This window comes from Lissotriton helveticus, chromosome 2_1, assembly GCF_964261635.1.
Source record: "Lissotriton helveticus chromosome 2_1, aLisHel1.1, whole genome shotgun sequence".
NCBI classification, from domain to species: domain Eukaryota; kingdom Metazoa; phylum Chordata; class Amphibia; order Caudata; family Salamandridae; genus Lissotriton; species Lissotriton helveticus.
The window spans coordinates 233,503,186-233,647,364 of NC_136059.1; the positions used below are offsets into that span (position 1 = coordinate 233,503,186).

The 144,179-nt window shown below is 43.3% G+C and overlaps 1 long non-coding RNA gene across 1 annotated transcript; it reads right to left on the reverse strand.

Moving 5' to 3' along the window:
- Positions 1–4,946: 4,946 nt before the first annotated feature.
- On the reverse strand, positions 4,947–72,223 carry LOC144819287 (uncharacterized). The gene is made up of 3 exons (XR_013607262.1): positions 72,100–72,223; positions 49,918–50,056; positions 4,947–5,177 (listed from the first exon to the last, which is right to left on the reverse strand). It is a non-coding gene; the product is annotated as an uncharacterized LOC144819287 (long non-coding RNA).
- Between the last annotated feature and the right edge of the window lie 71,956 nt (positions 72,224–144,179).

Below are 144,179 nucleotides of genomic sequence, written 5' to 3' on the forward strand. Positions count from 1 at the left end.
TTTTCTATTAATAATCATGGACTTTGTTTTTTGTGACTTGTAAGTTACTTATTGTCTCTCCTTCACGTAATACACAATTGTAGTGAGAACATTAGCGACATTAGAGTGGCAATGGCTATGTATTACTAAGATTGGTGAAAACAAGTCTATGTGACATTAGAGAATCGTTTGGATGAATGACCATCACTTGTATAGCCAGCAACAAATTATATATTAACATTATGGATTATGGGCACTGATGCTGACCACCGTTAGATAGCGTCAAAAGGACGAATGTTCTGATTTGTCGGTGCACTGGACTATTGCCTGCCTTGGTATTAGGTTTATTTTTAAAAATGTTTCTTGTTATATTGGTGCATTTACACTATATTACTGATGTTGATTTTGGCGACTATGCCTTTGGATAGGGCATTAGAATAAAATACATTTTTGACAGGTTGTACATTTTGCCTCAATAGTGTTAAGCAATAGTCAGATAAGGAATGTATCATAAATCGAGTGGACCCTTAGTTTGTTCGTAGTTTGTACTCTTTTCGTAATATTAAGACATATGAACAACTTTCTGCGCTGAAAAGTAGGGGTTTCTTGACTAGGCAAAGATGGCGCCCAAAACCAAGTAGGTTTGCCGGCTATCGTTTGAAATATGAGCATTACCGCGATTTGAAATAAGAACAGTTCCTTTGTTTAAATGTCATGTGTTACTTCTCTTGTTGTTAGTGTCGCCAAGTTAATTAAAGACCACACTCAACAAACGAATAACGAAAAATTATATGTTGAAAAATACATGTAAAATATGTCACGGATTAATCAGTGACGATGTTGCATTATTAGAAGACTGTTCGTAGCCTGCACTCTTCTCGCAATATAAAGAAATATGAACAATTCTCCACGCTGAAAAGTATGGGTTTTTTGACTAGGCAAAGATGGCGCCCAAAACCAAGTAGGCTTGCCGGCTATTTTTTGCATATTAACATTACCGCGATTTGAAATATGAATAGTTTCTCTGTTTAAATGTCATGTGTCACCTCTCCTGTTGCTAGTGTCGTCTAGCTAATTAAAGACCACTTGCAATAAATGAATAATGAAAAATTATATTTCGAGAAACAAATGTATAATATGTCACGGATTAATCAGTGACGATGTTGTATTACCAGAAAACTGTAACATGTCTTGCTTATATTTTTTCTTTTAATTGCGCTGTCATAAATGCTGTTTTCTGACATTGTGTTTTGACCACTCAAAGATGGCGGTGCTCCTTTACAAGTATAGGCGTCATCCCCGGCTGGTTGATTTTCACTAATTACCAATTAGGTTTGTTAATTGTGGGTTGATTAGTTATCCGGAAAGTATATAAACTACTTTCTAGGATCACTCATTGTGCCAGACGACCGCATACTTCATGGAACGCCGATACTTTATTCGCGGTAAGTGACCGGTTTTGGATGCGCTATGAGTGCACTCTGAGCCCAATCCAACTCCTATTAGAGGGTTTGACTTTTACGTGTCTTGGTGGCTAATAGTGCATTAGCCTTGTTGTTTGTTGAGATGTTGCTGGTGATAATAGCCAGGGGTACAAGGAGTAAGTGTTCAAACTAGGCTGTCACGCTCCTTGTTTGAAGTTTTACATCACTTTAGTAAGATGGCGACGAGGGTCCACCTTTGGTCTATTTGATATATGGAGGGCTGGTTAAACAATCATGTTAGAGCGAAAATCTCTCAACCTTCATTATTAATATTAATAGGCACCTAGCAATAGCACTATGCCGTATTGAGTGCACAATTTGTAAGAATGGCGCTATATCGCTTAGCGGTTATTGAATCGAACTTTGTGGCTTTTACTGCGCCACAAACCAAATATAATTTAACAGCATTTACTAGTAGTGTGACTATCTCCATCGAACTAAAAGGGAGATTGTCTATCATATACAAGTCTCCCATGGAGGATTAATGTCACTGGACAATCAGTGAGTATTTTAGTGGATTTGTGTAGGAGGAGGAGACATTTTTGGAATACTATGATGTCTCCCTAGATAAACCTTGAAAAAATATATATTTGTTTCTTTTCCCTTTTGTAGGCTTATAATAAAACTTTGCCTTTTTTCAAAATATACATGTACTGGAAATCAACTGACCAGGATCTTGATAACAAGTTGACATATGGAAGTAAGTAACCTAACTGAGTACTCATTGTTGAAATAAAATACTGCCATGGGAATGGCTAGAGACAGGTCGGATAAAAAGGCCCTCTCAATGTCAAGTGTTACTAGGGATGATTTTAATTTAATCTGATCATCTGTTCTGAGAATATAGATGTTATGTACATATTCATCAACTATTAGATGGATATGACTTTGGAATAGTCTTCATAGAAAGTGGGTTTATTTGAGTGTTCACAAATTCGTCCATGATGCATATGAGGAAATGTAAGAATATTAATGGGTGCAACTAAATGCTGCTGTATAAAGACCATATACAATGCTAATAATGTATTATCCTTCCACAGAACACTTACTTCTCAAATTAGAAGACCATTTTACAGCATCATAAATAAGAGAATTCGAGATAAAAGGTAGATAATGATTGGAAATGTAAAATCTGTTTTAATGTGTCTAAGGTCACTTTAATGTAATTTTTTCAATTGTGATCTATAATAAGACTTCCCAGACACAAATCATTTGTTTGTCATGGGTTTCTGATCTCCTTTTTTCCAATAATTGTAATAGTTTATGAGTTGTAAAGGGTATAGAATAGACAACCTTTTCGCTTTTGTCTTTTTGCATTTTTTCTCCCATGTGAAAAGTACTGTTGTAACCAAAGCAGGTTTTTGATAAATGTTTTTTCTTAAAGTCTGGTGTTCAAATGAATTGACTAATGGAATGTAAATATTGTGCAGATAAATTTTGAATAGATCTATCTCATTCATATGTAAATATGTTGTTTTTATGTGTTTTTAAATGTAGCCCTGAAGAAGTCCGGTCACGGACGAAACGCGTTGGCTATTGCTCTTAAAAGTGTTTGTGAAAATAAAGAATTTTTCTACTGAAGATTACCTGACTTTGGAATTCTTGGGAGAATGACTGAAGAGATACTGGACCATTTCAGACAATGTTAATGATTTTGTGATATCTATTACTTAAGTGTGCGGAGTCAATTTGTGTTAATCTTTGATTTGTAAAACAATTTCTTGTTTTTCGAAAATTGGGATCTAGGGGGTTGTATCCCAGACTACCTGCACCTAAACACCTATATACAACATTAGGGATTTCATTACCAGTGCGGGCAAAATAGCCTCAATCCCCTGTTCTGGCGTGACTTGCGTTCTAATGGATGTTTCCCTACATGATACTAGTGTTTATCCAATGAACAGCTGAGATGTGGTCTAGGGCAACAAGATGATGATCTGTGTGCCTTTGAAGTCCTAAGATGTAAGCAAGAGAACCGGAGGGGTGAGTCAAAGTTAAAAAATGTATGGCTCAGCAAAGTGCCCATTGAGACTACGCAGGTCACAAATTTGGAGACTGAGTGAAAAAACAAATATATGTACAGCTTGAGATCTGAACCACTGAAGAGTGATGACTCTAAAACTCCGACTCAAAGCATGGTCTAAAATAATGGCAATTGTCAAAGTTTCAAATGCAGAACTGAGACCCAGCAGGACCAGAACAGAAAAGCTGCACCGCCACCTTTGTCTAAAATGAGCCTGAGGTCATTGATCACAGGAAGGAGCACTGCCGCAGTACTATTCATGAGTGAAGAACCAGCTTTATACATGTTTAACAAATTATTAGTTTCCAATTGATTGTCAATTTGTCTATCATCAGCCTTTTCAAAACATTTGACTCGAATAGAAGTAGTGAAGCAGGTCTTACAGACAGAGGGAAACTGCGATGAAGAGAAATATTAAAGATTGTGGTCAGCACAGGGCAGATGGTTTCCAGAGCCAAGCTAAAGTTCCAGAGCCACTAAAAGTGGCTTAACACTGCTCTGCAAATACGGAGAAGGGAATAGTGCCACCAGAACATTGCTAACAGTGACGTACTGTTGCCTCCATCCCCATGTAAATATACCCCGAGAAGAGGGAGAGAAGCTAGTGAGAACAGCCCACCTATGCAAAGCCAAAGAGCATTTTTCTAGGTAATGAAAGTTTGTAAAAAGTTTAATAACTTTGCCCAATGACTTTAAGAAGAAAAATAAAGTATTTAACCATGTTTTTGAAATGTAATAGTTAAAAACATTTTCAACTATTAAGTAGGTCGTGCTCACTGGCAGCTGAGAAACATAACCCTTTTCAGGTAGCACACCCAAGAATAAGTGAAAGGCAAATAATTTGTAGATTCCATTACTGTTTGTGAGAAAGTGATAAGCCTTTAAATAAAAGTATTTGTGCAAAAAGTTGTGTCAGAAGTTGGTGATAATTGTTGTAGTATATACAAGTTTTCCTGGAAGAAGATAAACCTGATAACGACCTGCGTCATAAGTCATTTTGTCTTGACAATGATCACATGCTCCTATTAGAAACTGCTGCACTGGGTCTCAATTGAACAGGAATTGACTGAAAACTCCACACATTTCTTTCTTCAGTGCAGGATATCCTGTTCAGGAGGTCCAAAATTCAAGTTGAAGTTACTCTGCTGAGTTTCACCTCTGGCTTTGTTGGGGTCATAATAGTCAACAATCTAAAATGAAGGACCAAGGATCCCTTTTAGCACATGGCTTTCAGAGAAGCAAGGTGCAGTAATCCAAGACTGATTCAGAGATTTGCTGTTGGCTAGAAACTCAGAACGTAGCTAGGTATGAAATAACACTCAATAAATGATTGTCCAGTAAGTGTTTTTCTTCTTTTGAAAAGGAAAATTGCGATTCTCCTATTACCATGACTAGAGAATCTGGATTTCATTAAAGACACGGAGGCTAACATTATGCATATTTCTTTTAATGCAGTCCAAGCAGCCGCATACATCATAAAGCAAAATGGTTCCAGGATAGAACATTAAGAAACATGTAAAAGGCATGAACACATAACAATCTGCCTCTTTTAAATGTGGTATAGAATAGGATAAGTCCAATAAAATTTGAAGAGTCCCATGAATTCTTTAAACCATCACGAAACGAAGGAAAAGGAAGAACGACGAATGATCTGATCCGAAGGTCAAAATCATGAAGTTATGAGAGATTATCTGAAAAAAAAGAGAACGATATCAGTAGTCCAAGAAGAATAAACGCTAAAATGAGGAGACAAACAATGTAATTAAACAAAGGTATAATAGAAAGCAAATAAGCATTTAAAAATTGCGAAAAAACATCAAGGAATCAAGAAGGATACAGTAAACATAAGAAAATCAGATATATTACACTAAAAATATATATATATTCTGTACTCTTAAAATAACCAACCAAGGGAATGGAAGTGAGGGATAATGTTAGCCTCTGTGTATTTAATGAAATCCAGATTCCCTAGTTTTGGTAATAAGAGCATCGCAATTGCATTACAAGACCAGAGGCTACCAATATGCATGTTGGTAACTTTGTAAAACAACATCAGACATATGAGCGATTGGTTTACAATAATGCTGTGCAAAAGTCCTAGCATTAGACCAATCAGCAGCTTCAAGAATATCATCCAACTTACAACTGGACCAGAAGGATTAACTGGCCCGAGCACCTCTGATAGAATGAGCTTTGAAGATTTTTAGATCGATGCCTGCTAAATTCATAACCATTTTAACCCATCTAGCAATAGAAGCAGAAGTAATACCTTTGTGAGGTTTAACCAAGGAGATAAGTAAGTGATTCACACCAGAAGGGCAAAGAGCTCGTGGGTTAACCTGACCAGTTTACCATACTCACCTGGGCCTATAAATCAACATACACACTTTGAACAGGTAAACCCATGCTTAATCAATTTAGTTTTAACCATTCAGGACCTATACCATTTGGATTACCAAGCCAAGTCACCGGTACCTAAAGTCCTAAAGGATATGCACTCATATAAATAACCACAAACTCGGGAAAGATTTAAACTCTTTATCTATGAAACTTGTCAAATGTCAGTGTCCATACTATATTAATTGAAACTTGATCAATCAGCAAGAATATGATTAAAAATTGAAATGAAATTAGAAACATTCATTAGCATTGAAATATAGGAAGGATAGAGACAGGGAAAAAATACGATGACAAACCCACACTAATTATAGTTACCTTGGGGCATATTACCAAGGGCTTGTATCGCTGCTTTCTCGGCGATACACACATCTCGGTAATATGCCCACTAGAGTGATGTGAAGACCAACCCTGGCCATGGGCTGGGATAAAGGACTGAACCCCAAGATGCAGGTACCGGCATGAAAGAACAGGTGCAAACCAGAATCCGGACAAGTACGGACCAAATTGGATCAGGACAGGACCACCTCAGGCTAGAACCAGCACCCGCAGCTAAAGGACAAACACCTGCATTGGACTCTCTCTTTGCAGCTAACAGTTGAAACCCGACAAGGTCACAAAGTCTTTAGATAGAGTGCTCTGCCAGCACCCAGTTCCCAAACCCCGATTGGGTTATCGAATCTTCTGACAGAGTGCTTCACCAGCACCTCTGCTCCCGATCACCTATTGAGTGCGTTGGGTCAGTGATAGGTCCGCTATTCGGACAAGTCGGACAAATTTGCTAACTAAGCCTACTCTAGTTATACTATTTTACAGGACAGTGTACCACCCCCCAATGTTGCAAGTGTAAGGATCCCCAATTTTGATTGGACAAGAGACGGAGAGAGATCATCACACCATGCTAATTGAAACTTTTACTTGTGAATATTCTATAAACGTTCCCGCCCATCAAATTTAATTTTCCCATGCATCTTTATTCCACCCAACAATGGATGTTCTTATAGAAATACAATGTTAACAATAGTTTCTTCCGCTTTGGGTCAGCAGGATAGATTCCCAGGCGCATCTTCCAGTGTGCTGTAAGCTTGGCATGGCTTCAATGTCAAATGACTTCTGCTCCTTCTTTGCATGTGCAGTGTGGGTTCTCAAGATGGAGTAATAACACCTCTCAGGCCCAAGATTATCGTTACTTGAAAAAAATAGAAAAGAAACAGTTTTAGAACACAAAATAATAAATGTTCTGTATACCGCTTATCTCTTCTCTATTCCCATTACTTTATTTTAACTATTGCATCAATGATTAGGCAAAATGAACATGTTAGCAAAAGCAGCAGTGCAAGCTTCATGCATGATGTAACACAGAGCAGCCATCTTAGTTCTAGTGCGCAGATGCGAAAGTTTCCCTCCAAGCCGAGAAAGACGTCATGTCACATGAGTAAGACAGACGCATGCACAGTAGGAAATCCCACAAAGCAGCAGCCATTTTAGTGCAAGCGGATTATAGTTAGTAAAAGCACATTGTCGAGCTTCCCTAAGATACTAGGTGTGTCATGTAATTCTTTTGTGCCCTAATGATGTCCTAACTACAATTGCTTTATTAGCTGTCTTGCTTTCTCAAATTTTTATGAAAATGCACCATTTGCATTTTTTTTTTAATGTTCCTAGGTGGAGAACCCCCCTCGCTCCCCCCCGCACCCCCGCCCCCTGAATCCTTATTATGACCATCAGGCTGGCTTGCTTGCCACAGGGCACCATTCCAAACTTTTACACCCCACCAATTTCAAACATCACCATCCACCATTGTAACTAAACGATTCTTTACTATAGCAGCAGCATCCTCAGGACATTCTGGTCCTCCTATTAAGATCAGTATCGGGTTTCTGCTTGTGTTCAATAAGTGTTAGGCTTTTCGGCTTATCCAGATATTTAAACCATCAACCTTGAAGTGGACCACTTTTCAGCACCTGCAATTTCCAAACACATTGAAAGATTGTGAAGGTTGTTAGGTATTTGTTAAATATTAGCGCAGGGAAGCATGTCAATAGCATGCTTAAAATAGCACCTATTGGCAGTAAATTGATCTTTTTCTCCAAATTGAGGAGAACTTTCACAGATTTTGGGAAAACCAAACCTCTATTAAGGGTGAGTGGAATCTGAAGGTGGACCCCGTTTCAGATATAATGACTGGACCGAATGCCTACAACAACAGAGACACAGTGGTTATCTGAAAAACCTTATAGTACATCACAGATTAAATACCAAGCTAGAGGCTTTTACACCCACATGATATGTATCTTGCATGCAGAGCATGTGTACCTAGATTGATTTCTTACTCTTATCTGCCTGTTTGCTGCTCGGAATACTTTTGAATGAGGTTCTGGTAGGAGGTATCTCTGATCATGCACCCACAAAACTTGTAGTTGGAATTTGATATTATGGCTTGTCTGGTACATGAAAACCTTTAAAAACAAATTGCCATAAGAAAAGAGGGTTTTGTAGACTAATCTTATTAACTTCATCCTAGACAATGAAGGATCCCTTGACTCAGACCAGATGATGTTGGCAAACATCATGGTGAGCATGAGAGGTCTTATGATGAGGGATTTGGTATTAAGGAAAAGTAAGGCATGTGAAGACCCAATATAGCATGAGTCCACTCTTAGAGATCTCATTGTGCGTCACATTGCTTCACCCAATGTCCCAATCCTACAGGACCACTCCAGGCCAAATCCGAACTCAACTCTCCATCCCTGACCAAAGTGGAAAATGCATTATTACATCATAGAAAGGAAAGCTGTGAACATGGAGAACAGGTGCGCAGGCTTGTTGTAACCTAACTTCAGTAAAGAGAGTCTATCATCCTACAGCCATGAGAGAGCACAAGTTTGAAAAAATGTATAAGTACGCCATATTTACAAGCACGTAGTTAGTTTAAACATGTTTTGCACACGAGTGTTTTATATTCAGTAGTGAAATGTATAGAATGTTAAGTAGAGTAACTATAATTATAACGGTGTGAGATTAAGGTAGAAATGTTGGAATATATGTGAAAACCTCATGTTCTCATGTTAAAAGAATCATGTCCGAATTAAATGTAACTTTGAAAATCCAGTATTATGTGTAGGCCTTAGGGCAATTCACAGCAAACCTGAACGTGCTGCTAAATTAATGTGAGATAAGGTTGACATGGTTCTTCCAAATGTACTATTGAACTTAGGGTTAAAAGTATATGCTTTATAGATGTGTTATTTTAGAAACGTATGCTAGTTAAGAATGTTTGCTGTTTAAATCAAGTTAATGTTTTAAGAGTGCAGGGACCTGCTGCATGTAAATCAAGTAGGCCAGAGCCGATAATGTCATGTAGTTTAAATTGTCATGTGCTCGTTAGGGAAGAGGTCGAGAGGTGTCCAGCACAGAGCTTTGAGAGTGTTTTATGACTAAAGATATGGTGGAGTCTGGAATTTGAGGCCCACTGCAGGATGAGCTGTATGCAGGTGCGAGGGTCCTAATCAGCTCGAATGAAAGGGACTTTGTTCAGTGGCGCCTTGCGCAGGCCTGTAGGAGTTTCCAGGAATTTCAGGGGGTATCAGCGCACTGAAGAAGAAGCCTGGGAACCAAGGTCAACTATAACGAGGGTCTTCAAGAGTACCATCATGGAGTTTACCGCGCAAAGATGTACCACGTGAGGGGCGTCCCAAGGGGCGTTCCTATCAGAAATGTGATTTGGTATTAGGGAAAGAGACCCGGGAGGAGAGCAGAGCAGATGATTTTGGGAGCCTAAGGAAGCGGCTGGGTAGGCAGATAGGCTGATCAGGAGAGACCCATTATCAGAGAAGAGACAAAGAGAAGTGCGTGATCTTCTTAGGAAGTCACCACGGCTGACACCTAGAGGGTAAAGATCTTGTTAAGTAGGGATGTCACTTAGTGTAGTGTAGGGACAGACTAACCTTAATTTTCTTTTCTGTAATGACTTTGAGGTTGCAACTTGTATCCATTTTGGCAACCCTGATGGTTTTCGAGCTTGTACTTATTATTCTGTTTTTCAGACTCAGACTATTCAAAAAGTTCATGTTCATAGTGATACCGATTTATCTTCTTAATCTCATTTTGAGAAGTTTGTATCTTCAGTTATCTTTGACTTTATATTAAAACTTTAAAACTTTAATTTGGTCAGTGGTCATTTAGAGTGGTGTAAGTTCTTAAATTGATTGACTTATTGCGAGATTACCTTTTACTCAAAGACAGGTACCAACGATTCAGTCGACATAGTTTGGGATTTGGTAAGATAATTAGTAACCAGTAATCCCGCGTTAGCAGTTGGTAGCAGAGTGAGGATTGTTATCTTCTTGAGGAAGGTAATCTAGAGAGGTTAGTTTACCCCAAGGCCCGAGACGCCGAGAGACGAGCAGCGGAAGAATCGTGTGCCGAAAGGTGCAGACGGTGCGAGAAAAGCAGCAGTATCGGAGAGTGAGTATAAAAAGGGTCATGCGTGAACAGATTGCGGTGTTTTGTGTTGTATTTGTATTGTAATGTCTTGCGGAGTTGAATGCCTGTAGTGTGAATGAGAGAAGGTTGTGAGCGCGCGCAACCTGGTAAGCTGGTAACCTGGTAAACGGGTGAACTGGTGAAATCTTAAGTTCAGGCCAGAGCTTAAGTGGTTTTGGGTGTATCGAACATCCAGGGTAGTTGTCGACCATAGTACGGAGGTCACGAGGTACCATTGACCGCCGTGGATCCAAGATAGGGGGAGTGTAAGAGTGAATGTATGAGTAACGGACGCTGGTCGAAAGTTACTGCGTGTGAGTAACCTATCGGAGAAGGCGATTGTCTGGAAGTAAACGGAAAGACATCTTGCCAAGTTAAGGTGACAACTACAGAAAGACTGTGGGCGTACAGTCAAGAAAGGTGATCGCTTGGACGGAAGTAATCATTTTTCAGAGTATGAATGGGATGCGTGCATGACCGAGGAGACGAGCTGAGAAAGGAGGGGAACTGCTGCGAAGGGGGACGGGTGACGTCGGCTAGAGCCGCGCTGTGATTGAGCGGTTAGTGTGACGTTAGCTAGAGCCGCGCTCTGGTTGGGTGGCTAGAGTGACGTCGGAGGAAAGTCGCGTACGGATAGGCCAGTTAGTGAGAACGGCGCTGAGATTGGGGGAGTGTCATCAGGAAGTAAACGAACGCGGAGAAAAGAGAAATCATGAAGTGTTTTAAGTGTTTGAAAGGGATTTTTAAACGTAAACGAAGTGAACATTATTACGGGGAAGAGGCTCCGCCGGAGGGTACGCCAGCTCATTATATGGCAACGAATGTGGGGCTGCATACGATATTGTGGATTGGGGCTTGGAATAAGCTTACGGAAGGGAATGAGGAAATGCAGTTCCCGAGGTACGGGACGTTTAAATTAGAGGTGTTACATCGGCTAAAAGCAACCATGTCCTCATTGAAACCCTCGCCCAGACCAACACAGTTTGAGGCTCTTAATGCATGGATTAAGGCTGCACACGACCGAAATTTGAACAGGCGTCAACAAAGACTGACGCGATCGGTAAGGGCAGTGCGAGATTCCAAATGGGATGAGGAGGAAAAGCGTTGGAGAGTACAGACTATCGAGGTGGAGAAAATGTATCCGATGAGGGAGGTGTCAGGAGGAGGAAACCTCATGGAAGAAGACGAGGAAAGCGAGTCGGAGGACAATCTGATAAACAGATTGTTAATGGATAGACCACCTCCGAGAGTGGGGTTAATAGAAGATAGAGGGCTCGCAAGGGAAGATGGAAATGACATAGAGGGATATACACCACTCCCTATATCGGAATGGACACCTAACAAAGGCGGAGAAACACCTCCAAACAACACTGTACAGAGTGTAGTGGGAAGGTTTGTGGTGCAGAAAACGCCAACCACAGAAAGGGTTGAGTCTGTGGGATTGCCAGACGCTCTTCAAGTGCCTGTTACCATAGGACCCATAGTTTCGATCTATAATTCTGAGAGAGATAGAGGGGAACAACAAAGGCAATTGGGAAAGGATTGAGATGGAAAGGAGGAATAATGTGACAAATGCATGGAAACAATTGCCAGGTTCGGTAACATGGAACACCCCATTAGACACAACTGTTGGTCCCAATTCAGAACAGGGAGGTCCGAGAGGACCAATGGATCTAAGGGGACCACGGCCAAGATCTTTTTCAGAGTTAAGAGCTGATTTGAGGGAATGGGACGGGTCCGTAGTATCTCCAAGTAACAGGACAAGAACAGAACCAGAGTGGGAAAGCAGGGGTAACGGGACTGTATCTCATTGTGGGGCCAGCGAAAGCAGTCAGGGCCGGGAAGGCCAAAGTCAAGAGAATAGAGGTGATGCATGTCCTACAAATCAGAGAGAACAACCGGAACAAAATACTAGGATTGTAGAATGTGAGGAAATGTCCCGTCTCTGGGGGAAAGGAGGAGATGAGGCGGTACGGGCTTTTCAGAATAGGTTTAGGTGCCTTCATCATACACTTGGGGAAGACGTTCAACATTGGAGAAAGGAGAACAGCGATAGGTCCCGCCACGCCTCGAATAATCAGGAATCACAGGGAAGTAGGGAAGAAAGAGGGAGTAATGGAACATCTTACCCTGCATCCCGTGAAACTAGCCCGGATGGGGAGAGAGGGGCTATGAGGCATGAAGGAGTGTTTCACCACCCACCCCGAGAAGATGGAAAGGCATGGGATCTAGAGAGATGGGAACAGGGGAGGACTCCCTATAATTCACCAATACCTAAACGTAGATCTCGGAGCTGGGATGGGAGAGATGCGGATGGAGGAGCTAAATTGAGTATCTTAAAAGCTGAAATTAAGGCAAAAAGGCTTGATGTTACTAGTTTAAAATCAGATGTTGATGAGATAATAGATGGAACATTGCCTTTGGAAAGGATAGAATTGTATGAACAGGATGAGTTATTGTTCATGGCAAAGGATATTACTAGGAAAGCTAGAGCGTTTCATGAGAAATTGACTGATTTGGCAGACAGGTATGCCGTGGATTTGTCTAGGACAAGGGCATTACAGAGTAACCACAGATTACAGTACGCAGACCAAGATCTAGATGAGAAGAGAACTACTGGATTAAAAACACACATAAGAGAGCTGGTAACAGGGATAAGAGTGTGGAGGGAACTGGATAAATGGGAAGAAAGGTGGTCGAAAAAGGGCACAGTTAGGCGAAGTACAAATGTGATGACCCCTGAGGGAAGGGTAATGCAGATGGAGGCATTCCCTTTGCGAGAAATATCAAACGGAAATTATGTACATGTGCCCTGGAGTAGAGGAGATTTAGCTGCATTTACCAACTCATTTCCGAAGTTGCGGGACAATCCAGTCGAATGGTATAAACAGGTAGAGAGGTTTGTCAAAATCTCGAAAGTACTGTGGATAGATTTGAACACGTTGTTTGACATCGTGGTCCCATCTGATTTGTGGACCCCGTGCAAGACTAGTGTTGAATGGCCAAATACTGAACCAGTGAGGGATGCTCGGACTAATGGACCGTCTGAGATTGTCATGCGAAAGTATGAAAGGGTAATAGCATGGCTGAAAGATAAGGTACCACCACAGGACATAGATTGGGTAAAAATAGACCGAACAAGGCAGGAACCCAAGGAGACAGTTCACGAATTTTATGAAAGGTTATTGAAAACATTCAAGCAATACAGTGGACTGGATGTAATGGATCCCAAAGATATAGGGCAGTTTGTGTCAAAGTTTGTCTTGGGGTTGAGACCTGATATTTGTTTGATGATACAGCAACATTTAATCTGTTGGCAGAACAAACCACTAGATGAGATTTTACGATATGCGAGGTACTGCAGTGACGAGATAGATTCTAAAGCCAAGAATCTAAAGGAGAAATTGATGGTGGTGCAAATGCAGTCCGCTGGGAAGGGTGGCCAGCAGAAGCAGGGGATGGGACGAAAACCAAACGGTCAGAATAAGGACAATGAGGAAGGGCAGAGACCTAGGATAGACTTTGCCACTTTAAAGAAAACGACAAAGTGTCATCAGTGTCACCAGGTGGGGCATTGGCGACGCGAGTGTCCCTTTAACCCTGAAAATGGAGAGTTGGAAGTAGAAGAGCAGGTCCAAGAAGTCCCAGTGCAAAAGGTGACAGTCCCAAGTAATAAGGTGGCCAAAGGGGGGACTTCGGCTCCACGGGCCCAATTCCCACAGCCACCGAAGATAGCAGCTGGAGGAAAGGTCTTTAAACAAATGCCTCTGTTTATCGAGGAAGAAAAATGTTATTACATTGATCCATTGACAGGACAACGGGTGAGCAGTGAAGAGGACTGTACCCTCGGGGCAGTTCTAGAAGTGGATCAGAGAGGGCCATTTGTTGAGGCAGAAGTGGCAGGGTGTCCCACTACGTTCTTAGTGGACACTGGGGCTACTCGTTCGACTCTGAGATCAGCGGTAGTTCCAGACTTGCCAATGTCAGGGGAAACAATTCAAGTGGTAGGAGTCGCAAATAAAAGAATGACTAGTCCCTTGACAGAACCAGTGTCTGTGAAAATTGGAAACCACATGAACGAACATCAGTTTGTGGTTTGTGACTCGAGTCCGGTATGTCTGTTAGGAAGGGATTTGTTGTGCAAATTGAACTGCACCATATACTGCACCCCGCAAGGAGTGGAGGTACAGACTACCGACGAAGATGCTACTTTTAAGGTGGCCAATTCCAAATCTTGTGTAGAACTATATCCTACTCTGACAATAGAAGATATTCCCCAAGACCTACGAGATGCAGTGGCGTCAGAGGTATGGGATTTCACAGGAGAAGAAATAGGATTGATTAAGGGGGTAGAACCGGTAAAAATATTGGTAAAACCAAATGTTGAGTTTCCAAGAACGCCTCAATACAAATTGTCCCAGGAAACGATTGCGGGAATAAAACCTGTGATCGAGTCAATGATACAGCAGGGAATACTGAAAGAAATCGTGGGTAGTCCTTGTAACTCCCCGATTATGGGTTTGCAGAAACCTAGTGGGAAATTCAGGATAGTACAGGATTTACGAAAGATTAACAACATAGTCGTTTCATGTTGTCCCGTGGTACCGAATCCATCAGTGATATTGTTTCAAATACCATGTCAAGCAGAATGGTTCACAGTGATAGATCTTTGTCAGGCTTTCTTTTCAATCCCATTGGATGAAGAGAGCAGGTATCTTTTTGCTTTTAAAATGGAAGATCGCGTTTTAACATGGTGTCGAATCCCACAAGGATTCACAGATAGCCCATCCATCTTTAATCAGTTGCTGAAGAAGAATCTTGAGAATCTAGTACTGCCACAGAACTCGGTTCTGGTACAGTACATAGATGACCTACTTGTTGCGTCAGAAACAGAGGAAGCTTGTAAAGCAGATTCAATTGCCTTACTGAATCATTTAGCTGAAAATGGACATAAGGTATCTCCGAGCAAGTTGCAGTATTGTTTGACAGAAGTACAGTATCTAGGGCACAGGTTAGAGAAAGGGAAACGTAAGGTGTCCCCGGAGAGGATTGAGGCGATAATGAAAATGAATGCGCCTACAACACAGAGAGAAGTTAGAATGTTCCTAGGAATGGTGGGTTACTGCCGACAGTGGATAGTTAACTTTTCACTGAAAGCAAAGCCCTTACAGAAACTGACGCACAAGGAGGTGAGTGATCCGGTACCATGGGATGAAGAATGTCTGGTGGCGTTTTTACAGCTGAGAGACGATTTATGTCGTGCTCCAGCTTTGGGAATGCCCGATTACGAGAAGTCATTTTCACTGTATTGCTGTGAGAGCGAGGGATGTGCTTTGTCAGTCTTGGCACAGACCCACGGTAATGCCCGTAGACCAGTTGCATATTTTTCGGCTACATTAGATCCAGTAGCCGCAGCGTTGCCCGGATGTCTCAAATCCGTTGCTGCAACGGGTGTCAGCATTGAAAGGAGCGAGAGTATTGTGATGGGACATCCAGTAGTGGTGTATGTACCACATTCAGTTGAATTGTTAATGACCAGGACGAAGACGCAGCATCTGACCAATAGCAGGCTCACGCGTTACGAGCAAGTTATACTTGCCGCAGAAAACGTGACTCTCAGGAGATGCTCTGTCTTGAATCCTGCTACTTTGATGCCATTACCTACGGTAATAGAAGGCGAAGGATGTGAAGACCACGATTGCCTTGATGTGACTGAACTATGCACGAAACCCAGACCAGATATTGTGGATGAGCCATTGTCTGACCCCGATGAAATTTATTTTGTTGATGGCTCATGTTTAAGAGACGATACTGGTCGGTTGAGAGCAGCTTATGCTGTTTGTACCATTACTGGAGTTGTGGAAGCCGCTTGCCTGGAAGGAGTACATTCCGCACAGGTAGCAGAAATTATTGCCCTAACTCGTGCCTGCATAGCAGGAAATGGAAAGAGAGTCACCATCTACACGGACAGCCAATATGGTTTCGGTGTGGTTCATGATTTCGGGCAGTTGTGGTCTCAGAGGGGTTACATGACCTCCTCTGGTTCGCCCATTCGAAATGGAGAATTTGTGCGATTGCTGATAGAAGCATTACAAGGTCCTGTTGACATCGCGGTAGTGAAGTGTGTAGCTCATACTAAGAATACAGATTTTGTGTCACAAGGTAATAGATATGCTGATGAAGTCGCACGCTATTGTGCGGAACAAAGTTATTCTTTCTCAAAGGTGGAAATAGAAGGTGCAGAAGAAAAGACTGAATTAAGTATGATGTTAGAAACTGTAGACACTTGGGAGGATTTAAGAATAATGCAGGAGAACGCACCTGAAACAGAGAAAAAGGCATGGGAAATAGCAGGTTGTGTGCGAAGTGAAATGGATTTTTGGGTTTCAGCAGATGGGAGAGCTGTGTTACCTGAAGAATTAGCTAATCCCATGGCGAGAGAAATACATGGTCCAGTACATCTAGGAAGGGATGCTATGATGAGAGTTTTTAGGCAGACTTGGTATTGCCCGAAATTCAGAATAGCAGCAGAATCAGTATGTAAGCGATGTGTTACTTGCCAACAGCTGAACGTAGGCAAACGAACACCAGTCACACTGAGTCACATTGGGAGGTCGGGGGGGCCTTTCAATAGAATGCAACTAGATTTCATCGAAATGCCAAGAGTCAATCGCCTTCGGTATGTGTTGGTGATTGTATGCGTATTTTCCAGATGGGTTGAAGCGTACCCTACACGTAGGTGCGATACACTCACAGTGGCTAAATTGTTGCTCAGGGAGTTGATACCGCGCTTCGGGGTGCCTGCCTCTTTGGAATCTGACAGAGGAAAACATTTTAACAGCGAAATAGTGAAGATGTTGTGCTCCACACTGAATATCGATCAAAAGCTGCATTGTAGTTATCGACCAGAAGCTTCAGGAATTGTGGAACAAGTGAATGGCACTTTGAAGAATAGATTGGCTAAAGTAGTGGCATCCACATCCTTGAGTTGGCCAGATGCTCTTCCTTTAGTGCTCATGAGCATGCGCAGCACACCTGATAGGAGGACAGGTCTCTCTCCTCACGAGATCCTGATGGGGAGGGCCATGAGACTTCCTACAGTTCCAACTACTGCTCTATTGAATATTACAGATGATCTGATCTTGGATTATTGTAAAGGACTGTCTGACCCCATCCATTCTGTGTCCATTCAGGTGCATGCGGCTGAAGTTCCAGCAGCGAGGAACCTGTGTCATGACCTGAACCCAGGGGACTGGGTCTTAGTTAAAAAACACGTCCGGAAGAACTGCCTAGATGTTCGCTGGCGTGGGCCCTTTCAGGTAATCCTGATCACGAACACCGCGGTGAAGTGCGGGGGGCTGCCAAATTGGATCCATGCTTCCCATACTCGCAGAGTTCCAGCACCTCTAGAAGGAACAGCTCCCATCCCAGACGAAAGCCCGGAAGTGGAAGAAGAGTCGCAAGAAGGGATAGAGGCGGCTGAGGGGGTGTCAGAAGAAGTTGGGAACGCAACGGATTCAGAAGAAGAGCAAAGGCAGGACGGCAGTGAGACAGAAGACGCAACTGAAGGAGAGAGCAGAAGTGAATACGACTCAGACTCAGATCCGTATCGGAGCGACCAAGAACCAAGTGGGAGGACAAGGAATAGGAGAATAAGGCTTGGAGCTGCCACTTGGCCAACTAGGAAAAGAAGGCTAAGTTTGAGGTCGGCCCAGGAAGAAACGCTTACTCCTATATCCGAAGACTCAGATCCAGAAGAAGATATCCAGGATCAAGCCGAGGAGGGTCTTAGAAGATCAAGGAGGGTGCGAGTGCCTAGTAGAAGATACTCTACTCCCGACTGGACCTACCTCGTTGCAGATGTCTGGGAGACACAGAACAGGGAGGATCAGGGAAGTGGAACTGATCAGAACTGACCCGATCATCACAGTGCAAATAAGGTTTCTACTACCAGGAGCGGAGACCGAAAGGTTGCTGACACTCAACATCGTTCATCCTGCTCTCCTGAGTGGAATAAGAAAATTGATTTTAGAGACAGTTGAGTTTCCAGTTTGCTGTTCACGATATCCAATATTGGAGGGAACTCTTCTTCGTTTGGAAATGCTTGAGCGAGTAGTAGAAATGCTAGGAGCGCTTATTGTTGTGGATTAATACCATATTGTGAATGTCTTCAAAGGGGCGCAGAACTGGAAAGGTGAAGAAAGTGATCTTGATTAGAACGGACCCCTTTGTAATTGTGGATGTAGAACTGATAGTACCAGGAGTGGAAATCGAAAAAACGCTAACTCTCAATTTTGTCCGTCCACTTGTCTTGAGCGAAATAAGGAGAATAATCCTAGAAAAAGTTGACTTTCCATGTTGTGGTACGAACTGCCCAGAACCTGAGGGAATGATACTTCGGATGGACATTTATGAAGACGTAGTGTCACTCCTTGAGTCATACATAACTTCAGACGAAAATAAGACTGTTGAAAAGAAATTGTAAAAACTTGTTGCAAGATAACCTAGCGCCGAGTGGAAGAAGAAAAGTGATAGGGGTTTCATTTTAGTGGATGGAGAAGGGCTAGGGTTGTCTATTTTCTACTGGACTTTGAACTGTTTTGCGGAAACAAATTGTCAAGCTTCCAAGTGTTCAAAGAAAGACATTGCAAGAGAGAAAGACTTTGTTTGAAAAGAAGAGGAAGTGAATGCTGGAAGAAAGTCAAAAACTACACTGTTTGAGAACATGGAGGCTGGCAACCCGAACCGCAGGGCAAAATGTATAGCTGTTACACTTTTAGGAGTAGTGGTTTCTCTTATAATTTTAGTGGTAACTGTTTCATTCCTAGCGGGACACGAAGGGGATGAAACCGCAGTTAAGGAGGATAAGGGAGTATCAACACCGAAAACTACCATTATTAAAGAGAAGGGAAACATCAATGAGAAAGACAAAGCATTGTTAGATGCAGAAATAAAAAGGCTTCACACCGACGAGTCACAGGGAAATTACAAGTCAAATGCTTATGCTAAATTGCTTTATGAATATGTTGATGCCATGGAAGTAAAGGATTGTTACGTTTGTATGCAATTACCAGCTTCAGTGGAGGAGGGTATCAGATACCATCATCTTCCGTTGACATATGGAATAACGTGCAGTTTATTGTTGAGCATGTTTTATGGACGAGAAGGATTCGAGTATTATTTCTCGAATTTCGACTCGACATTGCCAGAGGTTCCGAATTTCAAGCATTTGAACAAATGGGACTACTACAAAAGCGAAGACAGACTACACAAATGGTTTATTCCATGGAAAACGTTAGATACTTCACATGCTCGAAGGAACAATCTGACTTGTCAAATATCAGAAGTTGAGAAAAAGTTTATAGCACAGATAGATACTAGATATAGGAGGCAGAAGATTTTGAAAGCATCAGGACAATGGGAAACAGATTGGACCAAGGAGGAGAGGGCACATCAAAGAAAAGGTAGTATTGGTCCAATTGCTTTGGATAAGGATAAACGGGGAAAACTGTGCATACACAGGAGTTACTCATATTATGAAAACTTTTATGTAGGTCAAGTCCATTGTGAACATGCCTTTCAATTGGAGTATTACTCTAAGAACTTTTTGAAAGGAATGCAAGCAATACCAAATGTATATTTTGTATGTGGAAGAAGTGCCTATGTGAAGTTACCAGATAATTGGTACGGATCATGCTATCTGGCTGTTGTCTTCCCTAAAATATATCATGTTGAGAATTTAGACACGCCTAAGAAAGAAATATCAACTAGATGGAAGCGAGGGCTGGGTGCAGCAGAAGTAGTTGGTGATGTACTCGGTGCTGCATTCCCTTTCTTAGGATTGATAATGAATGACATTAAGATCAGGAGGTTAGCTACAGTCGTAGATAGGCTATCTGCTAGTACTGCAAGATCATTGATGCTGATAGAAGGTGAGATGCAATCGATTAGGGCAATGGTTCTTCAGAACCGACTTGCTCTAGATGTTCTGTTAGCAAAAGAGGGAGGAGTCTGTAAGGCCTTAAAGGTCCAGGAATGCTGTACTTACATTCCAGACAATTCAAAGCCTCTAGAGAAATATATACAAAACATCACTGCCATACACTACGAAATTGAGGACCTGGCAAAGGTAAATGTGTGGGAAAAAGTAGGCCATGGAATGGGTAAAGTTGGAAGTTGGTTTGCCAACTTAGGAAAGGGTATCGTTTGGTACATACTGAAACCCATCATCATAATTGTGATTTGTGTAATCACTTTGTGGGGATTGGTGCGTTTGTATCAATGTTATAGAGCAAATAGGTTACAGAGAGCTATGAAGAAACAGGAAGAAGAGTTGACAGCGATGCAGGACACTCAATATAAGAGTCTGAAAGCATTAGAGAGTATGAAAAGAGGTGGAACTGCCCTGTCTTCACTTTAAAAGGTTCTACATTTTTAGTGTCTTGGTGATGATGACCCCTGAAGGTCATCAAAGGGGGGACTGAGAGAGCACAAGTTTGAAAAAATGTATAAGTACGCCATATTTACAAGCACGTAGTTAGTTTAAACATGTTTTGCACACGAGTGTTTTATATTCAGTAGTGAAATGTATAGAATGTTAAGTAGAGTAACTATAATTATAACGGTGTGAGATTAAGGTAGAAATGTTGGAATATATGTGAAAACCTCATGTTCTCATGTTAAAAGAATCATGTCCGAATTAAATGTAACTTTGAAAATCCAGTATTATGTGTAGGCCTTAGGGCAATTCACAGCAAACCTGAACGTGCTGCTAAATTAATGTGAGATAAGGTTGACATGGTTCTTCCAAATGTACTATTGAACTTAGGGTTAAAAGTATATGCTTTATAGATGTGTTATTTTAGAAACGTATGCTAGTTAAGAATGTTTGCTGTTTAAATCAAGTTAATGTTTTAAGAGTGCAGGGACCTGCTGCATGTAAATCAAGTAGGCCAGAGCCGATAATGTCATGTAGTTTAAATTGTCATGTGCTCGTTAGGGAAGAGGTCGAGAGGTGTCCAGCACAGAGCTTTGAGAGTGTTTTATGACTAAAGATATGGTGGAGTCTGGAATTTGAGGCCCACTGCAGGATGAGCTGTATGCAGGTGCGAGGGTCCTAATCAGCTCGAATGAAAGGGACTTTGTTCAGTGGCGCCTTGCGCAGGCCTGTAGGAGTTTCCAGGAATTTCAGGGGGTATCAGCGCACTGAAGAAGAAGCCTGGGAACCAAGGTCAACTATAACGAGGGTCTTCAAGAGTACCATCATGGAGTTTACCGCGCAAAGATGTACCACGTGAGGGGCGTCCCAAGGGGCGTTCCTATCAGAAATGTGATTTGGTATTAGGGAAAGAGACCCGGGAGGAGAGCAGAGCAGATGATTTTGGGAGCCTAAGGAAGCGGCTGGGTAGGCAGATAGGCTGATCAGGAGAGACCCATTATCAGAGAAGAGACAAAGAGAAGTGCGTGATCTTCTTAGGAAGTCACCACGGCTGACACCTAGAGGGTAAAGATCTTGTTAAGTAGGGATGTCACTTAGTGTAGTGTAGGGACAGACTAACCTTAATTTTCTTTTCTGTAATGACTTTGAGGTTGCAACTTGTATCCATTTTGGCAACCCTGATGGTTTTCGAGCTTGTACTTATTATTCTGTTTTTCAGACTCAGACTATTCAAAAAGTTCATGTTCATAGTGATACCGATTTATCTTCTTAATCTCATTTTGAGAAGTTTGTATCTTCAGTTATCTTTGACTTTATATTAAAACTTTAAAACTTAAATTTGGTCAGTGGTCATTTAGAGTGGTGTAAGTTCTTAAATTGATTGACTTATTGCGAGATTACCTTTTACTCAAAGACAGGTACCAACGATTCAGTCGACATAGTTTGGGATTTGGTAAGATAATTAGTAACCAGTAATCCCGCGTTAGCAGCCACACTAAGTCCATGGTGAGATACTAGCTCACAGCATTGACAAAAGAAAATAATTTGTGCAATTCTTTAAGACACTAAGGGGCATATTATCAACAAGTAGCGATATTTATCGCTAACTAAGCTTAGCGTCATTTTTTCTATCACCGTGCATCGCCGGATTTTATCGCAGAGATAACGTGCTATTAGCAACATTTATCTCAAATGCGATAAAATTTGCTGCGTTAGCGGCGAAATGTGTGAATATCGCTGGTAATCCAGCATTATTCACGCATTATCGCCAATGTGGACTTAGCCAGAATATCCACCTCCCTTTGGATATAATGGCTAAGAACTGGTCTGTGCAGGCGTTAGTTTTTGGAGATATTCGCGCTTAGCGCGATATTTCCATCGCTACGCCTGCATTGATAATAGGCGATAGCAATGTTAGCGACTGCTTTCAGTCGCTAACAGGTTGGGTACGCCCACTTTGCATGTCATTAGCGATAAATATCGCGGACATGCAAGTGGGCCCCAAACCGCTCGCTATCACCTACAAGCTGTCGCTAACTGCTGTTAGCGACAGCTTGCTAATAGGGCGATCGAATTATCGCCGCTTAACGGCTGAAAGCGGCCACTAAAGCGGCGATAATCTCTTATCGCCCTTCTTGCCTCTATATGATTTCCATTCTGCCACCGCTGTTCCCATACCCAGATTGACTGTAGATCGAACTTCTACATTAGAAAGAAGTATCACAGAAAATGATCTATTAGAGGCCATTGAGGAAATGACACAAATAAAGACACACGGGATGAATGCTTTCCAGCTGCATTTTGTAAGGCGAGGGCTTTGCTATATAAAGCATTTAAAGAAGTGGAAATCATAGGTCGCCGAATGTCCAACCTTAAAGGATTAATGGAGAAAAAATCTTCTTTATTCTCCGACTGGGGAGGAGCAACGTGCTCTGCATGAGCTATAGGCCCAAAGCTCTTATGAATACAGACAGGAAAGTTCTGGATATGGTTCTCACCAACAGGGTCAGCCCATGAATAGCTACTCTTGTATACCTGAATAGAAAACCCTGTGTCCCAGGAAGGTCAGCAAGGACAACATGAAGTCATTACTCCATCTCTTTTGGCTAGTGAGAGTTGACCAGAGTTAGTAAGTAGCCCTACACTCAGTCACAGAGAAGGCATTTGATTACGGTGCATGGGGTTACCTCTTTAGAATGAGTAACAGAGTATTTGTTATTAACAAGTTCCATTGAGAATATGATGGATGCTCTGCACCAATAACCTGAAACATTTTCATGCCTGAAATGATTCATAGTTCCATATAATATAGATGATGACCTGTAAGCGGATAGGCCAAGTGTAACTTTTAATCTCCAAATAGGTCTTCAAGTTATTTCAAAGCAGTGCTTCTTTTATCGGAAAGAAGTTGAAGATTTCAGCTCCATTTACAGAGTGCAACTGACTCCCAAAAGTATTTTTGAAAAGATTTGTGTTATCTGTGTGTTGCTATTTCTGTAGTTCATCATTCATCATATGTTTTTATATTTGATCCTCATAAATTCCGCGAACGAGGCATCAAAATGGTTGTCCTGTTTTTTCTGTCTAAAAGTCTTGTAGGTATATAAACATCTTCAAATAATAGTTGCAATTTCTTAATACATTTCGTATTTGTTGTTCTGTAGTCAGATGAGCATCAATGTCAATCCAAGTTTATTTATTTTCTTAAGAACCAGAATGATCAAATCACACCTTAACTTACACAAAACCATTGGGCAGCCGCGGCCGGTAGTGGGAGTACTGGCCGGGTTGTGACGTGGGGAGGGGGAGGGGCAGGGTGGAGGGTAGTAATGTATGGATTACGGAGTTTAACAGGTAAATAAACATATAAATAAATAAAACAAATTTCGTTGCGTGCACCTCATCACCAAATGTGATGCAGTGCGTGCAACGAAATTCCAGCCTCCCAGCTGGTGCTGAAGATAGCCATGTCATCAAGCTAGGTGGCACAGAATGCCCCATCCAAGGCAAGACCCCGTTCACCAAGTATGAAAGGTTGCATGGGCATTCTTTAAGCCAAAGGCATCACCTTGATCTGGAAGTGGCCCTCTGGAATCAAGAATGCAAACCTCTCTTTTGTCACCTTAGTTAGTTCAAAATGCCAATACCCTGATCTGAGATCAAAAGTCATGAGTGTTGTGACAGCACCGAGTTTGTCTATGAGCTCATTTGCTCAAGGGATGGGGTGCGTGTCAGTCTTGATGACTTAATTGAGTTGAAATAACAAGAAAGGAGTACCACCACGGGGAACTAAACGCAAGTTCTTAGTGGGATGTTTATGCAAAAAAGGAAAATTTTTCTTTTTGTAAAAAACCCCTCACTCACCAACCTGGTTGGTGACATGCTTCATCATTGGGGTCCACCCTGATAGCCGAGTGCCATCAGGGTGTGCTACAACACCTGAACTACAGTGGAGCTGGTTATTGTGCAAGTGGTGCGAAAAAGTGATGTTAAAAATTGTCCTGGTAAAACTTGTGTGAAAACGATTTTATTCAAAAAAGTTACTGGACAATATTAAAAAGATATGAAGATACAAAAAAGGTTATTAAGACCGTGTGCATCTCTATGTGATTGGTCTACATGTTTCAACCTGTCGGTGGCGATTTCCAGGTTTTCGTCAGGACCAGAAAAAGAGAAGAGGAAAGTGGGTGGTCTGCACACTCTAACGCGCAGCCAGTCCTAAATTCCTTTCACCTACTGTCAAAATCTGTAGTAGGGAAACCCTCAAACCTAAAATGGGTGAGGGAAAAAGCAAAAGACTCCTAATTGGGGTCTTAAGGCTTCACGGGGGCAGAGGGAAGGCTCGACTCAGCAAGGGAACATAGTAGTTTTTTCTGAGTCTCGTGGGCCGCTCACCTACGCACCTCTCAATGCCGTCTCCCTGAATTGAGTTCCCTGTAGTGCACACAGAACCTAAGGGGGGCCCCGTGGGGCTGCCTTGGGTTCTAGCTTCACAGGGTGGACCAGGGACAGCTGAAGGGATCAATCAAGCCTAATCCCTGTATTCTGGAGACCTCCTCCATGATGTTAGCTCTTATCTTGTCCAATAACCTGTACATTTTCTTTTTCACCGGCATACTGTCTCTAGTATCTATGTTTTGGGAACTATGAGCCAGATGTAGGTAAATCTGATTTACCGACTCTAGAATACCGAATTTTACTGATTCGGTATTCTAGATTCGGTAAATCAGATGTAGGTAATAATTCGGTATTTTTTACCGAATTTGTATGATTCGGTAATTACCGAATCGGTATTTACCGATTCGGTAATTGACATTGATTCCTATGGGCCTACAGGCCCATAGGAATCAATGTCAATTACCGAATCGGTAAATACCGATTCGGTAAAATTACAGATTTTGCAAGTGGGACAGGGTGTCACTTTGACACCCTGTTGCACCCCTGATTTTGGCTTGTGTGCCATGTGGCACACATACATGCCCTAAGGGCATGTATGTGTGCCACATGGCACACAAGCCAAAATCAGGGCTTGTGGCCAAAATTTTGGCTTGTGTGCCATGTGGCACACATACATGCCCTAAGGGCATGTATGTGTGCCACATGGCACACAAGCCAAAATCAGGGGTGCAACAGGGTGTCAAAGTGACACCCTGTCCCACTTGCAAAATCTGTAATTTTACCGAATCGGTATTTACCGATTCGGTAATTGACATTGATTCCTATGGGCCTACAGGCCCATAGGAATCAATGTCAATTACCGAATCGGTAAATACCGATTCGGTAATTACCGAATCATACAGATTCGGTAAAAATTACCCAATTATTACCTACATCTGATTTACCGAATCTAGAATACCGAATCGGTAAAATTCGGTATTCTAGAGTCGGTAAATCTCGATTTACCTACATCTGGCTCATAGTTCCCAAAACATAGATACTAGAGACAGTATGCCGGTGAAAAAGAAAATGTACAGGTTATTGGACAAGATAAGAGCTAGCATCATGGAGGATGTCTCCAGAATACAGGGATTAGGCTTGATTGAGCCCTTCAGCTGTCCTAAGGGCATGTATGTGTGCCACATGGCACAGGTGTACATCGACAGATGTGCATGTACACAGTGAATTCGTTATTTACCATGCAATAGTATTACATGGTAAATAACGAGTCGGTAATGGCCTGTGGCACTGTTTGAAGTGCCACCTACATCTGGATTTACCGATTCGGTAAATTTACCGATTCGGTATTTTACAGAATCGGTAAATTTACTGATTCGGTATTTTACTGAATCAGTAAATTTAACGAATCGGTAAATATACCGATTCTGTAAATATATGGCCCCCTACATGTCAAACACCAAATACTGGTCGGTAACGGCCGAAATCGGCTGTTACCGACCAGTATTTGGTGTCCTACATCTGGCCCTAAATGTGTACATTCAGGGGTGAGGGAGAAGAGAACAGCCTAAGCAACTGCTGATAGTCATCCTGTTGTTCTGGGGTCACAGTAGGGGAGAAGTTAACATCCTCCACTGATCCTGGACAGACAGGAGGTCAGGGAGAAATTTCCTCTCCTCTTCCACTGGACTATCTCTCACTAAAAGCATGATGGCTTCAGAACTCTCAAAAGTGTGGCTTGAAGTAGTTTATGTGGAGCACCCTTAAGTGGTTTCTAGGGTTCTTGAAATCCACCAGACAGGTGGCATCCTTCTCCTGCTCCTTCACCTCATATGGGCCTGTCCAGCATTCATAGACAACACTAGTTTCTACAGGCTCCATGACCCACACCTTCATCCCTTCTTGACTGGCCTCAAGATTGTCTTTCGCCGTCTTCCAGAAGCACTGCACCTGGTTACAGTGTCAGCATGTAGCTGACTATATCTTGGTTAGGTTACCACCCATCTCTCAAGACTGAGAGGTCCCGTAACAGGTTGTACATAGAGCAGCTTAAATTGGCTAAACGCCCTTTGGCGGTGCCTCCCTGTAGGTGAACAGCAGGAATTGAAAGAGGGTGTCCTGCTTCTGCCTCATGGGCTCATGTAGGCCTATATTCATGCCTTTGAGGGTCTTGTTGAATCTCTCAACAAGTTCATTTGTTTGAGGTTGATATGGTGTGTAAAATTTGTAGGTTACCCCACACTAATCCTACATGGACTTCACATACACTGACATAAAGTTAGTGCTGCTATCAACTTTTTTGGGGAACACCACACTGTAAAAAATACCAATCAGGTCCCTAGCTACCATAGGTGAAGTCACCGGCCTCATAGAGATTGCCTCTGGGTACCATGTGGCATGGTCAACCAAGACCAGGGTAAACCTGTTGCCTAAAGCGGTCTTGAGATCCAAGTGACCAACAATGTTGATGCCCACCCTCTCAAAGGGCAAAGGATTCAGCGGAGCCTTAAGCTTTTTCCCTGCTTTCCCGCTGGCCTGGCTGGTGAGACAAGACCTACAGAATGTTTCTGAGGCTGTCTTTATTCGGCCCAATAGAAGTGTGGGACAAGCCTAGCAAAGGTTTTGTCCTGCCCCAGATGTCAGTCCAGGGATATATTGTGAACCAATACCAAAAGGAAGATCATGTAAGACTGGGGACGACCAGCACATGTGCTGTCCCAGGTCCTGTTGCAAGGATTTCTGCTCATACACAGAACTGTGCACAGAGACCTAGGGCATTAGTGAATTGTGGTATACCAGAAAGTCACCTCAGTAACTAGAAACCCCAACCAGCTAGCAATTAGTGTCACATTAGATCTTCGTCCTATATCAAAGTATTCAATGATTAGACAACTTAAAACATGCAACTTAGGACCATCTCAGGAATGGTGGGAAGTGAGAACACTCTTTTGTTATACACTCATACCAGTCCACAACAGGAGTAAAAAAGAGACACAGTAAGGTTAAAATATTTATTTTAATGACGTGATCTCAAGCGCAGTATTATAGCCAACATAAGCAGACACATGATTAAGAATAATATGGTCAGTGTGGTTACAACTCCATAAAATACAAAAATCGGAATCATATTGCAATGATAGTTTAAACAGGTGATACAGCGCCTAGTTTAAACACCCTCCCTATATAGGAACTATGTATTATAAGCTATAGAAGGTCTCTTAAGCTTGTTTTGGGAGACCCCATTACCTGTCCTCTCAGTAAGTGTAAATTACATCTGGATCGGCTAGTCTCTCTGCATCCCTGGAATCTTCCAAGTGTGTGAAATTATGGCAAGTGTGCTATGATAATGCTCGGCTCGCAGCTGCTAAAATGTTGTATCTAGAATGTGTTTCACGGACATGCCGATAAACAGGTTCACATGTTATGATAATCTTGACAGCTCAGCACTCACTGTACAGACTGGGGGCACGATGTATGTCTAGAGATGTCAAAAAACAAACCTTTTCTCATGTATAGACCATCGCGAAAGCTAACTTTGGAAAAACAGCTAAGCAGTTTAGTGTGCAAAAAGCAGCAAAAGGTAAAATGGCGTTTAAACTTCCAATAAGCCATGCTAACTTAAGAGGCCCATAAACCACACTACACCCTCCCTTGCTCGGGGAACACACCGTAATTTGGGCAAACTTCATAGAACACAGAGTTCAAGTACGAATGAGACAGAACCAAGTTCAGAAATGTTGCCAAACTTGAGAATAGGGGATGGAAATCCAAATTCAAATAACCAAGTCAGTAAAAACAATCTCATGTGGCCATGGTGTGAAAAAAGACCCAAAAAATTCAAGGAAAAAATAAGACATCAAAAGAAAAGAATATTCACAAGTTCAGGACGTGTTTATCCGTACTTCAATCCAATAGCGTATAAGCACCATATGTTGCAACTGCCTCCAATAGGAAGTCGTTGTTATCATCCATGAACATTTCAGCCATCCAATTAAGTAGAGGGAAGGAACCTACATGTTCCTCGATTGCCGGAGCCTCTAGTACCATCAGAGGACAACTTGGGCTTACTTCAAGATAACTGCGTGAAAGAAAGTCATTGGCCGCAGTCCAAATGTTCCAACTGTCTAGAACCCCGTGTGCCGCTGCGCAGGCCATAATCCCAGTACTAGAACAATCTATGTTATGTTATGTTATGTTAATAACTATTTCTAGAGCGCACGTACACCTGTAGGTTTCATGGCACTATTTGTAAGAGACACGGGGCACAATTCTAAGCGTAAGCCTGCTGGAAAAGCCACGTTTTCAGAGACTTTCAAAATGCCAGGAGATCATTGCTTTGTCTGATGGGTGGCGGAAGGGAGTTCCAAAAAGTGGCCGCCAGATAGTAAAAGCAGCTGGCCACCTTGACGTTTCTTCTTAAATAGGGGGACAGTTGCAAGGGCCAGGTGAGCGGGTCGTAGGTTGCGCGGTGGTTTGTAATTGGTGACCAGATTCCTAATGAATTTGGGACCATTGTCATGCAGTGCCTTAAAAGTAATGCATCCTGCTTTAAAGGCGATTCTTTGGGCCACTGGCAGCCAGTGGAGTTTTTCCAACCCAGCCCTAGCCGATTGCCACTTGGGTTGTTCCCAGATGAGCCTGGCCGCCTGGTTCTGGACCATCTGGAGACGTTTTAACAGACCTGCTGGAAGGCCCAAATAAAGGCTGTTTGAAAAGTCCAGGCGAGAGAGTACAAGGGCTATAACTACTTGAATGAGTGCTGAGTGTGTTAATAAGTGAGCTATTTTTCTGATTTTTCTAAGTTGAAAAAAACTGGAAGAAACAACCGCTCCTACCTGTCCTTTAAGTGATAGATCTGCGTTAAGAGTGATCCCTAAACTTTTAACCGAGTGGGTCTTTGTGGGAGGAACTCCCATATCAAGTGGCCAAAAATGCCGACCCCATCTCAGTTCACTTTTCCCGGGCAAGATCAGTTCTGTTTTGCTCGGGTTAAGTTTGAGATGTTTAAGGGTCATCCATCTCTGTATGTGTGACATGGTAGCCAGGCATTCGGCGGCTGAATCCGGAGTGTTTTGGGGAATGATTAGCTGAAGGTCATCAGCATAGTTGAAAGTGGTGATTTTGTGATTTTTTAAAGAATGTAACAGCGGGTGAAGATATAAATTAAATATTAAAGGAGAAAGTGACGAACCTTGAGGCACCCCACAGGTAGATGGAGTCCTGGGGGCTGTGAATGTCCCTAATCTAACTGACTGTGTGCGGCTCGTAATAAAAGAGGCTATCCAGTTCAGGGCGGGGCCCCTGAGGCCGGCCTGCTCGACACGGTTACTCAGAATATTATAGTCAACCGTGTAGAACACGGCCGACAAATCAAGAAGCACCAGGGCCTGGTGGATGCCCTTATCTGCATTAGATCTTAAAGTATCCTGAACAGCCAAAATTACTGTTTCTGTAGAGTGAGATGGTTGAAAACCTGCCTGATTTGGCTCTAAATATTCTGAATGTTCAATGAAGTTGGACATACACCAAGATACATAAGCCTCAAGGAGTTTGGACAGAAAAGGGAGAAGGGAAATGGGCCTATAATTGGTCGGGTCCAGGGGCTCTGCTCCAGGTTTTTTCACTAGTGGGATCACCGTGGCATTTTTTAAAGTTGTCGGGAACCTTGCCTTGTGAGAGTGATTCATTTAAGAGTTTCATGTAATCTATTTCATGAGCAAGTAAAGGACTCCTTAGTAGATTAAAATCCAGGTCAGGAGACACCATGTTGCAGAAACACAAATCCAGGGCCCATTCAAATCCATAATCAGGAAACCAGGCTGCATGCAAGTTAAGAATGAGAACCGGAAAGATAAACAGTACGCCACACTTAGAGTCGCCAGAGGCAGCGACCCATAGTATTCTAGCATCCGGTTACAAAGGAGTAGCAGCCGGGACAGATCGTCATGGTGCACAAACTGTGCGTCCCATCCATTTTGTAGTAAACAAAATAACAGCAGTATGCCTGCGCCTAAATCCAGGAGCAAGGGGAAACCGCCAAAGACAATTGAAAAAAATCGAATGAAAAAATGCAGGGATCACACCGAATATAGTCTAAAATGAGGTCACAAGGCCAGAGCATACTACTTTAAAAAAATGTGCCAGGCCAGTAGTCGATGAGGCATTTAAGATTGTGTGAATCAAGGCACCGAAATGCAGGGGCAGGTCTGTGTTTATATACGGCATTTACCTCAGTACGAGTATTTGCAACGTGAAAGTCAAATGTCTCACGCGCAGATGTAAGGGGGTCTTCCTTCTGGGACAAAATAGTTCTTATTCGACTCATCTTGTTGAACTATGCTTTGAAGGTCGGAATCGAGGGCCAGATGGAAACATCGAGCCTGCCATGCGGAGGAGGGAATAACACATTCTTGCAGCAAGTTACACGCTGGAAAACTGTAACGATATAAGCGATTCCAGCATGCATCCTACAACACTCTTCATTATTTAATAATAAATAACTACCGTTTGCCAGCAATGTGAATGTCGATGTAATGGCCGGAACTGGAGTACCTTTCAGAACACAAGCCAAGTTCGGTGCAAGCATATTACAATAGCCATGCAATTGAAGTTTTCTGCATGTTAACGAATGATCTGGAATCGTGGTTCAATCTTAACCATTTAAAAAAACTTCCTTTCCATCCCTCAAACACCTATATGTGAATGGGAGATTCCAGACTTCATGAAGATAAGAGCCACCCAGGGGCTCAAATCTGCCTATAGCTTAATGTTTCATGCAGGACTCAAATTTAAAAAGGGAAAAGGGCAGAGTTATTAATCCATGGATGAGCCAAACTGCTGAATGGGATTCTGCTACCGAAAAAGGTAAAGGTCCTAACTTTTCAACAGTGAAAAAGTGGCATCCTTCATTGACATAAATTGCTGTTTAACAGTCAAACTGAAAGGCAGAAACCAAACACTCGTCTTCATGTAATCCCATGGAACACGACCATTTTTCAACGTTTGCAGAATCCAGACAAACTGCATAACAGAACGCAATCGATTTTGCCCATGATACAGTACGGCAACAACTTCTTGCACAATATCAACCACAGATGACACAATATTGTCCAGAGTGTAAATTCGGGAAGAAAGAGTGTTAATGTAATTGTCTACATCGGCAAGCACTTTTCCTAAATTGGCCTGATAAATAGCTCTAAGAATAGAAGCAGCTTCAATTTGTGAGTTTCCAAACCTCATTGTAAGGAGCATATATCCATATTTTTGATCTTCCTGCTGCAGGACCTTTAACAAAATCATTTAAATCGACAGTGTCAGTAAGCTTGGATAAATGAAACTTAACAGGGCTAAGGATGAATGTCTGAGGCAACTCTGGCATAATTTGCCTACAGAATAGTTGGTGACTGAATGTTGAGTCTGAAAGCGGGGATCAACTCTAACCTTTGTATAGCCAGGGGTCAGACTCAGAAAACGGTGCTGGCACGAATCTGTGCTTTTTTGCCTTAGCAACCATCCTTCAGGATTAATGCTGAAAATATTAAAATAAGAATTTCTTAACAGGGCTTGTAAATCAATCAGAAAAGTACTGGTATAATTATTCCAATGGGGAAATTCACCCAAATCAGGAAACAAAGGAGCATTTAATGTTTTTGAAGTAGCCAATCCAAAGCATGTGGTTTGTGAAATAGTGTCATTCAGAAACAACATATGGTTCGGGATGAGACATGCACGATGTATAGCCTCAGTGCCTTGCACTTGCCAACTTTTAGAACCCCAAACAGATTTAAGATCAGTAGTATCCCTCCACATTTCATAGCCCCCAACAGCAAACTGGTCAATAAAGGACTTTGAATACAGTCATTTTGTGTAGGTAAGTCTAACCTTGGAAAAGGACTTCTCAGTCAACTTAAAATAAAATGCATTAGGGTTTGATTGATCAAAATCTGTAAAATAGAAAAACTTTTTCCAAAAAGTTTTCAAGCTGACTTCCACTAGTGCGGGACAGTGCTCCCACTGTGTGTAATTAACCAGTACAAATCACCATGATTCACAGATTCCAAATATAAATCTTCAGCATCGAAAGCAGCATAATATTTTAAATCAGTAAATAAAGCCTCAACAGCTTTAACGTCCCAATCATCAAGGCAAATATTTTGTTTAACCACATCCCCCATAGAAACACGGAGTACATTGGGAACATTAATAATCTCTGTGGGACCATGTATCTGGAACTTAACAGCATCCCAAACAATCCCATCTAAAGGGGGCCAAGCAGTTATATTTCCATCAATCACTTGAATCGAAGTTCTTTCTTCAACATAGTGTCCATTGTTAAAACAGAAAAAATACACCACAAATCCTATGGATAAGAACAAAAAAATTGCAATCAGCACCAGCCAAATGTAAGTCCAAGGAGGAATCAAACATTTTTTTAAACCAGGTAGCAAAAATCTAAGGGGACTTAGGCGTGGAAGAGCCAGTGTCAAATGAGAAACGGGATTGATTAGCCACACGGGTCTCCAAGTCAGACATAGACAAGTCAGTGGGTAAGTATATTCAGTGTCAATAAGAGGATCACCAGCAGGTTGATTCAATAAAGGATTCGTAAGTGGACTCATTTCAATGGCAACATCAGGCCCGACGACAGGATCCAGGGCCAAAACAGAGTGTCGCACCATTGCTGGACACAAAACCGCAGGCATCATACTATAGAGAACCGGCCACCCAGTGTGGTTTGACATTGTCAATTGAAATGTACCTGTTCCCCTTTTGTCCAGGAAGAGGAGGTAAAATGGTTTTCTTGTACCCTGCACACCAAGCACGGCAACTGGAGCTTGAGAGGAAGGACCAAATTCTGTCTTTTTGTCGATCTTCTCTCGAACCAGTTCTCCAACTTGGGGTAGCCAGCCGACTACCAGAATCTGCAGTGCAGCTTCAGACGTGGAGGGCCAGTCAGCAAAAGATTCTCTCTGGTCTTTTGCAGGTTCTGCAAAACATTAGAATTTTCCTGTACGTCAAAGAATGTGGCTGCCGCCGCCATGTCTAGACCATCAAGGTCCAGAACAAACATCTTGATGCCAAAGATCATTTCATATGGGGTCCGCCCACCCAGAGACCTTCTAGGGAGATTATTTAGTGCACGTTGTACGCTATTCAGATGGGATAGCAGTCTCTGCCAGCACCTAACACTTTCACTGTCAAGGATTGCTTTAAGTCACGGTTGATTTGATCTACAACACTATTACCCTCAGGCCAGTACTGAGACGAAAATTTGACCTGGACCCCCAATGAAGCCATGGCATCCTTGTACGCCTTAGAGGCGAACGCTGGACCCTGGTCTGAATGTAAGGTACCACACGCAAAAATTCCCACAAAGACACGCAAATCCCTTACGACAGTTCAAGAATCAGCGCTCCTTTGAGGCCACACCCAGACAAAGCGCGTGCAAGAGTCAACTGCTACTAAGATGTACTTATACGCAGTAACTGAGAAGAAAGGACCGCAGTGATCTAAATAAACGCACACAAGTGGTTTATTAGATATGTACAACTGAGTTTGGGGTGGGCGTGCAGCAGAGGAAGGTTTAATTTGCTGAAAAATGCCACATTGAAGACCAAAATCACGTGTCTGTTTGTACAAACCCCGCCACCAACATCGTTTTTGGAGAAGAGATACAGTAGCTGACAGGTCGGCATGCGCCGAAGCCATCCTGGCGTGGGCCACTGTAATCAAAGCCTGTCTGCTGTCCGCGTTGGGAATCAACCTGTCACCAACGTTGTTAATTCTCACATAAGGAACTTTATCAGGACTTAAATGATAAGAGTATTTAGAAGGGAAACCTCCCTTCTCTGTTGCGGCAATAGCTGCCAAGATGTCATCATCAATCTTACTTTTGGAACGTGTAACCGCAGCCACTGCAAATGTTGCTACTGCTGTCTTCGCAGCCTCGTCCGTGAGACAGTCGCCAACAGCGTGAACCCCAACACGCTGATGACCAAGAGTATGAATTACAAAAAGGAGTGGGAGTCGTTCTTTGAGCTCAGCCACTCGAACCCAGATCATTTTATGTTTTATTGTGCGACCCTTGGAGTCACGATAATCATTCTGAGTCCAAAAGGGCAGATTGTCATTGTAAGACTGAACACAGTAGTAAGAGTCACTCATAATAGGAGTAGTCACACTGGGATCGGCGTACTCCAATGCAAGCATCAAAGCACAAAGTTCTGCCAACGGGGCGGTACAGTCCCCTAATGTCTGCGTATGCACGACATCGGACTTGATTTCACCATCCATCATAGCACCAACCACAATTGCGCAGGCCGAAGAATATGCTTGTTTGGAACCCATAGCTGCTGGCACACTACCATCAGTGTAGATCATACAGTGGAAATCCTGAAGTGGGCGCATAGTCAGAGGAGTAGGATGAACAAATTCATACTGCAAGTACTCTTGAGTCTGCAGAGAGGAATCAAAAATTAACGTGACAATCGGGGATGTCAAGGATGTAGTCCACTATATCCACCGAGGGTGCAAAGCTTTTGAATTAGGTACACTGTTTTGTTATGTTAAAAATAATTTCTAAAGCGCACGTTCACCAGACGGTTTCTTGGCGTTGTGGGCAGGAATGGTCATCGCACCAGACAGTGAGTGAGTATCAGTTGTAGGCGTGGGAAAAGAACCAAGTTTTAAGTGACTTCCTAAATTGAGTGTAGGATTCTACCATGCGTAAGTGGGGAGGGAGGGTGTTCCAAAATTGGGGCGCCAGGACCGTGTATCTGAGGCCACCGTGTTTCTTCCATTTGAAGGAGTGGGAGACCAGCAAGTTCTTTTTGGTGGAACGTAGATCACGATAGGGAAGATACCGCTAAATGTTTGAAGCGATAAAAGCAGGGCCACATCCTGACAGAGCCTTATGTATGGTGCAGCCCAGCTTGAACTGTCAGCGTTGAGGAATAGGGAGCCAGTGAAGGCTTTTTAGCAGTGGCTTCACATGGGAGCGCTTAGGCTTTCCCAGAATGAGTCTAGCTGCTTGATTCTGGACCCGTTGTAAGTGATGTGCCTGGTACACAGGAATGCCTACGTACAAGGAATTGGAGTAATCAATACACGAGATGACCAGGGCGAGAACCACTTGGGTCAAGGCTTCGGTGGAAAGGAATCTGCTGATTTTCCGGATTCTGCGCAGATAGAAAAAGCATGCTGAGACCACCGAGCTAACTTGGACCTTCATGGTAAGATCGTTGCTGATCATAATTCCCAGACTATTTACTGACGAGGCCGGAGCTGGGGAGCTCCCCAGAGATAAGGGCCAGAGGCCGGAATTCCACAGGTTAGCTGCTCCGCCGGTGAGAATCAATTCTGTTTTATCTGGATTCAATTTAAGTTGGTTAGCATTCATCCAGTTGCTAATGAAGTTCATTATAGATTGAAAGTTGGTGATGGATGAAGTTGATGGATCGATGTTAAAGATCAGCTGTAGGTCATCAGCGTAATTAAACACCACAAACTTTCTCTTATGTAAGGCAAGGATCAGGGGGAGGATGTACAGATTGAAAAGAAGGGGTGAAAGAGAGGATCCCTGAGGGACCCCGCAGGTCAATTTTAATTGTTCTGCCTTGAAGTTGGCGAGGCAGACGGATTGGGAGCGATTACTAAGGAAAGAGGTGATCCATTTCAGTGGTAAACCCTGTAGCCCAGCGCTGCCGACACGGTTGACCAAAAGCTGATGGTCGACCGTGTTGAAATCAGCCGACAGGTCAAGGAGCACCAGGGCCTGGGTGGTACCCTGGTACGCTCCCTTTCTTAACTCGGCCAAAACTGCCAGGACCGCATTTACCATGGAATGTTCCGGTCTATAGCCAGCTTGATGAGGGTCCAAGTAGTGGGTTCGTTCTACAAAGGAGCTGAGGTTGTAGGTCACATGGGCTTCCATGACCTTGCTCAAATAGGGTAGCAAAGAAATGGGGCGGTAGTTGCCAGGTACCTGCGGGTCTAAGCTAGGTTTCTTAAGGATAGGAACAACCTCAGCCATCTTGAATAGGTCAGGAACAATCCCTTGGGTGAGAGAGTTGTTCATGAGGGATAGGGGAGGATCTGGGCAGCGTAAGAACACTTCTTGGAGGATGTAGGAACTGTCCAGAGGGGAGCCAGAGCCAACTTTCTTAAGGAGGCCAAAGAAGGTTTCTTTGGTGACAGGAAGAAAGTGCTCCAAGGAGGGGATGTTTGAGTCACAGCATAAATAAGGCAGAGGGTCTGTAGGTTTAGAGATGCTTGCCTTAATAGTAGCTATTTTTCCAATAATAAAATCATTGAGTGAGTCGCACATAGATTGAGAGGGAGTGGGTTTCGCAATAGCTCGATCAAGTTTAGAGAGTTCGTCCACTATCGAGATGATTTCCTTGGCTTTATTGGCTGCATTTAATATTTTGGACGAGAAGTATTCAGCCTTGGCCTGAAGGATCGAAGTTTTATAGTCTTTGAATAGAGACGTAAAGGCGGCCCTAAGATTAGGCTTTCGTCACTGCCTCCAAGGCAGGATACGGAGTAACAACCAAAACGCGTTTTCCCTGTGACAGCGCACGTTCCTTAAGAATCGCCATTTGCACTGCTGTCGACAAGAATTTAGATTCAAGAAGATCAGCCTGCAAAGATTGCAAGATGGCTGAATGTTCCGGCAGCCAGCACATTTTGGAAAAGTTAGGTTGTAAAGCGGCTTGATACGCTGGGCATATTCCAGAATGTAGGTACGACCGAAATTTAAAAAGCCCAGTAAAGATTGTAGCTTTTTCAGCATTGTGGGAGCTCGCAAAAGTGCGCATTTTTCCAAGAAGTGAGGAACCTCGACCTTCATTGTTGAGCTCATAGCCCAGGAGCAACACTGTGTACTCTGCAATCTGTGATTTTGCGAAGTTAAATTTATAGCCTATGTCCTCAAAACGGCAATTTATGCGATCGACAGGGCACAGATGTGGCCATAACTCCTAGTCAGTGAGATAAATGTCATCCACATATGAACATGCATCTGCGTCGAGCCTCTCCAGAAGAGAGACAATGCGGGTGGAAATACGCCTGGACTATTCTTGTAGCCCACCACTTGTAAAAGCCGTCCATTGACTACTAAGTGGGGACAGATTGTGGGCAAAAAAACATTGGATACGTCAAGTGTGGTTTTGAACTGTTTACGCACGAGACTATCCACAAGTGCAGAACTGTGAGTATTCTGCAACGCGCACATATGACAATGAGAGTTTAAGTGGCAGTGATCTAATACCAAACGGTACGAGCCATCTGGCTTGGTCACAGTAAAAAGTGGGTTATTCATCGGAGACACAGACATTTCAATTACACCTTGATATTCCAATTGTTCACGGATCTCCGCAATGGAGGCTTTAGCTTCACGTCGCATGGGGAATCGGGGTTGAGGCTGTGGCATCGATCACAAAGGAATCTCATGTTGAGGGGATAATCTGTCCCATCCTCAGTGAGTACGGTACAATGCCGGCGTAAGCGCCTTAGCCCAATCTTCGGCAAACTGCAGAGCCTGCTCCTTCAGCACCGTGTGCGCGAAAGCGGGGAGGATTACCTCCACCCCTTGCGGAGCCGCTAAGACAAAGGGTGTGGGCCAATCAACATCTGCCAACAAAATATAATAGGGAGTTGTTAGATTTTCCCCCCAAAAAAACTTTTATGGCATGTTCTGTCACCTTCAATTACAAGGACAATTTCATAAAGTCTGTTAGGGGAGCCACTCTAGTGTCAGCTGTCTCTACCACAACGAAGGTGTCAGTCGCTGTCACCCTCAGTAGTGGATGCAGCGCCTCTCGCACAATGGTACTCTCCGCCACGCTGTCCAGAAGCGTCAGCGCCCATGTCAGATTCCGAAGCTGCGTTCTCACTATCTGTGGCATACCTCGCTGTTACCTCAGCAACTTTCTTCTTTTGAAACTGAGGCCTTTGACACGGAGCTTCGTCCTGCTTGCCTTTTCCGTCAGCCTTACGAGGCTGCTGATGGTCTGTTGGGCACCTTGACCTCTGCCGCCTCCTCCACCGGTGACTGTGACCAATGTTTCCTGCAAAGAGCGAGGAGAACGTTGTTCAGGAACCTAAAATCTGTCAGGTGACTTAAAAGTACTGCGGTCGCGCAAATCATATGTACGCTCAGCAGGGGCAGGTGTAGGTGAAGCGTGTTGGGACCCCTGTTTCTGCTGCTTCCTCTGTTTTCTGTTCTTATTCCAATTTTGTTTCTGAACTTTTGGGCGGTCATCTTTATCAGAAGACGCTTGTTGAGTTAGCTACTGTTTTTCTTTTTTAGCGAAAGGCTTAACACCCAAACTATTATGGCCAACGGTCTTATAAGCCTTCGTAATAATTTTCGGTAACTGGCGGGGTTAGTCTGCGTCGGGGACATTGCGCAAAGCATTAGAGACCTGGAAACTTACCGCATCTCTCTTGACATTAACAAGGACGAGATCGCGTACCACGTCAAATGCTCCCACGAGTCGCATTCCCAACTCCACAGACGCCTCTGGTCCGTGTTCATCCTGAACACGCTTGATCACAGAGGGCAGGACAGTCATTGATGGGGTGCCGAAGCACCTAGTATAGATTGCCGCAAAAATCACACCCCAAGTTTTACTGTTCATTTACATCTGGCACTAAGTCTTTCTGCAAAACTAACTGTGAGGCTCCTGTCTTTTTCCACAGGACTAGAATTCGGGAATACTGCTTGCGGTTGGTCAAATTTCTCTGGCAAGCCAAAAAGGCATCTCCTCCTTATCCTGGGGACGCTTGCCCATGACCGCATTAACCATGATGGGACTAAACTTCAGCCCACCACCACGAACTGGATGCGCCGCACCACCCGGGGCCCCACCCTGGAGGTTGCGGGTAACGTAATGAACCAGACCCCTAATAACTGATACTGCAGAGGCATATAGGGGTGCTGAGCTGTTAACTGCCCCGCCTGAGGATGCGGGGTGTAAGCAGCAAAAACAGGCCAAGTAGTGCCTGGAATCGACAATGGCCCTTTTCTGACTGATATGGAGCACACGCTGCAGGAGAATCAGCAGGGGTGGAACTGTGAATTACACCAGTACCAGCATCTACCGCGGGAAATGTAACCCATGAATAATACAACTCAAACGGGTACGCCTCATCAGCCGAAACAACAAAAACCCCTGCATGTCCCGGTAACGAAACAAGATATTCCTGCAAGTGATTCTGCACAGCCACACAACTGTGTGCTGGGATATCAACCACAGCCATATCAAAACAGTAATAGAGAAGTACAATGCAATAGAATAAGGCACAACTGGGTAGTAATTCAAACAGAAAACGAGCAATCAGTGTCACATTAGCTCTTCATCCTAGAGCAAAGTAACCAATGATTAGACAACCTAGAACATGCGACTTAAGACCATCTCAGGAATGGTGGGAAGTGAGAACACTCTTTTGTTATACTCTCACACCAGTCCACAACAGGAGTAAAAAAGAGACACGGTAAGGTTAAAATATTTATTTTAACGACGTGATCTCAAGCGCAGTGTTTTAGCCAACGTAAGCAGACATATGATTAAGATTAATATGGTCAGCATGGTTACAACTCCATAAAATACAAAAGGAGGAATCATATTACAATGATAGTGCAAACAGGTGATACAGCGCCTAGTTTAAACACCCTCCCTGTATAGGAACTATGTATTATAAGCTATAGAAGGTCTCTTGAGCTTGTTTCAGGGGACCCCATTACCTGCCTGCTCAGTAAGTGTAAAAGTAAAAAAATAAAACAATAATAACATAGGTTTATTATAATTTTATTTTTAGCACAAACAAGTCCTGGGGCTGGTGTAGACGATGCCAGGCTGGAGAAGGAGTGGTGGGCAGCACTGGCTGGTCGACTCAGGACGGCTAAACTGATATGCGCACTGAGACATCTCCAATCCGAGCTACAATACTGGGTTGGAGACAGCAAGCATAGGCTCCCAGTCTCCCTAGGAGCGCAAATAAAGGGGTTCAGGCCAAACCTGACGCTGCTCTTCTGCTTGATTGGCCGCAAGGGAGTCAGGGAGCCTGTGCAGTGCAGCAACAGAAGAGCACCAAGTCGGCAATGGGGTGAGAGACAGGTAGGGGGCTTTATTTTATTTTAATTTTTTTTCGTCCCTCGTCACTCTGCCCTGATACCAGCCGCCACTGTACTACATCCATCCAAATATTTGTGTATCAATATTCTTCAGTATTTGTTTCCTTTTGCTACGTTCCCTTTGTTTTCTAACCTTATTCACGGGGCCTTTGACTATCCAAAATCTTAATGATACTCTGTCAAGAGCAAAAAAAACAGCCCAATCCACCATCCTTATGTGCTGTGACTGGCCAGTAACTTTGTCACCTGTGCACGGGGCCATTGCACTCACTCATGAATATGGCTATTTGTAAAACACACAGCACAGGTTCTCATGAATATGGCTATTAGTAAACACAGAGCGCAGATTCCATGTGGATCGCAGCTTTCCACTAATCATCGTCAGGCTTGACATTAGAGACTGTGTGGGCGGTGTACAAAGGAAGCGGCAGCCTGAATGCATTTTCATGTCAAAGTTTCTTAAAAGCTTGCCATTCGATCAATTTCTAATTGTGCAATGGGGATCAGTTCCGAATACATTGCTTCTGTAAGCAACATCTAAGTAGACATGAACATCTTGCAGAGAATGATGATGTTTACGAATTTGCACCCTCTTCAACATGAGGCACCTTACGCTGCCGGAACATCACTTTTTGTGATATTCCGTAGTGCAGAAGCCTGCTCTATATTTACGAGGCAGCACTAAGCTACTTTTTTGGGCTCAATGCTGCCTCGTAAATATTGTTCCCTTTAATGCAGTTTTCTGTATTAATGGACGTGTAATGAGGGCATTCTCTGCAACATTCATGGCTTTTTTACACTGCACCAGAATTATGAGAAATCGTAACTCAGCGGCAGGGCCAAAAACTTACGCCTCCTCAGAGAAGGTGTAAGGAAGGCACGACGAAGATAAATATATTCATTTCTCCTTGTTTTTCAGTTTTCTATGTGTGCTGCATTCTGCTCACACGTGGAAAGACGAACGAGCCTTTTGTGATTGTTTTTGTGCAAAAAGGTAAACGTTCCTGCACAAAAATAATCACCCCTGAAATGCAGGAACCCGTGCACCATGGTGCCCATGTGCCTGGGTTGTCGCCAGGCAGCCCATTGTGCACCAGCACTGAGGAAAAGGACAGGAATGTGCTGTATATTATAAATATGGCACATTCCTTCCCTTTTCTTTTGCCGCAGGGAAACGCAGCAGGAAGGCCTGGGGTGCTTCCTATGCCAAAACCTCACAAATGAGGCCCGCAAATCTCTTTTTATTTCAAAGGCACCGCTTGGAGCTGGGTTTTTTACTGAGTTGTTAGCTCACACATTTTAGAACCAAGCTCATTATCAAATAAGGGTATGTGTCAATATTTTCCTCAAGATCTTAACTTGTATTAAACGTGGGCCACCTGAATTAAAAATCTCTGTAAGTGCATTTAAATAAAATATTGATTAATACATATATTTGTTTTTTATAAGTCTTTGTAAACATTCAAAGTGGACAATAATTGATGGGTAAACGTGTGTAATACATTCAATACGATTGCAATATATTTGTATTTATATGTGCTCAAATAGAAACAGTGTAAGATTTTAATTAGTCAAACCATAGGCAGATGATGTTATGCATTTGTTTCTATGGCTACGAAGGGCAAATCTCTGGCAGTCCAGCCAGAATAGGCTATAAATAGAAATGAGATTCACATTTTATGCGGGTCTTCAGAGTAGTTACCGCCTTCATCCCAAAGTGACAGAGTAGTCCTCCACAGTGACTGTTTATGAAAGACCTTTGCACAGCTAAGTTGTGAAGAGGGCACGTTATGACACCTAGTTCTCCCTTAGGATTCCCAAAACGTTTGTGTACCAGGTATTGTGATTAAAACTGCCCCTGGTGGAGGAGAATGGGTGCTCCAGGGTAGGTGCATTCTGAAAAGCATGGAAAGTTTACAAATAACCACTAACTAATGTGTTTGGTGTTATTTACAAATCTTTTCTATTCCATTCAATGGCAGTTGTAAATTCTTACTATACTAACACAAGAAGAATGTGTTTCCATTTAACATTCAGGGATAGTGATGTGTGTTTTGAATATTGTAACACAGTAGCAGCTCACTAATGTTATTCTAAATATTCTCTGTGACCCACTACTATTTCTCATGCGTGAGGTCCTGTTTTGATCTAAAAGGAACTTTTTTAATGGATGTTGAATGGTGTTGAAAAATTGCATTTAAAACAATCTCAATCTGTTTAAAAATCATTCAAGGTCATCAGGGAAGGACTGTGTGGAGAATAGAGCCGGGTCTATCTGGAGGCCCCCTGAAAATCTGGGGCCTTGGGCCAGAGCCCACTTTGCCTATCCCTTAAAAAATCTCTGGGTCTGCTCTCACCCTTGCCTAATACCTGTATCCCTTGGTGCCGAGGACACCTCTAATCAGTGTATAGTTTGAGGAAGTGGTATCACCCACGTAATGTGGCATGCTTCTTTGTTGGCCACCTCATCCCATTCAGGTAGGATGGCACTTCCAGGGCGAACTCAACATGGATAATGTGAGGAAGTTATTAAAATATGCTTAATTTCTGGACAAAATAGGGATCCAGTTTAACCCCTTCCGTGCGGGGCTGTTTTTCCTTCTGTGCTGAGGGGCAGGGGAGCGCGTACGGCGCTCCGGTGCTCATGACGAGCTGAGCTCATCATGGACACACCCGTTCCAATGGAATGCTCAGCACAGCAGGGGAATCAGCCCAGTATACGAACGTTCCACGGAACGGGCACGGTCATTACGAGTTCAGCTCGTCATGAGCACCGGAGCACCGGAGCGCCGTAGCTCATGACGAGCGGACCTCATCATGAGCACTCAAGGGGTTTAACAACAGTATTATTGTTGTACGCTTCATCTTGCTCAAATAGAAGGAATCTGACAAACATACTTTCATGTATCAGCACACGTGTAGATGAAGTGGCAGTGCAAAAAAAAACCATGCAAATCTTGTGAAAGAACGTGTTATTTTCATGCATTTCTTTCGATTTCTCTTATGGCTTACCCTCATTAGAGACCTTCTTTGCATCTTAGACGGAGAAAGGTGGAAACTTCCATAGTCACAAACTTTTTATATATATAACTTCATTTTATAAATCTTCGCAAAGTGAGTAGTTACAGCACTGTTACATCCTTAATAAGCTTTTAACTACTATTAATATTGCTTGGCAGTTTAAGAACAGATTTCTTCTTTAATGTTTAAAAGCTTTATTTGAAGAAACGTACAAATACAGAGAAAAAGCCATACATATTATCTTAAACTGAACTAGCAAGAACAATAAGGCAAATATCAACAGTAGAAAGCATTTTACATTTTGACAGTTTATAAGGAGGGGGGAAGAGTGAAGTATCATTCTACAACTGAGGAACGCGTAACATTACAAATTCTTGCTTCCACCATGCTGGCCTGAAGAACACCAAACTAAACATACTGGTAGAACTTCACTCTACCACGAGCTTCACTTTAGCGCCTTAGGATTCGCTTTAATCTTCTTGGACATACGCACTGAAGGACCCGTTCTTGTGTACCGAATTGCCTGTGCCTATATATTGCCTCTCATTCAACTAAATTCACGTAGATATATTTGTGATCTACAAGCAGCAGATCATTTGAGGTGGGCAATATATACACATTGTGTGACCAGTCCTCGTGGTGCAGTCATCTATGACCCGGCTGCTTACAACCCTCTCTCTTTACAAAGTAATAACAAAGAATGTTAGTCTACATAGAGAACATTAAAACATTGTGAAATAGTATAGAATAAATAAGCAGAGAAAATAACAACTTACAGTGGTTTAAAATTTTCAGAACGTTTATGAGACGCCTGTCTCTTAGCAACATTATTCAAATAATTCGTTAAAGGTAACCAATATAAATCTTTATTAGCAAGTGGATTGTAAGAGGAGGCAAAAGCAATATACAGTCTATTATAGTGACAGATATTAATCCACCACGATTTTGTTGAAAGATTAGCAGAGCACTTCCAATTCAGTGTAATTTATTGGAAGGCTAAAGCCAACATATGATCGAATAAACCTTGTTCGTAAACAGGCAAACCTAAGGATTCTGTCAGACTTCCTGCGAAAAGAATGTCATTGGATAAAGGGATATTTAACTTTAACATTTTGGATATAGTAAACCATTTGTTTACCCAGAAGGAGGTTACATTGGGGAAAGAAAATAAAAGATGGAACAAATCAGCTAGTGGGGATTTACAGGACCAACATGAATAGTTAGTATTATGTGAGAATTTAGCAATTGATAGGGTAGTAAAATATAACTTATGATGAAAAAAAAACATAGATTGGGCAGTAGAAACGGATCTAGAATTTTTTAATGCTCTTGCCTAGATTTTATTTCAAAAATTGATGCTCCATACATACCTCAAATCCCTCTCTTGGGCCTATTCCAAATTAGTTTTGGAGCGAGCAGAGTCTGCCGTAAAGAGATATTTATAGACCATGGAAGCCTTTGGAAATTAATATCTTTTTTTTTTAAATTGGATCGTCTGAAGAATTGGAGTTATCGGAAGGAAGGGAATAAAAAATGTCCCAAATTAACTCCATAAGTGTTGACAATTTCAGCCAAAATGAGCGCATAGTAGGCTGAAAATGAGGGAAAGAACAAGGAGTAATGCCGTCAAACAAGTCACAACCCCAGTTTTTCCACGGAGTCTCCCAGATTTCCTGTATAGAGGTTTATTTTTAATAGTAATGAGGTGATTATACCAAAGAGGAGATTGCATAAATGATTCCCTTGTAGACATTTTTGTTTGACAATGATATTTTAATAGAGAGCATGTATGGCGAAATAATGGAAGAGATGTCATGATTACTTTTGCAGTAAATGCAAGAATTCCATCCATAGAAAAAGGGGTAATCAGAGATTGTTCCACTTTAACCCACAACGGTGTGAAGGGGGAAACGTCTATAGGAAGCCATTTAGATGCTTGCTTCAAGCCAAATTCCTTATGATAACATCTAAAGTCAGGAAATTTTACTCATCCAATTGATTTTGGTGTCCTAAGATGAATCAAAGATATACTAGGTTTCTTTTCGTGCCATAAAAATTTTGATAGAAGGCAGTCAAGATTTTTAAAATATTTGGAAGGGATGTGAATGGGTAGCATAGAAAAGACGTATAGCAAGATAAGGGTGATCATCATCTTAATGGAATCAAGAGGACCCCACCAACAAATAAAAAGAGGATTGCATGAGGAAAGGAGTGTAGATATCTGATTGAAGGCTTCCTTTATAATGATTTTAACCAAATCTAGAATGGAGTTATTGAACCAAATTCCTAAGTATCTAATTTTGGAATTGTTCGATCGGAAATCCACCACATCAAATTGTTGATTAAAACTAAATTTTGTAATGGGGAGAATTTCTGTCTTATCAGGATAAATTTTGTAGCAGATACCAAAGAAAAATCTTAGATTTTTGCAATAAGGCAGGGATATAGGTTTCAGGATTGGAGATGAAAAGTAAAATATCATCTGCTTAAGCTGATATTTTCAAATGAGAATCCCCATAAATAAACGCAGAAATAGAAGCATTTTGACAGATACGAGTTAAAAAGGGTTCAATGGATAAAACTAATAGGAAAGGAGATAATGGACAACCTTGGCGAACACTGCGTTTCGAAGGAAAGAATTGCAAAATGAGGCCATTAACTAAGACAGAGGCTCTAGGGTTTGTATAAAGTAAGGAGATAAGAGAAATAAATTTGGGACCGAAACCATGCCATTGAAGAGATTTAAATAAAAAGGACCAATCAACTCTATCAAATGCCTTCTCCGCTTCAATAGAAACTACGGCTAAGGAATAGGAAAGAGTGGAAGCCTGATCAAGAATGTATTGAAATAACCAAGAATTATCAGATGCTAGTCTGCCTTTAACCAAGCTGTATTGTTCTGGTCCAATTAGAGTAGGTAAAAGAGGTTCAAGACTTAGGGCAAGTAACTTGGCAAAAATGTTGTAATCAACATTAACCAGGGATATAGAGCTGTAATTCTCACAAAATTTGGGTCTCGACCATCCTTGTGAATTGAGCATATTATGGCTTTTAAAAAAGTTCCCTCAGCTTTACCAATAGTATGAACATGGTGATAAAGATGCAAGAATTTTGGGAGTTTGAAAAATGTAAAAAAACTACGGTAAATCCATCTGGACCCAGGGTTTTCTCCTTTTTGAGAAGGTTCAAAGCTTTGGCAATTTCTGTAATTGATATATCCAACTCAAGAGCATCGAAGTCTAATTCCTCCCGCGGAGAGGGAGTAGATTGAGCAAGATAGGTATCTATTAAAGAGGTGGAAGTTGGGAATTCTGGAGTATAAAAATATTTCTAACATTTTCCAAATTGTTCTAGAATATCTTGTTCCTTAAAAAGATGTTTCCCTTCCGCCGACAGAATGGAGTCTATTGATACACGTTCTTTTTGAGCTTTGAGGTAGTTAGCCAAAAGCTTACCAACTTTGTTGCTCCCGCCATAATAACGGGCACTACTACGTAAAAGAACAGATGAAGCATTGTCTGTGTTTAATTTATTAAAATTGAGCTTCGCACAAATAAGTTCTCTCGAGGTGAACTAGAAGAGAAGATATAGAATTGATTTTCTAAACGTTTAATGTTAGCGAATAAACTATTATATTGATTGAGTGTTTTTTTTCTTTGTCCTGGATAATAAATTTATAATGAAGCCTCTGGCAGTAGCTTTAAATGTATCCCAAATCAGTGAAGGAGAAGAATTTGGAACTGCATACAGGGAGAAACACTCCTCAGCAAAAGAAATAAAAGAAGAAGAAAAATGAGGAGGTGGTAAAATGGGGTGGAAATTATGACTCGCAAATTCCGGCGAATCACGTACCTGCCGAGAAATGGGTGGAGTATTTTGCGTCCCAGTTTAGGGGCTCAGAGTCAGAGGTTGAGCGGGGCGTGGCCTCTCCTGCACCTATGTCTCCAATGTTATGTCCGCCACTAGTGTTCGTGAATAAAGATATAGAGCAGGCCCCGGGATTGGTTCAGGCTGGTAAAGCCCCATGCATGGACTGTATTCCGGCCGATTTATTTAAATTTGACCTTTTGAACTGGGTACTATTGCAAATAGGGCAAGGATTCTGGACTCTTGGAAAGGGGCTGAAATCCTACCCATTTTTAAAAAGGGGGATCGCTCTGTCCCAGGTAATTACCGCCCCATAAGTTTAATAGATGCTATCCAGAAAGTTGTATCCAGAATGTTATTGGCAAATATTCAGGATTGGGTTGATAACGAGAACATCCTTTCGTCTATGCAAGCTGGATTTAGAACTAGCGTCAGCACAATAGATCAAGTGCTCAGATTCCTTCTGATATATTGGAAGGTGGTGTACCTGGGCGGAGGAACTATTTACGCAGAATTTGTGGACCTCAAGTCCGCCTTCGACCTTGTCCCTAGAGAAAAACTATGGGCTGCCTTAGGTAAAATGGGTATGCCACGTGAACTTTTGAATTTAGTAATACGCTTACATGAGGATAATTTTGCCAGGGTTAGATGGGGCAGACAGGGTCAGGTAACTGAGAGATTTCCAGTTAACCATGGAGTTCGGCAAGGATGCGTACTCGCCCCGACCCTGTTCCTTCTTTTTATTAATCAGGTAGTACAGCACTTTGTAGATTCTCCAACCGATGCACCCATATTGGGTGGTACAAAGTTCCCTCTTCGTATCTTCGCAGATGACACCCTTATCCTCTCAAAAACTCAAAAGGGTCTCCAATCTGCGATAAATAAGTTTGAGGTTTTCTGTAAACTTAATGATCTACAGGTGAACGTGAGTAAAACTAAATTCATGGTCCTAACTAAAAATAAGCCAATAAAGAGGCACGTCAGTATGAATGGCATTGAACTAGAGCAGGTGGAGGTAATGACTTATCTTGGGGTAGTCTTAGAGCACAGGGCATGTATGTGTGCCACATGGCACAGGTGTACATGCACAGATGTGCATGTACACAGGAATTCGTTATTTACCATGACATAGTATGTCATGGTAAATAACGAATTATTAAGGGCCGGTGGCACTGTTTTCAGTGCCACCTACATCACAATCTTGAGATTCGGTAAATTTACCGATTCGGTAATTTACAGAATCAGTAAATTAACCGATTCTGTAAATATACCGATTCAGTAAATGTAAGGCCCCCTATATCTCAATCACCAAATACCGGTCGGTAACGGACGAAATCGGCCGTTACCGACCGGTATTTGGTGACCTACATCTGGCCCTAAGTGAGATAATATTCTCTGCCTCTTTATGGGATTAACAAAACCTTTCACATTCGATGATAATACCCTGCACATATGTACATTGAGAGATATATGAAGTAACACGATCAACAGTGAACATCATAAGAGAGCAAAATAATAAAGAAATAGAGAAGAGTTGCAGAGAGAAAGGGAAAATAGAAATAAGGAAGGAAAAATAAGAAAGAAATAGAATAGACATTAAGAGAAGACAGAACATGTCATCAATTGGTATACATTTTTAAAAAAAAAGGGTAAATGAAGATACAAGAGGACTGACAACTGTAATACGTACCTTCTGAGGAAAACAAGAAGAGATATACGAGTGGTGACACATAGAAGAAGACAGCACTACCAACCGGGGAGGAGGAACCACAATGGGAAATCATATGAAACAAGTGGAAACGGATAGGGAAATATTTCAACAAGAACACCTGCAGAAACATGAGAGGATACAAATGAAAATAAAAATAAGAATAACATATCATAAGACCATTATTAACAATAACCTGCAAAGAAAAACATTAGGTAATTCAAAGCATTTCAAATCTTGTCGGCAATAAAAGAGGAGAAAGTCAAGGTATGAAGGACATAGAAGAAAGAGGACCAGAAGTTTCCATAGATGTTGTAGAGTGCTATTGAATACATTTTTACAGTTCTGTTGGATCCTCAAAGGTAGAAATGTTATTTTGAAAAGTGACCTTGAACAAACACGGGGAAATAGTCCATAACGTGCTCCAAGCATGCGTAAAGCTGGACGAAGATCAAGGAATTCTTTCTGTCAGTAGCAGTTGATGAAGAGACATCCTGGGAAATAAAAATTTTAGAACCTGACCAAACGAGCGGTTTTTTATGTTTAGCTGCAATTAAAACTTGTAAGAGGTCTGTGAATTTCAGAAATAGAAAAATCACCCCACATTGCTTCTAAGGAGCAGATCACGAAGATAAGCAGGGACCAAGACTGTGAGCTCATTGAATATTCAAGTATGTGGATGCAGGAAGGTCAAGAGGACAGTCAGTCAATCAATAAACTTTATTTGGTTTTTGTTTGCAAAACCATAAAAGTTACACACATACAATATATAACAACAATGTTATTGACAGAATTTTTTAAAAAACAGGCTCCGTTACCACACAATAGATTATCTAAAGCATGTCTAAATGAACAGACACTACATGTCCATACAGTGCCTAGATGTCATAGATGCTTTTAAAAACCCTACTATAAAAGTGATACAATCATCCTTTAACAAAGGGCTGGTCTGACTTGATTAAAATGATTATTTTTTTTAAAATAGGAAATAAAAAGCCCCTCCAGGGGACTTCCTACAGTTTACAAAAGAACCCAAAGTGTACCAGATCCTGAGGAGACTTTAAGTCGCAGCCACAGGAAGCTAGCACTTGGCCTCTGTTAGCCCCCTTGGGTCTTGCTAACAGGAAATGGAAGAGATTCAACCGAAACCTGGTTAAAAGAAATGTTTCATGAGTTGTCAAGGACCCCATATGATATGGTTCTGACAATGGCATTGATTTAAGCAATAAATATGACCGGATGCTAGGTTTACTGATCTCTCCTGCTTCCTGGTCTGCACGTCTTCTGCTCAGAAAAGCTATCTTTATTAATTCCACATCCTTTCTTACAATAACATCTGGATTGGAGAATAAAACACCCCGCCCGATCCATTCAAACCCTCTTTTTATATAATTAAACCAGGGGGTACGTGCCACATTATCTAGAGGCATGCATTCTCTTAAAATCAAATGAGTGAGGATTAGATCTTCGTTTAACCAACACTTTAATCAGAAAATCAGAGGATGCAAGGCAAGGGTATCACTTAGGTAGGGAACCCCCAGTTCCTCGTGAGCCACTAAATTCGAGGTTCCTCGCGGGACACATAATAGTCATTTTAGAAACCCCTATTCCACTACCTGGAGGGGTTCGATAACCGCGTATCCCCAGATCTCACTACCATAAGTTGCTATTGCTAAGCTTTTTGCTTGATACACGTGCAGCATAGCACCTGTCAGTTTCTTCCCCACTTTTGAGGCAAAATAAAAAAATTGCTGCATTGACCCGAACCAGCTCCCCTTTTTTCTCTGAATTAAAGGGTCCCATTTAAGTTGGTCATCGAATAAAACACCTAAATAAGAGAATGTATTCGTAAGGGGGATCTTGTCATTGCTAGTACTGAACTTAAAGCTCTTTTTCATTTCTTTCCGCACTTTCATGACATAAGACTTTGAGTTGTTAATGGCCAAGCCGTGCTCTGTCATAAATCCCGAAAATGCACTTAGAAGGGTTTGTAAACCCAGTTCAGTTCTGTATATTAGGACGGCGTCATCCGCATAGAGCAAAACTGGAATGCCCCGCCAACCTGCATAGGGGAAATCAGCTCCAGTTGCTCTCAGTACACTTTCTAATTCATTAATATAAACATTAAATAAAAAAGGCACCAGAATACAGCCTTGCCGGACTCCCTTCTTGATCTCAAAGTCCCTTGTAACCTGCAGATCTTGTGAGAACCTGACATTGCTTTAGTCCATGAGTGCAGGTCCTCAAGAAAGTTGACAATACTGTTTTCCACCCCCATTGCCCTCTTAGATTGCCATAGCTTAACCCTATTTACACAGTCAAAAGCAGATGACAAATCCATGATCGCAAGGTGGATGGTTCTGGGGTGCGCGACAGTGTATTTGTTCAGCATCATAAATAAATTAAGGCACTGACCAACAGTGGAGCTCCCCGGCCGGAAACCATTCTGAACATCCGAAAGTATCTTGTTCTCATCTGCCCAGGTTGTTATTTTCTGTAAAAGGACACGTCCCACCACTTTGATCACTGAATCAATGAGCGAGATTGGTCTGTAGCAGTGGGTGCTGTTTCTATTGCGCCTACCTTCTCTGCTACCTCAGCCGTGAGGGGAATGGCTTTCTTTCTTCTACCTGGTCTGGGTGTGGCAGAAGCAGAGGGGCCAGACCACAGACCGGGGAGCGAGGCATTGTGACGCTGTGAGGGGAATGGCTTGATTAGACCACAGCACCCAGAGTCCCCTGCTCGGCGCTGACTCGCCGACACCATTACAGCGACGCCCCTGCTCCACATAAACGCTCCTGCCCCACTCAACGTGGGACGCGCTTACCTTGGGGGATTCTCTGCTACCTCAGCCATGAGGGGAACAGCTTTCCTTCTTCTACCTGGTCGGAGTGTGGCAGAAGCGGAGGGGCCAGACCACAGACCGGGGAGCGAGGCATTGTGACGCCGTGAGGGGAACGGCTTAATTAGACCACAGCCCCCGGAGTCCCCTGCTCGGCGCAGACTCACCGACATCATTACAGCGACGCCCCTGCTCCACATAAGCGCTCCCGCCCCACGCAACGCGGGACGCGCGCGGGTGGTGCCGGACTAAGCCCGGGCAAAGGGCGGGCTGTCTGTGGCCGTCATGGGCCAGAAGAGGCCAGGCCGGGCCCCTCCTCTTGATCGTGAAACGCTAGCATGGGTAAGCGGAAATTACATACTTCTCAGGAGCAGGGGTAAGTAAAAGCCAAAGTCCCTAGGAAGTCTTCTTCAATTATTTCTTATTTGACTTCGGCGGTGGGAGTGTTAACATCAGAAATTGAAACCGCAGAGAGGAAACTTGGGCTGGTGCCAAACACCGCTCAAGTACCAGGCACCCTCCCCCTGGATACTACCCCGGAAATCCCTGTCCCCGTGGAACCACGGGTAATTATTAACAACCCAACCCGTATACAGGAAGCACGTCCCGTTGTTGCCAAGGCCAGTGCCCAATGTCCCGCAAATATTGACCCCTGCAATTCCCCTACTCAGATATCGAACCCTAAAGTGCAATCTAAGAAGCAGAGTTCTGTGTCAAGAAAAGCTCTGAAAAGATCTAACAAGCGAGAAAAAGAGCCAAAAAATACCACACAGATTCGTGGGTCTGTTACAGCAAACACAATAGAGTCCACTGTACGTGACATGATGGAGGAAATCTTCACCTCTCGGTTTGAGTTGGCTTTAACAAGCATCGCCAAAGACATTATTGATACCCTGAACACTTGTGTTGCTGCTCTTCTAGAAAAATGTAAGCGTATCAATACGGTTCTAAATTTGCATAATTGTGTTCCAGGTTCGGTTTACATTTCTGGGCCCCCTTTACATCTCTCCAAATCAACTATAAAGAAAAATGGGGCTCAAGCTGAAGGGCACAGGCCAAGATGCCCCTTGCTGGTTGCAAAGCCCAGCTTACCTAGGGGGCATGCGGATCCAAATGGGGATGAGGATCCACAGAGTAGCCAAACTAGAAAATTGGAGCTGCAAAGTAATCCAGCTCCACCTAGGTGCCAAGGGCAAGAAACAGATCAACAGCTCAGGAATAAAATTGTTATTCAACCAAGTATTAATCTACCCCCTGAAGCAGCCCCATTGGTGGCAGTCGTGGTAAGGATTCCCCCGTTAGTGGAGGGAGAAATTTAACCTACTGATGCCCTTTTAGCAGCTACCAAAAAATGGTGTAACCAAAAGTGCTCTGGCGACAATGAAATGTCCTCAAATATCATAATGGCAAGGCGGGTTGGCTGGTTAGGGAGCACCCAAAAGGTAATTAAAGGAGACTGCGTTATAGTAAATTTTAACAATCCTCATGATGTGCCCCGGCTGTTCTGGGATGCTTCTAACCTGAAGAGAGAGGAAGGAAGCATTAGGGCATTACCCTTGGGCTACTTTTACCCTCATCCAAGAAGGGTTAAAGCAGACCCAAGATTTGGTCCTGGTTCTGAAAATATTCTTGGGACTATTGGCCGGTCAACCCAAAACAATACAATTAGGGAACATCGCATTGACCGGGATAGCACGGGACTCATCCCCATTCCCAAAACACTATGTACTCAGATAACCATGAAAAATGACACTTTAGCACTATCCAATAGGTTTTCGCCTTTGTCTCGGCTTAACGAGAGTGATTGACTAAGTCCCACCCAGGAGTCCCCACGATTGTTTCGACCTGAAACTGAACCCACCGTAGAGGTAGACGTAAAATATAGATTAATGAGCTGGAACATCGCAGGGTTACGGTCTAAAAGGGACGATCAAAATTGGCTTAAGCTTATTGTAGCTTGTGATGTTGTTGCCCTGCAAGAGACCTGGGACAGGGAAAACAACTTTTGGGTGGATGGCTTTAAGTCCTATTTTCAGCCAGCCCGCCCTACTACCGCAGGGAGAGCCAAGGGAGGGCTGTTGCTTCTCCACTCAGTGAGATTGAAGGGTGTAGTAACTATTTTAGATTCTGCCTCCCCAAATTGTCTAATAGCGGAGCTCACTACCTCGAATAGTCGTAAAACTTTGATAATTAACTTTTATAATTCAGGGGATAGTGAGCAATGTAATGAACATCTCTGCTATCTGACACGTTTTTTAGAAATATATAAAGCTCAGCAAACCACTTTTGTTTATATCATTCTTATGGGTGATTTTAATATTAATTTATGTAATTTTAATTGCCGAATTAAGGAAAATCATGGTCCCACCCTCGCATCGCCACCCTATTTTGAACATACACTATCATAATAGCCCTTCATTGGTATGCTTAAGAAACATTACCCAACCCGATTTTATTTGGGCCCCCTCTAACTCACCTCGAGTATGAGAGGCAGGCACCGCTCCTCACCTGGCTACAGCTCATAAAATCGGGTTGGGTAATGTTTCTTAAGCATACCAATGAAGGGCTATTATGATAGTATAAAGCTCATGATCAAGAGATAACCCCTTTTATAAATGTAAGCGTTATCTCACTTTTCTCTGTTTACTCTTGTTTGTGTCTTCTCTACATGGTACTTCCTGTGTGCGGATGTCTTTTTCACCATAAAAGAAGAGCGAGAGGTCTGAATCAGGTGATACCTTTTAATTTGTTATGCACTCACCCTTTTTGAAGCAGTAGCGAAGTATAATAGTGGTCCTGAAGAAGCAGGAGATACCATTAGGATCTATAAACTGCAGAAACATGTCGACCTTACCATACACTCAGTAGATATTTGTTATGAACTACTGTTACTTTGCACTCCTTTTTTTTAACTTTTGGAAGTGGTTTGCCTCCTAATAAAATTGTTCTGCACCCACTATCCAATTTTAATAGAGCACTTTCTATCACTCACATTTTTGTTTAGCACTGCTTCCAGTTACCACCTCACATCTACAAACTGCCCTAACAGTCCAAGTGTTTAACAGTTTTTTTCATTGAACACTAGGTCTACAATGTGGACACACCACTTTGTGAAATGGCCCAAATGATGATAAAGGGGCGGTTCGGCGTGTGTAACTGATGGGAACGAATTCACATTGTGATCAGTCCCGATGTATTCCACTAGCCTCATTGAGGTACAATTTGTAGATTAGACACTGATAGACTACAGAGTTAGTTGTCACGTTAGACCCACAGTTATTTTTGATAGTATAGTATATTAAAATCACCAGAAACCAGAAGGTTATAAGTTTCAGGGCCCATGAATTGTTTTAAAGTGGTTCCCAGGATAGTGATATTACACACCTGATGCGGGCAAGCCACTGAGTTATAAAATTGACGATTCCCCATCAGGTATCCCCCCTTTTGCTGACAGGGCCTGAGTTCCCGAGTGTGTGGTTGGTTTCACATGCAAATTACAATCAACAACCACAGAGATGTATGTAACTAAACCACCCTATGGTCTTCCACTCACTGATGGAGTGGCCGGAACAAAGAATGCCTTATAGACTACCAAGAAGAGATCGCAGTCCACCAATCACGTTTCTAGGAGACTAATTACAGTGTATTGCTTCACATCACATACCCACTGTGGGTCTTGGAGCTTATTGACCAGCCCTGCAATGTTCCAAGATCAAAAATTATTAGACCTCACGACTGGGTGCCTTACACCTACCACCCCTGAGGACTGAGGAAGTGTAACTGGTTCTGATCCAGATGGTACAGGGACCCACAGTCAATCACAATTCTCCAATCCAGATAGTGCTGCAAATCTATTATCTAATGCCAGTTTATGGGCCATACCAAACTGCCCATCTGATTCAAGAGCTGGGTTGGCCATAGAGAAAGACTGTTGCCTGGGAGCTGGTTTACTTGACCAACTTCCTATTGGGTGATCCTTGTGACCATTATCAAGCAGTTCCCTGTGGGGGGCCCGCTTATAAAAATAACCCAAACGTAAAACCTTGATAACAGATCTGGTTAAGAGAGTGAGACTAATGTCCCTGGATAAGATACGACCAGCAGTGAAGGGGTTATCAAAATTTACGATAACGCAATCACCATTTGCGTGAGCTCCCTATCCAACTGACCCTACGTGCCATAAGAATGTTTGTGGATACACCGGGGCTCATGGCTGTGTTGTGTGAAAACCAATGAATCGGTTTACTCATCAACTGCCCATAGTCTTCCTTTACCCCGTTGGGGAGTGAGGGTACACTGCCCAGTACCACTACATATGGGGTAGATTTGGGTGAGAGGTCGATGATCGGGAGACTCAATAACTGGAGATCCCTACCCTCTAGCCTCCTTTCCCTATGAGACACGGGGAACCCTGCTCTACTGATGGGCTGGCGTATAGTTGCTGGGGAATCTGCACTTCTGGGCCTGGTGCTATTAAGACTATTCTTGTGTTGTGCCTCACCATTTACTACAGTTCTTTCAGTAGGCCCACCCCCTGCTCCTCCCCGCACACCACTTTTGCCCTCCTTGGCTGCGATGTCTATGTTTTTGAGTGTACTAACTGTCAGCATAGCTGGCGGATTGCAACTAATAGTCCCCTCTGCTTTAGCCAACCTCGTTTCTACAGCACTTATTTTTTTAAACATAGGGTCTAATAGGGTGGTGTGGGAGAGCAGGCCGGATAAACAGACGAGGAAGCTGTATATAGTGTTCCAGTTGTACTGTTTTTATTTAGCAAGTCAAGTTAAGGATATAGTCTCGGGGTTCCCAGATTGGTTCCAATGTTTTCCTTCTTTTGAGATGTTTTCAAGTCTCCTCGGCGATCCTAAGGGCGGGCTTGACAGGCTGTATGGTCCTTCCCCAGGAGGCTCATAAGAGAAAAGAAGAATAAGGAGCCGTCAGTTTATCCTAAGGTTCTCTATCCTAGATGCAGGTACCGTCACCACAACCAATAGGTGATTTCAGAAGAAAGGGGAATGAATGGGAGCAGGTAACGGAGAGGGATAGGATATTTGATAATGTTGCATAGCTAGAACAGTGCACAAAGAACAGTTCCAAGGAGTGTATCCCAGTTTAGTCACGTTAACCCCTTTTCAACAACTTGGTATATCCAGTGAGTTACTGATGTCAGGAACAGCCACCTATCGCTAGCAACATCAGGGAATAATAAAATACCTAAGCGAGTAACTAAAAGTTATGGGAAAAAGTGAGAACAAAGCCTAACACACCAACAAAACGTTTACGGGCCCTTTCTTCACTCAGGACCCACCCTCCACCCTCCTCTACTGTCCCACACTTCTCTCTACCCCCCTCCTCCCTCTCCACTCAAGCCCTCCCCACTCACCGGCTCCGCTGCAACTCTCCTCGTGAGTTGCGGCCGCTCTTCAGCCACCTCCAGTGGGGACCACCAGTCCTCGCACCACGTCTCGTCTTCTTCTGGTTCTCCCGTTTCGCCTCCTTCAGCTTCCCCTTGGATCTGGTCTTCTCGGCGTTCTTCCTTGCTTCCGGAATCTTCACGCCCGTCGTCCGTTTCCTCCTTGCCTTTCACATCCGGCGCCAATCTCCTTCCGGGGTGAATCCCGCCCACTTCCTCTTTGCAGAGGAATCGCCCCTGACGCTGTACAAACAGAGGAGATGTGGGTGTTATTGCTGCTTTATGTCGATCCCGTGTAGTCGTCCTTCCAGGTAAGCTACGGGGTTGCCCATTGTGCTTGGACCTTGGGGTTCGCCCGGTCAAGCGCGACAACCCCTCACAGGTGGATAACATGGTTTCAAGCCTTCTCCAGAAATTCCCCTCCTCAGTGCTGTCAATTAGCTGCCATAACGTGGTCTGGATCATGGGGGTGGAATTACCCTCTGTACCAGCACTTGTGGGAAGGGCAGATAATACTATCCCTCCAGAGGTTCCCTGTACTGATTTATTCAATTTCGCACACCCCCAACCCTTTCTATTTATAGAAGAGGATTAATTATTACAATCTAATTTAAGCTTTGCTTTGTGCCCTCTAGTTGTGGCCTTAGTTTTCACAGGGGTAGGCTCATGCCCCATGGAAAAGCAAGAACCAGAGTTTATCACTGTAACTGGGGCAGCAGAAGGGGGGAGGGGGCGGCTCAGCCGGGATAGGGATGCAACCTGCTTGAGGGCCGGCAAAGAATCTGGGAGTGTAGGGGTTAAGGAAAGTCTACGTCTCTGGGAGTGTGGATCAAGAGATAACCTAGTTCACTCAATTGTATTTCATGAATGAGGGCGGAATCTGCCCTCTATATGAAGGCATCTAATGTACCCACCACACTTCTGCCTGCATTTGGTTTCCGCTTACTCATGATTAACAGCCTCTAGACACACTGTATTAAATACACAAATCCCTATTAAAGTGCAATTCTGCTGATATTAGCAGATTGCTTAGTGCAATCTGCAAAATACAATGTGCAAAATACAGGCCAAAGCTAGAGCACAAATTGCTAAAATGATGAACAACAAAATTCCTCGGTAAATTAATTGTAAGACTCAAACATGCTAGGTGCCCATACACTGGTTAGCAACAGCATCAGTAAAAACAGTTAATCAATATAGTGGTACTAAAAGTGCAAAGTGCGGTGCAAAATCCTGGCACAGAGTCTTAGGTCCAATATGTCTTTCAAAGACAGATTTAGTGTGTAACTGATTGTTCATGCCTTGTCCATCAAGGCAGAGTGCATTGGGGATTTACAAATAACAGCTCAGCACCTTGACTGCCAGCCAATTAGAGTGAAAGGGCCAACAGTACCTGTAAGCAGACTCCTGAGCCTGCACGGGAGCCCATAGTAGCAAATGAAAAAGGGGGGTGGCCCTGCCCTGCCTCTGCCTGGCGATGACGGGCAAGGATGGGCCCACCCGTGTGCGTCCCGCATTGCGGGATGTGCTTGGGGCTTCTGTGGCACCGCCGGGCGCAGGTACCCGCATCACAACTGCGGGACTAGCTCCTAAGGGCTGCTGGGATTTGCAGTCCACTCATTTGCCGTTCCCCTCACGATGCAAAAGACAGGGACAAAGCCGTTCCCCTCACGGCGTGGTCTACAGGTGCTGTGCCATTCCCCTCACAGCGTCTGGCGGCGTCAACTGTAAAAACAAGATAAGCCGTTCCCCTCATGGCGCTCGCGGGACCTGCGCTGCTGGGGGCGCTTGGAGCTTATGTGGCGCTGCCGTGCCCGCGTCACAAATGCGGGACTGGCTCCTGAGGGCTGCTGGGATTTGCAGTCCAGTAATTTGCTGTTCCCCTCACAGCGCAAAAGACAGGGACAAAGCCGTTCCCCTCAAGGCGTGGTCTGCAGGCGCTGTGCCGTCAAGAAGCTTTATGAGAAAGGTACTGAAGAAATAGACGTGATCATCACCTTTCAAACCCTCAGGAAGACCATATAAGCGGAGATTATTGCACCTATTTCTATTTTCAAGATCTTCTACTGATTTCTTCAATGCGAGGACCTCCCTCTCCAAGGCAACCAATTTAGTGGGTAGGCCATCAACCTGTTGCTCCACTATGGCAATGTGAGATTCCATGGACAACCATTTACTATCCAAAGATGGCAAGCAGGAATTGGTTTCCTCAACAAATGGACACAAAACACAACTTTCCTCAAAAACAATGTCCAGAGACACCAGAGAACAGACTTTGGTGGAAAAGGAGGGTCTTGTTTAAGGTGTTTGTTGGCAGAAACTGGCGTCTGCATTTTGATTGAAGATGGTGGCGAAACCTTGGATTTCAAGATCCAGAATGTGCCATTTGGTTATTATCTTGAAGCACAGAATCAGTATGCGAGGAATCAGACACAGGAGCGTGGACGGTGTATCTCTTTCTAATGAGTAGCAACTTCCTACTCTCACGCATAAAGGAAAGAAAGGAGAAAAGTTTGTTGGAGCAAGAGAAATCACCAGCAAACAACCCACAATTCCAGAACGTAGCTGCTGAATACACTGTACTTAGAGTAATAAATCCTCTCCTGGACCAGCAAAACACTGGTTAAGCATGAAATAACGGGTATTATATAATATTTTGGTGAAAGTAAATTTATAGGCATAATACCTGAGGAGAGAGGAAGAATTTCACCACAGATCATTTCAGAATGGCTGCAGTAGGAGGGCTACAGTAGTTTTGAAACATTTTCATTCAGAGAGGTGGGAAAAAGCCATAAAAGTGGAAGGAGAACGCTCGGGGACACCTCTGATGCATAACATGCTTCTTTTCAGTGTGGAAAGAGTGTTGAATCTGCAAAGATTAGAGCAGCATTTCCCGCTGGGATACGAAGCTCCGGGGCTAGGCGGCCATCTTGTTTGGCGCTGTGTGTGCTTTCCCTAAGTATAGCTTTCTTCTAATCCCTGGTAATGCCATATAGTTTCTACTCATCATTCATATTCTATGTTATTGCAGCTGCATTATGCAACTGTGTCAGATAGAACTAATGATCCTCCCTTTTTTCTTTCGTTGTATCTGAGACCTAACCCTCATTACAAAATCCTGAACATAATTGCCCCATTACTCATGTCATCAACGAGATGCACCTGGACCTTCAGTCAGTCAAACTTATTAAAACAATACAGACACTATTGCTTTTTTGTGCAAGGCAGCCTCCATATTTGGGTCTGGTCCTGGTGATGTCTTATGTCCTGTGACCAAGCTTGCAGTGTCCCTACTCCAATCAGCAGAGAGGCTGCTCTGTGTATATTTCTTTGTGATATAGACCTCCTGCTAAGGAGTAGGTGTATATGGGAAAGGCAATCCAAGTTCTTTACATGTTGCCTTCTCAACTTTTTCCTATGTTTCAGGGTCACTGAAAATGACCCAGGGAAATACACAAGATTCATGGTTATTGAGATCTGTTCATCATGGTAGATTATATTACCTCGTTTATACGATCACTTTTCAGAAGTCACTAATAAAAAGTACTTGTGTAAATATATTTCATGAGATAATAGTTTCTATTTGTTATTTTCTTTCCCATAACTATTCCTCTATTTCATTGTTTTCAGTGCTTTTGCTGTGAATTAACTCATTACCTTGTAGTCGTCCCCATAGAATTACATCATTCAGCCGATGTGTATCTGTATTGACCCTTTATACCCATTGTTCACATTTGAGAAGGACTGTTCCCATGTTTGCGTCCTAGTGGTTTTAGGTAATTAATGAGATACCATTCATTCCCATCTTCAGTGTGTTTCTTTTCTACATAATATCTGGTTAATTTTGTAATATCTTTTTGCATCTTAAAGTCCTCCTGTGCTCATGTATCCTCACCCGTATTTTCCAGGTTGTCATATCTATGTACATCAAAAAGCATGGGCATTTAAGCATATACATTATCTTGCTAGAAAGAAAATGTGTTAGGCTTTTCAGTCACCATGGAGTTTGAAGCCCCAGATCCAGGACTCTGCATTTAAGGTGAAACACCACAACCCCCACATTGATAGTACCTGTTGGTTGATGGTGTATTCCAAAAGGTGGTTATACTGTCTTCAGTTTTCTGTTCCTTAGGTCGTGCGTGTACCAAACTGTCTCCAAGTTTATGACCCCTCCTGAATGAGAACACTGGTCTCTCTATCTTCAGTATACCTGAGGTCAGAATGTTCCAGTGTTTGTGGATCAACTTATGCAATTAGTTTGAACTGGGGCAGTATGTTGTCACACGAATAGGCTTTGTAACTGGCAGCTTTTTATGCGTAGTAAGTAATAAGTCCCCGTAATTATTGATTGCCCTCTTTCTGGCATTCTTAATAATTTTCTAGGAATTGTGTTTCTCACTTAATTTATTGCTCATTTTTTCAGCGTGTTTATTGTATGTAATGATGTCTGTACAGTTACACCTGAGCCAGAAAAATTGCCCTACAGGTAGGCCTTATCTTAATGAACATAGATGGAAACTCTCATAGCAGAGTAAGCTATTCCTGCCTGTTTTATGGTATACTTCTGTTTTAAGTATCCCTGCCTCTGGGTAGATTCAGAGGTCTATAAATGGTAACTCCTGTCTGCTCATGGTCTTAGTGAACTTTAGGAAAGCATTAAGGCCACTGAGCTATTGGAAGAAATGTTCTGCCTTTCCCTACTTATCCTTCAAAATCAGAAGCCTATTGTCAATGTATCTTTTCCATTAACCCACTTGGTCTATAAATGGGTTGCTAGAGTGGAGCACATACGCTCCTCATTGTGTTTGCAAGAAGAAATTACCCTCGTATTCGAAGATTGTTTTTGTCAAAACCATATGCGCACAATCTAATACAAATTCTAGGGATTGGATGGTATATTACTAACTTTTGTATATTAGTAACTTTTACAATCACTTGCAGGGTGGACTCCTGGGCAAAGGTGATTTTCAATGGGCAAAACATGTTTTCAACTTGAAGAGAAATAATCAATATTGTATGACATTTACACTTGCAATAAGATATGTAGTAAAAGTATACAACGTAGATTTTACATTAAAAAATAGCTTTGTGTTATCAGCAACTTTGAATTCACAACAGAATTTAAAAAATAATCTTGGGAAACTGCAAACAATTCACCTCCTAATAATTACTCTTGGAATCATCTACAGATTCTAAAAAAATCTGAATTACATTCAAAATTAGACATACATCTACAAGACTACATTACTAAGTTTTGTGATTTCAATTCTATGTGTACAACTTTAGAACAAGATGGATAAAATGAGGATGGGCACACACCTATTAGAGACATTGTTTTGTATCCAGTTATCGCTATTGACAAAGAACATTTTGGTTTGTTTTATACAAGGGTTATTCTTAAGTCTGTAGTTAATTTACAACATTCCTAGAATTAATAATTAAATTCCAAGCTTAATCCTGGGATCTACAAATGTTACAGCATTGCAACCCTACTAACCTGAGCAAACATTTTTGCTTTCATAAATATGTGGCAAATGTATATTTCCCCACAGGATAAAACATTTTTCCCCTATGGGTCTTAGATTGACATATGTTTCAGTTCATCTGCTGTACCGCAATTCTAATATTACAAAGATGTAAGTCCCAATTCATTATGTTTCTTTTTAAAACACGTTATTGATTTTAATAGAAAACAAAATCACAGCACCGTTGTGTGCAGATATTTTGAGACTTTACCCGGTCTATGATCGAGGGCAGAGCAGCAGCTACAGCAATAGGTGAGCAGCAATTATTAATAATCAAACCATGTCAACAACCGAACTCATTACAGCTTTGTGTGTCCATATTGTTTTTAATTTGAAGCTAGTACATTGTTGCTGCCTAGGGTGAGTCTTAAGAAAGTTGAATATCCAACATTGGCAGGGGAATGAAAAGGAAACCCAATGCCTTATTGTTAACATTGTTTTCATGCAGTAGTACTCTCTGTGATAGGTTGTTTACAGTATACTCTTTACATCCATTACAAGGATTTGTGTTGTTATTGTAAAACATTCAGAGTACTCAAGTAATAATCATAATCCTTAACCTGCGATAAACCCCACTGGTAGCTATGCCACAGAGCAAATAGGCTTAACTTAAGCAATGTGTAAAGTATTATGCAGTCCCAAAACAGTAATAAAGTCACAACAAAAACTTCAAACTAATTTATAAATATAGAGTACATTTTACTAAATATAAAGACATAAAAATCCTCAAACTTGAGACATGATTTTTAAATTTTAAGGTTATAAGAACAATACACCCCAAACACAGTCATCCAGATCTGCTTGACGCGTACCTAGGTGCATGGTAAGGGTGATCGCGATTGAGCGAGTGCCAGATACAGAGACGAGGTTTGTTCAAGTTAGACATTTTACCTTCAGACTTAGGCTCTGAAATAGAAGTCAGAAATCCTCAACGGGGCAAGGATGCAGGTTGTGCCCAAAGATAGTTCTATGATGTTGGCTAGCTCCTGGACGAGGTCCCAGTGAATCAGTTGACTTTTGGTGGGAAAGCTCAGAGAGGGAGAACTTTGCTCGGTTACATTTTTTTTACTTTTTCTCAGCTTAATATCTAAATACCTGTGCAGTAACAACTTTTCTCTACAGCAACTGTTCCCTTGGTGATACTCTACCACTTTTGATCAGTGATGTCTACTTTTCATCTTTACTAACATATTTTTAGTAATCACCACTCAAAATGTCCCTTACGGAAGTAGAGACACAATTTAGCCAGTGCTATTAGTTCTTTAAAGTAATCTGATAGGAGTTTAAACTCTTTCTAAATAAAGTGAAATTTAAAATTAATTACACGCTGACTACTCTAAATGTTATAAAAATCCCCAAAATGTGTTTTACATAGTTTTATCTTTTAAAAACACCCTGGAGAAAATCTATATCAGACAATTTCTCTTTTTTGAAAAAGGAGTTTATAACAGGTGATTTTAACTAATTAACTTTATGGGAAAAACAGCAAATTACGTTATAATGTCTTAAACACTTCCAAATGGTTTTACAACTTATCCTACCACAGATAAATACATTCCCAGAGGGATTTTTGAAATGCTTGATTACAAATCCCAGTTCAAAATAAATGTATAACATTTTAATAAATACTACTGTAAATAGTTACAATATTTTTTTGCAATACCGGTATTATTGCGCAAAAAAAAGATCAAACCAGTCTACAAAAATAGTAGCCAACGAGCTTTCTATAAGTGCTGATTATCATGAATGAAACACAATAACACAATCCTTGCCAGGGTAAACATCAAAGTTACAAAATAAACCAGTGCCTAACCCTCGTTAACTTCGCACAAAAGCAGTCAGGCATAACCTAGGCTTTACTTAGACGCAATGTACAAAGTATTTCTACAGCCCTCCAGCAGTAATGAAACACAACAAAAGAAAAATCCCAAACCAATTTAGAACAATAGACTAAAGTTAATAAATAAAATGATGACAAAACAACAAAAATCCAGTCAGTATATTAGTAGATATGAGTTTTTACAGTTTAGGTGAAAATAGCGTCAAAAAGCACAAATTGTCACTTGTGGTTATCAGGGTGCACTGTATTGGGGGAAAGTCACAGGTACAGAATGGCCACGATGGAGCATAGGTCAGCTACAGGGACCAGGTTTGTCCTGCTGAAGAGTTAGCTCTCAAGTTTGGGCGCTGTTCTCATTAGCAGGACCCACAAGAAGGTCATTCTTTGCATAAGGAGCAGGTTGTGTGTCATGGACCGTTGCAGTCCCATGAAGATCAGATTCCGCTGGAGCTTCACGCTGGCCGTCGTCACTGAATAAAAACAATATATCATCCAATTTCTTTAGTTAATTTTTTATTGGTTCGCGCATCAACAAAGGAATGGACCTGGTCTTTTGTGCAACCGAACAGCATCATTTTTTTATTTGATCTTGTGTACATAGTTTCTCAATATTCCTATCTTATCAGTGAAGACTTTGGGAAATTCTTCACAAACATCCACCCCTACCAAGGTTCTGTCAACAAGTAATACTTGTTCCTTATTGTTGGGTTCAAGCATGATACCTAAATATTTCTGGTATTTCCATCACAGTAAATTATTCCCCTTCTCTGTAATGTAGACTTTTCCAATGGTGTGCCTGTCTTTAACTGTAATGACATCCTCACTGTTAGAAATGGGATTTGTGGTTGGCTAAGGCTTGCGCCAAAGTCAGGCAGAAGCCACCACTCTAGTCAGGGCAAGGGAGTTACACGCCAAGATAACCCCTGCTCACCCCCTTGGCAGCTTGACAAGAGCAGTCAGGTTTATCCCGGATGCAATGTGTAAAGCGTTTGCGCAACACACACACACAACAGCAACACACTAGGCACACCACAAAGAGAAACTCCACACAAGGTTATATATAAAATAGCCTTTGTATTACCATAAACACATTAGATCATAATCACACAGATACACTGTGCCAACTAGCACTGGGCAGTATTTACGGGGGATCATATATACAGGACAGGGCCACATGGGCCACCGTCAGAAATAGCACTTAGTAGAAATAACACTCAGTAGAAATAGCATCTAGAATAACTGTTGCACAAAATAACACTTGTGGAACACAACCAGTAACCACTGGTAAAAGGTAGGTACACACTACGCAATCCTAATCACCTTAGGCATAGATCACGCAGGAAAACATAAGCTCACTAGCATAAACTATACTAGGCAAAACAACCTCCTAAGCATGAAAACCCAGTTAGAGGTATCACAGGCATAAAGGCATTGCACATTACGCATAAATCACATTAGGCAATTATTATCACAAACACAGTAGGCAATAACCTTGCGCCAAAATCATATTGGATACTGACCCAGGCCAACTGGCCTTTCATGGGGCTCACATGCCCTTAGTCCAGAATGTCCGAGCTGGCTGCGCACGCAGCGAAAGCAACAAGGGAAAAGAGCAGCCTAAACGTGGCAGCTGCCCACTAATTGCTGGGTAGCTGGGAGATCACCAAGAGGGGCACGGGCATTGACTGTGCCGCCTGTAGAAGAACTGCGCGATGTGGCAGCTGTAGAAAAATGTGGGGCCCTACCCTGGGACTCAACCAGAATAATGGCCCAAAGGAGAAGAATGGGACTGGTGCCACTGCACATACTGGACCCCCACTGGGGCCCCTATAGTAGTGGGGCAAACATTTGCAGCTGCCCACTGTCGGACGGGGCAGCTGGGAAAGAACCTGCACCAACCAGGTGCAAGTTGGAGTCCTACTCAGGGACTCTGGAATACAACAATTGCCCAAATAGGTGCAGAGGCCCACATCTGCGGTGCCGCTGTGGAGAGAGACCAGCACAAACACTTGAGGGGCCACTCCCAGCACACACAGTCCCTCCACAGCATCCCCCACTCACTGGAGCGGCTGGGAGACCCGGCTCCTCTCTCGGAGGTGTGTCCTCCTGTCTCCTTCCTCCGTGGCAATGCGGGGACTTGAATGCGCGGGGCAGGCACTGGCAATGTGCCATAGGCCCCCCTCTGCCTCACTTCTCCACCGGCTCTCCCTCGGCGCCTTCTCATGGCCGGACAGTTGCGGGGCTCTCCCTACTGCAGGGGAGCTCCGTAGTTTCACCGGGCACGGCTCCTCCTGTCTCTTTTTCCAGAGGGCGGGCTTTCCTCTGCTTTCGGGACCTTCTCCTGGGCCGTGCTGTAATTGGGCGGCCTGCGCCGCTTCCGGGTCGTCTGCCCCCAACCAGGCAACAGCGCCTGTCTTCCGGGTCTCGCCGACTGCGGCCCAGAGGGAACTTTGAAGAGCGGCACGGGCCACGGCGATGGCTCTGTTGGCGGTGGCAAGTTGCGGTGTGGGCACCCGCCTTAAGGAAATGCCCAAAAGCGGGGTGAGCACCCGCTTAAAGCATGGCATGTTGGGCACCCCATCTCTCCAGACCCAGTCACCTGCAGGGTGGGCAGCCGATACCTTCAAGAACGGCCAATACGCGGGGTGGGCTTCCGTCTCCCACGAAGCATGGGAGAATCCCTGCGCTGCAGATTCCCTCACAGGGCGCTGCAGCTCAGTGCTGCAAATCATAAAACAGAAGCGCTCCTAGGGCATAAGTCCAGCGCTCTGCCTAGGAGTAAATAAAGCTCTTCACCAACTACAAAAAAATAAAGCGTTCCAGGCACTGTAGAACAAAGTCCCAGGAAAGTATTTTATAATGCAGGGGGAGGGGCAAAGGCTGGGCCCTGGGGCCAGCTCACAGGGCCTTCCAGCAGGGAGGCAGTCCCCAGTGGCGGTTCCTCCTGGTGCCCAGCAGCAGCAGGCCCCCCTCAAGTTAGGAACAGAGTAAACATTTTGCATGGGGTCACAGCCCCTTTTTATACACACATTTTCTTTGTCTGGAGCTGTAGGGCAAGGGGAGAACCAGTGACAACTGGTTCTGGAGCACTTTGTTTTGCTGAGCCCCTCTCCCCATTCACAGGACAGGCTAGGGACATCAGACGCACCACAGGGGGCGGAGCCAGCATTGTGGAGGGAAGGCCCAGCCCTATTCAGGTCCCAGGTGCACTCCTCCCTCCCATCAACATGCAGATCTCCCCATTCACCAACGGGCAGACCCATCCTGACTCCTGGAGCCAGGCACACCAGCCAGCTCCAGCCAATCACAAGCCAGACAGCCAATTCACATTCACTGCACAGACATGCTAACTTCTAGAAGTGGCACTTCTACACTAGACACATTAAATCTGCGCACACCATCGTGCAGCATTTAATCTCATGAGTTCGCACATACCAAACTCGCCCCTGCACTACCCACACATCAGGAACTAACATGGACACACATATCCCCCATGCATTCCTATGGGAGGGCAGGCCATTCTCACCACACGCACTCAGTCTGCGCACGCACTTTACACTGGGACACAGTGTTAAAGTGCGCAGAAGCCTAGAACAACTAACACCAGGTCACATTTGAAAGCAAAACGTTTAGGGGTGAACCTGCCAAAAGGGCCAAGTCCAACACTCCCCATGCCTTTTAAAGGAATGGGATCCTTGTTATGCCCCCATGGACGTATATCTGGCTTCTCCAAGATGTAGTCATTTTGCCAGGTGCTGGCTCTAAGCGCCTACTGAACCACACAGGTTCCGAAACTACAACTCCCAGAATCCTTGTTGGGCGTAGGAGGAGCCGAGATTATATTACCCAGCAAGCCCAGGATGGAGTGTGCGTAATTCTGTGATGTTCGTTGTTTGCTGCCCGTCTTGGTTGCAGTACTCTAAAGTTCCCTGTGTTCAACTCTTCGTGTTGGGAACCTTCCTTGCTCTTGCCGATTGATTCCTGTTTGTTTCTGAAGCACCGTCCGTGCTTCGAGGTTTGGGAGTTTTCGCGAGTTTGAAGCAGCACGCTGTGTTGGAGCTGCCTGTTCTTCCGTTCTTCGTCGCGCTGAAGACGCGCAGGGGAAAACAAGTCCGTGGATGCCGGGCTAAGTCACGCGCTGGCTGAGCGCGACTCGTTTTGCATCAATTTCCTTACCGCGCTGAGGGAAGCGCAGGGAAAAGGAAATCAGTATCTCCACAGCGCTAAAGGAAGCGCTTCTGTTGAGGTACGTTGGGATCTGTTTGTTTTATTCTTTAGCGCTGAGGGAAGCGCAAGTAAAACTACATATCGGTTTCCTCGCTGCACTGAGGGAAGTGCAGGCTGAGAGAAAACCTTGGTTTGGCATATAAGGGATCGGAACAACTAAGAACTGTGCTGAGGTAAGCGTGGGCTCTTTTGGAAATAAGAAGGGGAATCTCTATCTACTGTGAGAGACATTGAGACATTGGTAACAACCTGGATATTTACCTGTTTTTGTTGGAGTGCCTTTAACTTCATACTTTGCATCAAGCGGATCGCATAGACTCATGCTGGTCCCTTGTATCTTCCAGTCCTTTTGTTTTCTTCACCTCTTACCTGGGGATTATATCTATATTCTGGGGTATGTATGTTTTGGTTTGGTAAACTAGTAGTGAACGCTAGTCGTACTGAATGGATGACTAATGTGGTGCCTTATTGTTATAGAGATACCCTGAGGTCAAGGAGAGAAGTGTCTCCAGTAGAACAGTGAACGCTGCTATCGGAATACAGATATTGACTCGACCTAAATACAGGTATAGTTTAGACCTAGCGAGAATTATATGAGAGTAGTCAGAAATGTGTTCTGTACTAATATATGCCTTTTTTGTTGCAGGTATCCCTATCCCCACTGTTCCCTTCCTAATACCTTCCCTCGCCTGATTACCTTACTACTCTGTGTTAAGCACCAGAGTTGGGGACATCAGGAGGTGGACCCCTTTGTGCATCATTTGGAATCCAAGGAGAGGACGGGCATCATACACATATTCCTTAAACATTCCCTGAAAGGTTTCTTTGTCAATTAAAGTGTATGGGTAACATGAATCTGCAGAAGCGCTCACTTTTTTGCCATCTAAATGTATATCGCAAACAGAATATCTAACCCTCTCTTCTTCTTCTTGACTATGCAATTGAAACACAAATTTGTTATCTCTAGAATCACTGTTGGGTTCTTCATATACTACATGTATATCTTTTCCCACTTCTTTAGACTTGCACATCTTGGCAAATATACCCGGTTCTATTACACTTTCTACAATTAACCCCTCTGGCAGGACACTTTGGGAAATTAGCAAAATGATTACCATTTCCACATCTGTAACATCTGACATTCTCCTTCCTTGGCCTAGAATTGACCCCAGGGTGTATCATGCACTCTTAAAACTTTATTGTCATTCTTTATTTCATTTATATCCCTCTCATCACTGATAGTGTCCTTGTTATTTTTCAGTTCTTTCAAACAATAAGCAGTGTGCTCGATACTCTTAGCAATCATTACAGCTTCCTCTAGGTCAGGATTCTGGGTCAACAACCTCTCTTGTACTTTGTGGCCATGTGTGCAACAAACCAATTGATCCCTAATGAGGGAATCAGTGAGGTCTCCAAATTCACATGTAGCAGTTAGCCCCCTCAAAGAAGCTATACATGTTGTGATTTTTACATTTTTTCCTTGCAACCTTTTAAAAAATGTATGTCTTTCCGGGGCAACATTTACCCTATCCTTAAAATGAGCACCCAATTAGCTTGAAGTGGTGGTAAAAACATCTTCATCACCTTCTCCCTCCCCTTCACCATTATCAGCAAGATCTTCATAGACTTTCCTTACTTGGATGCCCATTTTGTGTAATAATATATGTTGTTTCCTTACAGATGAAAACTTTTCTCAATCTATAGCAATTAAATAGGAATGAAATATTTTAACTCGTCTGTCCCAAGGGATTTCAGGTTCACCCTCTTCATTTAAAAATGGAAGGGGTCGATTCATATTCGCTACTGACATGACTGGAAAGGAAAACCAAAAAAACGTATGCTATGTAAGAATGTACCAAGGACACTTCTTTAAGAGTAAGATTACAGTCATATGTAGGAAGACAAAGCATATAGAAGTCTCTGTGGGAAATAGGCTGTATGCTGAAGGCTAAAAAAAATGAAAGTAGAAGTGTGTGTCAGTGTAGGAAGACAAAGTTCTCTGAGGGAGTTATGAAACGCAGCTGTGCCTATCATCGTGAGGTGAAATTGAAATGTTGAAGGGAATTAATATGCTGTGCCTGTCAGTGAATAGTTTAAATATGGAATGCTGCAGGCTACTATAAGCTGTGCCTATTAGCGTGTAACATTGGTTATCCAATCTAAAATAAATGTAGAAGACAATTAGTATGCTGCGCCTGTCAACGAATGCAATAAGTATAGAAAGCTGCAGGCAACTATAAGCTGTGCCTGTCAGCATGTGACAATGGGTATCCAAGGTAGATTGCACCAATAAAGAAAATAAATAATTGTAACTCACCCAAAGGTTGCGTAGAAACGAACAACACTGCATCACACTCACTCTACACAAGGGCACTGGAGAATTCCCAAGGAATGCTCACAAGGAGCGAGTGGGAAGCAAAGAGTGAGGAGGCAGTGGGAGCCACCGGTGTGAAGAGGGAAACAAGAATGCTGTAGAGCTGGAAGGCTTGCCTGCTAGAGGAACAACAGAGGGCGATGTCTTTTGGTGACTCACGAAGAAAAGAATTGCACAGAGCAGGCGTGGGCTACAGACACCTCACAAAGGAAAGAATTGAATGGAGCAGTCGTGGTAGCAAAGACGCTTCTCCCTCAGGACCTGCGCGTTGCAAATGACAGGACACCTCAGTTGGGATCCGGGTGAGGAGTTCAACGGGATTGACAGGAGGCAAAGCCGGTTCTCCCTAACGGAATGTGCATGGACGCCGATCCAATTTCCAAACTTTCTCTCAAAGAGAGGAATACAGTGGAGATGATGCTAGCCCAAAATAGGAGTGTCACAGGAGCTGCACTAAGAGGCAAAATTGACATTATTGCCACGAAAACCGAGGCAAAGCCGAGGTCCATCACAGCTTGATAGGTAAATTGTGGCAAAACAGTCCTCAAGTCGCTAGAAAACCATCAGCAGTAAAACACCTCAAAGGACAGAAAAGCCATGTACCAGAAAATATGATGTGGAAGGTAATTCCAACCAATGCATAAGACAGCGGTGTCCAAACACGAACAGGATCCAAAGAAGATGTCAGGTGAAGTCCGAATTCAGGAGCAGGTAAGGCAAATCAAAGAGGCAGGCTAGACCCGCCCGCCCAGGTACTTAAGATTCGTCCTTTCTGTCAGGATTCAGATTTGCTTTGCTCACCCCTGAGGCGGAAGCCAGGGGCCCTCTACGCTATCCCTGCAGCCTTTGGGCACCTATTCTATTGATTGCTGAACTTCTTTTAAAAAACTGTAAAATATTTTAAACTGTTCATTTTTACCTGATTTCATCACTGACCCCTCGGTGCGAGATTTACGTCGTTCCAAGGCCCCTCGCAGCCATTTCTTGACCGGTGCAGCCAATTCAGGTGCTGACGCCGGTAGGCTATTAGGGGGGACGCCATCTTGGGGGGAGGAATAGGGTAGCGGTCCAGTGGTCGGACGCTTCCCGCCCGCCTCCACACTGGATAAAAAGATGACGTCTTCCCGTCCGCGCAGCGGGCGGGCGCAACGGGCCCGCCGGCGGCGCGCCAAAGGCAAGCCCGTCTGCGCCCGTCCGCGGCCGACCGGGGCACGGGGCCAGAACCCCTGCCTCTCTTATCTCCATTGACAGTAATAATAGAAGACAAATTAGGTATACTACAAGTGACCTATTTGCCCTCCGCCCCATTGTTGAAGATAGCTGTCGCCACACCCTGTCAGTGGACTCACCAGCGCCGCACTGCGCGACTTGCCGCTTTGCCACCCGTGGGCGGAAGAGCGACGAGTTGACACTGATCAAAATAAAACTAACATTATTAAATTGTAGATCCATGAAAAAGCACAAATTGGAGATACATGACCTGTTGCTAGAGGGGGATCTCGATGTGCTCTTCCTAACAGAGACATGGCTAGATGAAGCCTCGACACCCGAAATTCTGGAAGCTGTTCCCCTAGGCTACTGTCTGCTCAGAATTGACAGAGAAAGGCAGAAAGGTGGGGGTCTGGCAATGATCTACAAAAGTAACATACGATGTACCTTAGAGAAGGCCACACTGCCTAACAGTGAAGTTGGTTCTTTCACTATAAAAGTCAATCCTAAATATATTATTAATGGACTCCTCCTGTACCGGCCCCCAGGCAAAACTTCACAGTTCTGCAATCAATTGACTGAACTGATAACTCAGCCTGCACTTCGGTACAAAATATTTCTTATTTTATGAGACTTTAACCTCCACTTTGAGGACACCAACTGTAAGGAGGCACAGGTTGTGGTTGATGCACTGAAATCCCTGACGCTCAAACTACAATCAATGTCCCCGTCGCATCAATTAGGTCACCTCCTGGACCCTGTTTTTGCTAACTGGGAGGGCATTAAAGTGGCCACCCCGATTCAAATAACATGGTCAGACCATTTTATCATTCCCTTCGAGGCAGAGGTTGCCCCACAGGATATTAGGATGACCAAGCTCTGATCCCAGAAACGTAGAGACTGGAAGAAGTTCACGCAGGAAAACTTCAAATTTGCCCTGCTCAAAGAACCTCCCCTTCCTAGTGACACTCTGCTAAAGGCATGGGCTGACTACGAAATATGGATGTCCAGGACGCTAGACACAGTAGCACCATGGACACTCAAGCCCCCCGCCAGAAAAACCAAAACTGCTCCTTGGTTCTCCAAAGAGCTTAAGGAAGCCAAAGCCAAACGCAAAAACATAGAACGTGGCTGGAGAAAAAACTACAATCCAGAGGACAAGCTTAACTATAAAAGAGAATTAAAAAAATATCACAAACTCGTGAGAGCAGCCAAAGGTGCTCATCTTAGGGAACAAATAGAATCTGCTAATAATCCCACCAAAGAACTTTTCTCCATTTACAAAGAACTTACAGTCCCAATCAGACTTGAGGCCCAAGACACCCACTCTAATGAGATATGTGATGACATTGCAGACTATTTTGTAAAGAAAGTGGATATAATACATGACACTTTTACAGGTAGCATGCCGATTCAACTCTCGGTAGTGAGAAGTGACTCTGTCACCAAACCCCATCTGTCCTGCTTTAAAGTTCCTGATAGGCAATACCTGCTCACCATTGCAAACAGCATCCAGTCCGGTTCTCCCTATGATGTGATCCCTCCCAATCGCTGTAAGGGAGCCCTAGAATGTATGATTGATCAGATTAAACACCTGATCACCTTATCCTTTCAGGAGTGCCATGTACCTGATGTATGGAAAACGGCACAAGTCATCCCCCTGAAAAAAATATCCACCATACATATCTCCCAACTACACAATCTCCGCCCTATCTCCCTCCTCCCTTTCTGCGGGAAAGTTGTGGAGAAGGTAGTTAACAGCCAACTCATGAAATTTCTTGAGGAGAATTCCCTTCTCCACTCCTCACAGTCAAGGTTCAGAGCAGGCCATTCGACGGAGTCGGCGGTTTTTTGCTCCACAGAATGTCTGAGACAACTAGTAGATGAGGGGCAGACAGCAGCGTTGGTTTTATTAGATCTTAGTGCAGCTTTTGACACCGTGCTGCACACGACGCTGCTGTCTCGCTTCTCAGACATGGGAGTGGAAGGATCGGCATTGGAATGGATAAGATCCTTTCTAGAAAACAGGAGTTTTCAGGTGCACTGCCCTCCTCACAAATCCTCTCTTCGCAAGCTGAGACGTGGGGTTCCACAGGGCTCAAGTCTGAGCCCTACGCTGTTCAATCTCTATATGGAACCCCTAGCCCATATTGTGCAAACTTTCGGAGTGGATATCGTCACATATGCTGACGATACCCAACTGATAATAAAACTCATCCACAATCAGACAGAGGACGCCACAAACTTCTCAAACTGCATGCTTTCTGTGGCAGGGTGGATGAACAACAACTGCCTGCGCCTCAACGGCGACAAAACAGAACTGCTGGTTGTTGGTAAATCCCCCTCTGCCTGGTCGCAGGCTTGGTGGCCGACTGAATTTGGCGCTATTCCCCTCCCAGCGGAGTCCGTCAGAAATCTAGGAATCATGCTTGACGCAGAGCTCTCCTTTAAACAACAGATTAGTAAAATCACGGGAAGATGTTTTGGAATACTGAAAACACTCCGGAAAGTCCTCGACCTTCTCCCCATCAGCGCCAGGAAAACACTCATTCACGCCCTAGTCACACCACATCTGGACTACGGCAACGCTCTACTCCTAGGCCTAAGCAAAAAAGGCATACACCAACTGCAGTGCGTTCAAAATGCTGCCGCTCGCCTGGTGCTCAACTTTCCGCGCAGAGCATCAGGAAAGACGGCATTATTTAAACTTCATTGGCTCCCTATTGAGGAGCGCATTAAGTTTAAAGCACTTTGTTTCGCACACCGCATTGGCCAGGGAAAAGGCCCAGGTTACCTGCGAAATCTTCTCACCATCCATCGCCCCACCAGGAATCTAAGATCTGCCGGAGCAATGCTGTTCCAACCTCCCCGCGTCCGCAAGACTAGGATGGGAGGGCGCTCCTTCCGGTTTTTAGCGAGTAAACACTGGAACAATCTTCCTCTTGACCTACGCATGGAGCCCTCTGAAACGAGATTCAGATTGAAACTAAAAACCCATCTTTTTCCACGCAAATAAAGCTTCCCTGTAACATGGGATCCAGGCCACCTCCGGACCTCTGTCTTTTCGGGGAGCAGTAGTAATTCTAAGCGCGGGGACACACTATCTTGAGTGTAACCAGGCGCTCTAAAAAGGGTTTTATTATTATTATTATTAATTAACAGGGGTGGGAAACCACAGGCAGCCCCCTGTGCAGCAGGCCTCAATCATCGCCAAATGAAGTGAACAAATCCAGGAGGCAAAGATGGGGTCGAAGAAACATGGGTTTATTTCAGTGCAGGAGTTTCCCAACTGCCATGTCCAACTCTCCTCAGCTACCTCACCAACATTCTACTGTGCACTCTCTAGAAATCCTGGTCGGAACCAAAGTCCCAGGGACTCAGGGGTGGAACAATCCATTGTGTATAACCATGAAACATGTATTAAAACTATGGGGCATATTATCTAGGAACGGAGTTAAAATTATCGCTGTTTTAGCGGCAGGAAACTGCCGCTAAAGCGGCGATAATGGGCTTGATAATATGACCTTAAGAATTCCCATAGAAGCCCATGTTGACACCAGAACATGGGCTTCTGTGGGAATTCAAAAGGGCATATTATCAAGCCCATTTTTAACACAGTTTCTTGATATTAGGATCCCTCATTTCAGAAAAGGCATCATATAAGTACTGATAAACAGGAGGTTATAACACCTACTTTTTAAATAGCATGCAAACTGCACTATGAGACCTTAAGGTCTACACGAAGGATGACTTATAAGTATAAAAAAGATTGGTATAGGAGGCATGGCAAATGGTTTCTTTTGCAAGGTCGAAATGGCAGTTTAAAACTGCTCCACTGGCTGCAGTGGCAGTCCTGAAACATGTTTTAAAAGTCTAATTAGTCCATCAGCCCACTTGTAGCATTTAATTTACATCCCCTATGTACACATAATACTATTTACTAGGAACTTATATGTATATTAAATGTGCCAATTAGGTGTAGACCAAGTTTACCATGTTTTAGAGAGGGGACAAGCACTTTTCCACTGGTTAGCAAGGATAAAGTGCACAGATGTACAGCAAAGCAGATGAGCTAAGGCAACAAATCTGGGAGGGATACCATGCCTAGGATGTCAGGTCCAACAACCCACTAACGGCCACATGCATCATCCCGGCCGTTTGCGAATTCCAAATTGTGAAAAATAGCGAATCGCAATTTAGAATTCGCAAAACGGGATGCATGAATTTTTTCTAATAATATTAGCGATTCGGTAAAATTCGCATTTTTTACCGATTCGCTAATATTATGCGAATTCTAATTTGCTAACTCGCATTTCCCATTGATTCCTATGGGCCAAAAGGCCCATAGGAATCAATGGGAATTGCCAATTTGCAAATTAGGATTCGCATAATGTTGATGCATTCCATGGGTGCAGGGGGGGTCCAAAGGACCCCCCCCCTGCACCCCTGAAATGTATTTTTAAGTGGATGTTTCACACACATGTCCTAAGGACATGTGTGTCTGTAACATGCAAGTTAAAAAAAATAATTTTTTTGTTTTTTTAAACATTTTCGCAAATTAACACGAGGGTCAACCTCGTGTTAATTAGCACTTCCAATTTCCATTTTCGCAATTTTTAAAAAAATGATGCATTCCATTTAAGGAATCGCACAAATGCGATTCCTTAAATGCATTCGCATTTTTTAGAAATGCTAAAAAATGCGAATTATGCACAAAAGTTTGATGCATCCCAAAAAAAGATTTTGCATTCGCAAACGGCCGATTTTTCCGAATCGCACCGTTTGCGAATGCAAAAAACGTTGATGCATGTGGGCGAAAATGTGTACTTTGAATTGTACTAAATACTAAAAAAGATGAAGGGCTCATGTAAAAAGGGCTTAGCATTTGCAGACCCTATGATCCAGTAAATCAGAGGCAAACCGACGTAACAATTTGAAGAAAGCTTTCTAAATCATTAAGTGGGATTAGAAAACTACCAGTAACTGCTAATTAGAAAATACCTTTTCCTTTTGGTATATATGAATGTTTTGCTACCAATATCCGATTATAAAAAATGTGTATTTTACCACAATCTCAAAAGAGGAGGTATGCCTTTCGCAAATTTGAAAGGGGTTCTTAACTGATCCCTTCCCCTTTATGAAAGTTGACAATACATGTTTAGAAACATACAGAGGACCAAGGGACCACTGCCTAATCCTAAAAAAAGGTTGTGTAAGTTTTCATTTTTTTCACTAGTACCATTTTCCTTGAAGAAAAAGGGCTGCATTTTAAAAAAGGTTGCTTTATTTGAAAATAATCACAGACATGGTGCACTTGTAGTGGGTTGCAATTTGTGACCTACCTCATGAATATTGATAATTTAGGTCAAAGTGTGACCCACAATGATTCTGCGTTTTCTGAAAGAACCTCTTAGTACACAGGTTGGTTGCCAGAATACAAATGCACTTAGAATAGGTTAATTTGTGGAAGAGGTGTGGCACAGCGGCCAGGGTGACTGCTCCTAAATGCTAGGGCAGTGGCGGCTGGTGACATTTGGAAGTGGTGAGCGTCAAGGTTTGGGATGAGTGCCCTGTGGCAAGCAAGCAAACCTGACAGTAATAAATAGGGTTCAGGGGGTTCTTCCTCTGAGAACATTTTGAAAAAAGACTGGGAAAATGGTGTATTTAAAAGCAAATCTGAAAAACGGAGAAGGCCAATAAAGCAAATGGTTAAAGTGTAGTTATCAGGCATGACATTCATAAAGACATTTCATATGATAATGATGTGGGTAACCGGTTATTCATTATAACCACATAACTTCATAAGAAACTTTGAAATAATAATGCTGAAGTTGGTCATAGAATATTCATTGTTACCAGCAGAGGAATAAACAGAAGTGGCACCATGTGTTACTGCAATATTTAAAGCCTAAGGCTTTAGTTATTGCTGCAACTATTATTTAATACATGAACACACAAAACGCAATCACTGCAGGTCATTGCTGTGGTGCAAAAACAACGTGTTTTTTTCTGTTTGCTGTTTATTTCATGAATACCTGTGTAGTTTAGGCAACAACCGAAAATCTGAGGCCCATCTGATGATCGGAGTTCGCAAGTGCGTGCATGAAAAATAAAAAAATTGGTGGTGTATTGCTCAGAGAAATAGAGACAGACAGACATACACTGATGCACACGCTCGTGCCAATCTCACAGTAACATGCCCCACAGTCTCTGCCTTTGTGAATATTTCTAAAGGGCAAAAGGGGATAAATTTGACAGCAAGATGTCACGAAGCGCGTAGAATGGCCTTGAAAATTGCTACTGCCCACCCCTATTTATTTACACGGATCACTGACATAATATCGACGTCACAAATATCGAGATACACAAATATCGAGTGAAAAATATCGAGTGACAAAATATCGACTCCCTATCTACAAACAGGTAAGTACCAAAATATCGACTCCAAAATATCGACTTACAAAAATATAGACTGTCAAAATATCGATTTTTTTAAATGTCTTAAAATTAAGTTAAAACTAATATAGTAATAAATATATTTAATATAAACTTAGAAATAATTATTTTAAAAATTTAATTTTAATAAATCATTTCTATAATTAAAAAAATTATATCACCAAAAATAATACATATATATATATATATATATATATATATATATATAAAAACATATTATTAAATAAACATATATAACATTTTTAGTGTAGCATAGAAAATGGTTAAAATTTATTGTAACAACTATAGTGAGTTCAACATTAGCAAAAGTGTTGGATAGCGTAGAGGTAAAATTTACTATTCCCACTCCAGTGGATGCAACAGTAGGGAAAGCGCTGGATAGCGTAGGGGTTAAAATTACTATTCCCACTCCAGGGATGTATGACGTTACAACGCATACTTTTACAACACCTACCATTACATCAAAACTTTTACAACACAAAAACTTTTACAACTCATACATTTACACCGCATGATTTTACAACGCATATACCTTTACAACGCATACCATTACAACGTAAGTATTGGTAAGTATATAATATTTTTTTTTAATATAAATTAATTTAAAATATAATATAATTTAATTTTATTTAATTGTATTTAATTAATGTAATTTAAATGTAATTTTACTTTATTTTTACAAAGTACCCCTGTACCCCAAAAACCCTAAACTGACCCTGAACCCTAAAAATACCCCTTTACCCAAAAACTGAAAACTGACCCTGAACCCTAAAATACCCCTTTACCCAAAAACTGAAAACTGACCCTGAACCCTAAAAATACCCCTTTACCCCAGAAACTGAAAACTGACCCTGAACCCTAAAAATACCCCTTTACCCAAAAACTGAAAACTGACCCTGAACCCTAAATATACCCCTTTAACCCAAAAACTGAAAACTGACCCTGAACCCTAAAAATACCCCTTTACCCAAAAACTGAAAACTGACCCTGAACCCTACAAATACCCCATTACCCAAAAACTGAAAACTGACCCTGAACCCTAAAAATACCCCTTTACCCCAGAAACTGAAAACTGACCCTGAACCCTAAAAATACCCCTTTACCCAAAAACTGAAAACTGACCCTGAACCCTAAATATACCCCTTTACCCCAAAAACTGAAAACTGACCCTGAACCCTAAAAATACCCCTTTACCCAAAAACTGAAAACTGACCCTGAACCCTACAAATACCCCTTTACCCAAAAACTGAAAACTGACCCTGAACCCTAAAAATACCCCTTTACCCCAGAAACTGAAAACTGACCCTGAACCCTAAAAATACCCCTTTACCCAAAAACTGAAAACTGACCATGAACTCTAAAAATACCCCTTTACCCAAAAACTGAAAACTGACCCTGAACCCTAAAAATACCCCTTTACCCAAAAACTGAAAACTGACCCTGAACCCTAAAAATACCCCTTTACCCAAAAACCCAAACATATAACATTTTAAAAATAATTATATACTTAGCAATACTTACGTTGTAATGGTATGCGTTGTAAAGGTATCTGCGTTGTAAAAAAATGCTTTGTAAATGTATGCGTTGTAAAAGTTTTTGCGTTGTAAAAGTTTCGTTGTAATGGTAGTGCATAGTAAAAGTTGCATTGTAAACGTTGCATACCCACTCCAGTGGGTGCAACAGTAGGGAAAGTGTTGTATAGCGTAGGGGTTAAAATTACTATTCCAACTTCAGAGAGTGCAATAATAGGGAAAGTAAATACTTCACAAATAGATATAAATAACATAAATAGTAATACTAATTACAAATAAATAAAATATTTTACTTGTGTATAAAAAATATGAAATATTTATTTATAAATACAAAATAAAATTATTTAATTATAAACATTGCCTACTCATACTAATTAATTACCTATTAACAATAAATTAATAAATTAATTTACAATTTCAGAATTAATAAATTTATTTTAATTACCAATTATATTTTAATTAATTACCTATAAAAATTAATTAACAATTAATTCAAAATAAATACCAATAATTTAAATGACATATTTAATTAATTATAATTAAATTACTTCCCACCCTATTCCCCTATAAACCCACAACCCACTACAGAAAATAAATTACTAAAATTAAAATACTTATCAATTAATCAATTATAATTAATTACCAATTATATTTTAATTAATTACCAATTAATAATTAATTAACAATTAATTCTAAATAAATATCAATAAATAAATTAACATATTTAATTAATTATAATTAATTAAATTACTTCCCACCCTATTCCCCTATAAACCCACAACCCGCTACAGAAAATAAATTACTAAAATTAAAATATTTATCAATTAATCAATTATAATTAATTACCAATTATATTTTAATTATTTACCAATTAATAATTAATTAACAATTAATTCTAAATAAATATCAATAAATAAATTAACATATTTAATTAATTATAATTAAATTACTTCCCACCCTATTCCCCTATAAACCCACAACCCGCTACAGAAAATAAATGACTAAAATTAAAATATTTATCAATTATTCAATTATAATTAATTACCAATTATATTTTAATTAATTACCAATTAATAAGTAATTAACAATTAATTCTAAATAAATATCAATAAATAAATTAACATATTTAATTAATTAGAATTAAATTACTTCCCACCCTATTCCCCTATAAACCCACAACCCGCTACAGACTTATATTACACAAAAAATAAAAATTATTATTAACTTACCTATTTTGTTGGCTATATTATGTCTAGTCGATATTATGTCCATTCTATATTTTTGATTCGATATTATGTCCATTCTATTCGATATTAATTTTCTCTAGTCGATATTTTTGTTGTCTATATTATGTCTAGTCGATATTATGTCCATTCTATATTTTTTACTCGATATTCTGTCCAGTCGAAATAAAAGACTCGATATTATGACTGCACACCTATTTACACACAGATAATCCACCTGAAGCAAATCCCACCAATATTCTAATGTCAGACAAAACGGGCCTACCCGGGACAGCCTATTTCAGACTTTACTAAATTCTTTGAAAATGGGTTTTCCTGGACCGTAGCCGGTTCTAGAGATCTGCTGCTGGATGGGAGGGAGGGAGGGGAGTGGGGGAGAGTTGTAATCTGCGGACTGCCAGAGGAAGAAGAGAATGTGGGAAGGTAGTAGATGTGAGGCAAGGCCACAATATCTATTTTTTTAAAGGCAGCGAAATCAAGAAAAAATCTTTTTTTTTTAAAAACAACACTAACCTACAGCCTGAAACAATATGTGAAAACGCTGGTGCTCGTGCCATCCCATGATCGAGGCTAGGTCCACAAGTCTGTTTCTGGCTGCTTTGGATTTCACATGGGTGAAGTGTTGCAGTTTAAAAGCGTCACCCACAAAGTGCAACGCGGGAAGCAAGCAGTCACCTTGAGTCTGCGCAGATTTGATTTCTCTGCTTCCCGTCTGTTTGCAGCCTCTACCCCGCCCTTTCTCAACTAGTCACAGTGACGAGTTGAGAAAGGGCGGGGTGACCATGTTATCAACTCCCTGATTGACGTGAAGCCCCGGGATTACAGGGCTTCACTGCAAAACGCCCAGGGTTAATTTGATCCCAACGGCATCAGGGGGTGGCGACTGCTCTGCAACTCCATGTCTTTGCCGAGCTGATGACCTCACAGACCTCAGGGCTGTGAGATCGTCAGCCGGCAAATACTGAAGACTTTGCTCATTGAGCGTCAGCGTTAATGCAGACTGCAGTGTCATCCACACAGTGAGTGGCAGGCAGTGTGCAGCAGTCCCGGCCCTGAAAAAAACAAACTAATGATGTGTGATCTGTGTTAAGGCTGTGGCTGTGTGGATTTTCTTAAGGCAAAACTCTTTGCCTTTATATTGGTAATGGCAGCTAAAGTAAAGGGGGCGGAGCCCCGACGCCCACAACGAGAAACCGCCACTGTGCTAGGGATCACGGTTGGATCCCTGGCTCCGGTGGCAGGGGTCTGCCTAGCACCATGTGACTCTGGGCAATAGCTTGCTTAATCTTCCCGACGGCACAGCACCTTGACACCTTCAGGTAATTGTTTGCGCTTTACAAATACTGGACATTTACATTTAGGTCTGTTTGCAAATTGTAACCTCTTTTCACCAAATCCACTTTAATACATTCCAAATGGGAAATTGAAAATTAAAAATAATTATTTTTAGTTGCTATTTACGTATTCGTATTGGAAATCTTTGTATACGAGGCCCATAATTCCCAAATATGAAAAGAGAATTGGATCATTCTGATTCAAGTACTTACTGATTAAAGTTGATATCAGACCAGTGGGGGGAAAGATAAACTAATTAGGGTATGCCGATGTTCGTGTTTCATCTCGGAGCAACCTGCTATCCTGCTCTCGATAACAGTGCCAAAACAGGTCAGTGATTAAGAGAGGGGGGGACTACCATACAAGAAGACCTGGGGGCAGATTTATGAAGGCCTTGCGCCGCCGGTGCGTCACTTTTTCCCATGTTAAAAATGACGCACCGCCGGCGCAAGGCCTTCATAAATATGCCCCCTGGACTTTAAGAAATAAGATGGGAATTACCGTAACATACATCTTATTATGCCTGACTTTAAACATTTTACACTCTCTCGCCAATTCAGCTGCCATGATTCCCACTTATTTATTGTACTGAGCGGTGAGAAATAATTTTAAGTTTTAAGTTTGTAAAGTTTCGTTTAAGGGGAGCTATTGCTCCCCAAGAGAGACTCTTCCGTGTGCATTAGAAATGTAATCAGCCAGGAGCATGTGAGAATCATCAACTAGATATAGTAGATCGATTAGGATGATCTTCAAATGAGACCTCAGCATGTCCATGTCTACTTCTATATCAGACCCACTATCACTTGTACAATTTTTCTGACATGATGAACATGTATTTCTCAGTGAAACAAACACATTTATACTGACTTCTTCTTCAGTTTTTTGTCTGGCCTGAACACATTTCCAAGAGTACTCTTCTGGTTTGGACTTGGATTGACTGCAAAACCTAGTGTAGCATCTGGTTCAGATTGTGCTTGTAACTTACTCTTTGAATCCCACCCTCTGAACCTATTTGCCTGGTAGTTAATGGGCTTGAGACAGAGGAATATTCAATCTACAAATAGAGCTTCATGTTGTTGTGTCACAGTTGAATTTCAGTAGGACTTCTTTGACCTATTTAACAGTATGTGATAATCCCATATATGTTGTGTTTGGTGGAATGGAGATATTATTTAAAGTAATGAATAAATCACAAATAGTAATGATGCTGCTGCAGCACTGTTGAGTAGTAATCGGACTGGTGGAGGAGACTTTGGTTTCTTCCAATGAACCATTGCTTGACAGATCTCAACCTGTGACACTCGTCTAGAAAACAATGCCTCCTCCTCAAATTGCAGGAGTGTCTCTTTCTTTCAGGATGAAATTAAAGTCAGCGAAACATAATTGAATCAGGTTTGAGTTCTAAATCTATACATGGTCCAAGAAACTTGGAAAGAGAAGGGTAAGTGAGGGAAGCTGCAAAGAGCAGTGAAGACTTTGCATCACACCTCAGACACTAAGAGCCTCATTTATGAGGAATTGGTGTAGGGCAGTGCCAGAATTCTTTTTGCTGCGATGCTGTACCCCAATGTGAATGAGCAGGAATGCAAAGTAATGTTTAGGTCTCGCTGAGTCAGCGCGCATACGCTGCTCGGAGAGACATTTAGGAGGGCTTTGAGAAGTGCTCCCAAAGCGGCGATCATCTTGCCAAAACGCGTACAGGCGCGGGCGACGTGCACAGCACTTTTTCACATCGCGCGCGCACCACTGGCTTCACCATTCGCTTTTTTTTTTGTGCGCGACACAACTCCCGGCCTGGTCACGGGGCTAATGCTTGTTATTGTAATCAGTGCAACTGCGGCTGCGATTAATCGATTCTGTAGCCGCGTTGCATGTAGAGCGCATAGTCATTCTCTCCTCCCATACCACTATTTACTCTTTAGACCCTGCCCTTCTTCTCCATTAATTTACCATTCTCTCTTCCTTCATCACTCACTCCCCGCCTCTTTTTTTGTACCCTCTCGCTCTACGCAGTGTAGACATGACTGTATTAGATACCACTTGTTTTAAGCTGTGCAACCCAGAACGTGTTCATATTTTGTCAACTTCATTATTATTATTATTCTTAACCGGGCACACAAAGTGAACAATTAAGCACTTTATTTCAGACCCTTTCAGAGGGTTCCCGTACCCAGAGCAATGGAAACATTCCTAGCAGTGGCTCGGGGCTCTGCAGCTTCTACCTGCTACAGCCATGGTTCAGGTGACACTTGAGGCAGGAGCCCAGGAGAGAAACGGGTACATTTTAGGACCCAAGCTCTCTTTCATTTTATTTCCCCGAGTCACAGGAATGAAAGTATTCGCACTGCCTGGAAAAGCTGCCCTCAGTCTCCAACTTGTGCCATTCTAAACCAGGGGCATCCAGAATAGGTTCCTCTAGCCCCAGTACCCAGTCTCTTACACACACAACCACACACTCATTCTCTATCTCTCTCTCTTTCTCTCTCTCTCTTTCACACACACACACACTCTCACACACACACACTCACGCACACACACAGTAAAACACACACACTCTCACACACACCCACTCACACAATCTCTCTCACACACACACTGTCTCTCTCTCACACTCTCAAGATGAAGGGTAAGCTGCCGCCACAGCTTCGTACACGGACATGCTTTGTTCACTAGGAGGGATCACTCGAGGCGCCTCTTCAGGTCACCGATCGGGATCTGGCCCTCTCATTACCAGGAGCAGGAGTCGGCCTCTGCGCGCACTCTTGAGCAGCATCATTCCAGGTCCTATCAAAAAGGTAGAAAACCAGTTTCACATGCAGTTGGGCACTCGGGACAGGGGGTACGTTGCTCATTACCACCCAGGGACCAATCCTGCCTCAACAATCATACTTTCATAACTCTGAAATTCTGTTGCTTCACCCCTTGTCAGACTCCCTACATAGGAACTCGCTATCTTTAGGGTCATCAGATTTTGAAATCCAAAAACCGTAGCATAGAAACAGGACTACTATTTTTCCTGAATCGAAGGGTAGAAAATGGCTTAAGTAAAGGCATTAACATGTAAAGTGAACACGGACAATGAGGTAATATTGGGAATTAAATGTAACTTTTACTTCCTGTATAATCTGTTAGCTAAATGCTTCGGCTAGGGGCTTCTCAGGAGTGCTGCACTGGAACACATGAAAACGGCACTTCCTCTCAGTTCATTAGACCCTCTCTGAAAACCGTTATAAGCTGCAATTTGTGGTGAAAAACCGAGACTGTACCAGCAAATTCTGAACACTGGATAACCTTAGTTATCTCTTTTTGTGTCTGTGAATCTTTACATAAGCGCTGCATGCATTGCTACACTTATTTAGTTCATCTTGGTGCAATTTGCACACATCCGTGAATGGCGCTGGTCATCAGTTGATCGCCCTTTGGGTGGGAACTGGTGACAATGAGCAGTGTGGCCCTTTTACTCTGAGATCACTACAAGCCTGCTTTTTTGGAATCTTAACTCCAAGATGATCCTTTGCCGCACCTCCAGTGCAAGAACTTTTATGGAATTAAGCAATTTGTCAGTTTGCCATTTGAGTGCTCTCCCTCTGCTAGCAGCAAGATAATTTTGTGGTGCACTGGAAAATGACCTGTGGTAAAACATTTCTGTTTGCTGCTGATTTATTGGCCATACAAACCTGATCAATTTAAAGCAATTATAACCAGGGATTTTCTTGTATTATGAAAACTTTATATATGCTAGGACTGACTGAAGTGCGACCTTTTGTTACCCAAAGTTTTCTGAATCTAGAGAAAACAATTCTTCTATATTTCAGTTTTTGAACAGGCTATCAAAAAAAGGAGAGAGGGAGAGAGAGAGAGAGATGTGACAGCATGCTGTGGTCGATGTATGGTATTTTTCGTGCTATCAGTCTCATTTAAGTCTGTCACTAGGGACTTTCAGCTGACATTACCGAAATGCTAATTCTGGGGTTGTTGGATCAGCCACCAGACTTCGACTCACTCTTACGAAGAGATGTTTTTACATATTCCAAATTCTGGCTGTGGCCAGTTATTTTGAGATAACATTTGACTTGTTAAATTTAACAATAGCTCTAGCTAAACACTTATAAAGTCCCAAAGGCGAGACCTATTGGCTATGCCAATGCTTGTTAAATATGGTGCATTCCTGCCTTTTCCCCAATGCTTCATTTGAGCAGGTGCTTTCTGAAGCTCAGCACCAGCACCAGCGCTTATCACAGTCTGCCACATCATGGCGCTGTTTAGCCAATTTGAAGATAAGCACAACAACAGTTGTTTATTAATAAATAAATATACAGTAAAACAGGTTTATACCTGCTGACCAAGCATTTCTTGTAGCTTTCAGGGCCTAGAATAATCTGAACTGTCACTGACAAAGGAGCGAGATGGTTAGTAGCTGTGTTGGTAGTGTCATTGGCAACACTGGCAGTGTGTGTGTAAGCAGTAGTGGCCTCCTGACAAGGGCCCTGGCCCTTATTTTTTTTACATATTTAACACTGCCTTTTCCCCTGCACTGATTCAGAATTTGCTGCCTAGTGCCAATGTAGGTGCCCCCTCCATTGCAGGCAGCTATGATTTTGTGCCAGGAGGGGCACTTTCTTGCACAAAAACTATACAGAGAGGTGGTTTCCACGTGGAAAGAGGAAAAAACGAGGAGAAATAAAAACATTTCTCTTCGTTACGCCTTCTCTGGGGGGGCATCCAGTTTTGGTGTTGCCCCAGATTTTTTTCGATTTTGCCAATCTCGGGCTGTATATAATCTATCAGTGTTGTGAGGGAAAACCCACCGCAATGCCCATGGAATGCCTCCTTGATGCAGAGTAAGGCAGAGGCTTGAGCTGCTTTGTCATACTTCATAACTATGAGACCATGCAAAGCCATGCAGAGTAGCTGTGCTTTGCCTCATAAATATGATCGAGAGACTTGTACAGAAGCAGCACATGTGAAGAGAGAAAAAAAATGGAGAAAAATGAAAAAACCAAAACAAATTCCCCAAGTTTACATGATTTTGTAAATCTGAACCAGCATCAAAATCCATGGGTATTCCATTGGAACATCCAAAGACAAAAAAAGGGAATCAAAGCATAAGGTGCCAGCACTAGTCTAAAAAGTCCCTATCGGTTTTAACGAACAGAAAAGGTGCAAACAAAGGGCTGGGAGCACAATTCCCTATACTCCCTCAATTTAAGGCTGATCCAATGAACCTAACCTTCAGCAATTTAGCACATAGTAGCCCAGCACACTTTAAGCACAATTTATTACCGACAATAAGTCAAAGAAAGTTTGATTTCATGAACAAGCCGATGTTTTCAGTTTCAATTGTTCTTTATTGTTCAATCTTTAAAAACTTTTGACAGCATCACTTTTGGAACCGCCAACGCGTTTCGTCCCAGCCAGGGACTTCTTCAGGGCTTGAACAGTCAAAATAGGCAATTCTGATTGACAAATTCTTATCAGTTCTTTGTTGACAGTTTCTTATAAATTGTTATTGGTAATAAAGTATTTTATAAAAAGAAGAAATATTCTATTTGGTGACCCGTTGTCGTTTCTTCATCTGGTTTAAGGCATCATATTTGATAGTCGGAAGGTCAATTATACATAATAGTAACCCGGATATAGTAGTTCGGGTCCGTAAAGAGGGTCCTCGATCGTCCCTGCTCCAACAAGAATCACCACGTATTCCATTGGAACATCCACTGCACTTCCCATGGAGCGCCCCCTTGACGCAGAGTAAGGCAACGCAGCGCTTTCTGTCTTACATTACTCCATATCCATGATGTCATGCAAAGCCCCGCAGGGTTTCTTTGCGTCGCCTCACAGATATGATTGAGAGGCCTGTGCCACTGGAGCATCAAAAAAAGCTTCACACGTCAGCACTTCACAGAGGAGGTCATACTCAGAATGCCCAGACTCTTGGTTGTCTATGACTTCATCCATCCCCGAACAGAGTATTGCTCGAACACATCCCCAATCTCTACCTCTTCCCAACCACATACACTCTTACCTAAGCCATAGGTTCTAATGAAACCTCTCATCGAGTCCTAAAATAAGATTTTTGTATTTTCTCATAGACACGTAAACAACTATTTAATTTCACATGCTCCTATCTTTTAATCTGAACTGTCTCGTTTTAAAATTAGTTGGATATTTATTCAATACATATGTAGCTTTTTTTATATGCTTTTGTATTCATTTTTCTTGTTTTTTGAAGTTTCGTTATCTCACTTACATCAAAAACCTTGGAAATCTTTCTGCCCATTCAAACTCCCAAACCTAGAATGGAAATGCTGTTTTACAATTGGAGGTTCCTCTGAACAAGTATGTAGAAACTGGATTGGCAAGTCAAGTCAAGAGTAGGGCCTTCCCTAAGTCAGCCTGCCTACAATTATCTATTTTGCTACCCTGATCTATTTGCTTTCATGCATGAGAACAACCTATACTACAAAATAAAAAACACAACCCTGCTGAATCTGAAACAGATCTGCATCTTGAAGAACGTCATTTAAGGCATGATTTCATAAATCCTCAAAGATGATGTAAGGAATTGTTAGCTTCATACAGCACGTGATGTTTATTTTTGGCCAAACATGTTTATTTAATACCAGTGACCACAGCAGTTTTGTACGGAGAACCCTCGCCCTTTGTGAGGGGCTAAAATAGGGAGATTTTTATTGCAGTGACTAAACTCCAAACTTATGTTTTGCAAAAACAAAGCTCGCTTATTTGTTTGACTTTGAAGATGTGTTTCAGAACATGCTGTAGGGCCATTACCAAGCAATCTGAAACGCTCAAGTGGCCCACACACTATTGACAGCTTGTACGTGGGAAAAGGTTAATGTATTCATCTCTGATGAGTCGCAAAGCAACAACAGCAAACAAAGCAAGAATGTTATGACACGGCTGCATCTCCGCGCGCCCTTGGAGCACTTCCACCGGGCGCGTGTCGTTAGGGACGCGGCTACGAATAGGAACGCTCTTTTCGAAATAAAAGACGTGGTGCAAATACAATTATTTTACTGCTGCCTGTGGCTGCCTACACCTGTCTGGGCCACTTTGGCTCTCCCGAAAGTCAAAATGTGCATTATAAAAGAACACAACTTGAAGGTGAAAACAGGATCGTGCTCCTTTGAAGTTTCCGTTCCAAATTAAAACTGACATTTCTTTTGCATGGAGCAGAAAGCACTCATGACTCATTTCTTTCACATTAAAAATGCATGTTAAGAACGCGATGTTGATAGTTTCGGACTCAATTAGAAACCTTTTACAACAAGAAACTGTTGTCAGTGGTAAGACATGGTCGAGGGTCAGCGAGGCGCTGTACAACAAGACCGAGTGGCCACGTGCGGGGTCAGAGTGCAAGGTAGAATGTTCACGTGAGGATGCTTGCGAGCTATGGGAAGAGTATGTTGGAGAGCTTAGAAAGCTTGTGGTTAAAGGATGAATCCAACTCTTGGGCACACGCATGAACTGACAGGTAGTCAGGGCCGGACTGGGAACCAAAACCGGCCCAGGCAAAGTGCTCGGCCACCCCCCACGCCCCCGCCCCCGGGGAGTTGGGGGTGCCGCCGAGCTCTTTGTCAGGGCCGGTTTTCGGCCGCTTTTGTTACTGGGCCGATTTTGCAGCTATGCTGCAAAAACGGTCCTGTAGCAAAAACGGCCCCCAGGGGACCAAAACCGACCCCCACCCGTGTGGCGCACGGGGGATTGCCAGGTGCCCGCTACGGCCAGTCTGGCCCTGCAGGTAGTCTTTGATGTCATGGAAGTGAAAAGAAGAGCAATGTATGGAAGATACAATATAGAAAATTCTTGAGGTTGGCAGAAAGACTAAGGGGCATATTCTGAAGGATTTATCGCCGAGTTACTGGCCCTTTATCGCAGCCAAAATGGCGATAAATGTATCGCCCCATTCACAAGTTGGTGCTAACAGCCCATATCACAAGTTTACCTGTGATAGCAGCCGCAAAAAACATCGCCGCAGATGACACCGGCAACTATCGCTAATGAGATGCGTTTCCGTGCAAAAACCCACAACAACACCTCTCTGCAACATTCTTAACGACCAGCTAGATCGGCGATAAGAACCCAAAAAGGCAATAAGGCACATTAGCAGCAGGAAATTAACACCAGCTCTTACCCGGTGTAAAGTCGGATGACAGTCTGCACCAGAAAAGGGAGCCCAGGCCAGAGCCACACCTGAAGGGCAATAGATGCTATGGAGCCACCGATCTTGCCACTGGGAGCCCCAACAGGGCCACAACACCCACCACCAACATGCCCAGGACCTCATTCCCCCAGGGCACCCCCCTTGGGCAAAGACATATCACTACAACTGATCAAAACCATGAACAAAACAATTTGCCTGATGTTGCACAATCACAACAGGTAACATGCATGTGTCATCACAAAAAGGAGCATCACACATTCACCTTCGAATTTCCAAACGAAACATTTAGAAACATTTAATTCAACAAAACAAAAAACAAAAATTTTGAAGACTCATGGCATGTCTCCTCTGGGTAATCTGTAGGTCACAGCCAGCAAGACAAAAATCCAGATAAGAAGGTGTGTCATGCGCTCATCAAAGGACAGAGAGAGAGAGAGTGAAGGAGAGAGAGAGATACAGAGAGAGAAAGAGAGAGAGAGAGAAAGACAGAAAGAGAGGGAGAGACAGAGAAAGACAGGGAGAGAGAGAGAGAAAGATGGAAAGAGATGGAGAGAGAGAGAAAGATGGAAAGAGAGGGGGGGAGAGAGAGAGAGGGAGAAAGATGGAAAGAGAGAGTGAGAGACACATTGAATAAAAGAGTGGGATAGGGAGAGAGAGTGCCGACACTGCGCACCCAGGCCTCACTGCTCACCTGCTGGCACTGGTGTGTCTCCAACCACGTGCCGGTATGCACTGCGATTCACCAGGTCCCTCCTCTGAAACAGATCCCTCATCTGAAACAGAGTCAAGGTACATGAATGGCATAGTACATACAATTGCACACGCCATCATCCCCTGTCTGCCCCTGCGCACCCCAGCAGCTGCACCCCAGCCCCTCCCGCTGCCCAGCGGAGCATGCCTGCCTTAGCGCACCCAGGCCTCACTTCCACCATCAGCGTGTTTCCAAGAGGGCCCACCACATGCCGGTGAAAGCCACAAGCCCGGGGCCCGCAAACATTGCTCCCTCCACATAATGCAGCCCTGCTCTATGGGACACCAGGTCTCACACTTGATTCTGGGTCTTGATTTCGCTGTGGCAGAGGACATTTCAGTGCACACAGCATCATCGCAAGTTGTACACCTGCTCAGCCCTTTAGGTGCCAGTAACTGTGTGACACGCATAGCAACGTCACGTGGTGGTAGGCCCGCACTGCCAGCTGGCTCAGGCCTACACTGTGGTCCAACAGGGCGCACAACGATCGTCACCAGTCTGGACCACCAGGACCGGGCATCATCGCAGGCTGCACACCCGCTCAACACTTAAGGTGCCCCTACCTCAGTGCACCGAAAGTCACTGTCTTGTGGCGGTGTGCTTCTGCCAGATGCTGTGTATCCGGTGCCACCAAGTCATGGACGCTCTATGATTGAGTATCGTGGTGCGGACACCATGGTGTCACCTCCGGCCCTGGGGAATGTGATGTTGCAGGGTCCTAGGCCCTCATGCATAAATATTAACCACACAGATACACCCAGAGAGACAGTGGAAATGGCATTGAGCACATGCGCTCAGCCCTTTTAATTGGCAGGGTCACATCTCCTGTGACGCTTGTGCTAGATGGGTGTGGTGTGGGTGTAAACCAGCCGTGAGGGAGTGACTGTGGCATGCTGACAACTAGACCTGTGAGCCGCAGATCACTACAGGGGAGTCCTGGCACATGTGGCGTTGTTGCCCCCTCTAGATGTAAGCATAGTCGGCTGGCCTGGCATATGCCAGTCCAGCGTGATGGTTTGAACGATGACCTCTGTGCGTGGTTCCGTACGGGGCTGGACAAGGAAGTAACAGATGCGTGTGTCACTGTTGTTGCATCGGCGCAACCCGGAAGACAATCGGCAATGTGTCACCCTGTGACCCAAGTCCAACAACATGAGCCATATGGATGTAAGAGGAATTCACTGACCCTACATTCATCCATGCTTCCACTTTTGAAAGACCTCAGACAAGACACATCTGTGTGATTCAGAATGATTAATGCACATTCAGTGGAGTGTTGCATCTGGAGCAGTACAGGGCCATGCAAATCCTACTTTCAAAGGTTGGGCCGTGGAGGGCCAGCCAGAGCCCTTCAGGGAATGACAAGTCCAAAGGAAGAGGAAGAGTTCAGTCCACAGTCTGATTGCTGTGTCATTGGCGATCAAACGGAATATGGCTGTCCATTTCGAGGTCCAAGGTGAGTGTCGCAGAGTGTATCGGGGGAAAGTAGAAGGTGATGATGCGGAGGGCAGAACCAAGCAGAAACCGGCCATTTGGCAGAGAAGAATGCTACTGCGTCCTTCGTATCATGAAGGCAGATTCATCTGCATCTTTGCCCACTGCTGTTTCATGTGCCTCATTGTTGGGTGGGGGTGTTCTATCTCCTGCACTGTGTGGCACTGACACTTCAGGGGGCGGAGATGTGGATGTAGTGGTGGCAGCAGCATGCATCAGCGCCAGGCCTTGTGGCAGCAATGCCATGAGGATGGTCTTGAGGTCATTGAGGAACCCACCTACCTCTTGCTGGTGTGCAGCCGCGGCAGCGGCTCTTTCCACCTGCGTCTGCTCCATGGTCTCCATTAACCTCCGCATGTGTCCCACCTCCCGTGTGACATTGCTAGAGCCACTCTGACTGGACAGTTGTTCTAGTCTCTGAGTCAGGACTCCAGCGATGTCAGCCATGGTCTCTTGGAGAGCATGGAGCGGACTGTGGGTGTCTGTTAGGGATTGTAAGTGGTCCCTGATGGGACTTGGACACCCACGTATTGCATCTAATTTGGCTGCCATGTGGTCCAACCCCACCCGCACCTGTTCAGCCAGATTCTCCTGGCACCCCAACACATGGAAGGCCATGTGTTCTTCGTGGGGGTCCTGGGAGGCAGATGTGGTGGTGGGTGCTGCCTGCTGTGTGGTCTGTGCAGGGGGTGGGGTCTCCTTGTAGCAGCTGGGCTGCCCTGTTCCTGGAGGTGGGATGCGGAGGCTCTCCACGAGCTGTTAGGAGGGCATCGGAGTTGAAGGTGTGGTGGTCCTTTTTGTCATCAGAGAAGAGAGGTACAGGCTGCTCTGCAGGAGGTGTTAGACTTCCCTCTGCAATGTGAAGGGAAGATGCAGTTTAACATTGTGTTCACATGTATGTTGTTGCATTGTACATGTTTACATACAGACTGGATGACTGTGTACATTGTGGCTGTTTGGGAGGAGCCGGACAGTGGACATTTTGACATCATCAAAGATGTGTGTTTGTACTTGTACATTATCAACTTACATTTGCCTGCAATGCCAAATATGCTTGGCCAGTTTCTACACACATGCGGCACCAGTTGTGTCCTGTGTTCTGTTTTTTGACTTGTTGTTGTTTGTACCACATCGTTGTCAATGTTGATGTGCTCTGAATGTTATGTGTGTCAGATGCTTTATCGGGGAGTCGCCTCTCCAGCTCTGATTTTGCTGTCCATTCTCCCTTACATGCGGTGTGCCTTGACGTCTGTGCTTGTACAGTGCTGAGATTTTGCTTGCTTGGGTACATTGGTCTCTTGGTGGGAGTTGGGGGTCTGGGGCATAGTTTGTCTGCAGATATGCTCTACTTAATTGTGCATGTGTGCCATTGTGCATATCTCCCCCAGTCCCTCACCCTAGTGCTGTTATATCCAGTCATGTTGAGCAGTGTTCGGTCCCCCAACTCCTGCCACAGTCTCCCCACTGATGACTGTGGACACCATTTCCTCCTTATCGTCCATCTCTTTCTGTGGCGTTGGACTCCCACCTCCAGTCTGCATTGCTGTATTCCGGTTGTTGGCGAGTTTCTGCTTGGTTTTGTGCTTCACATCATTCCAGAGCCTCTTGACCTCTTCCATTGTCCTCTTCATGACTCCGACTGCATTCACCTTGTCCACGATGGACTGCCATATTCCATTTTTTGTTGCCAATGACACAGTGGAGGTGACGAACAATAGTTGATGGTGTTCTACCACTTCCGTTATCAGGATCCTGTTTTCCTGCGGACTGAACCGCTTCTTCCTACTCTTTTTGACCTTTGCTTTCCATGACCCCGAGGTCCCAGGCTGGTCCTCCGGGGGGGCTTGTGGGGTTCTGGTTGTCCTCTGTACTTGCTCCGGCAACATCAATTGTGCTTCGCTATTGTTTGGCTTTTGCTTGTATGTTTTTTTCTACTTTCATGGTGATTTTTCCCGCCTGACGTGTGTGAATTGCAGGCCTGTCGCTGGTTTTCACGGATTTTTGTATAGCGATTGGCCTCATCACAACTTTTTTTGCATTTGTGTTTCACATTTTAGTGGTGCTGCGTTGACTTTATCACGGACATTTGATGCGTTATCGCTGGCTTATCATATGGTACCTCCGTGTTGTGAATAAAACGTTAACACAGTGTTATTTTCCCGCAATAGACTGTGATGTGAAGAGTAGCATTAAGCTAATTTTATGGTAATTATCACATGTTCTTGAGAATATCCCCCTAAGGGGCTTATTTACAAAATCATTGCGCCGGGGGTGCGTCACATTTTTAGATTCAGCAGCGGCGCAGGGTGTCTGCCCATATTTACACGACCATGTGAAGCCACCCTGTGTGGCTTTTCATGACCTTGTAAATATGGCCCCTTTCAGTATCACTCTGCATGAAAGGAGCATTCCATGGGTGTTGCTGTGAGTGTTTGCACGCAACGGCCATGGAACGTGACGCATTTCCAGATTTACAAGGTCTTGTAAACCTGTGAGTGGGTCAGATTCCTATATCTCCCCAGGGGATGAGTATGGGAGGCACACACTTTTTCTTTTTATATGTGTGCTACATTCTCTTGTGGATACGGTTAATTCCTGACATTTTCTTTTGATGCACGGCATCGCAGCAGGAAGGCTTTCTGTGCTGCCATGCACCAACATATTGTAAATGAGGGGCTAAAGGCATAAATATAAGAATCATTAGAGAAAAAATACAGTACAGCCAAAGGAACATGTTATTAATGTGGAAGTAGTCCTGACTTTATTATAAAATATTTTTCAATGCAGCAAGAATGCAACTGCATTGGGGGGCTGTTATATCCTAGTAAAGAGTTCCAGAAAGAAGACTTGGACAGGTTACAGATGATAAATGTATTCTTCTTAGATGGTTAGATAGGTTTTCCAGTAGATATGTTATCAAAGCCCCACCAGGAGCTTCATCTCTGCTGTTCAGCCCAGCATCCACTCACAGCATACCAAACATTCCAAATGACATCACATTCACACTAACATTCTACACTCCCTAGCTAAACAGCAGAGGCAGAGAAACAGGGAAGATGTAAGGTAGAAACCTTAGATATAATACACCATCCCTCTTTATACAATGAACAAAGAGAAAGCAAATGTAAATAGCACCATTGCAGTAACATCACAGTATGATCAATGAAAAATTCCAGTAGAACATTTGCAGATGCACATATGAAAAATGATACTAAAAATAAGCAAGGTGAAATGTGATGTAACAATAAGCAGTAAAGGAAAAGAAAACCTGTAATAAAATACTAAGTAAGAACAATATGACAAATAATACAGCACGAAAGGACTATAGAAAAGACACGCATCTCCTTCCTTAGCAGAGAAAAAATTGAAGTAAGAAGGTTCAAAAGGAAGAAAATAGTAAAAGAACGGAAAAGCAAACGGAGAAAATGTACATAAGCAAAAAGTAAGAATACCACAAAAACTAACAAAGAAGTAGTGCACCAGTGTAACCACCACAGCTTCACCAACTGGCCAGGCAAGTGAGAAGTATGGAACCACTGAACACAGCAACAGGAAGAACGAAACAAAAGAAAGCAATAAAAGTAAAGAAAGACACATCAACCAAAAGGAAGACATGTAGAGAAGAAAAAATGGTGAAAACCCATTAAAGAGAATCACCAAAATTAAATGCAAGGGAGATGCGATCTGTGTAAACTGTACCACACCGAAGATAAGAGTACAGTCACACCTCAAATTAGACCACAAGTGAAAAATGCAGGGAAAGTGTGATTTGGGTAACTGAACTACACAGCAAAGAAATTCAGCAACGCCTCAGGTTAGACCACATATGAAAACCTGAGCACTACATGAAAAATGCACTGTAAGTATCATCATGAAAAAATCAGAGGCACAAGGAAAAGTGCTCCAGGAAAAGTGCACTCTCGGTGAGCTGAACTACACAGCAAAGAAAATTCAGTCACACTTCAAGTTAGACCACTTATGAAATCCTGGGCACAATATAATAAAGGCACTGTAAGTAAATTCATGTATAGAACCGAGGAAAAAGGAGAAATGTTCTACATCAAGGTATAGATAGAAAATGTAGAAAACCTGCATCCCAAGCAAAAATACTTTAACAAAGGCATCAGAATAATATGGCAATACTACAGTAGAATAACATGACCATCAATACATTATATAATTATAAAAGGTGTTAAGCATAGGAGAAAACAACGTAGTAAATATGGAACTAAAAATGAGAGTGAAACAGGTTGCAAAATGAGCCAGCATAACGTGAAGTTCATCTCTATAATTCAGAAAACAAAGAAAACAGCAAAGCATCTCTAGTTCGAGGGAAAGAGGATGTAGGCAATGTAATAATAATGCCCCCTGAGATACCTCAACAGCATGGCTCCAAAGACAAAACTGATGGTCGTAGGTTTTTGAAGAAGGTGTGCGTTTTACCGCGCTAGAGATACTGACAGTGAAAGAAAATGCAACCAGTTAAAAGTTCTCATGTTATTCAACTGAGCAAGTAGGTTTTGAAGAAGGTGTGCGCGTCTCCGCGCTAGAGGTACTGACAGTGAAAGAAAATGACACCAGTTCAAAGTTCTCATGTTATGCGGCTGAGCAAGAAGCAGTAAACAATCAAAGCAGTACCTTCAGCCAAGACAGTATTATCCGCGATAAGACACCTCCTTTCCACAAGAATGATGAGGAAACGTTTGACGAACTGGTCATAAAACTGTGCTCTAATAGTGCAGTACCAAGACGGTGCTTGTAGCTTCAAACTACTACAAGATGGCGGCACGTTTTCAGCGTGGTGCCGGGTGGCTCACGGCATGCCGAAGCAGCTGGGCGTCTCTTAGCAGCAGCAGACACAAAGAAGAAGGCACTTCATGGAGAACACATCGCGCGGCCACTGAAGGTGAGTGGCATGCACTGAATGTGAAGTTCAAATCTCAGTGTGATGGTTTATTTTAAAAGAATGGCACAGCAATAAAGAGAAGGCAAAGTGTACAGTATCACAGCACACCACTAATGCGGCCTCAGCGATGTTGCACATAAAAACATGACAGTTCCTCAAAGATGCCCCAAGCTGGTTTAAATACAGGAGCAGGTTTCATGCGCAAGATGTAAAAACAGCTAAGGTTTTAAAACCCAATCCAAACGACATTAAGAGGTAAATTGCAGCTCCTCCACAATGAAAACCATGACATAAGTAGCACGAAGAGCAATCACTGTTCAGCAGTCTGCCAGTCAGTCAGAAATCACTGTTAGTCATGGAATGGGCTGCTGAAATGCTGTAAAAATGAACCTGCATTTACAGCGTATACTGTAACAGGTAGATTCCTGACTCGTAGTGGTTGTAATCAGAAGCAGTAAGCATACACCTTGTTAAAGGTAGCAGGGATTATGTGTCAGCTGAAGGCATATGACCTGACATAGGCAGTAAGAAACACAAGCCCAGTAAATGGCTGTATGTTAAAGGCAGTAGGAGTCAGGTAGGAGAAAACAGCAGCAGGATGTATACCAGCAGTAAACAGAGAGCAGAAAACATACGCCCAGTAAGAAGCAGGCTGTAGAAATCAGGAAACTTATACTCTGTCAATGGCAGCAGGAATCAGGCAGAAAGAAGCAGGTAGCAGGAAGCATATGTCCTGTTTGAAGCAGGCAGTAGGAATTAGGCAAGAAGAAGCAGGTAACAGGAAACTTACGCCTTGTCCATGGGCTGTCCGGTGAGATTAGGACACTGGTGGGGCAGGAGGGCGTAAAATCGCTTACGTAGGTTCGTTTTAAGTAGGAACTTGAATAAAAGTACCTTAAGAAGCTTTCAGAAGGTCCTTTAACCCCTTGGATGCAGGTTTATTTCCCCCGCGGTGCGGGAGAAAGAAACAACGGGTGGGATTCGGATGGCTTCCGGCCGTCATGCGCACATGCCCACCGTAACGTATGACGGCCGGGAGCCGTCATGAGCATACAAGGTGTTAAAGCTTGAAGAAGGTCCTCACGCATAGTTTTGATCCACCTCTTCGCCAATTTATGTTATAGCCTAGTAAAGAGTTCCAGAAGACTTGGATAGGTTACAGATGATAAGTTTATTCTTCTTAGATGGTTAGATAGGTTTTACAGTAGATATGTAATCAAAGCCCCACCGGGAGCATCCTCTCTGCTGCTCAGCCCAGGATCAAACTGACAGTCCACTCACTGCATACCAAATATTCCAAATGACATCACATTCACACTAACATTCTACACTCACTAGCTGAACAGCAGAGGCAGAGAAACAGGGAAGATGTAAGGTAGAAATCTTAGATATAAATAGGGTCCATTTTAGCACAGGTGTTCGAAGGAGGTGATAGTGGCACATTAGTAAATGAAGTGGGTATCACGAGTGAAGAGCACTGAACCGTGTAGTCGACATTGAAGGTATTCCAACCCCTGTGATTATGGTCCAGGATCAACATTACACAAGGCAGTCGCACAGGTAGTGGGAGAAAAATGCAAGAGACCTACCAATTTATTGATTAGAACAAAAGTCAATGCTGACCAATGCAATGAATCCTCGATAAATATAACAGTATTTAACCCTTTCGCTGCTAGGCCTTTTCCCCTCCTGTGCTAAGCCTTTTTTGGGCGATTTGGGGTAGTGCGCGCTTTGGCCCCTGTAACGTTTTGACCACATAAGGTATCCACGCCAACTTTGCGTCCTTTTCTTCCAACATCATGTGGATTCGAAAGGTACCCAGGGTTTGTGGATTCCCTTGGAGGGGTCCCAGAAATTAACCAAAATATTGTGAAATTTTTGTTTTTTTCAGAAAAATGGGGAAAACGGGCTGCAAATGAAAGCCTCTGGGTTTTTCCCTGCAAATGGTATCAAAAAAGGGTTTGTGGGGCTGAAATCTCCATTTTCTCAGCTTTTAGGGAATGACAGTCTTTTGTCAGAGAACCAACATTTTTCACACAGTTTTGGCATTTTTCTGGGACATAGCCTATTTTTGCTATTTTTAATGCTTTTCACCACCTTCCAGTTAATGGTAGAAATGAGTATGAAAGCAATAAGGAATCCTGGAAAGCTATACATTTTTGGAAAGTAGACAAAATTCTGAATTTAAAAAGGCGTCATTTGTCTAAATCCATGAAGGTTTCTTTATATAAACTAACAGTTAAATATTGGAATAATTGAAAATTTGTTGAAAAAAACAGCCTTTTGTCTCAACGTTTTCACCTATAACTTCTTGTAATTTTGACAGCTCTTGGAAAGCAATGTACCATTACATTTGCTAGACCTTCCTGGTTGTGGGGATATATAGGACTTGTAGTTTCTCCAAGAACCCAACGAACCCAGATCCAAAAACTGAGCAGCAACTTGCAATGATTTTTATTTATTTACTGGGTATAGAGCACTTATTCTTGGAAAATGTATATGTGGAAAAATCGGTATGAAAGACACCTATGTATTTCTGAATTGGGTACAAATATAGAGTCTAGAAACAGTATATAATTGCACATTTTCAAAATTGGGAATACTCATACTAGCATGAGAATTATTGGTCATTTTTTAAAAAGATTTTTTTTTACACAATGTCTTTCATTGGGAAGGGAGAAATGCATAAAAACTAAATTGGTAATAACAGTTGATTTACAAATCTGAATTACCCTAAGTCTCCCGATAAAAACGGTACCTCACTTGTGTGGGTCGGCCTTGTGCCTGCGACAGGAAACGGCGCAAAATGCAACGTGGTCACACCTCAATTTTGCAGTTAAAAATTGACCCTTTTATGGCAACGTGTCTACCTGTAGTTTTTGCACCCTAGCTCTGCCGGCACCTAGGGAAACCTAGAAAACCTATACATTTTTGAAAAGTAGACACCCAGGGAAATTCAGGATGGGGTGACTCGACTGCCTACCACTAGGTTTGGTTACCCAGAATCCCTTGCAAAGCTAAGAATATGCCAAAAAAAAACCATTTTCCTCACATTTCTGTGGTGGAAAGTTCTGGAATCTGCGTGGATCAACAAATTTCCACCCACCCAGCGTTCCCCCAGGTCTCCCAAAAAAAATGGTACCTGACTTGCGTGGGTAGGCATAGTGGCTGCGACATGAAACAGCGCAAAACGCAACGTGATCGCTCCTCAATTTCCCAGTGAAATCTTGCCATTTTTGGACAAAGAGACTACCTTTTGTTTTTGAGCCCTAGCTCTGCCAGCACCTAGGCAAACCTAGCAAACCTATATATTTTTTAAAACTAGACACCCAGGGAAATTAAGGATGGGGTGACTCGACTGACTACCACCAGGTTTTGTTACCCAGAATCCCCTGCAAATCTAAGAATTTGACAAAAAAAACACATTTTCCTCACATTTCTGTGGTGGAAAGTTCTGGAATCTGCGTGGATCAACAAATTTCCACCCACCCAGCGTTTCCCCAGGTCTCCCGAAAAAAAAAGGTACCTCACTTGCGTGGGTAGGCATAGTGGCTGCAACTTGAAACAGCGCAAAACGCAACGTGGTCGCACCTCAATTTCCCAGTGCAATCTTGCCATTTTTGGACAAAGAGACTACCTTTTGTTTTTGAGCCCTAGCTCTGCCAGCACCTAGGGAAACTTAGCAAACCTATACATTTTTGAAAACTAGACACCATGGGTAATTCAGGAAGGGGTGACTCGGCTGCCTACCACCAGGTTTTACTACCCAGAATCCCTTGCAAGTCTAAGAATTTGACAAAAAAAAACCCATTTTACTCACATTTCTGTGGTGGAAAGTTCTGGAATCTGCGTGGATCAAGAAATTTCCACCCACCCAGCGTTCCCCCAGGTCTCCCGAAAAAAATGGTCCCTCACTTGTGTGGGTAGGCATAGTGGCTGCAACAGGAAAAGGTTCAAATCGTACGGTGGTGAATTTACAATACCCTATAGCAAAACTACCTTGATTTTTTGGAGGGGCACCTGAGTTTGTGGCCCGGGGCTCAGTGGCCATCTTTTGAAACTACCAAACCCAAACAGTTCTGAAAACTAGACACCCGGTGGAGTTCAGGGAGGTATGGCATGCGTGGGTCCCCCAATGTTTTCCTAAACAGAAATCCCTTCAAACCTTAAATTTAGGTTACAAAAACCACTTTTTCATACATTTTTGGGTGAGATCTCCCTGCCGGCACAAATGTCCTACCACCCAGCGTTTCCCTTGATCTCCCGAGTAAAATGATACCTCACTTGTGTGGGTGGGCAAAAGCCCTGTGACTAAGGTTGGGGTGCTTAATTTGTCAAACCTATATAGTAGATTTCTTTTAAATTCATTTTTAGCCTGTTCTGCTTTGGGGCACCCACACAAGTGAGGTATCATTTTACTCTGGAGAACAAGTGGAACGCTGTGTGGTAGGACATTTTTGCCGGCACGGAGATCCCACGCAAATAAGTTTGGAAAAGTGTTTTTTTTACCTAATTTTAAGGTTTGCAAGGAGTTCTGGGTAGGAATAAATTGGGGGACCCACGCATGCCTTACCTCCCTGGACTCCCCCGGGTGTCTAGTTTTCAGAATTGTTTGGGTTTGATAGTTTCCAAAGATGGCCGCCGAGCCCCGGGCCAAAAACTCAGGTGCCCCCCAAAAAAATCAAGGTAGTTTTGCTATAGGGTACGATTTGGACCTTTTCCTGTTGCAGCCACTATGCCTAACCACGCAAGTGAGGTACCATTTTTATCAGGAGACCTTGGGGAACGCTGGGTGGGAGGAAATTTGTGTGAGCCCAGTGATGCCTCGCTTTCCCATACAAAAAAGTGTGAAAAAACTGATTTTTTCAGCTAAAATTGAGGTTTGCAAGGGATTCTGGGTAAAGGAACGTTGGAGGATCCACGCAAGCCATACCTCCTTGGAAGCCCCCAGGTGTCTACTTTTCAGAAATGTGTGGGTTTGGTAGGTTTCCCTAGATGGCCGTCTAGCACGGGGCCAAAAACCCAGGTAACCCCTTTTGCAAAAGCTGGTGGACTTGACAATGGTGAGTTACTCAAAAGTCAAAGATTCAAGCACGGCTATCTATTCCTCAAAGACACACACATACAGGTTGGATTTGGCACGAGGGCGAGTGATGGTTCAGTACATAACATTTTATTAACATGATATTTCAAAAAAATGAAATGCTCTGTCAATAAATAAATGCATAAAAACCGAACCAGTGACTCGCAACTCGTGAGCTGTAAAGCCACGACAAGGCACCAACCGTTTTACAGGCCATTCACGCACCTTTCATACCTGATACAAACCAGACCACTGACACCATCTGGAAGGAAAAGCAACACATTACAACAATCATAATAGGGGACAAGGTACACCCTACTGCAGAAAGAGAAAAAAAACAAATATTACTGCACAGCCATCTAATCCGCAAGCACACACACATACTGGTTGGATTTGGCACGAGGGTAAGTGATGATTCAGTACATACAATTGTATTCGCAAGTAATTTCACAAAAAATGAAATACACTGCGTATAATTGAAAGTATGATTAACTGAACCACTGACTCACAGCTCGTGAGCTGTAAAGCCACGTCAAGGCACCAACCTCTTTACAGGCCATTCATACACCTTTCGTACGTGTGTGACACATACAAAACATTCACACCGCCAGCCGCGGACCCATCACATTTCAACACTCACACCAGCAAACAGCACCATTCAAGGGCCCATCACTTTCACACACCCATATTTCTGACACTGGGAAACCTTTACGGTTACTGCGCATTGTGCCACAAGTAACAGTTCCCACTTTGGCCAACTCCTTGAACAACCACACACCAGTGTAGAAGTTATCTACATATAAATGATGGCCTTTGTTAAATAATCCTCTACCTAGTTTCCACACAATTTTCCCAGTCACTCCAAAAGTAGAAGGACAACCAGGAGGGTTAATGCTGGACTCCTTACCAGTGTACACCCTGAAATTGTAGACATATCCAGTCTCACTGTCACACAGCATATACAGTTTGATTCCATAGCGTGCCCTCCTACTAGGAATGTATTGCCTAAAAACCAAGCGGCCCTTGAACAATAGCAAAGACTCATCCACTGCAATTTCTTTACCAGGGGCAAAGATCTCAGAAAAACGATCAACAAAGTGATCAAGGACAGGCCGAATTTTAAACAAACGGTCACAATCAGGGTAATCGCGTGGCAACGCTAAACCATTATCAACAAAATGCATCATCTGAAGCAGAAGCATATACCGATCATAACTTATGACTGCTGGAAATATAGCTGTTGCCATCAAGGGACTAGTGGACCAATATGAAGACATTGATGGCTTCCTTAGCAAGCCCATCAAAAAAGTTAATCCCAAAAACGTCTTCATCTCTTCAACATTTGTGGGAGTCCATCGGGTTGCTCTAGAATGGGGCTTAAGGCTGGCACTGTTGTCCCTCAAAAACTGTTCTGCATACAAATTAGTTTGATCAACAATCTCTTGCAAAAACACATCGTCAAAAAACAACTGAAAAAAATGTATTGGCAGAAAATTCTCAGTATTCACTCTACACCCAGGAACACCAGTGAACTCTGGCAATGCTGGCTGCACCATGCCAGGGGGAACCCAGAGGCCATCCCTATCAACGAGGGGAGCAGCCACCCCAGCCTGCAGCCCAGAAGCCTCTTGCTGCTGTTCACCAACGGGGAGCCTAACAGCCACAGATACTTCTGGCTGCACAACACCAAAAAAAAAAATGACAGTTTAGAAAACAAAGTGCACATCAAACACTAATGCTGAAAAAAAAAAAACACAGAGCCACACAAACTGCTATAAGTACAACCTTTTTCAAAAAGACAAACATCAAGGGAAAGTAGTACAAAATACATTCACTTACCAAGCACAAGCAACTACACAAGCTGCAAAACCAGCAGTAACAGACCCGCAACCTACAACAATCCAAACAGCAAAAGCCTGGAACAAGACAAAAATAGAGAAAAAATAATAATTACTACCACATTTCACAAACAATATAACAATTAAAAACACAACACACAAATTTGCCCCCCAAATTTACATTCGCCCAGATGGGCCATCAAATAGGGCTTAGACCAATTGAGATTAGATGAGGTTTAACATCAAGACACTGGTTAATTTTTTAAATTTATTTTACTGCCTGACCCCTTTGGTGCCAGTCGGTCTTTTGCTCCTACCAGTACCCCCATCACACAGGGGCAGTAAGGACATTCATACACCTTTTGTACGTGTGACACATACAAAACATTCAAACCGCCAGCCGCCAACGCCATTCAAGGGCCCATCACTTTCACACGCCCACATATCTGACACAGCAACTACAGAAAATGATGGACTGCGTAGAGTGTCACTCAACTAGCAGTGTGTGTAGTGACCAACAGAAAGTAACTACTCACACACCGCCAGCCGAGCGCCAGTCCACCCACACCACCATCCAAGCACCAAACCATGCACACCGCCAGCCAAACACCACTCAGTGCACACCGACAGCCAAGTACCACTCCACACACACCGCCAGCCAAGCACCACTCCACACACACCGCAAGCCAAGCGCCACTCACCGCCAGCCAAGCACCGCTCCACTCACACCATCCAGCCAAGTACCACTCCACACACATCGCCAGCCAAACACCACTCCACACACACCACCAGCCAAACACCACTCCGTGCACAGACAACCAAGTACCACTCCACGCACACCATCCAGCCAAGCGCCACTCCACACACACCGCCAGCCAAGCAGCACTCCATGCACAGACAGCCAAGTACCACTGCATGCACACCATCCAGCCAAGCGCCACTCCACACACACCGCCAGCCAAGCACCACTCCACGCACACCGCAAGCCAAGCGCCACTCCACACACACCGCCAGCCAAGCACCACTCCGTGCACAGACAGCCAAGTACCACTCCACGCACACCACAAGCCAAGCGCCACTCCACACACACCGCCAGCCAAGCACCACTCCACACACACCGCCAGCCAAGGCAGTAAGGACAAAAAAAGACCAACTGGTATCAGGGAAGGCGGACAGTAAAAAACAACCAAAATTATAACCACCATTGGAACAAAACTCAAATCCTAGGGCCTAATGGGCCAAAAAACAGGAGGCAAAACGTCATGCCCCCCCATGGGGGGGCAGAAATTCAAAAATATAATTACTTGCCACCAGGAAGCGACCCTTGCCCAAGGGGTCGCTTCCTAAAAACTAAATTTAAATTCCCTGGTGCTAGTGGGCATTTTCTGCCCCCCCCTGGGGGCAAAACGGCAAAAAAACGGGCCGATTTGCCCCCAGGGTGGACAGAAAAACAAAAACACAATCATGGCCACCTGGAAGCGACCCTTACCCACGGGGTCGCTTCCCAAAACAAACACATTGCCCTAACAAAAATCCCTGGTGCTTGTGGGAAATTTCTGCCCCCCCCTGGGGGCAAAACGGACGAAAAACGGGCCGATTTGCCCCCAGGGGGGCAGAAAAATGAAAAGTTAATGTGAGGCCACCTGGAAGCGACCCTTGCCCAAGGGGTCGCTTCCTAAAAGCTAAAATCAAAATCCCTGGCCCTGGGGGCAAAACAGCAAAAAAAACGGGCCGATTTGCCCCCAGGGGGGACAGAAAAACGTAAACATTAAAAATGGCCGCCATAATGCCTTCCCAAAAAATCCCTGGTGCTAGTGGTGAATTTCTGCCTCCCCTGGGGGCAAAATGGCCGAAAAAACGGGCCGATTTGCCCCCAGGGGGGGCAGAAAAATGAAAACATAATCACAGCCCGCCTGGTAGCGACCCTTGCCCAAGGGGTCGCTTCCTATAAACTAAATTTAAATCCCTGGTGCTAGTGGGGGCATTTCCGCCGCACAATCCCAACGCTGTGCGCGATCGTGAGGCAGAAATGCCCTGCAAAGAGACATCAGGGGAGAGGAAAATCTCTTTCCTCTCCCCTGATGCCTCTTTGCGGCCCCAAACCCCCGCCGGACACAAGAAACCCACCTTTCTCCTCGGCGCTCAGGAAGCAAATGGCTTCCTGAGCGCTGGGAATCCCTGATGATATCAGCGTGCGCTGTTCGCGCTGACGTCATCAGGGATTCCCATGGGGAGGGGCGGGGGCGGCAGCGGAAACTCTTCCTCTGCCACCCCCAGCAAAATGAGCGCGATCCCAGACCCTCAGCGCACGACCGGTGTGCGCCATGACGAGCCCAGCTCGTCATCAGCCCCGAAGGGGTTAAGGAGTCAGGATTTAGATGTAGGTGAAAAGTGCACAGGCAAATTGTAAGTGGAGCAGAATTATCCATCTATTATAGGATGGTGGGAACATTAGCTACTGAGCTTAAGACTTGACCCAAACAGAGAAGGTAAAGTTTTTGAAGCAGATATGGATGGCTCAAATGTAAGTAGCTACAGGAAGTGATATAAGATGTTTTCCAAGATGGGTGTGACAAGGTGAGAGGATTTGTACATAATACATAAATTATGAGAACTTCATTGTTCATATGGGATGTAGTTGAAAAAACATAAAGATTTGCACAAACTACCATCATTGAACAAATTGATTTTTTTTATTTGAGAAAGTCCAGGGGCAAGGGTAATTCCTGTATTATTTGAGTGATTTAAATGCCAAAATTCACGTTGATTTCTATGTATAGTCCCGTATTAATAAAAATGGTGATACATGGCAGCGTTCATAACAGACTTTGATCAATATCAATTTAAGGTAAGGCAATTTGGTCTGCATTCACGGGAATCATGAATAAAAGATTAGTACAGAACAGTACAGAACAGAGTGTTTAATGCACAATGCAAATTACAAAAAGGTAATACAGCCCACTATTTTTCCTAAAGAATGTCTAAATGCTCCATTATAATGGTGGGATTGAAATAATTGGCCTAGTTCTGGAAATCAATCAATCAATCAATCATTTGTAAAGCGCACTACATACACGCGAGTGTCTCAAGGTGCTGGGGGGGTGCCCTAATGATCGAACAGCCAGGTCTTGAGTATCCTCATGAAGGTCAGCATGTCTTGGGTCTGTCATAGGCTCAGTGGGAGGGTGTTCCATGTCTTGGCGGCGAGGTGGGAGAAGGATCTCCCACCGGTGGTTGAGTTCTTTGGATGCGCAGGACGATGGCGAGTGAGAGGTCGGCGTAGCGTAGCTGGCAGTTTGGGATGTAGAAGGAGAGCCGTCTGTTGAGGTAGGCTGGGCCGGTCTTGTGGAGTGTCTTATGTGCGTGGGTGAGGAGCTTGAAGGATATCCTCTTGTTGACGGGGAGCCAGTGCAGGTTTCTCAGGTGGGGGTGATGTGGCCGTGGCGTGGTACGTCGAGGATCAGTCGTGCCAAAGCGTTTTGGGTGCAATTATTACAGTAAAGTTGCCACAGAGATTTTTGAGGCTTAGCATATGCCCAGTAGTGGTGGTAAACTGAGTTTTTTTTATTTGAAAAAAAAAATTAAAGGTTTCAACGGGGAAGAAAATAAACGGTACAACACAGAAAGAAATAATGCATTCTTAATATACTAAGCAAAGGTAATAATACTCAATAATCATAAGGTTGATCCATGAAGAAATAAGACCATATCATATACCGAAAACTTGGTACAAGTATGTTGATGATGCAATGCAGTAAAACAGATAAACACTCCAAATCAATGGTGAATTGATTCTTTTTTAAAGAGAATCTGTACCAGCGTTAGTTTAATAGTGACTGTGTAGGGCCATTTACATCTGTGGTAAATTGAATTGTTTTAAAACGCAAATGAGCTGAGTGATGGATGGAACCATTCATTGATGGCACAGAGTAAGATAGGGGGTCATTGGGATGGCGGGCGGACTTTGCCCACCCGCCATCCCATTGGTAAACGGGACCACCCGCCATAAGGGCAGGGGTCCCGTGGGGGGCATTAGGATGTGCCCGCCACAGTGGCGGGCACATCCTGTATTGTTAGTATTGTGGCGGGCGGAGCCCTCTGCACCGCCCGCCACAATACAAAAATTGCTTTGCAGCATTTACATAAACAAAGCGGCAGGCACTGCGCGGTGCCTGCCGCTTTGTATATTCAAATGTGGGGGGGTATCACAGGTACCCCCCTGTGTGCATGCGCCTACCCACCTTCACTCTGGGGGCCCGCAGGGGGCCCCCAGAGTGAAGACAGCCTGCCTTTCCATGGCGGCATTGCCGCCACGGAAAGGCTTGCCAAAATGCCTATCATAATATGGCTGGCGGTGTCTCCTTGACACCGCCACCAGAATAATCATTTTCCGCCACGGCCGCAATGCGACCGGGGCGGAAAAGTGGCGGGCGTTGTTTTGCTCCGCCGTGGTCCCCCCGCCATTCTAATATGGCGGGGGGAATACAGGGAAGGATGGTGGGCGGATTGCCCCGCCAGGCTGGCGGTATGCCCCCGCCAGGCTGGCGGTGGCTACCGCCAGCCTGGCGGGGGCAATCCGCCTGCCATCCTAATGGACCCCATAGTGTGGAAGGATAAAGTGTGACATATTCTTCTTTTAATCTGATGCGAGTACATATTCCAAAATATGGAGTCAGGTCAGGGTGGTTTTGGAAATTAAGTAAAGTATTGTAGAGTGATGCCAAGTAAAAGAGAAGGTAAAGAAGACATAGAGGCTCAGGGGGTAATTTAGACCATGGGGTATCATCAGCTAACCCACCAGGGCTGGAGGTTATACAACCATTACAACGCAACTTTTACAACGCATTAACATTACAACGAAACTTTTACAACGCAAATGTTTTTACAACGCATGTTATTACAATGCATAATATTACAACGCAAATACCTTTACAACGCAAATTCATTACAATGTAAGTATTATTTTTTATATATATTAATTATATTTTTGTTATTTGAAAATTTTAATATATATTTAATTTAATTTCTAAATATATATTTTAGTAATAAATTATAATACTGTAATAATAAAAAGAAAAATGTGATTAATATATTTTGTTAAATATTTATAATTAATATTTTTTGAATAATTAAGAAATATAATTAATACTGTAGTATTTTTTTAGTAAAATATTTTGTAATAATACTATATTAATAAATGATTAATGTTTATTATTTTTTAATATATTAAAAAATATTTAGTTTTAGAAAAATTAGTTTGGGTAATAAGAAATAATACTGTAGTATTAATTATAATATTGTGATTAAATAACTTATATAATTAAAAAAAATTAATAATCTAGTAGTTTTATTTAATTTTTGAAATTATTATTTTAGTAATAATTTATAATACTGTAATATTAATAAAAACATGTGAATAATAAATTTAGAAAAATATTTATAATTATTAATTATTTGATTAATTAAGAAATATATTTAATACTCCAGTATTTTTAAGAGTAAATATTTTTAACTAAAACTAGTTTAAATAATATTATAATAATTAATAATGTTTTGATTAATTAAGAAATATAATTAATACTCGAGTATTTTTTTAGTAAAATATTTTGAAATAAAATTATATTATTAAATGATTAATATTTATTATTTTTTAATATATTAAAAAAATATTTAGTTTTAGATAAATTAGTTTGGGTAATATTCACACGCTTTTATATTGATTCCAATGGAAAGACTTATCCTTCATTTATTTCAATAGCTGGAGCAGTATAGTCCGCGGACACGAAAAAGAAGGTGTTAAAGAAGAAGAAGGGGGATGAGTAGAAAAGAAAAAGAAAAAGGATGAAGGTAAGGTGTATTTATCATTAATTATAGAGTATAAAAAGCTACATTTATATTAAGCTTACATTAATACATTCGGAAAAAATATATAACACTGTTAAAATTTGAATTATTTTTAATGTAAAAATATAGTAAAATAGCATTTATTTTCTTTGTATTTATTAACATTTTTAGAGAATTTGAAAAAATTTATATGGGTTTTTAAAGTGTTTGAAAAAAAATTCACACGCTTTTACATTAATTCTAATGGGAAGACTTGTCCTTCATTTATTTCAATAGCTGGAGCAGTATAGTCCGCAGACACGAAAAAGAAGGTGTTAAAGAAGAAGATAGGGGATGAGTAGAAAAGAAAAAGAAAAAGGATGAAGGTAAGGTGTATTTATCATTAATTATAGAGTATTAAAAAGCTACATTAACATTAAGCTTACATTAATACATTCGGAAAAAATATATAACACTGTTAAATTTTAAAATATTTTTATTAAAAAAATATAGTAAAATAGCATTTTTTTCACATATTTTATTATCATTTTTGTGGATTTTTAACATATAAGTAAAGATTTTAAAATAAAAAAAAGATTTTTTCATTTACAGTATTCATTAGTCCATTTTCTATCTTTGCAGCTGTTTCTGACGTATTCACGTAAACGTAATCTAAAGCGGCCATTTTGAAGAGCATCGATGGAGGAAGCAGCTGGAAGCTGATCCACGTCCAGGTAAGAAACATTTTACACTTAAAAGATACATGTTTAAGTTCGAAAAAATACATATATGTTAAAGAAAGGATAAGAATGGTTGCCGTTTGTAATTTTAATTTTAAATATGAAGAACAACATGTCGACGATCGTGTTATTAGTGTATGCCTATGTCGGATCGCATAAAAAATTAAGTATAGATTTGTAATAATAAAAAATTAATGGTTAAACAATTCTATCTTTATTATAGATATAATTAATTAGGAAATGCTTGTTCAAGGAAATAGAATCGATGTACTTTCAACTATAAATTTGTATAACGAAACAACAATGTTTATAGAAAATGCTTCTTAAAAATATTACTGTATTATGGTTAGGTACACTGTCGAGAAATTATTTTGCTTGTTTGCATTGTTTTTAAATAATTTATTACGAAAACTGTAATAAGAAATCGGAAATGGTTGGATGGATTATTTCGTGTTTTTGAAATTGTTGGTTATTTGGTAAATAAAAATGACATTGGGCAGTTATAAATAATGATGCAACTGCTTTGGATGGGTGTTTTTGCTTTGATTTATTGGTAAAAAAAAAATTGATTAATAGTAAAATTGCTTTTTATTTCAGAAAAAATATCAAACTAGATAGGGTTGAATAGCGAGACATTTCTTTGTAAGGAGATAGAAAAGAATTTAGGATGTTCTGTTCGAACTGGTATAGTTTGCTTAAAAAAATTAAGGATTAAAATTGCAAAATGCAATTGAGTGTGATATTATTTAAAAAAATGCAATTTTCTTTTTTAAAAAATGACTGCGTATTTCAATCACATCAAATTTATATTTTTTGCTTTTCACATTTATTTACTGTTCCAAATTATTTCGTATATCCAACCAAATTCATAAAAAAAACAGTTTTTTATTTTTAAGAAGCATTTGATTTATTTTTTATAGTTGAAGAAACGTTTATAAGTTGGTAGAGAACATGGAATGTTTTTGAAATTTTTGAAATAAAAATACTAATTATTCAATGTGGGGAAAAAATTGCATTATGTATAATATGGAAAAGGAAAAAAAATTATTTTAATAAATAAGCAGATCCGATTATATTTTTGAGTTAATTTAGAAAAAAATTGAAACATTTAGCCAATTTTAATTAGTGACTTTTTTACTTTAGGGCAAAGCAGGAAAGTAAGGTCAAATGTGATTATTAAAAAGTTAGAATGTTAGCCACATTTTTGAGGTAGTCCAGAGCCACACACAACGAAAACTGTTGCATTACACCCAATAGACGTTCAGACATCTCTTTAATTTTTTTTGTAACTCGTGGGTTTAGACTACCGCTTAATGCTTGAGAAAGTCTCATATCTTGGAAACTTTGCTCCTTCTTCAAAGTTTCTAGAAATGAGTAGAAATTAGGGTGATGTTTTCCAATAGTATAATTGAAGGAGTTATGCCATCCCTCAATGGCATTATTTCTTTTAGCTTCTCCCTCTAAACAGCTCAGGTAACAATTCCACCACTCCACATGGAAACGTGGCTTCCTCCTGCGACCTGATCTGCTTAGGTGTCCAATCCATGTGTCTTCGAAATAATTTAAGATTGGTGCCAATTTCTCTTCGTTTTGAATGTAAGAATCAGATTCAGTAATGGCAGTGTAGTACTCATCTACACTTTCGGGAGGAACAAAACAAAGTGCAGTTAATTTTTTTTATTCTACTTGGAGTTTGCTGTCTGTTGAGTATTCTGTAACTAGGGATGTTTTCTGTAATTTACGCCAGAATGCCTGGGAAAAATGGAAAAAACACCCCTGAATTTGGGTATCCATGTACATTTTAGTGATCACATTGATCATACTCAATTCAAAATCAATAATTATTTTCCTAGGACTTTGTGATGTTTTACTTTTAATAACTGAAAAAAGTTCAGTATATGTTGCAGAAGTCTTATCAGGCAGCAAACTGTATACTAAGGGAATTACATTATGGTTAATTTTGGCGTGAATTGTGTAAATTTGGTAGAATGGATGGGGTGTACTTTTAAACGTCCCATCCATCATCCAAATTTCACTGTTTTCTAACTTTACAAGGTTGCGGGGAGTACTAAAAATTAAAATACGTTTCTGAGGGTTTTCATTATCATGCAGAAGAAAGGGTTCATCAGCAAAAGAAACGGTAAGTTCATGTGGAATAACGATGTCAGAAAAAGTATGAGGTGTTATAGTTTGAGTGTTACTTGCCTGTTTTTGTCTTTGAATAATTCGTTTTAAATTTGTAATTATAGGCATATTAGTAGCAACATGAGAGGGGACATGTTGTGCAACCACTCTCAAAATAGATCCTGTGGAATCATTGGAGGTGCTTGCTAGTTCTTTCATCTCATTAATAGTTTCCCTAACATCAATTTCCATTGCAGAGGCAGAGTGGTTGTGTTCAGTAGTTTTAACAATAACATCATCATGGGTAACTGCTCTGCCGCTGCAATGGGATGTGTAGTATTGCACACACCTCCAATGATTCCTAGGAAAACTTATCCTTTCGTTAGCATATATGTATCCTGCATGGTTTAATAGTTTATTTCCTTTCCTGGATTTTATGTAGGAGGCTCTTTCATGAGTAGACATTGGGGTCGATTCCGATCCGGTAAAATCCCCGTCCGTACGATTCGTATCCGGAGCCGTTTCCGTACGACTCGTACGGATGCCGTACGACCGGACGATTCCGATCCCGATCGGCCGACCTGGACGCGATTCGTACGGTACACGTCGATTCGTACGGAAAAGCGCACGATCACCTACACTCTGTACGGCACGTACCCCCCATGATCGCAGGGGTACGCGCCGTACCCCTGTGATCATGCGGGGTACGTGCCGTACACCCAGCGTACATGGGGTACGTGCCGTACACCCACCGTACATCGGGTACGGCGCGTACCCCATGTACGCTGGGTGTACGGCACATACCCCGCATGATCACAGGGGTACGGCGCGTACCCCTGCGATCATGGGGGGTACGTGCCGTACCCGGGGGGGGTGTTCCGTACCTGTTTTGGCACGAACTCTGCGTCTACGACTGTTTTCGGCTCCCGTAGGAAAAGGGTCGTACGGCGCGTACCCGACACGAATCGTACTTGCTGGGTCGTAAAAACCAGCCGCGAACCGTAGTGATGTCGCGTACAGCCGGTTCCGAGTGAGACTCGTACGGAGATTTGAGTCGTACGGAGTCCTGTACGACTCGTACGGAGTTTGGCACCTGGTACGGATCGTATTTCGTCGTACGTACGGGACGTCTACGGGTACGATTCGTATGGGGAAAAAACTCTCCGTACGACGATTCGGAGCGCATTTTACCGGATCGGAATCGACACCATTATCTGTTGGAGGAAAAAAAAATTTTTTTTTCAATATTTTGTATGATTATAAATAATGCGAAACATTTTAATTTTAATGTTACACTTTTTTTTAAATCACAGTGTTGCAAACATTTGAAATGTTAATTTTCTGTCATTTTTTTAAAAACCTGTCAATATCCCTACACCAACCTACACTTACCCTACTGTAACACCTTCCTGAAGTTAGATTAGTAATTGATACTCCTACACCATGCTACACTTACCTTACTGTTGCACCTACTTGGAGTTATATTACTAAATAATACCCCTACACCATCCCACACTTACCCTACTGTTGCATCTACCTAGAGTTAGATTAGTAAATAATACTCCTACACCATCCTATACTTACCCTACTGTTACACCTACCTGAGTTACAATAGTAATTAATACCCCTACAACATCCCACACTTACCCTACTGTTGCACCTACCTGGAGTTAGAATAGAAATTGATACCCCTACACCATCCCACACTTACCCTACTGTTGCACCTATCTGGAGTTAGATTAGTAATTAATACCCCTACAACATCCCACACTTACCCTACTGTTGCACCTACCTGGAGTTAGAATAGAAATTGATAACCCTACACCATCCCAGACTAACCCTACTGTTGCACCTACCTGGAGTTAGATTAATAAATAAAAACCCTACACCATCACACACTTACCCTACTGTTGCACCTACCTGGAGTTAGAATAGAAATTGATACCCCTACACCATCCCACACTTACCCTACTGTTGCACCTACCTGGAGTTAGAATAGAAATTGATACCCTACACCATCCCTCACTTACCCTACTGTTGCACCTACCTGGAGTTAGAATAGAAATTGATACCCCTACACCATCCCACACTAACCCTACTGTTGCACCTACCTAAAGTTAGATTAATAAATGCTAAACATAAACCATTGTACATTTTCTGTTGCATTATGTGTTTTATATACCTTTTGGGTTTGTTTCTTTCTTTATGGTTTGGATTCTGGTTGGATTTTCGTGTATTGCTGGCCTTTGGAGTTGTTGGTCTTTTGAGATGTTTGATTACCAGAAGTTTTTTTGAGAGTTTCTAAAAAATGAAATAAGAAAAAGAAATGTCATTTAAATGCAAAATGTTTATGTTGAAGTTACAAATGTTCAGAAAATTGAATATAACTATTTTTGATTTTATAGTGTTGTACAACATCCCATACTTACCCTACTGTTGCACCTACCTGGAGTTAGGATAGAAATTGATACCCCTACACCATCCCACACTTACCCTACTGTTGCACCTATCAGGAGTTAGAATAGAAATTGATACCCCTACACCATCCCAAACTAACCCTACTGTTGCACCTACCTGGAGTTACAATAGTAAGTAATACCCCTACAACATCCCACACTTACCCTACTGTTGCACCTACCTGGAGTTACAATAGTAATTGATACCCCTACACCATCCCACACTTACCCTACTGTTGCACCTACCTGGAGTTAGAATAGAAATTGATACCCCTACACCATCCCACACTTACCCTACTGTTGCACCTACCTGGAGTTAGAATAGAAATTGATACCCCTACACCATCCCACACTTACCCTACTTTTGCACCTACCTGGAGTTAGATTACTAAATAATACCCTACACCATCCCACACTTACCCTAATGTTGTACCTACCTAAAGTTAGATTAGTAAATGCTAAACATAAACCATTGTACATTTTCTGTTGCATTATGTGTTTTATATACCTTTTGGGTTTGTTTCTTTCTTTATGGTTTGGATTCTGGTTGGATTTTCGTATATTGCTGGCCTTTGGAGTTGTTGGTCTTTTGAGATGTTTGATTACCAGAAGATTTTTTGAGAGTTTCTAAAAAATGAAATAAGAAAAAGAAATGTCATTTAAATGCAAAATATTTATGTTGAAGTTACAAATGTTCAGAAATTTGAGAATAACTATTTTTGATTTTATAGTGTTGTACAACTTCCCACACTTACCCTACTGTTGCACCTACCTGGAGTTAGAATAGAAATTGATACCCCTACACCATCCCACACTTACCCTACTGTTGCACCGATCCTGGAGTTAGAATAGAAATTGATACCCCTACACCATCCCACACTTACCCTACTGTTGCACCTACCTGGAGTTAGATTAGTAATTATTACCCCTACAACATCCCACAATTACCCTACTGTTGCACCTACCTGGACTTACAATAGTAATTGATACACCTACATCATCCCACACTAATCCTACTGTTGCACCTACCTGGAGTTAGATTAATAAATAAAAACCCTACACCATCCCACACTTACCCTACTGTTGCACCTACCTGGAGTTAGAATAGAAATTGATACCCCTACACCATCACACACTTACCCTACTGTTGCACCTACCTGGAGTTAGAATAGAAATTGATACCCCTACACCATCCCACACTTACCCTACTGTTGCACCTGGAGTTAGATTAATAAATAAAAATCCTACACCATCCCACACTTACCCTACTGTTGCACCTACCTGGAGTTAGAATAGAAATTGATACCCCTACACCATCCCACACTTACCCTACTTTTGCACCTACCTGGAGTTAGATTACTAAATAATACCCCTACACCATCCCACACTTACCCTAATGTTGTACCTACCTAAAGTTAGATTAGTAAATGCTAAACATAAACCATTGTACATTTTCTGTTGCATTATGTGTTTTATATACCTTTTGGGTTTGTTTCTTTCTTTATGGTTTGGATTCTGGTTGGATTTTCGTATATTGCTGGCCTTTGGAGTTGTTGGTCTTTTGAGATGTTTGATTACCAGAAGATTTTTTGAGAGTTTCTAAAAAATGAAATAAGAAAAAGAAATGTCATTTAAATGCAAAATATTTATGTTGAAGTTACAAATGTTCAGAAGTTTGAGTATAACTATTTTTGATTTTATAGTGTTGTACAACATCCCACACTTACCCTACTGTTGCACCTACCTGGAGTTAGAATAGAAATTGATACCCCTACACCATCCCACACTTACCCTACTGTTGCACCTACCTGGAGATAGAATAGAAATTGATACCCTACACCATCCCACACTTACCCTACTGTTGCACCTACCTGGAGTTAGATTAGTAATTATTACCCCTACAACATCCCACACTTACCCTACTGTTGCACCTACCTGGACTTACAATAGTAATTGATACACCTACATCATCCCACACTAGTCCTACTGTTGCACCTACCTGGAGTTAGATTAATAAATAAAAACCCTACACCATCCCACACTTACCCTACTGTTGCACCTACCTGGAGTTAGAATAGAAATTGATACCCCTACACCATCACACACTTACCCTACTGTTGCACCTACCTGGAGTTAGAATAGAAATTGATACCCCTACACCATCCCACACTTACCCTACTGTTGCACCTGGAGTTAGATTAATAAATAAAAATCCTACACCATCCCACACTTACCCTACTGTTGCACCTACCTGGAGTTAGAATAGAAATTGATACCCCTACACCATCACACACTTACCCTACTGTTGCACCTACCTGGAGTTAGAATAGAAATGGATACCCCTACACCACCCCACACTTACCCTACTGTTGTACCTACCTAAAGTTAGATTAATAAATGCTAAACATAAACCATTGTACATTTTCTGTTGCATTATGTGTTTTATATACCTTTTGGGTTTGTTTCTTTCTTTATGGTTTGGATTCTGGTTGGATTTTCGTGTATTGCTGGCCTTTGGAGTTGTTGGTCTTTTGAGATGTTTGATTACCAGAAGATTTTTAGAGAGTTTCTAAAAAATGAAATAAGAAAAAGAAATGGCATTTAAATGCAAAATGTTTATGTTGAAGTTACAAATGTTCAGAAATTTGAGTATAACTATTTTTGATATTATAGTGTTGTACAACATCCCACACTTACCCTACTGTTGCACCTACCTGGAGTTAGAATAGAAATTGATACCCCTACACCATCACACACTTACCCTACTGTTGCACCTACCTGGAGTTAGAATAGAAATTGATACCCCTACACCATCCCACACTTACCGTACTGTTACACCTACCTGGAGTTAGATTAGCAATTAATACCCCTACAACATCCCACACTTACCCTACTGTTGCACCTACCTGGAGTTAGAATAGAAATTGATACCCCTACAACAACCCCCACTTACCCTACTGTTGCACCTACCTAAAGTTAGATTAATAAATTCTAAACATAAACCATTGTACATTTTCTGTTGCATTAGGTGTTTTATATACCTTTTGGGTTTGTTGCTTTCTTTATGGTTTGGATTCTGGTTGGATGTTCGTGTATTGCTGGCCTTTGGAGTTGTTGGTCTTTTGAGATGTTTGATTACCAGAAGATTTTTTGAGAGTTTCTAAAAAATGAAAAAAGAAAAAGAAATGTCATTTAAATGCAAAATATTTATGTTGAAGTTACAAATGTTCAGAAAATTGAGTATAACTATTTTAGATTTTATAGTGTTGTACAACATCCCACACTTACCCTACTGTTGCACCTACCTGGAGTTACAATAGTAATTGATACCCCTACAACATCCCACACTTACCCTACTGTTGCACCTACCTGGAGTTACAATAGTAATTAATACCCCTACAACATCCCACACTTACCCTACTGTTGCACCTACTTGGAGTTACATTAGTAATTATTACCCCTACAACATCCCACACTTACCCTACTGTTGCACCTACCTGGACTTACAATAGTAATTGATACACCTACATCATCCCACACTTACCCTACTGTTGCACCTACCTGGAGTTACATTAGTAAATAATACCCCTACACCATCCCACACTTACCCTACTGTTGCAAATACCTGGAGTTAGAATAGAAAACGATACGCCTACAACATCCCACACTTACCCAACTGTTGAACCTACCTAGAGTTAGATTAGTAAATAATACCCCTACAACATCCTACACTTACCATACTGTTGCACCGATTTGTAGTTAGATTAGTAAATGATACCCCTACAACATCCCACACTTACCCTACTGTTGCACCTACCTGGAGTTACAATAGTAATTAATACCCCTACAACATCCCACACTTACCCTACTGTTGCACCTACTTGGAGTTAGATTAGTAATTAATACCCCTACAACATCCCACACTTACCCTACTGTTGCACCTACCTGGAGTTAGAATAGAAATTGATACCCCTACACCATCCCAGACTAACCCTACTGTTGCACCTACCTGGAGTTAGATTAATAAATAAAAACCCTACACCATCACACACTTACCCTACTGTTGCACCTACCTGGAGTTAGAATAGAAATTGATACCCCTACACCATCCCACACTTACCCTACTGTTGCACCTACCTGGAGTTAGAATAGAAATTGATACCCTACACCATCCCACACTTACCCTACTGTTGCACCTACCTGGAGTTAGAATAGAAATTGATACCCCTACACCATCCCACACTAACCCTACTGTTGCACCTACCTGGAGTTAGATTACTAAATAATACCCCTACACCATCCCACACTTACCCTAATGTTGTACCTACCTAAAGTTAGATTAATAAATGCTAAACATAAACCATTGTACATTTTCTGTTGCATTATGTGTTTTATATACCTTTTGGGTTTGTTTCTTTCTTTATGGTTTGGATTCTGGTTGGATTTTCGTGTATTGCTGGCCTTTGGAGTTGTTGGTCTTTTGAGATGTTTGATTACCAGAAGTTTTTTTGAGAGTTTCTAAAAAATGAAATAAGAAAAAGAAATGTCATTTAAATGCAAAATGTTTATGTTGAAGTTACAAATGTTCAGAAAATTGAATATAACTATTTTTGATTTTATAGTGTTGTACAACATCCCACACTTACCCTACTGTTGCACCTACCTGGAGTTAGGATAGAAATTGATACCCCTACACCATCCCACACTTACCCTACTGTTGCACCTATCAGGAGTTAGAATAGAAATTGATACCCCTACACCATCCCAAACTAACCCTACTGTTGCACCTACCTGGAGTTACAATAGTAAGTAATACCCCTACAACATCCCACACTTACCCTACTGTTGCACCTACCTGGAGTTACAATAGTAATTGATACCCCTACACCATCCCACACTTACCCTACTGTTGCACCTACCTGGAGTTAGAATAGACATTGATACCCCTACACCATCCCACACTTACCCTACTGTTGCACCTACCTGGAGTTAGAATAGAAATTGATACCCCTACACCATCCCACACTTACCCTACTTTTGCACCTACCTGGAGTTAGATTACTAAATAATACCCCTACACCATCCCACACTTACCCTAATGTTGTACCTACCTAAAGTTAGATTAGTAAATGCTAAACATAAACCATTGTACATTTTCTGTTGCATTATGTGTTTTATATACCTTTTGGGTTTGTTTCTTTCTTTATGGTTTGGATTCTGGTTGGATTTTCGTATATTGCTGGCCTTTGGAGTTGTTGGTCTTTTGAGATGTTTGATTACCAGAAGATTTTTTGAGAGTTTCTAAAAAATGAAATAAGAAAAAGAAATGTCATTTAAATGCAAAATATTTATGTTGAAGTTACAAATGTTCAGAAATTTGAGTATAACTATTTTTGATTTTATAGTGTTGTACAACATCCCACACTTACCCTACTGTTGCACCTACCTGGAGTTAGAATAGAAATTGATACCCCTACACCATCCCACACTTACCCTACTGTTGCACCGATCCTGGAGTTAGAATAGAAATTGATACCCCTACACCATCCCACACTTACCCTACTGTTGCACCTACCTGGAGTTAGATTAGTAATTATTACCCCTACAACATCCCACACTTACCCTACTGTTGCACCTACCTGGACTTACAATAGTAATTGATACAACTACATCATCCCACACTAATCCTACTGTTGCACCTACCTGGAGTTAGATTAATAAATAAAAACCCTACACCATCCCACACTTACCCTACTGTTGCACCTACCTGGAGTTAGAATAGAAATTGATACCCCTACACCATCACACACTTACCCTACTGTTGCACCTACCTGGAGTTAGAATAGAAATTGATACCCCTACACCATCCCACACTTACCCTACTGTTGCACCTGGAGTTAGATTAATAAATAAAAATCCTACACCATCCCACACTTACCCTACTGTTGCACCTACCTGGAGTTAGAATAGAAATTGATACCCCTACACCATCCCACACTTACCCTACTTTTGCACCTACCTGGAGTTAGATTACTAAATAATACCCCTACACCATCCCACACTTACCCTAATGTTGTACCTACCTAAAGTTAGATTAGTAAATGCTAAACATAAACCATTGTACATTTTCTGTTGCATTATGTGTTTTATATACCTTTTGGGTTTGTTTCTTTCTTTATGGTTTGGATTCTGGTTGGATTTTCGTATATTGCTGGCCTTTGGAGTTGTTGGTCTTTTGAGATGTTTGATTACCAGAAGATTTTTTGAGAGTTTCTAAAAAATGAAATAAGAAAAAGAAATGTCATTTAAATGCAAAATATTTATGTTGAAGTTACAATTTGATTTTATAGTGTTGTTCAACATCCCACACTTACCCTACTGTTGTACCTACCTGGAGTTAGAATAGAAATTGATACCCCTACACCATCCCACACTTACCCTACTGTTGCACCTACCTGGAGATAGAATAGAAATTGATACCCTACACCATCCCACACTTACCCTACTGTTGCACCTACCTGGAGTTAGATTAGTAATTATTACCCCTACAACATCCCACACTTACCCTACTGTTGCACCTACCTGGACTTACAATAGTAATTGATACACCTACATCATCCCACACTAATCCTACTGTTGCACCTACCTGGAGTTAGATTAATAAATAAAAACCCTACACCATCCCACACTTACCCTACTGTTGCACCTACCTGGAGTTAGAATAGAAATTGATACCCCTACACCATCACACACTTACCCTACTGTTGCACCTACCTGGAGTTAGAATAGAAATTGATACCCCTACACCATCCCACACTTACCCTACTGTTGCACCTGGAGTTAGATTAATAAATAAAAATCCTACACCATCCCACACTTACCCTACTGTTGCACCTACCTGGAGTTAGAATAGAAATTGATACCCCTACACCATCACACACTTACCCTACTGTTGCACCTACCTGGAGTTAGAATAGAAATTGATACCCCTACACCACCCCACACTTACCCTACTGTTGTACCTACCTAAAGTTAGATTAATAAATGCTAAACATAAACCATTGTACATTTTCTGTTGCATTATGTGTTTTATATACCTTTTGGGTTTGTTTCTTTCTTTATGGTTTGGATTCTGGTTGGATTTTCGTGTATTGCTGGCCTTTGGAGTTGTTGGTCTTTTGAGATGTTTGATTACCAGAAGATTTTTAGAGAGTTTCTAAAAAATGAAATAAGAAAAAGAAATGGCATTTAAATGCAAAATGTTTATGTTGAAGTTACAAATGTTCAGAAATTTGAGTATAACTATTTTTGATATTATAGTGTTGTACAACATCCCACACTTACCCTACTGTTGCACCTACCTGGAGTTAGAATAGAAATTGATACCCCTACACCATCACACACTTACCCTACTGTTGCACCTACCTGGAGTTAGAATAGAAATTGATACCCCTACACCATCCTACACTTACCGTACTGTTACACCTACCTGGAGTTAGATTAGCAATTAATACCCCTACAACATCCCACACTTACCCTACTGTTGCACCTACCTGGAGTTAGAATAGAAATTGATACCCCTACAACAACCCCCACTTACCCTACTGTTGCACCTACCTAAAGTTAGATTAATAAATTCTAAACATAAACCATTGTACATTTTCTGTTGCATTAGGTGTTTTATATACCTTTTGGGTTTGTTGCTTTCTTTATGGTTTGGATTCTGGTTGGATGTTCGTGTATTGCTGGCCTTTGGAGTTGTTGGTCTTTTGAGATGTTTGATTACCAGAAGATTTTTTGAGAGTTTCTAAAAAATGAAAAAAGAAAAAGAAATGTCATTTAAATGCAAAATATTTATGTTGAAGTTACAAATGTTCAGAAAATTGAGTATAACTATTTTAGATTTTATAGTGTTGTACAACATCCCACACTTACCCTACTGTTGCACCTACCTGGAGTTACAATAGTAATTGATACCCCTACAACATCCCACACTTACCCTACTGTTGCACCTACCTGGAGTTACAATAGTAATTAATACCCCTACAACATCCCACACTTACCCTACTGTTGCACCTACTTGGAGTTACATTAGTAATTATTACCCCTACAACATCCCACACTTACCCTACTGTTGCACCTACCTGGACTTACAATAGTAATTGATACACCTACATCATCCCACACTTACCCTACTGTTGCACCTACCTGGAGTTACATTAGTAAATAATACCCCTACACCATCCCACACTTACCCTACTTTTGCAAATACCTGGAGTTAGAATAGAAAACGATACGCCTACAACATCCCACACTTACCCAACTGTTGAACCTACCTAGAGTTAGATTAGTAAATAATACCCCTACAACATCCTACACTTACCATACTGTTGCACCGATTTGTAGTTAGATTAGTAAATGATACCCCTACAACATTCCACACTTACCCTACTGTTGCACCTACCTGGAGTTACAATAGTAATTAATACCCCTACAACATCCCACACTTACCCTACTGTTGCACCTACTTGGAGTTACATTAGTAAATAATACCCCTACACCATCCCACACTTACCCTACTGTTGCACCTACTTGGAGTTACATTAGTAAATAATACCCCTACACCATCCCACACTTACCCTACTGTTGCACCTACCTGGAGTTACAATAGTAATTGATACCCCTACACCATCCCACACTTACCCTACTCTTGCACCTACCTGGAGTTACATTAGTAATTAATACCCCTACACCATCCCACACTTACCCTACTGTTGCAAATACCTGGAGTTACAATAGAAAACGATACTCCTACAACATCCCACACTTACTCTACTGTTGAACCTACCTGGAGTTAGATTAGTAAATAATACCCCTACAACATCCTACACTTACCCTACTGTTGCACCGATTTGGAGTTAGATTAGTAAATGATACCCCTACAACATCCCACACTTACCCTACTGTTGAACCTACTTGGAGATAGATTAGTAATTAAGTCCTACACTATAAATGAAATCTTTATTAATGACTACATTTATTATAACTTTATAATGTGATCAATGAAATATTTACCTTATTTTTAAGTTGTCGATTACAATTTCAAAGTAGATAAAAGTTGAAGTGTTTTTCAAAACGATTTCTCTGTGAAAATTAAATCAAATATATATGGTTTTAAACATGTATTTTGTATCATTAATTTTCGGTAACAAAACTGTATTTTAAAAAAAAAAACAAAAGTACCTTCAATTTAAACACTGAAGTAGTTTGTTGTTTTAATGGCAAAATCCAAATGTTTTTGCTGTGCTCGTTTTTGAAGTTGATTGTAGTACCTCGACTATTAATAAAAATGTGAAATTTGGTGATGTTATTAAATAATGTATGTAAATATTTAATTGGAAATATAAATAATTAATATATATTATTATTTATAATTTAATATACTTTTTATCTGGATGAATTCTTAGTTATGGATATATGTATCTATAAATCAAATGAAATAATGGAGATATATTATAACAAATAATTTAGAAAAATACATTTATTAGTGGTAACCTTTTAATCGTTAGTCGAAATCATTGTAGATACTAATTAATAACTTACTTGTTATATAACATATAATGCCTCTAATATATAATCGTGGATTATTTTAGCTATCAGGTCAGAGGGTCAGCTGTTGGCGACTGGTCTCTCTGGGAGTTGAGAATCAACTGTTTTAAAAATGGTGTTTGACTCGTATTTATATGTTTTTCACTGTATAATCGTTTTTTCAAAGAAACACAGTGTTGGCATCCTTTTTTAAGATACGTTTTATTTTTGAAGAAACTTATAATTTAAAATGTAGTTAAAAGTGTAATTGTATTCGCATTTTTGTTCCGTTTTGGCATCTATTTTGGAACTAGTGTTGTGGTATTAATTTAACGGAAAGAGTTGTAGGACTTATTTTGGAAGAATACATTTTAAAATGGCGACTATGTGTTTGTTTAATGTTTTTGTTTACGACTAATTTCTTTGGTAATAATAGTAATATTTTTTGAATTTATTTTAGTGTTATTTACGTGAATTTTTTAAAATTGGAAAAAGTGGCTAATATATGATTAATAATTTGTAATACTCGGGTATTAATTTTAATACTCAGGTATTAATTTTAATACTCGCGTATTAATTTTAATAAAACTGTTGAATTTATTAAAAATAACGTACAGTTTTTCTCCACATTTTAAAACACTTCCCCACCCAAAACCCCTAGTTTCCCTGCATCCCGTCCCAGGTTTTATTTTACAAAAAATATATATATATATATATATATTGTGTCTTTTGGCGTTGTAACAGAATGCGTTGTAAATGATTTCGTTGTAAAAGCATATTACTATTAATAACACTATCTCGCGTTCTAATAGTATTCGTTGTAAAAACATGCGTTGTACTAGTATTTGAGTTATAAAAAATGCGTTGTAAAAACATGCGTTGTAATAGTATGCGTCGTAACGTCATATATCCGGGCTGGAGGGATGCTGGGCCTAACAACCCTGTAGAATTTGACCACTTGGTCTTTGGACTTAGACTGTGAGTGACTCTCACCACCTGAATTTCACTGAAGGTAAATACACAAAACTGAAAGTGCTAACCACCAGTCCCCAGCTTTTAAGATATGGTTGCTGCTGTCCAAATATTGTAGGAGGTGCTAGGCTGGTTACATGTGAACAAGTGAGAACATGTGTGTGCACATGTGTGTGGGCTGGGCATAAGCACACAGCCCATATCTGCGCACAGGTAGCATTTCACAGAAGGGAATTTTCCAGGGAGGGTACTGACCTGGTTAGGCCTAATATTGTGAGCTGGCATTCATAGTATATGTCTGTAATGCTTATAGAAGGTATGTGGAACTTCACTGTAGTACACATTGCAGATGAAATCTAGATTAAGGTAATGTTTTGCCACACTTAGGCCTACAAAGTCCAGCAAGTTATCAACATAGGGGTAAACATGCAGCTCTAATATAGATTTACAGTCCCCGATGTCATATCTACACTCATAGCTCTTTAGGAATGGCCATATTCCCTGACTCAGCACGGGCTCATTAGGATGGCGGACGGAGGAGCTACCGCGGCCCTGGAGTACGCGGAAAATGCCTTTTCCATGTCCGCCTGCCGCGGACACTCCGTCTGCCATATTAGGATAGGAAACAGTGTCAAATTTCCGTCCGCGACGGAAAAGCACGCACCGCCGCCCAACTACACCCGACCACGCGGCGGACGGAACACATCCTGAGACTCCGCCGTACGTACGGACCTCGAAGACCGTCCCCCAAATCAAGATGGCGGAAATTACACATAAAACCGCAGCGGAAAAACAACCTGTCTGAACACGGCGGATTCCCCACAGCGAAGAAAAGATACATAGCAGAGATACCCACCACAAGCTGCTCGCCACCATGGACCCAGCGCTACACGCTTTCCCGATGATCTTCGCGATCCTCCACGTCCTAGTCTTGGCCCACCATGGACGCCGACGCAGGTAAGGCACAAACCATTGGCTGCATGGAGGGGAATACCTGCAAGGGTCGTGACGTAGGGAGGGGGAGTGTCATGTTACCGAAACCACTGATGAGAAGCAAATAGAAATACACATTTGTAGTACGCAAGCATGAATGACAACGACAAACCACGAGACATGATTGACTACCTTTATTGCACATAATAGGGGTATAATCACAGTGTATGCGTGAGCATGGGCAAAGTGGGCACCAGAGCATGAACATCAGAGGCAGCACGTGAGAGGGCAGAATGCAGTATCAGAACAGCAACAGGGCATTGTGGACAACAGAGCAGGTACATCATTGGCAGTAAACGAGAGGGCAGAATGCAGTATCAGTACAGCAACAGGGCATTGTGCTTAACAGAGCAAGTACATCATTGGCAGTAAACGAGAGGGCAGAATTTAGTATCAGAACAGCAACAGGGCATTGTGCTTAACAGAGCAGGTACATCAGTGGCAGTAAACGAGAGGGCAGAATGCAGTATCATAACAGCAACAGGGCATTGTGCTTAACAGAGCAGGTACATCAGTGGCAGCACGTGAGAGGGCAGAATGCAGTATCAGAACAGCAACAGGGCATTGTGCTTAACAGAGCAGGTACATCATTGGCAGTAAACGAGAGGGCAGAATGCAGTATCAGAACAGCAACAGGGCATTGTGGACAACACAGCAGGTACATCAGAGGCAGCACATGAGAGGGGCTAAGTGCATCAACAGTCCATAGCACTGAACATGTCCATCAGAGGCAGCACATGAGAGGGCAGAATGCAGTATCAGAACAGCAACAGGGCATTGTGATTAACAGAGCAGGTACATCATTGGCAGTAAATGAGAGGGCAGAATGCAGTATCAGAACAGTAACAGGGCATTGTGGACAACACAGCAGGTACATCAGAGGCAGCACGTGAGAGGGGCTAAGTGCATCAACAGTCCATAGCACTGAACATGTCCATCAGAGGCAGCACGTGAGAGGGCAGAATGCAGTATCAGAACAGCAACAGGGCATTGTGGACAACACAGCAGGTACATCAGAGGCAGCACGTGAGAGGGGCTAAGTGCATCAACAGTCCATAGCACTGAACATGTCCATCAGAGGCAGCACGTGAGAGGGGCTAAGTGCATCAACAGTCCATAGCACTGAACATGTCCATCAGAGGCAGCACGTGAGAGGGGCTAAGTGCATTAACAGTCCATAGCACTGAACATGTCCATCAGAGGCAGCACGTGAGAGGGCAGAATGCAGTATTAGAACAGCAACAGGGCATTGTGGACAACACAGCAGGTACATCAGAGGCAGCACGTGAGAGGGGCTAAGTGCATCAACAGTCCATAGCACTGAACATGTCCATCAGAGGCAGCACGTGAGAGGGCAGAATGCAGTATCAGAACAGCAACAGGGCATTGTGCTTAACAGAGCAGGTACATCATTGGCAGTAAACGAGAGGGCAGAATGCAGGATCAGAACAGCAACAGGGCATTGTGGACTACAGAGCAGGTACATCAGAGGCAGCACAAGTACGTGTCCCAACCAACCCATCCCAGGGACCACAACAGTGCAAGGCTGTTCTCAATGGACAATGGACACACCATGTGAAATAACATGTGAGTGAAGTGATCAGCACCTCACATCACAGAATCAGGTGGACTGCGTGAACTACCTGCCTCGGACACACTGCCAGCACCAGAAACAGGAGTGTGAGACACAGCCACAGCCCGAGTGAGAGACACATGGGCCACAGACCCAGACACACTGCCAGCACCAGAAACAGGAATGTGAGACACAGCCACAGCCCTAGTGACAGACACATGGGCCACAGACCCAGACACACTGCCAGCACCTGAAACAGGAATGTGAGACACAGCCACAGCCCGAGTGACAGACACATGGGCCACAGACCCAGACACACTGCCAGCACCAGAAACAGGAATGTGACACAGCCACAGATGTAGTGACTGACACGTGAGCCACTGACCCAGACAGACTGCCAGCACCAGAAACAGGAGTGTGCGACACAGCCACAGATCTACTCACTGACACATGTGCAATAGACCCAGATACACTGCCAGGACCTGCAACAGGAGAGGGCACAACTGAGACTGTGCTACTACATGATGCATGACAGCAAACAACAGACACAGTGGCACTATCTGATACATGAGAGTCAACTGCACCTGCGGCACTGGGACCACTAAAATGATGAGCCACAGGGCTATTTGGGCCAGGAAGCAGGGTGGCCCTGGGAGCTGGGAATAGCTGACCTTGAGCGAGATCGGGGTGGGCAGTTGTCAATGGTGTGTGTCTGCGTTTCTTAGGGATATGTGAGTGCACCCTGGACAGGACAGGACTGGCAAGTGGTGGTGACTCTAAACAAATATCACCCACCATAGGTGGAGCATCTGCAGCCGGGGATCGGGTTTCTGGGGACGTGCTGGAGCCTGCTTGTCGTTTGCTGTGTGCCTGCTGCCTGGACTCAGATTCATGTGTAATGGGGGATGCAACAACAGGGTACTCCCTCCTCTGCTTCTGACTGGCCTGGATGGGAGTGGAGGTATGGGGGGACTCCGCCGCGGAGACATCTGTTTGGTGTACATTCGAAAACATCAGCCGCAGTGCAGCCAGGGGTGATGTATGCCTGTCCTTGACTGCGCCATTGTCCATGGTAGAAGCCTTGTCCATACGGAGTGCCTTATCCGTAGGTGGAGTGTTGTCTCTGGATTTTGCCTGTGCCTTGGTCGGTGCCCTGTTCCTGCCAGCAGACTTGTCGTCTGTGGTGTACCTGTCTCCAGTAGACACCTGCTCTCTGTGTGTGTCCCTGCCCTTGGGAGATGGACCTTGCTCTGTTGTGTGTCTGTCCTTGGGACTCTCCCTGCTCTTAGAATGTGCTTTTGTCTTTTGACTGTCCCTGTCCCTGTCCTTGGGATTGGCCCTTTCCTCTGTTGTGGGCCTGCCCTTGGGACTCTCCCTGCTCTTAGGAGGTGCCTTTGTCTTTTGACTGTCCCTGTCCCTGTCCTTGGGAGTGGCCCTTTCCTCTGTTGTGGGCCTGCCCTTGGGACTCTCCCTGCTCTTAGGAGGTGCCTTTGTCTTTTGACTGTCCTTGTCCCTGTCCTTGGGAGTGGCCCTTTCCTCTGTTGTGGGCCTGCCCTTGGGACTCTCCCTGCTCTTAGGAGGTGCCTTTGTCTTTTGACTGTCCTTGTCCCTGTCCTTCGGAGTGGCCCTTTCCTCTGTTGTGGGCCTGCCCTGGGGACTCTCCTTGCTCTTAGGAGGTGCCTTTGTCTTTTGACTGTCCTTGTCCCTGTCCTTGGGAGTGGCCCTTTCCTCTGTTGTGGGCCTGCCCTTGGGACTTTCCCTGCTCTTTTGATGTGCCTTTGTCTTTTGAGTGGCCTTGTCCAAGGGACTGTCCATGGACTTGTGAGTATCCCTTGCCTTGGGAGTACCTTTTGTGTTGAATGCCTGTGTAGCATGTGAAGGCATGTCCCCCAACAACACTTGTGGATCCTGTGTGTGTACTCCAGTGTATCTGACGTTGTCTTCGTGAACAGATTTTGCTGACCTAGGGGATGGTGTCTGTGCCCTCCGTGCCCTGACGTGCTGTCTGACGCTGCTTCTAGTGCAATAACCTGGATTAGAGTCCTGCTCAGAATAATCACTACCCCCTGAGACATCCAGTGGTGTAGATGGGGAAACAGAAGTAGCACCCTGTCCATGCGACTGTACTATTGCAGATGACACACTGCTTGCCAATGACTGCACTGTCCTGTGTAGACCAGCAAGATCGCCATGCACCCCTTCCATGAATGCCACCACCTGCCCCAACTTCCTATCATGGTCTTGGAAAGCATTTGTCATATTGGTCTGCCCCACACACAGCTGTCGCAGCAGATCAACGGCCTCAGCACACAGTGCATTTTGGCTCACCGTGGCAGGGGCAGCGGTGCCTGCACCGAACGCCACTCTGCTCCCCCTACTCCTGCGTGCACGAACAGTACATGGTGCAGTTGGCGGAAGTGTGGGCCCTGTGTGCTGTGTTCCGACAGAAGGTGTTGATTGCCCACTCCCAGTCTGTGACAACAGTGCTGGCTCACCAAGATTTTCCGAAGATGAGGACGATGGTGTCTAAACATGCGAGTCCTCAGGGACGGTCCTGTCCCCCTCTCCGGCACTGCCCTCCTCTGTGTCAGTCTGCGTGTGTGCGAAGTCTGACCCGGACTCATTGCCTCGACTAATCTCCTCCGTCTGTGGCTGAGTGTCCTCTCTCATAGCTGAAATGCACATAAAAGAGGTGTAAGTCATGGGCACACTCACGTACAGAAGGACAAGGATTCCCTAATTCCATAGCTCACAAAGTTCTTGTAGCCCCCCATCCTGCACACGGCCCACCTCTACCAGTCATCCTCACATTACATAAGCGTTGGTGGCCGTGACACATGTACAGCATGCGGACAGGGCAGGTGCACGTACATGTGCAGACATGTCTTGCCATGGGGCCACGGACCACTACGGCATGTGCTTCAACACTCAACTACTAAGCAAGTGGCGTGTCAACTTGCCGGACCTGGATGTCAAATTACGTCCACCCAATGGGACCAACATGGCATCGCAGAGATACATACGCACCACGGAACTCAATACTGTGTCTGTGCACCAATACATGCATTGCACTCCCAAGTATCCTACACAGACAGTATGCTCACCGCTAGTTTGCTGTTGATCGACACTCAGCCGTTCGGACAGGTCAGGATGCGTCACAGCAATGATACGGTGCATGAGAGGGGTCATGGAGCGTCGGGCCAGACTTGGCGTCCTTGGAATCATCCCCAGTGTCACTTCCGCTACATTCTTGCTCAGCCTGGAAATGTTGTCCCAGCGTTTGTGGCAGTGTGTATGTCGTCTGTTGCACACCCCCAATGCCCGTACTTCACGTGCAATGCTCCTCCACACGTCCTTGCGAAGGTGCAGCTTGACCAATCAAAATGATGGGAGACAAAAGGGTGTAAGTCAGTGGACAGTTGGCCTGTCACACAGATAGGGGCAACACGTATCTGTCATCCGCCATGCACAATCCTGAAAATATGTCGAGCCCACACTACACAGCTAAGATTGCAGTAGCCAGGAGTCATTGGCCCCCTCATGCACACCAACATGTCCCACACTGCACTTACCACCTGTCCAGGTGCGCCGTAGAGCCGTCCATAGTTGCGGAGCACACCGTCCATGAGGACATCAAGCTCCGCGGCGGTGAAGGGACGAGACCGGATCTCTTTGGCTCTCGACATGGCAAGATCACGGAGTATGGCACTAGAGCAGCAGTCGGTGGTCAGCTCAGCAGCAGGTCGAGGTGATGGTCACAGGCAGCAGTCGGTGGTCAGCTCAGCAGCAGCAGCAGGTCGAGGTGATGGTCACAGGCAGCAGTCGGTGGTCAGCTCAGCAGCAGGTCGAGGTGATGGTCACAGGCAGCAGTCGGTGGTCAGCTCAGCAGCAGGTCGAGGTGATGGTCACAGGCAGCAGTCGGTGGTCAGCTCAGCAGCAGGTCGAGGTGATGGTCACAGGCAGCAGTCGGTGGTCAGCTCAGCAGAAGCAGCAGGTCGAGGTGAACAGGCAGCACTGGTTCCCAGGGTAGGATGTGTGCTTTTGGACAACACACATATATAGGGCCCTCAGCACGTGTCAGTGGCATACGTCGCCAGCAATTGGTCAGCCCTGGATGCGTGTTCGTAAAAGGGCCAATGACTGGCCCTGGTGTTGCGGTGCACTGCTTCCGCTACTTTCGATTTGGCATACGCGGCCAGCGTCTCTCTTCCCATTGGCTGCATGTGCACGGACCGTCACGGTCACACATCGCCAACCGCCCGTGCAAGCTTCAGGCACGGATGCTTCAGTTGCAACAATGTTCTATCACTGGCGCCACCATGGCGGTGCACGCACTCTGCGGGGGAGGTGCAGGCCTACACACCCTTTGGATGTAGTCAATAGACATGGCAGTTCATGTCCCCTCCTACAGTCACATTGCATCATCCACCGTCCACCGGCCGGACCATCCCGGCCTAGGACCGGCGTGACGGCCATGTCAGCCACCGCCGTGCCTGACATGGCCGGCACGGCCGTCCTAGGCCCGGCCTGGCACGGCGGTTGTGGACATGGCTGGCACGGCGGTTGTGGACATGGCTGGCACGGCCGTCCTAGGCCCGACCTGGCACGGCGGATGTGGAAATGGCCGGCACGGCCGTCCTAGGCCTGCCTGGCACGGCAGTTGTGGACATGGCCGGCACGGCCGTCCTAGGCCCGGCCTGGCACGGCGGTTGCGGACATGGCTGGTACGGCGGTTGTGGACATGGCCGGCACGGCCGTCCTAGGCCCGGCCGCTCCGGCCGGTGTACGGTGGATGATGCAATGTGACTGTAAGAGGGGACATGTCCTGCCATGTCCATTGAGTACATCTAAAGGGTGTATAGGCCTGCACCTCCCCTGCTGAGTACGTGCACCGCCATGGTGGCGCCAGTGATAGTACATTGTTGCAACTGAAGCTTCCGTGCAGGAAGCTTGGACGTGCGGTTGCCGATGTGTGCCCGTGACGGTCGTGCACATGCAGCCAATGGGAAGAGGGACGCTGGCCGCGTATGGCCATTGGAAAGTAGCGGAAGCTGTGCACCGCCATGGCGGCGCCAATGATTTTATCTTGTCAGACGCTGCACCGTGATGTGTTGTCTGCAGTTGCGTCATGAGGGTTGTGAGCGTGATAGGGAAACTTCATATGTCATTCACTATTCCATGTGTGTCCATACTATGCCCATCGGTGGGCACACAATGTGCAACAGATGTGCATTTTGACGTGTTGACGTCGGGTGTGACCCTACAGACGTTATTACATCTTCACAACTACACAGTACATCACGGCTGTATGGCCAAATTATGAATCTGTTGTCAGTGTGTGGTTCTGGCGAGGTGACTACAATGGTGGTGGTACACATGCATTCAGTGTATGTGTCTTGGATGTTGTGTCACCATGCATGTAATTACCGTATGCTCAACATTATTGGTGTTGGCATTGGTGCATGATGACATGGTGTGTGTGTGTATCATTATCGTTTGTGTGCATGCACTTGCATGTGTGTCTGTGATGTGGCTTCTAAACATTAGGGTCAAGACACACATATTGTCAGTAATGTTCACATGTGACTAAGTTGCGTTGTACGTGTTGACACACTTCCTGTTGCAAGTGGCTGCACATTGTTAAAGGGCAACTCCGTATTGTATTAACTATCAGAGATGTCACACATATGACCATTCTCCAAAACATTTTTGTTCTTGCTAATGTTGGCTTACATGTGATGGAGTTGCACACGTATGCGTCGTTTGTAAGTTGACTCAAGTTACATCTCTCTCCCACACAGGAGGGCTCCAAATGTGCATCGGCCATACACTGTGCTGGAGGATATGGTTGACGAGGAGGTGATTAGGAAATTCCGGCTGGATCGACATTGGTTGATGGAGCTTGTTGCCCAATTGTCTCCTCATCTGCAGCCACGAAGGACGTATCCTGGTTCTATTACACCCACAGCAAAGGTTATGGCGGCACTACATTTCTTTGCTACTGGCACCTTTCAGTACACAGTTGGATATGCCGGGGGGATGTCACAGTCCATGTTCAGCACGGTACTTCGGGATGTTTTAAGAGCTAGGATGCTGTACAAGAATGACTACATCCATTTCCCACGGCCGGAAGAGTTGCCAGCAGTCAAAGCAGACTTCTATGCACTGGGCCATATACCACACGTAGTGGGTTCAATTGATGGCACACACATCGCTATCATTCCACCACGGGCACGTGAGCAGGTTTTTAGGAATCGCAAGCACTTCCATTCGCTGAACGTGCAGGTGGTGTGCCTGGCAAACAACATCATCTCCCATGTGTGTGCAAGATTTCCAGGCTCCGCACATGACGCCCACATCATGCGGAGCAGCATTGTCCCCCAACTGATGGCCAATCAGCGACCCGGTCAAGCGTGGCTTGTTGGTGAGTGTGCAGTGGGGATTTTTGTGGTCTCTGTGTGGCATGGGATACCCACCATATCTTGTTGTGATATTTGTGTCTGTCATCCCCCTACATAGGCGACTCTGCGTACCCTGGCTCCCGAGTCCCATACGTAATCCTACAACAGCGGGTGAAATGCGCTACAATGATGCACATGGAAGGACACGGAGAGTGATTGAACGTACCTTTGGACTGCTAAAGTCTAGGTTTCGGTGCCTGGATAAGACCGGAGGGGCCCTGCCTTACTCACCAGGCAAAGTATGCAGGATCGTGATTGCCTGCTGCATGCTCCACAACCTGGCCGTGCGCAATGACATTGAACTGCTCTTGGACCCTGAAGACGAAGAAGTTCCTCGGCCTCCCATCCCACCCATGTCGACTGATCAGGATAGTGGTGAGGAGGAAGGTGTGGACCAGAGGCGCCAGCTCATTGATCGCTACTTCCCTTGAATGTGAGTAACTACCTCTTGTGCCGGTTGACAATGCCTTATGTATGTTTGCTGGTGTTGTGTGGATGTGGGGTGCATCAGCTGTGTGTTCTGGTTTGTGATGGTTGCATATGTGTGTCTTCATTTCTTTGGACATACAAGTCTCCATGATGTGTGTCCTCTCATCCCATGCTTTTGTGATGAGTGTAGTTTGTGGAATGTTGCTGTGCAGTGTGTTGTGATGTATGTGAATCTGTTTCCTGACGTGTGTTTGCTGTCTCTGATTTTCCATAGGTCACTCCCGCTGCGCCATGATTATGTACGACTAGGATCCCTGCACCTGTTTACGTCTGTTTCTGAAGGCAATCTTGTGAATAAACATGGAGGCAAAACATCATTGAGTGTGTAAGTGACATTTATTTACAGGTTGTGCATTTGTGCTGGTGAATATTTACAAGTAAGTGGGGGGGAGGGAGTTGGAGTTGAAGGTAATGGCAGATGAAATGTCCGTGCTGACACCACATTGGGGGGTGTCAGGCTAGTCCAGCAGACCAGTGCCAATGATTGTCTATGTGGGACAGGATACTTTGCAGGGTGAATGTCTGGCTCAGGCAGTGACAAAGTCATTGGCGGCCCCTCTTGGAGCGTGTGGATGGCGCTCCAACACTGCTCTCACCCACTTCCAGCCTCGGGCGGCCCCTCCGTCTTTGAGGTGGAACTGAGTCAGCTGGGGGTGCAGGTTGTTCATGGGCCACATCCGTCGCCAGGGGCACAGGTGGTGGTGGTGGTGGTGGCGGTGGCGGTGGAGGTGGAGGTGACAGTGGCGGTGGCGGTGGCGCAACGACAATTGGTGGAGGGGGGGTGGGGTTGTTCCGGGCAATCCATTCCCTCCACATTGTTGTCTGCTGGCCCATGATGTGCACTATCTGGCCAAGGTACCCCGAAATTTCACCCAACATGTTCGTGTTGTCCACCGAGTCCTGGTGTGCACGATCTGCATGTTCCTGGGAACGGTCGTATGAGGCCTGGCACCTGGCTAGGGCTTCAAGGGACTGTGCCACAGGATGGGGTAGGTGTCCTTCCTCAGTGCGGTGGAGTGGGGGTCACCTGATTGCCTGATGTGCCGTCGCCTCTCTCCTTTGTGGCCCACTCACCCTGCTTGGGTGTGAGGCCGATGGACCTGCGTCGTGCGCTGGGTTAGGCAGGGTGGCACAGGCAGGAGTGGTGGTACTGGTGGTACTGGTGGTGGTGGTGGTGCTGGTGACTCTGCAGATCACTGAGGCAGGTGTCGCTGGAGTCACACATGCGACGGTTGTCGGGCCTGGGAGTCCCTGTGAGCCAGATGGCCCTGGCTGTCTGCTTGGGCCCGCACCATCCTCCGCACCGGAGCTGCCTGTGTCATCGTGCCCAGAGAGTCCGGTATGTGTGGGAGGCGAGTCTTGCGGCCGGGTGCTGGTTTCCCCAGTCAGTTCACGATCACCTGAGGGACAAGATTGAGCTGGTCAGTAATGTGGACATTACATGTTCATATCGATTTGTACACATATCTGTGTCCTGTTGCACAAACCCCACACACCCTACCCTCCACCACCCACCACCACCCTCCCCGTGAACATGGAGGCCTGTTGGGAGTTGTAGTTGTGAGCTCTCACACACCCCACCCACCACCACCACCACCCTCCCCGTGAACATGGGGGCCTGTTGTGAGTTGTAGTTGTGAGCTCTCACACACCCCACCCACCACCACCACCACCCTCCCCGTGAACATGGGGGCCTGTTGGGAGTTGTAGTTGTGAGCTCTCACACACCCCACCCACCACCACCACCACCCTCCCCGTGAACATGGGGGCCTGTTGGGAGTTGTAGTTGTGAGCTCTCACACACGCCACCCACCACCACCACCCTCCCCGTGAACATGGGGGCCTGTTGGGAGTTGTAGTTGTGAGCTTTCACACACCCCACCCACCACCACTACCCTCCCCGTGAACATGGGGGCCTGTTGGTAGCCATGTACATATTGGTGAGTATGTGTCCGACGTGCATGGGTTGGGGCGTAGGAGATGTGTCTTCTCAGTTGTGTGAGCCTGACCGTTTCGTACTGATCGTGGTGCTTGGTTTGTACTTACCAGCCTCTTCTCCTTCATCAAGTCCGTCTAGGCTCTCTGGGTGAAGTATATCGGTGTAGGGTATGGGCTCCGGGGGTGTTCCGCCGCCAGTATGATTGGCTCTTGCATAGTTTTTGGCGCGGATGCCTTTGACCCTGGTCTTCAGGTCATGCCACCGCCTCTGAATTTCGTGCTTCGTCCTTGGCACGGTCCCTGACGCATTCACCCGACTGACGATTCTGTCCCACATGTGATTCTTTTGCGCCACGGAGGTCTGCTGGACTTGGGCCCCGAAGATGTGGGGCTCAACACGGATGATTTCATCTACCATTACCTTCAACTCCGTCTCCGTGAATTTAGGTTTTTTTTGGGTGCCATGGTGTGTGGTGCTCAGTGTGTGGGTTGAGTGAGTTGGGGGGTGCAGGTGTGTGGTGTGTGATGTGTAGGAATGGTGTGGTGGGTGTTTGTGTGGTGGGTGTGGTAGGGTGGTGGTTGTGTGTCTTCTATTTGAGTAAGCTGTATATCGATTAGGGCCTCTTGCTAGCAGCAATGCTGTGATGCAAAGGATTGTGGTAGTGGGTGGGTGTCATTTTATAGTCATGTCTCAATGGTTGTTGGCAGTCAGGTGGTAGGTGGGCGTGTTGACTAGTGTGCATTATTGGGTACTTGGGGGGTGTCATGGTGGCTTGTGCTTGGTGTTGGTGTATCAGGTGGGGGGTTGTCAATTTTCGTGTGTTTGCTAATTACTTGCGGGACACTTTCTGACATTTGTTTGATGTTAGGGATGTTGTGCGTGTTGGCCTTCCGCAGTGATGCACTGTTTATCGTTACATTCTTTCCGCCGCGGACGTGGATGGCTGTGCGTACGGTGGTACAGGCAGATTTATCCTAATTGCGGACACGGAGTTTTCACAGGTATGGCGGTAAATGTGTCTTTTTCCGTGGTCATTGCCGTCCGCGGCGGTGGCTGTTCATTAGGCTCCGTCCGCCGCGGACGGAGTTAGATGTGTTCCGTCCACCGCGGACGGTGTTTGTTATGATCCGTCCGCCGCGGTCGGAGTTTCGTCACATGAATATCCTAATCGCAACCGCGGATTCTCCGCGGCGCGGCCGGGAGTAAAATTTCCCCGAACATGGCGGACAGTACCCGTTTCCGTCCGCCATCCTAATCGACCCCATAGTCTGATTCCAGGCCATTGCCCCCTCTAGGACCAGTAAATAACTCTGCCCTCAAGCAGGAGGATCTAAGGTCTCCCCACACAATAGACCTATTAACAGTGCTTGACATAATTCCTGGTAAAGAAAGGGATGGAGGAAATCTACATAATTTAATTAGTTGGTCGCACATCACCTGGGTTGGGGCCATGCCAACAGGAACAGAGAAGGAGGGCAAGGCCTCTAGAGCCAACACAGGACGGGATCTGCTTTGTAGTTGTAGGGGATGGGATCAGGCAGCTGTTGCAACTAAGGGAAGAGCTGAGGCTCCCAGGGAAATTCTGTCAACAGTCAAATCGTAGTCACCATATTGGTTTGCCCCAGAATGCTGGCGAGGAGTGTTCAGGCAGGGTTTTAGGGATGATGCTGCCATGAGCCATAGGCCTAGTGAGAAACGGCTGACTACAGGGCATCAAGTCGCCCCCGTGTTTTGAGTCTTGCCTGCCAGATGTCCCTTCCTGTAACCAAATTGCCACCAACACATGAAAGCACCTAAGCAGGTGGCGCCTTCCAGAAGGAGCCCAGGATGGAGGAAAAAGACATGAAGGAAAAAGCCTCCTAGTTGTCAGCAAAACCCTAGTTAACAGTAGAAATCCAAGTTAAGTAAAATGGACTCCAAGGATCAAGAGATATCAGGATAAAAAGGAAATGCCAGGAGCTTGAACTATTATGGCAGAAGAGCCAGGAAATCCTAAACTGATCAGGAGTTAGGAAACACCCCAACATGGATCACGAAGTGCTGCAACTCAAGGAGAAACTGATAAGCTGACTGATACACCTTAAGGACAGGAAATACCTCACAGGAATAGAGGTTAGACATATTGGATTGGGAATCACCTAATAGCACCTAATGGACAGGTGGCCATTTTGGACAGGGTAGGATTTATTCTAGAAATCCTCCAAGGAGGATTCTGGGAAAGCAGTATGAAAATGCTGAAGGCCCTCCTAGGGAGAAGAGCAAGAGTGGGGGAAATCGGTCCATTGGGTTGGGTGCTGTGAGATAACTCTAACAGCCATTTCTTGTGGCTCACTGGCAGCAACCTGTCTGTAATACTCTCATAAAGCCACGGGTCCCATGCACGGGTCCCATGCATTCAAGATCAACTTTTGAACTGCCATCAGGGTTGCAAAAGGAACAAAAGATGGACGGAATGATGAATAATGCAAAAGTCACAAGGATCTGGGTTTAATCCATTGTTCTTTTTCTCACCACGCCACCCCAGTTTGGAACCAGCCATATGCAAATCAGTCTTGACCATGCCCCTCATGGCTAAAGTCCATCCCAAACTGCTAATCCAGGTCCACCGTGCACCAGACACAAGCATCCTGGGACCGGTTTTGGGGCATCACAGTGGGGCAGTGAGCAAGGGACCCATGTCTGGGTATACCCTTACCATTCTGGGCGACAAAAGCAAAAAGAACAAATGATGGACGAAATGCAGATGCAGCACTTCAGAATTGGTCTGGGGTGCGTGGTTTCTAGAATATATCACTTCTAGTTAAAAACCCTTGCACAAGGGAGAGATAGGAGAGAAGACACTGGATCTGGGTTTAATCCATCACCATTCTTTAACTCACTCTGCCACCCCAGTTCAGTGGCAGAGTGAGCTAAAGAATGGTGATGGATTAAACCCAGATAGGTTGACTGGGGGTGAGTGTTTGATTTGCTTAAACCCTCCGTCTAACATCCTCTTTTGTATCGCTTTGTTCGCCCTAAGTTGGCAGGGTATGCTCAGACGTGAGTCCCTTGCTCACTTTGTCACTAGATTCAAGATAGCCTGGCTGATGAGGGTTATGAACCCGAAATCGGTCCCAGGATGCTTGTTTCTGGTCCAGGGAAGACATGGCTTGGCAGTTCGGGCTGGACTGTTCCCATGAGGCACAGGGTCAGACTGATTTGCATATGGCCATGTCTAAACTGGAGTGGCAGAGTGAGCTAAAGAATGGTGATGGATTAAACCCAGATCAGTTGACTGGGGGTGAGTGTTTGATTTGCTCAAACGCTCTGTCCATCATCCCCTTTTGTATCGCTTTATTGATAAAGATACCCCGTTGTATTGTGATGTAGTATCTAGTATAGATTGGGGTATTGTGATTATAGCGTTAAGGACCCACCAGGCCTGTAATGTGATGTGAGGGTGTCACCAGAGGTATTTCCATTTAACTGTTTGCATCTATTTGTAACTTAATGCATAGTACTTAGAACTACATGTGTAATAAAGGCAATTTCCTTTTCAAATGGTCAATGATCAATAATTGTTGTTTTTGCATTGCAGCAACCTGGGGTCACGACTGCACACCACATCTCCTGAAAAGGCACTGGGCTGCAATGCTTTGCTGCCCTAGGAGAGTCAAGGGCTACAATTAGTTGTTTAGTTCCCAGAAAAAAGACAATTGAGCACTTTTTAAGGACTCACATCCTTGGCAACTATTAACCCCATTTATTAGAATGTTGTTGATATTGCTTCTGTTTTTATCTTTGATCTGAATAAGTCTTTGATGGCTTTAAATTTGTTGATTTAATGTTGGATATTGATGCAGCCCTGCACAATTAATTACTTCTGTTGCTTTCCTCACTAATGTTAGTTTCATAGAAAAGTTCCTTTAGCTGTAGTGATGAGACATTTGCACATAGATTGAGTTGGGTGAGGTTGGTGGAAACTTTGGTCCTTTTCCCTTTGTGTTCTTGATTTCAGATGTAACATTTGTCCTCTTACAGGTCTTATGAGTGCCAGGATGGTACATATTTAGGTTTGTAGGATTGTATTTTGCATGTCAAATACTGAGTATCAACCATTAACAAGTTTGTCTTGAGCTGATGGTTTGAAAGAACAATGTGGATGACGCTTCCTTACTATTTATCTCCTGGAATATGACTAAGAGCTAGTGAGAACAGAACATGGGAGGGAGAAAAATATGAAATTGCAGAGCTGACTGTGCTAGGCTGTTGTGTGTCCATGGACTGTATAGCTATGATACTTGAATAGGTGATATACTGGACAACATGGTAGGGCGGTAGGAGGGCATTGGCACTTGCTTTCACACCCATCCTAGGTTCTTTGTGTGAAATCCTCTACACCTACAAAAGGATTTAGACTTTCATTTTTGTTTGATGCAATACAGCTTCCTCCCTAGTGATAAATCAAACTCTAGTTCTACAAGGCAAGAACACACAATGACCTCAAATCGCACATATAACATCCATCAACGTTTATGTGAATCAGACATTGATCGATCAATCATATCATTTGTAAAGCGCACTACTTACCCGTGAGGGTCTCAAGGTGCTGGGTGGCGGGGAAGGGAGGGTGGGGAATGCTGCTACTACTCGAAAAGCCAGGTCTTGAGGAACTGCTGACCTTCTGAAGATCAGCAGGTCTTAGGTCAGTCGTAGGTGGGTGGGGAGGGTGTTCCATGTCCTGGAGGTGAGGTGGGAGAACGATCTGCCGCCGGAGGTTATGTTATGTTATGTTATATGTTGATTTGTATCGCGCTCTGTTAGTCGGGACTGTCCTGGCGCGGTGAGGAAAC